Here is a 144,179-nt window from a genome sequence, read left to right on the forward strand (position 1 = left end):
GAATTGACAGTGCACGGTATGCCTAAATCTAGAATGAAAGCGCGTAAACTTTTGGAGCTCTTGAGGAACTCCACCTACGATCGACCAAGATTGGAGGCGGGTACAATTGATAATATAGTTAGTGATGTAGTGTTGCAAATGGATGGCCAGGATTGTGCTGATAAAGCTAGGAGGATGGTTGCAGAGATGGTTAGGGTTAGCATGGAGCGAAGCTTGAGGCACTTGAAGCAAAGGGCCTTTTATGTATAATGAAAAGGCTATGAACAAAGATTTGATGTACAGATTTTTTTTTCCTTTACTTTTCCACATGTAATTTTTGTATTTTGGATTCTCTTATCTTTTAAGGGTAAGTTGCATTTAGCACCCTCTCTTTCTTTTTTCTTTTTAGATATTTTCATAGAGTATCTTCACTTGGTTGGTTGTACATGTAACATTGAAAGTGTGGCATTTCATACTAAATGAAGAAGAGGGATTGAAGTTTGGTACGGTTGAAGGATGATATACCGGTCCAGGCCACAATGGTACCAGGTGATCTGTAAATTTTTTAATTTGTTACGAATTCTCTTTCTAATACTTTATTGTTGACTCTATTTTATTGGAAAAGCATGTGATGGTTTGGTTGCATCTGTTTTATCGACCAAGTTGTCAAATGAAATGAATGAAATCCAGTATGATCGTATGATAATTGAAGCGGGCTGGGCTATCCAGCCCGGGATGACAACAAATCTACACAGACAGACAAAATCCAATTAGCTCCTTTAATATTTCGTAATTGTTGGGATTGTTTCCTTGTACTATTCATTACGAGCTGTGATTCTTGTCGGTTCCTTCCTTTTTTTTTTCGGCACTTTTTTTTATCTTCATATAATTTGCTGAAAGCTGAATTATATTTAATATAAAAGAATTCATTAATTTTGTGTAACTAAAATTACTAGATTGTATATAAAATATTTCTATCTGCGCAAGGCAGGGCGAGGATCAGTACGTACAACCTGCAGACCTAATAAATCTTTAAATTCTCGTCTTGTCTCGTCTACTTGTATTTTTACGTACGTACGAAATAAGTTTCTTTGCGCGCGGTAGGCTTAATTAATTGGATCGGCTTTCTTGCCATGAATTTATTTGTAATTAATTGTACGCGGGCACCAAAAACATAATAGCTAAGTACTAACAATGATTCATTCAATTTTTCTAACACCCTAGAATGGATAGCATCATCCTCTCTTAATCCGCCTAACTGTATACAGGCTTCATGAGCCAGTTGTGCTTCTCTTTGTCACCAATTTGTCCCTCTGTTGTGACACAATCAAGATTTCACCCTCCATCCACCACTCCTCGGACACAGACTACCACCCCGAAGAGTTTTGCTCCGCACATCCCTAGATTCCTGTCTTATTGCTTCAATATCATTAAGCAGTTTCTGCCTTATAGCTTCCACATCACAACCCACTTTCTTTTATGTACTAGCTGAACCTTCCTAGGACTGAAAGATACCCCCCTCTTTTTATTTTCAATTTCATTCGCGAGAGTTTCTTTCATAAAATCTTTCTGCCTTGCGGCTTCAATCCCCTTTTTTTTTGGTTGCATATCCACCAGTTGCACCTTTACTAGTTCAACCCCTTCGACCCCCTCTTCATCTTCTACTTCAATATCTGAACCAGTCTTAAGACTCAGTTGACACCTTTTTAATTGCAGTTTTATGTTGAAGAGTTTCCTTTGTAAACTCATTCTGTCGTGTAGCTTCTAGCACCTCCTTTATATTCCCATCATCATTCTGTAGTGCATTTCTCTGTTGTGTTGTTTAAGAAACCTCCATCTCATCCATTTTGGACTTATTGAATTTCAGCATTGATACCTGCCATGATCATCTCCATTTCAAATCGTTTCTTTTCCATCAACTCCATTTCGTGTTTGAATTATGTTAACTCCATCTCCATCCTCTTGATTGAAACCATAGTCGATACCTTATCCTCAATGGGTAGTGACTGTTGGCCTGACTCGGAACCAGCATTAGGGGGCGTGAGTTATGAATGATGAAGTGCTCTGGCAAAGTATCAGTAGGAATTCTAAGAGTAGTGGATCAGATTTGGAGAGCTTGAAAGAGGTGTTTGTACAACACTGAGAGGATAGGTGGCCATGGTAATTGCAAATAAAGCACAGCATCGCGTTGCAAGTTGCAACACTGCACCGAAAAGTGTCCCTAGTCACCGCACTTGAAACACAGAGGTTCAGATAGAGATGACGCTCTTTTGAGTTCTGCAAGCTTTGTCTGAACAATCTACGCATGACTAAGCCGTCCCATGGTGGCGTTTGGTTTGCACCAATAAGGTTTTGTGGCATGCTAAAAGATCTGAGCCGTGGGCCTATGGGGCCTTGCCATTGCTGACGACAAAGCTCAATATAAGGCTTTGATAGATTCCTCCACAACAATTCCCTTGTGTACCTTATGCAACTCATGGATTGACGCCATTATTGTCGAGATTGATTCAAATATTGTCCATAAAGATAATTCGAGATCAATGATCAAGTTGAATCTAGGAGCCACCATCGTCCTCCTCACACCCTCTTTCCTTCTTCAATTCGATTCTCTGAGCTGCACGAGGAAATCGATGGTGGAGAGGAGGGTTGAGATCGAAATCGAGAGAGAGGAATGGATCATCTTATGTATTTCTTCTCGATCTACAAGAGAGATTTGGATTGTTATCGATTTTTTGAGATTTTTTGTGGTTTTTAGATTTGCCAAAATCGCCTCCCCAATCCCCTAGGAACGCGAGGCTCCTATCCCCCACAAAATCCTTGTTTGATTGCCATGGCTCCTATCCCCCACAAAATCCTTGTAGTATTCATTTGTAAAATTATTATCGTTCGTTTCAATTGAAAGCTGATTTTGATTATTATTATAATTATAAAATGTTTAAATATGTATATTGACTAGCTTCATTTACCTTATAAAATTAATTGCTCTTTGTCTATTATAATATGTAATACTATGAAGTATAAACTATTAAATAATGTTACTTTTTAGATTTTTTTTCATTCTTATTTGCGTAAATGATAAAAAGTATAGACTTAGATTAGTTATCATTTAGTTGTTACATCAATTCTCTAATATTGATTATGTTGATAATTAGTAGAAATATAGAATATAAAGTTTAAAAAGGAAAAATCGCTATGTGTGATAGCTTCCGCTATAGCTACGCTATTCGCAATAGCTTTTTTTTTTAGTCTCTCCGCTGTGCCGCTATAATCGCTATTTAGAAAGATTATTTCAAGAAAGATTATTTTATTTTATTATATTGATAGCATAGTATCGATCATTTAACTATTTTATATTTTGAAACTTATTCCAATTATGTGATTCTAATTAGATTGTAAAAAAAAAACATGCAATACTGTACAATTTGACTTTTGTTTCCAGAATTAAAAAAAAAATGTTACATGTAGTTTAATATCAAATGTTCAATAAGAAATAGGTATATTTATAACGATTTTTGTTTGGCGATTCTATACCAGAAAAAAAAATACAGCTTATGTTGTTCATAAGCTATTTGGACCGATTTTTTTATTTATATCCAAAAAAAAAAATTGAATTTTAAAAACTAACTGAACCGGTTGTGAAATTTTAAATCTACCCAAACCGGTTCACGGTTAACCGGACCAAATTTCCGGTTAACGGTTAACCGGACCCTTTGAAATAGTCCGGTTAAACGTTAACCGGAAATTTGGTTTGGGTCCGGTTAACGGTTAACCGGATTTGTGCATTTTCCTTTTTTTTTTTGATTGAAAACAGAAAAAAAAATTTGTTTTTATTTTTTGTATTAAAATATTAGAAATGTTGAATATATTTCTTTGAAAATAGATGAAATACAATATAATTTGTTTTATTAGAAAGACTGCAACAAATAACCCGGATCAATAATTTTTAGATCGGATTTTTCGCGGCTGTAAGAAAAATTAATATATTTCTTTATGTGTTATTGGAAAAAAATAAAAATGCTTAGATTCCGAGTTATTGATCCCGGTTCAAAAGTCACTTCTAGGTAATCTAGAAAATATTATGATCTTTCTAGTACATTTAATTTATTAAAAGTTGTATCTATTTTGAGAATTATTTTTGAATAACAATCATTAAATAAATTAAAGTTTTTTTTTTTTTAATACAACTTTTAATAAATTAAATCTATTAGAAAGATCATAATATTTTCTAGATTACTTAGAAGTGACTTTTGAACCGGGATCAATAACTCGGAATCTAAGCATTTTTATTTTTTTCCAATAATACATAAAGAAATATATTAATTTTTCTTACAGCCGCGAAAAATCCGATCTGAAAAATATTAATCCGGGTTATTTGTTGCAGTCTTTCTAATAAAACAAATTATATTGTATTCCATCTATTTTCAAAGAAATATATTCAACATTTCTAATATTTTAATACAAAAAATAAAAACAAAAAAAAAATTTATGTTTTCAAAAAATAAAAACAAAAAAAAACGAAAAGGAAAATGCACAAATCCGGTTAACCGTTAACCGGACCCAAACCAAATTTCCGGTTAACGGTTAACCGGACTATTTCAAAGGGTCCGGTTAACCATTAACCGGAAATTTGGTCCGGTTAACCGTGAACCGGTTTGGATAGATTTAAAATTTCACAACCGGTTCAGTTAGTTTTTAAAATTCAATTTTTTTTTTGGATATAAATAAAAAAAATCGGTATTTGGACTATTTAATTTTTGTTCGGTATCCAGTCTCCATTTTTCTGTGAAAAAAAAGTTGTTTCACCTAATTTTGTTGTGAGAAAATTTAACTTCTTTCTTATTAGTTAGTTTTGCTTATTTATGATTAATTTCAATAAGTCATGCTATGACAATAGAATCTACCATGTAAAGAGCACCATTCAAATAATGCAAATATATATTATAGATAATTAAAATCATAGTATTGATTGAGTATATTCAACCCAATTGAAACCAAAACCTTTTTTTTTAGGTACAGAAAGGTAGAAGGGAGGTAGGTGTAAGGAAAAGAAAGAAGAAGTGTACATGTTTCTAGCAATATATCAACCTTCAAAAACTCCAGTAAATGAATTCTGTGTCATGGTAAAAAAAAACCTAAAATTAAAATATAAGTTAAACACCAGAACTAGTATTATACCCCAATCATATAAAAAAAGAAATCAAAGATATCCATTCCATAATAATTCCAAATCAAAGAATTCTGTGTGCTTAACTAGTTTCGTATATTAACACCGAGTTAACTCTATTGAACAGTACTTAGTCGGTCGTAAATTACAGAAAAAATAACTGTTATTTGGAGACTAATTCCTAATTCTTAAAAAAAATATCAATAAATTATGAGGAGGAATTAAGTTACAATAATTTTTGAGTTACAACAAGTTACAACAATCATTTTTTACATTTTTAAAGTCCAAATCATCGATCCAAACCGTTAGATGCGATCTCTACAATAAAATGTGCTTGGAGACCAAATTTTACATTTTTTGAAATTTTTTTACTATTTATTAAGGTGGGTACAAAAACTAGTCAAATTTAGACCATTGAATTTTATACCCATCTTAATAAATAGTAAAACAATTTCAAAAAATGTAAAAATTTGGTATGGAAGCACATTTTATTGTGGAAATCACATCTAACGGTTTGAATCGACGATTTGGACTTTGAAAATGTAAAAAATAGTTGTTGTAACTTGTTGTAACTCAAAAATTGTTGTAACTTGATCCCTCATCATAAATTATATTTGGAAAATTTAACTGAGGGGAAAAATTGTCTCTCTAGTTTTAAATTAGGGATGGCGTGGTGTGGCGGGAATAAGAAATTGCGTTGGGTTTATATCACGGAGTAGAGAGAATTAAAACCACATGTCCCATGTGATGTGCCTCAGTATATGAGGAATATAAAGTCAAAACCGTTGAGACCTAATTTTGCTTCTATCTAAAGGTACATTAATCATGCATCCATGTTTGCTTCCAATCTCTTCATGTGGGAGAGATCCAATGCACATTAATTAAAATATTCAAAACCTAGCTAATCCCCAAATGATAGAATTTTCCAAAGAATTTTCTACATATCTAGCCTTTTTTTTTATATATAATTGTAATCCCAAAAGGATCAAGAACAAATTCTTCCATAAAAAAAATAATTTGCTTTGGAGGTGATAGTTTTAGTTTTGTTTATTGTCGAATTAATATTTGTGTGCATAATTGATTAATTTCTTGCATAACCCAATAAATGGTAAGAGTAATTAATTATGCATGGAAGGTTAATAGAATTTAGTCGTTTCTGTATAATTAATAATTCAAGAGGAGTTTCTTTCGTAATCAATGCAAGTTAATTAGCAACGGTCACATCTTAATTACAAATGAACAACGCATTACGCAATACGCATGCAACGCTGGGCCCTTGCCAACGAATTGAAATTAATTAATATAATTTTGTCAACAAAATTCCCACGTGGCGTTCCAGTTTTACCCACTTTTAAATGTATCTATATATGCATCGGTGCATTTTTATGAAAAAAAAGAAGAAGAAGATATACATACATCTTTCAATTGATATATGAAATCAAACTTACAAACAACATTTCTGTAATTGACAACAACATAAGCTATTTATTCTTTCTCCTTCTTGTTTCCCTTTTGGGCTTTAGCAAAACTAAGAATCCTAAAACATGACCAATTCACCTAATAGTCCAAACAAAGCTAAACCAATTACCAGTGAAATTGAAATTAAGCTAGAAGCACTAGAAGTTGGACCATGATAATACCACGGGAAGTACGGCATGATCGGATCAGGCGGTGGCGGTGTGCGATAGATGTTACCACCGGTTGGCGGTTGGTTGAACGGGACAACACCCGGCATGTATGGCGGTGGAGGATAATTCCAATAAGTCGGTGTGTATGGCGGGGGTGGCGAGTTGAACACAGGAGATGGTGGTGGTGGAGAGTTGGTCAAGGGCGGCGGAGGCGGCGGGAGACACGGGAATGGGCAATCGTCGGAGAAGGATAGGGAAGGTAGAGAAATGAGGGTTAAGAGAAAGAGGAGGAGGATGGAAATTGAGATCATGGTTGCTTAATTAAGAAAAGTTTGAGTATGGTGTTATAGTTGGCACCTGAGAGGTGAAAAGAGCAAGGTAAAGAGAGAGAAAGAGAGAGCGGTACTACTATTTCAGAAAAATAAAAAATTAAAGAGAGAGAAAGAGGGGGTGGAGTTGAGGTGAAGGGAAGGTGCGCCAGGCAATAATGAATGCACAGTTGCACACCGGAAAGTTTTGTATTTTTTCTGATACAAACGACACAAAAGATAAACACTTCTTCAAATGAACTTAAATAATGCATTATATTTATAACATTTTTGTCTTGTAGAGGTGCATAGCAATGTATGGGTTTTGATTAGCATCATAAAATTTTGGAAGTATATCTTTTTTATATTCTCAAATTAAGATCTAGCTCCAATTTCTTGCTTTATTTATTTCCTTAATTATTGCCTCAAGAATCTATATTGATTTTGGGCACTTGGAGAAACTTATTCAATTGATTGTTACCGTTACATCAGATCAAAATGCTAGATTGATTATTGGGCCGAAATATTGATTTTGGGCCTAATCTCCATGCTTTGCGCAACTGTTTCATATTATCCAACTCATATGTTGATTGCGATACTAAAAATTGTGTTTTGAACTATATCGTTGAATGATCCGATACAAACAGATCAGATTTTATTTGACCGTGTTTGGATTCGAATGATACGAATATTTAAATTCTAATACAGATGAATACAGATATAAATATAAATTTAAAGAGTGAGGCTATTTTATGCATAGCGTTTAGTCGTAGTATGAATTAATATCTTTGTTTGTAATATTTAAATAGTAAATTTGAACTGTTTAATAATTTTTTTATATCAAAATATAATTGTAGATTAAACTTTTTCATTTAAAAAAAATACTGTGTTTTAGATAGGTAAAAATATTAATAATATTGAATGGTCTAGAATTTTTAGATTAAGTAATTTTCTACTCATTTAAAGAGCTTGTTAATATTTTTAAATACAAAATTTAATTTATATGTACATTTAATGTAAAAATTATGTTGAACGGATTGACTATCTGAACATTAAAAAAACGAAAATATTAATTCATAATACATATTAATCCGGCACTATGCATAATCTCATATTCTCACTCAAAATTAAATGTTATTTTAGGAAACATATCATGTGCCGTGCCAAAAAATAGTTTCAACTTTTATGTATGAATTAATTGTCCTTTGACCTTCACTATTTTACAATCGTTGTTACAAAAGATTAAGCATCGCAATCATTATTATTAAAAGCAGAACGTACAAGCCAAGAATTTCACACACTTAGATATTTCAGCCTAAATATAGTATACAATTAATACTTTACACAAAATTAGCACTTTACTAAATAAATTATAGATCCATTACAAGCTAAAAGGCTGAGGTTTCCTTGTCTGTCCATTGCATTTTGTTTTTATCTCCACCTCTTGTTGGGCAAAATATATACGCGTGTGGACCCTTTGGCAAAGGCTTATAAAAAAATATTTTATGAACGATATATTTTTGTAAATACATGGTAATATTATTAAATTAAATTCGAATTATATTGGTATTTGTTAAATCTGATTTATTTTTATAGCTGTCTCATATTTAGTACATATGTAACTTTAAATCCGTTAATATTCTATGCAGAAAATTAAAAAAAAAACAAATGTTTATATTGTTTAACTATAATCCGTTCGCACCTTCAAAAAAGTAAAATCATCATTTTTCAATGCATAAAACATTTTTCGTAATGCAATCAAGTAAAATTTTCTTCTTATAAATGTTCGACCTACTCATTTGCTTATTTTATGTAGTAGGTTGATAATTTATTTTCTTTTAACATGAAATAAGAATCGACGTTTTAAGTTATCTCTGGTGGCTTATATTAGAATGTCACATTAATTTAAAACAAAATAAATCATAAAAATTAATAATAATCAATGATAACAATTTTATTATGTTGCGTCACTTACATAAATTCGAGCGTAAAATAAAATCATAGGATAAGATGATGAATCTTGTCACCACTTTATAAAATGATAGAAATTATATTTTTATTTCTTTTAACCCATTAAGAATCATAAATTGTTATAGACATTTTATTCTCTCATGCTAAAACTTATTTAATCGTTGATAGAAAATTAACTTACTGACTAAATAGACAACATAAAAATAATGGTACAACTAACAAAGAGAATAAAAAAAGATATGACAGGAACTAATTTATGATTCCACATAATTTTGACCCATTACATATGATTGACACGGAAGAGCGCCACAAGAGATCTATTTCCTGATCTGTTTGAAAACAGAGCGAAAATTACTCTCAAAAATCCAAAATGATCAGGATTTCCCGCCGCATTGCTCGTCATGGATCACAGCTCATCATACATTGATATTTATGATAATGTTCACATTACAAATATGAAATATCTATTTTTCTAAAATGGAAAATGCCCAACAAATTTAAAAAAAAAAAAAAAATCTAGCAAGAGCAAAGGCAAATGGTAGCAATGATTCCCTAAATGAGTATCACTGTCATGAGACACCCCAACAAAACAGATATGAGAAATGGAGGCAACAGCCCGGCGGAGTCCGATGATGGTGGGTAGTACCAGGGATACCACGGCACAATGGGATTTGGTGGAGGCGGCGAAGAGTAGATGAAACCGCCGGATGGGGGTTGGTAGTTCGGAATGTAACCCGACGAGGGAGGGTAATTCCAATAGGGAGGTGTGTAAGAGTTTACCGGCGGTGGAAGGGACGGGTAATTATAAGGGGGTGAAAGGGAGGGATAATTCGGGGTTTGCGGTGGCGTTTGGCACGGAAAACCGCAATCGGCCGCAATGCCAGGAAGACTGGTGGAAATTAGGGTTAAGAAAAAGAGAAGAAGAAATATTGAAGGCATGATGGTGTGTTGTGTTTCAATTATGTGCACAGGGGAGAGGAAGGGAATAGAGGGGTTATAACAGGGGTTTATAATTTCCCTATGTGTTCTTTAATATTAATTTAATTTATTATAATATATTTTGTAAATAATTGTAGCAGAGTTGTTGAGGAATGTAGGTCTACTGGTCTAAAGATGTTATTTTTTGTCTGTTTACGAGTACATAAAAGGTAAGAAGCTTGGTATTGGTAAAAACTGCTTGATTGGTAATCGCTCCACTAGACCTAAAAAAAAAATATTAAATACAATTATTATTAATATAAAAGTAGAATAGTAGATTGTACTTTTGGGACTAATTTTTCTGTATGTTTTAATGTATCTTAGGAACTTACATTATCTTAAGCAAGCTAAACATTTGCATTTCAAATTGCTTACTGATGCTAGGTGTATTAGCTATAAATTTCTTGGCCTGACAGCTCTGGAATTGAGAATCTTTGGTAGTTATTGACAGCTCTGGAAATGAGAATCTTTTGTAGTTATTCACCTCACTCTGTTTAGTATGAAAATAACTTTTGAGATAGGAAAATATATAATTTCGTTACATTCTATAACAATATAAATTCCATTAATTGGCACCAAATAGGATCCCATGAAAAAACAATGAAATCATGTAGAAAACCGATTATCCTCGACCCCAATTATAAAATAAAAATATATACAAATATGCATGACATATATTGATATATATGTAGATAAGAATTTTATATAGTGTGAATAATAAATAAATAAATAAATAATGGATGGGATGGCGACTTGGAGGGGTAGTGTTTTGAAGCGTAACGGCTACGTCTTTTGTTAGGTGAAAGAGGAAGAATATGGACGGTGCATGCGCCAATGAAATTAATTAAACTTATTAGTTGGTAGAAGAATCATAAGCTAACCCTGTATAATTAATATGTCCTTTATATTCTCACGACTTTCCTTACATTTGACATTTATTATTTTATTTTAACTAATTTGGACCTGTAACCTAGTAAGGACAGGGTCATGACTATTTTATATTTTTTTTCCAACAACTCTCATTTGTTTCTTTTTTCTTTTTATATTGACACAACTTAATTTGTTATTCTCACAATACTATACATTTTTTTCTTCTTAATTTTTTTCCACTGTTGCACTCTCTTTCATCAATTAATACACAATATTAGTTTAATTTCCTTAAATTCCGCATTTGTTTAAGTATTTAATTAAATTATATAACTTGCAATAAACCAACAATTTTGCTAATAAAATTTTCAAGCAATTTGAGTGACATAACTAAAGGGAATAAATTAATTACATTTAAGAAAAATAAAATCTTACTTATGACTGGGGCATAATATTTCAAATTTAACTAGAGAATGTGATAAACAGAAACGCATATGACTGTTTTTTTCTTCTTTTAAACTTGTAATGAATTATTTCTTAATTTCTTCAAGAAGAAAACAACAAATTTACAAAATAATATTCGAGAATCTTGTCATTTAAAAAAGGAAACAAATTGAAGCTAGATAGAAAATTAATTGAGGGGTAAAATTGTGCATAAATAAAACATTTTAATACCCGTTTTTGTTGTGTGAATATGGGGGCACGGTAGCAGGGTCTGATTCAATTAACAGCTCTAATTGAATTAAGAAATATGCTGGCAATCAATTCTATTTAACAAATCGTGATTATATATATGAAAATGGCTACCAAAAAAAATTAAAATTATATATATGATATTAAATAACTAATGTATCAATTTTTTGGATAGTTTGATTGGGGGCGCCGACAGTTGTATCTAATATAATGCCCTGGATGAGTTATAGAATAATTTTATAAAAGAAAAAAATTATCAAATGAAGGAGTTCAACTAATACTGGGTCGAATCCATGTGGTGGGTTTTTTGAGATGGCATGTTATATTTTTGCAGCATTAAATCATGATGTACATGAATCATGATTACTTTGAAACTTGCATTTGAAAAAGATTTATAATGGGTTTGGGCTTTGGCCCATGACCCAGCTGTCACATATCCAACACCAGCACAGAAGATTGAGTTGGGTACTGAGATTTTGTATCTTCTGATGCGCTTTCTGGGTGTCCATTGGTGGGTGCATTCTTTTATTATATTTTTTGTATTAATTATTTTTTTTAGATAGACTGTAGTAATTGTTGTTTATTCATAGTGACAAACAATTAAATAGTTCGGGTTTGGTTTGGTGGAGTTAAAAATCCGTGATTTGAGTATAATTCGGGAATGATTCGGTATAATAAAGAAGCACAAAAAAAACCCAAAATAAATAAAAAAATAAAATTCTCATTTTTATCGTGAATAATTTGTGACTCGCATTTTATTCGGGAATAAAACATATTATACGTTTTTTTGCGTTTTATTCGGAGTTCAAGTCGAAAACGTCAAAAAAGAAAATAAAATGTGAATTATTCGCGTATATTGTTACTATACGTGTTTTCTTTATTTTTTATCAGAATGATTATATACAACTAATTTAAGAAGATGAATTGGACAGCTAATTTCACATGTAATTTAATTAAACACCGATTTTTAGAAAAATAAGCCGCCAGACATATAGAGCATGTAACATGCTCTAAATAGAGGTGTCACATTAGCATGTTGGGTCAATTCATAATAGTACCAAAAGCTTGTTCGGTGAGTTAGTATCTCTTTTATTAACTAATTGAAGCCAAACTTGTTGACATAATATTGTCAAGTGAACCAAAATTGTTTGGTACTTGCGATAGGTGCCAAACAGATTTTTTTTCTCACACAAACATTCAGAATTTTGTTTTCAAAACATATTCACCATTATTTGCTTTTCGCACAACAAATTATTTATTTTAATAAAAGTTGGAGGTGAATTAAGCCATCCAACTATTTATATCCACAATAAATTTCTTCATCTGAATTTCAAACTTATAATCTCTCACGCAAAAAGCATTATCTTTGCTCTCCAGATCAAATATATCAATTCTTTTTTCTACAACAAATAATTGTTTCTTATTGATTGGCATCAAGAGTTCATAAATCAATGGACGGAATTATTTACCTTTTTGTAATCTTTTGGTGTCCAATAATTGAAAGCACAAGTTCAATTAATTGTTAATTTTTGTAGGTATACTTTACGTGGATAGATATAACATATCAAGTAGTTTATCGTTGTCATGTAATGATATGATATAAATTCTCGTAGCAAACAATGTATATGGCTCCATCATGATTAAAATAATCCAAGAGATGTTTCCACATTATCAAGACATGACACGGCAATACCAATTGCATTAATTAAATGTGTTTGCAACTCTAGTGAAGCATGCAAGAGGTTTTTGATAGGAGAGACTTCTTATTGAATTAAATATTTCTAATAATTTTCTCCATAAAGATCAGAAAGTTAAGAGGAAAAAATATTATTAATTATTATTTACTACTACTGCAGTTACTATTATAATAATAATAATTATTATCATTATTAACATTAATTGTTATTACTAGTTAAGTGTCCGTGCGTTGCAACGGAAATTGAAATATTATTTTGATAATTTTCTTTAGATGTTCTTAATTTTTATTTGATTTCTTTATCATGTATTAATAAATAATAAGAGCCAACGATAACTTTAGAGCTTGATAATATATTATTTGTCTACATTATCTACATTATTAGTAAATAATTTTAGGGGAGATAATCAATTATAAATAATTAGATTCCTTCTTCCCCTTATCTTCTGAAAAATTGAACAGATTGGAAAAAAGACCCAATAGATATCAATCCCTTTGGCATAAGATCAATTTTCCTTTTAAATCAATTGTCAATCTCTAATAAAACTATCATGCATTCATCTTTTAATACAGAATTAGCATAAGATACAAAGGCTTGTATTATTTTGGCATGAGATAAAGTAGCGGCTTGTATTTTTCTGACATTGCACAAACATATTTTTTTGTAGAGAGAATGGTTGCCACGAACACCCTTTTGATGTATCATATTGCAAATAAAAGGAGACGCCTAGTGACCCTAGTCAGTGGTTTGAAAAAAAAGGAAAGGGATACGTATTTGCGCTGGGAAGAAGCGAAGACAGGTGCGTGTCCTTCTAAGTTGTCTTAAATGATACAATTTTCATGTGTCTTTTCATGTGGTGAGTACGTTTTGAACTAAATTTAGATTTCTACAGGATTGACAGCATGAAATAGATATATAAAATCAAAATTAATGGTTAATGGCTGAGATTGAACTATATTTTTGATGAGTGACTCAGATCTTTTCAATGGACGGCTCAAATCTTGTCTGAATAAATAGAGGGTTGGATCCAAAAAAATATGCATGCTATTACAGTGGGCCTGATTTTAGGAGTTGGAGTTGCGAGCGTTTGAAGTTTCAATGAAAAAGTAGCACCGAATTGCAAGAAAGAATTGTAGAATTTAAAAAAGGTATTGTCGCTACCTAGATATCAAAAAAAAAAAGAGGTTATTACATTCAAGTTTCAACTCACAAGTCACAACCACCTGATTTGGAGAGAGGAAAGTGCTTCGCTGACTCAACATTCCACAAGAGACGCAAAATTAAAACGCTTTAACTAATTTATTTTTCTTCTGAAAGCAAAGGAAAGAAAAAGATCCATGATCAGCTGGTCCATTTACATAAAAGGCTAGGAAAATTACAATTGAATTTATTTCAATTAGGGGAACAAAAAAGAAGAAGAGGAAGATAACCTCCTTTATACAAATAACATTTGGAAATATTGATCTACTGAGAGATTGAGAGATATATATATATAATTTTGTTGCATATATGTAGAAAGATAATTAAAGGAATTCCAACATTGACAACCAGCCTACATTGATTAGCCATGCATGTACAAATTGCACATGTACAAATTGTACCTTGAAATTATACTCCAACTCACCACCATAGCACCATCAGTCCACCCACCACCAAGGAAAACCACCATGCCACGTGTCCCCGTGATGCGGCACCGGGATGGTACCCCGGATCTTGTGGGTACAATACTCCAGGCGGCGTGAACCAAGAAACATAGGGAGAATAACCGCTTCCACCACCAGTTGTGCCACCGCCACAGCACACAGGTTGTACTGGTGGAGGCGGGCAGTATGGCGTAGATGGAGGCGGCGGCGAGTAGTAATAAATTGTCTCCGGCGGTGGCGGCGAATCGTATACTATTGGTGGTGGAGGCGGTGAATCATATACAATTGGTGGGGGGCTCGGGTAATCGCCGCATGGATTCAGACAAGTGGTGCATGTGCACTTCTCGTCAAGTCCCCGTCTGGCAATCGAGGCCGATGTCACCAAGGGATGCACTTCATCTGAGGCCACAATAGTCGTTGCCGCCATAGATGAGAGTACTATAAGGAATTGTAGTAGCACTGCCATCTGAGACATTGATCTAATATTTTCCATGTAAAATATGAACTCTTTAAATACTTGGTATTGTTGGTAATTGAAAAGATATATATAGTGTTTCTTCTTTCTCTTTGCTCTCTCTTCTCACTTGTTCTTTACTCTTCTTGTCTAATTATTGCTCTTTTGGAATTTGTAGGGAAGGGTTATATGATATAATTCCTGCTTTAGCTGTTGGTTCTAGGTTTAGGTATGAGAGGATGGTTTGGTGCATATATTTTGAGATGAGTGGAAAAGGTGACGTGGGTTTAACGGCTCTCGCCTATATCTTTTCTATCCTTATCTTCTCTCCATTTAACTCAAACCAAGTCATCCAAATTTCATTTATGAAAAAATATTGATTATATTCATTGCACATTTCCACGAAGGGTACAATTTTTATTATAATTTTCTTTTATAATTGACTTCTATTATATTAAAAACGTTTCTTAATTCAATAATATTTCATTAGGATATGTTGTCTAAATTATAAATATTTTTAATATAATATTTTTCTAAAATAAATTTTGTTCTATATATGGTCTACAATCAATGACGAAACTAAGATTAAAGTAAAAGGACCAAGTCACCTCTATGAATTGAAATTTTTTATTCTTATATTTTAAATATTTTTAATATTTACAAAAGTTATTTCTGTTAGCTTCCTTTATAAAATAAATTACATGACACTCATTTTAGTTCCGTTCTTATCTATAATGCTCTTCAACATCGTAAAATTTTGAGTTCTCTTTCTGATTGTAAATTAATAATGCTATTTTAATTAATAAGTACAAAAGGTACTAATTTTATTTAAAAAAAAGGTACAATCGTACTATATATATATATATATTTTTTTTTTTTTTTTTTTTAAATTATGCAAGCAAAATTTCACAAAAGCACAAAAATCTTTGCAACCCGCGACCGACAATCCTGAGGCTGCTATGAGAAATGATATCTCCAGTAAAAAAAGGAATGGAGAGGAAGTAAAATCGTTATCTGTTGTTGGTACGCCCACGAAAGCAACCCCCATGTGCAGTGAGCCAGTGAGGTTTTTATTGGATCGGGTCTCCGATATCCATCTCAAATCGGGCATGAATTTATCATTTCTCATTAATTTATTACTAACGGTATTTTATATGATTGAATTGCTTACAATTTTTTTGTGCAATTATAAATTAATAGATTGAAATATACTATTTGCAAACTTTTTACTATAAAATTATATTATAAATTTATGTTTTCAGATCTCAAATATGTTAACAATAAAAACGATGGCTTATTGTGTACAACATTGACTTCAACACGCACCTTATTTCCCTAAATTTTTGGGACCAATTTATTAAATTAGGCCTAGATAATATCAACTTTATGAGAAAGTCGTTGGTTTATAAATTTGATTTTCTAGTGTATAGTAAAGTTCGGAGAATTAATCCTATTTTATATCAATACTTGCATAATATTATTTAAATTTTCTTATAATCATGTCTAGTTTAGTGATTAAGATATTTTTCCGTAAAAAAATTACATGTTCAAAATTCATTATCTTCACTGAAAATGACATGGAGAGATTTAATTCTCATTCCATATTAAAAAGAAGTAAAATTCTTCAAAATTTATCACTTAAACTTAAAGAATATTTAATGATACAACTCTAACATATTTGTTCTAGATGATGGTCATGTTACCCTTCTATATATATTCACATAGAAGCAAAAAGGTATGGAAGTATAAATTTTCTATAAGACGCAACTTAATTAACCTAAAAATGGGACCAATGCAGAAACAAAAGCCATTTTTATCGGATAGGGATAGGGCTGCAAACAAATCGAACTTACTTCAGTTTGAGTTTAGTTTGAATAAATTTCGAAATAAGTTTGAATTGAATTAATTTCGAATCGAATTTTTTACGAATCAATTTCGAATACTTTACAAAAATTTTTACAACAAAGAAGAGTGATCATAGTCGCCGAAAGCGAGAGGTGAAAGTCGTCTAGGGTTTTAGAACTGAGAGCGAGGATTACGACTTACGAGTTATGACTTATGGCTGAACGGCCTTATGTTTTGACTTTTAAGTCATCAGCGAACATAAGTCATCAGCGGAAATCAACAGTTCACGTTACTTTGAATTTCGAACTAGAATAGTTCGTGAACCTATTTCGAACGAACCAGGTCTAGTTTGAATTTGGTTTGAATTAATTTCGAACTATTTCAAATCGAATTTTTTACGAACTTTTTCGAATCAAACTCGAATCGAATCACGAACTACGAATTTTTTGTGCAGCCCTAGATCGGGATGCAATGTAGTTAGGTATAAATTTAAATGATGATTAACTGGTTAATTTAGATTGGTTTTGGGTTCATCTTTGGATATGTGTCTTTAACCAACATGTCGGTATTCAATGTTGTTCAAAATTAATCAGAATGGCTAATCGGGTAACCAGACCCAGAACCGGATCCGATAACAAAGCAACTTGATGTGCTTGGTTGTGTGGGGCCTACAGTCAATGAGGTCAAATTCAGGAGTCTTTCGGAGCCTTGCATTATTGGATAGGCCATTAAGCCCCCCAATTGCACAATCTACACATAAACTCAAAAGAAAGAAAAAGTGTACCTTTCCGTCGCTAGATCACCATCCAACGGTACTGACGCAACCCATGATACATCATAAAGGACACATAAGTGACATTGACATGGCACCAAACGATGATGGCATTGAATTATAAATAAAATCGTATTAAATCAGTTATCTGAAACAGGCATGATGATTAATCAGAGAAGAACAAATACTGGAACCTTCTATTGTTTATCTGCCCCCCTTTTCTTTTTCACTTTTTAATTTCATGTTTGGTTGAAAATTAGGCAGAGAGCAGGAATCCCAAATTAATTAATGACATAATTTTTTGTCACCTCTGGTCCTATTATATGGTGCAATTTGTATTTTTGAATTGGCTTTAGTTCAAAAAGTGTAAAACTTTTAAAAATGTGAGATCTTCTAGGCAAATTTAAATTTTGGAGAAAGCAACACTTTTTATCTCTTTTATTTAGGAAAAAAAATTGAAAAGTAGAAAGCAACTTGACCCATCATGGGTTAGTGAACAAACAAATATTTAGATTTAGTTCAAAGAAGAGTCTCATAATCAGGATGTCACAAAAAAAAAATTGAAATTTAAAAAAGAAGAAGCATTAATTTGGTATCTTTAAACATTTCTTAGAAATATCCACTGCAAATAATATTGCAGAGGTATTGATTTTCTGTGGTGACGATTGGATACATGTAAGCCCCTTCTATCTCTTTTTCAATAATATATTTAATATATTTCTATAAATAAAATATTGTGTTAATATATGTGTGTCGACGAAGTTGTCTTTTCATGTAAACATCAATGGTTGAGGACTTGAGGTCAATACTTTTGGAAGGTTAGTATTAAAGTATTAATTGTCTCCCACCTATATTTCATAAACAAAAATATAATACAGCAAAATAGGTTGAGCTGTCAAGCCTATGACATGGAATTTGGCGATCATGACAACCTAGAGAGCAACTGTATTGGAAAATAACGCGCACACTTATATATAGTATTGTGCTTTACTTACTCTTTGTCGTAATTTTTTTGCTCGGTGACTTTATCTGTTTATCAATTGACTTTTACTTACAAGGAAAAGACAGGATTGGTACACGAATACAGTTAAATATGGTACTAATTAAACCAAGGATAAGGAATATTTCAGTGAAACTTCTTAAATTGCTTCAATGACATACGCTAAATTTATTGGTGATGTTTGATGGTAGAATAAATGATGACAAGCAGAAGCCTTTTTTTTTTTTTGAAAAAGACAAGTAAAAGCTTGTTTCATGTTTAATTTATCAAATGAGAAATAAATATGTTGAGTAAGCTAATTTATTTATTTTAGATTAATTAATTTCCTCTACACTTATTTTGCATGTAAATATTTATTGTCAAATATAATATTCATTCTCCGATTTATCTCTCCTCGTTAATTAATATTTTAAGCAATAAATTAAGCAATAAGCTCTAACCAAACAAAAATATACTAAGTTGAAGCAAGAGATTTAAATCTCTTTAATTTTAAGTAGAGAAAAAAAATAGCGAGATATTTGACACTGAAAATTCTGAGGAAATATTAAAGTTGGTTTATAGTATCAGAGAGAAGAAACAAAATAGCGAGATTTCCGGCACTGAAAATTCTAAGCATTGGCCAATGAAAGAAGAAGATATTGGAGTCAATTGACCTTGAGTTTTTTTTTTTTTTTTACAATATATATATAATTTTTTTTATATAATTTAGAGTAGAGTAAAATATTATGAATTTTTTTTAAATTCACTCTTATTCTCTGCCATAAAATTTTATATGACTAACCTCATAAATATTTGACCCCTATAATTCGAAAGTCTGACTCTGATCCTGATTTCTGAGATGAAAATTGGTTTACAGTAGCTAGCAGGTAGTATAAAACTTTTTACTTTTTCTTTCTTCGCCTAAATTTTTGTCTTTCTTTTAAATATAGAAAGGTAGAGGTCTAACACGCTAAATTTTATTAAATGTCTATAAATAATTTCTATCCGGATTTCGAATCCATAATCTCTTACATATTTTTTTGAAATATTATAATCTCTCACATAAAAAATGTTGTTCTTTGTTACTAGATCAAAGTCTAATTCTCAAATTTTCTTCTTTCTTTTAAAACGTTTCTTATCTATGCAACTTTTGAAAACTCTTTGCCTAATTTAATATAATCAGGTCTAACCTCCACATTTTTTTTTAAAAAGAAAAACATGACCATTATATGATACTAGAGAGCAATACCTTAACCGTTTGTTTTTTAAATACTAACCTTTATTACATTGTACATTAATTTAGAAATAATTATTATTGTATTATTTCTGCTTATACCACAACATAATTTGAAAAATTGAACCACGCATTTATAGATCTGCATATGCATCCACAGTATGGGTTCTTCCGCATCATATTTTAAAACAACATGTAGCATTTTAAAACAATACTAGACACAATTATTTCTAAATAAAAACAATTAATATGTTCAAATGAATGTTGAACGTTTACCAAATTACTTCAAAACCCAACATGGTTTTAACTAGAATTAACAGCAATATAATATCAGACGGTTACAAATTGACGCCAATTAACTGGAGTGCCAAAGCAAACTTGTATTTTTTTTTTCTTACTCGATCCTCACAATAAGATTACCAAAATAACCCCACAAAGCAAAACCAGAGCCCTGCTTACACCCCTTTGCCAAGCTAGTGAAGGCCTGTATAACACAAATCCACCATTCACCCCATATACCTCCCCTAGAGGTGGTGGTGGCGGGTACAAAGGATTCGGATACGGAGGCAGTGGTGTGGGCAATGGCCCGAATGGTGGCGGCAGTGAAGGCATCTCAGGTGGCGACATTTCTGCCGGCGGTGTTAATGCAGCCGGTGGTGGTGGGCTGGAATACAAACATGGGTACCCGCATAGCAGCCCGCAAACACACACCGAACTAGCGTCAATGAGATCTTTCGACACCATTGTTGCATCTGGACCGTCCGATTTGAATCCATCCACTTGACATGTTGTTGGCAAAAGTAAAATGGTGGTCAATAACAAAAATGCTGATATGGTTATGACATGGGGATGTAATTTTGCCATTGACATGTACAAAATGTCTTGCTCCTTGCGTTCAATTGTCTATTGAATTGGGAATAATTAAGTCTAGTTATAATTGTGAGTTATATATTTCCTCATTAATTTCACCCTCAGATTTTAGTTTGTGATTTTTGGCATCAAGTGTTTTGGGGCTACATTTGTTCAAAGTGACCTACAACCTAATAGTTTCAAATTTTAAATCCTTAATAACATGAACCTACCCCAAACCATTTATTCTGTTTCTCGTTTGATAGCAGTGATAAGGCATGTCGGTGGCATTGATATTACACCAAAGCTGTTGGAATTTTCCTACATGGTCAAAGTTTTGCACAGCTTCTTTGTACTTTTTTGAAGCAAATTTGGATCGTTGGATCTAAATCGGAGGGTTATTCTCGGTGGTTTCCTCAGGTTGCTAGCTGGTCAAATCTCTTATCTCATGCAACATTTCTGAGATATGAAGTCTAATAATATGCACTACTTTGGTAGAGAATTCCAAACTAACATCTCCACAGCTTAGGGTAGTTTCAGGCAAATCGCTAAGGTTGAAAAAGGTGAATTTTATACATTTTAACAACCCTTTAATAATTAATGAAATTATAATTTGTTTTCGTCTCATACGTACAGCCTACCTGTTTGGTGAATGGTGATTTTTTAATCTAATTTTTTTTTTAATTAACGGAAGAGCTTAGATCTTTTGCTTTTAATATCCAACCTTAATTAATCATCTAATCAGTTTCTAATGCGCTAATATTTAACCCTATTTGATGGAGGACAGTTTAGATTCTTCAAAATGTCATTTTCTTTTAAAAATTATATAGTAAAAGGCAAAACCCAAATAATTGAAATTTTGTTTATTTAATCTGTATCCTTTTATTTTCACGAAATTACAATTTGTTTTTCTAGGAGCACAAAGCTTTATAAAATAAATAAAAATATGTCATTATGTAGTCATTAAAAATAATAATCTCAGAGGTAAATCTTAAGAGAAACAAATTAAGGAAGGCTGCAGCATCATCAAAATTTTAGATGATGTATTATATGTTGAAAGGAGCTTTAATATACACTTATTTGTCAAATTAGTGATTGAACTTGTCAGAATACTCTACATTTGCATTCAAAGAATTGATCATATATTGAGGAAATATTTAGTAGCTTGTAGTGCATGCAGTCCCACAAAAAAATAATGATCAAGCTGAGTCATTGAAATGTATGTTTTGAATTAATAATGGGATATAAATTACATTTATGTATCTTTAAATTGCAACATTTTTAATACATTCAATGGAAATTTAAATACTATAACAAAAGAATACCATCTAATTAAAGTTCAATTCATTCTATAATTACAACCTATCCAATATATTTATAAGCCACAAAACCCTTAAACAAAAAGTATTGGTTGGATGTCATTGACTGATGAGTCAACATAAAAATTCATCTAACCAAAGTAGAAATCATAAATAAAGCCGGTGTCAAGTACTGATGGCTACTTAGGTGGATTTTGTTTTGTTGCTTTTTGTGAGATGGGAACATACAAAAAGATAACTTGGATGGAGACTTCTCACCTTACATAAGCCTTAGGTGGAATGGAATATTCTCTTTTGCATTTATATCCCTGTAACGAAATGAAATACGCATCCTCATTCCATGATTAATATATATAATCCAGTGTCTCCAATAAAATTATTTCAAGGATTTTTTTAATAGATTATTGATTATTTCTGAGAAAATAATATAATGTTAGTAGCATCGAAGCCGGATATTTTATAATGAGGTTCTATAATTGAGTATGTAAACTTGCTTTAATCAATATTTTGAACTCACAAGTTAATTGTATTAATTAGTTTTGTTTAATAATAACAACTTTTTTAATTTTTACTACTACAAAATATGTAAACGGCCAGAGATTAATAGAAAAAGAGAAAGAGAAACCGAGGAGAGAAAAATAGAGAATTAAGGCACATGCTTAATGGTGGAAAAATTTGCACTGAGTTTTGTCTAATGTGCAATGAGACATATTTTTTTAAGAAAATAAAATATATTTTTGTTCATGACTTATCACACTTGATTCGAGAAGTGGTTGAATCACGTCCCGCACAGTTAATTAAATTATATATTGTACAAGGGTTTATTAGTTCGACAGTCACTATATATATGCTGATTTAATATGATTTATGAATTTTAAACTCTCATGTCATGCTAAAAATGAAATATTTTTGAACCTTTTTTTTCAGCCCAATCTAGTTCTTGAACTATTGTATCTGGTTCAATCTAGTTCTTTTGTTTAATTTCTCTATTACTTTGCCAATGTAGCATCTAATTACAGATATTAAGGTGTGATCTCATTCTCAACCAAATTCTTATCATTCATGAGACAATTGTAGCATTTTTTTGCAATATATATATATATAGAGAGAGAGAGAGAGAGAGAGACTAATATCAAAACGTTTGCACCACGCCTCCCGTGCAACCAAGTCAGTTTCCAATTTTTAAAGTCCAAATGATCGATCCGAACCGTTAGATGTGTTCCCCATATTAAAATGTGCTTGGAAACCAAATTTTACATTTTTTGAAATTTTTTTACTATTTATTAAGCCACTTTGAAAATCGCTGATCCAACGGTAGCTTCTGATTTTACTGTTCGGTTAAGCCACCGTTGGATCAGCTATTTTCAAAGTGGCTTAATAAATAGTAAATAAATTTCAAAAAATGTAAAATTTGGTCTCCAAGCACATTTTAATACGGGGAACACATCTAACGGTTCGGATCGATCATTTGGACTTTAAAAATCGAAAACTGATTTGGTTGCACAGGAGGCGTGGTGCAAACGTTTTGATATTAGCCACACACTCTCTCTCTCTCTCTCTATATATATATATATATCATGCCTTAGCAATACATTTTATGGTTAAAATTTAAGAGTAGAACTAGGGTGTTCTTAAGTTTATAAAGTTTTTTGGTGAACTCAAGTCTAAAATCCATTAAATCGTTTTCAAATGACAAATCTGAATCGTTGAAACTCGTCTACCTTACGAGTGATGCGTCTACATATGAAAATTTTAAACATTTGAATTAATTTAGTATAAAGTCAAGTGCTCAAAATTAGAAGGTTAATAAATTAATTTTAACGCATTCATTTTTTGACCTTTTGACTCCATGCAAAATTAATTTTTGTACATGTAGACGCATCTCTCATAAATAAGGCGGGTTTCAACGATTCGAATTTGTTATTTAAAACCGATTTGACGGGTTTTAGACTTGAATTCACCAAGAAATTTGATGAATTTAAGAACACCCTAGTTCTACTGAAAATTTAAACCTGAGAGATGTAGTAACTTTCTTAATAAAAGAGTAATTTCGTCAATGTACCTCATTCGTATATGGAAGATAATTATTTACATTAAATTTATAAAACTAAGTATAAATTATGTGATACAATTTTTTCAAATAAAAGATACCCAATTCAATAAATTATTCAAAATAATTTTTGTATCTTTTAGAAGTTAACAACTATTATTCGGAATGTATGTTAAACCAAAATATCTAAACACTCATATGCTCTCTAAATTGAGTTAGGCTGGGGTGCTATGGATAGCATAGTGGCCTCTATGCTACGGCTCAATATTCGAGTTTTCAAAATCCAAACGGTCGATCCGAACCGTTCATCTTATTCTCCATATTAATATCTGCTTGGAGACCAAATTTTACATTTTTCTGAATTTTTTTACTATTTATTAAGTATTTTACAAAATTGTTGATCCAACGGTGGCTGCACAAAACAGTAAAACCGTTGGATTAGCGATTTTCAAAGTGACTTAATAAATAGTAAAAAAATTCAGAAAATTATAAAATTTGGTCTCCAAGCAGATATTAATATGGAGAATAAGATGAACGGTTCGGATCGACCGTTTGGATTTTGAAAACTCTAATATTGAGCCGTAGCATAGAAGCCACTATGCTATCCATAGCAACCCAGCCTAACTCCTCTAAATTTATCTTTATATCTGTAGCAACAACGAAAAACAAATATATATAGTACAATTCTAGGAGGTTAAAGCAAGAATCATTCATCCTTCAAGTTTGAAAGGTGCTGGTTTCAGGTAAGTAGGTAACCATTTACATAAATGCCCCTCAAATTAGTTATCAGGATTGGAGTTCACGGTAAGAGCTTGTTGGGGAGGAAAATCAAATTGATTCAAATTAAAACAGCAGCGCATCTTGGTATTTCTGAAAAACATCTCGGTATTTGCAAAATCAAATGTTTTCAAATTGATTCAAAGCAAAAGTATGATAGCTGGTATGGCCGTGATTAGCAGGAGTTAGAAGGAAAATATGTAAATAATTTCATAGCTGTTATAGTTTTCAATTAAGTTTATTTTAATTTAACTTTAGCTTTTTCAAATGTAAAATTTAACACCTCTGGTGTCCTGATTAATGAAATCTAAAGACTAGATTCTCACATTTCTTCTTCTTTAAAAAAAAGAGCAATCGGATGAACGGTGCTCTGCAAAACCGGCCCATTAATTTTATTTCAAAACCAATGTTGATTTCAGCTTCTTGATTTCAAAATTAATTTTATTTTATGCACCTTCACCTTCACATTGATATGTTATTGCTTACAATAGTCGGATATGTGGTGCTCTGAATAACCGGCTATTTATATCACTCTAATTCACTAAAAAATGTCTCGCACCGCACCATTGGTGCGGTGTGACTTTTGATTGGCTTTCGTTGGAGTTAAATGTGCTACACTTGTGGCTGGGTCAGAAAACTCTTCTACCGTACGATTAATGCGGTGAGAAATACCATTATCATCTCCCACTATCATTAATATGATTGAAATGCTTTTAAAAAAATAAAAAAAAACTAACATCCGTTGTTTTTTCGTTTGAATCAATTTAGTTTTTATTTCTAAATAAAAAAAAATTGTTGGGAAAAAAAAATAAAGTAATCAATATTTTTATTTTCAAAATTCAAAAAGTTAATCTAAAGCTTTCAACATGCAAGATCTCCAAATTAATATATATTTAGAGATCTAAATTTATATTTTTTTGAATGTTTACAAATTTTTTAGAATTTTTGAAAATCTCTGTTTAAAATAAATACTATTTTGTTTACTATTTAAATAATAATTTTCAAAAATTCAAAAAAAATAATAAAAGTTTTTCAGAAAATAAAAAATTTGATCTCCAGACATATTAAAGAGTTCAATGCGTTACAAATTACCACAATTGTTTATGGTTTTAAGGTAACATAATCCAACTATTACAAATTATATTACAAATATTGATTGAAAACATAAAGAAAATCAGACTGACAGGAATTCTCCTGATGACACGTGTATAAAGATAAATTGGTAAAGGACAGCGTTTTTTCAGACTTGAAGAACACCCGAAATTTTTTTTCATACCATAATACTAAAAAAGAAAATTAAAACACCCTCATTTGAGAGAATTCAACGAATACCCAGTCTATACAGACAATCTGCGGACTTATTAATGAGAACTGCACAGGCAGTCCGGGGCTTCACACTGGAATCCGCAGATTCAATTTGCAGCTTCAGTTTTACCCCTTTTTTTTTACTTGAAAATTGTGTCGAAAATCAAATTAATTCAATTTATTAACTAACAAGCAAAAAACTTTGATTTCAGATATTTGCTCCTTTTAGAATAGGGTTTGGTTTCTTCTATGAAAATTAATTCAAAGATCTAGCTAGCTAGGTTCTCGTAAGTCGTAACTGGAAGCTGAATTTTTTAATGTATTATTCCTCTGCAATCCTTTAACGTTTAAACTCATATGGATTTTTTATTTAGTCCTAAAGCTAGCCTTGCTTTTAGTAATAATAAAAATTGTACCAAATTTTACTAATAAAAATTCTAGAGGGTCAGTTAAACCTTGGCAAGGAAGGTAGTTAGAGAACTCACGTTATTTAATGCATCTCTCTCAGTAACTTTTAGATACATCAGAGAACACAAATGTCAAGAAAAAAGTGAAATTTTTTAAAAGTTGGGATCACACATTTAATATGCGGACTTCAGTTTAGAGCCGCAAATTAGCTGTACGGATTATGTTTATTGAGGCTGTTGGATCAGTCTGAATAGTAATGAAATTTTTCAGAATCTGGAGTGTTTTGATTTTTTTTTTTTTTTTTAATATGGTATTTAAAAGAATTTCGGGAAGAACACTGTAGCTGGAACTGTTTTTTTTTTTCTTTTATGTGTTTTTCTACTGCTATAATTGCTATTTGGCCGAGAACAAGGTGACACCTCAACCTCCTTTATTAGACACTATATAATAATAGTAAACCGAATTCAACCAAAAGACTATTGTTTCCATTGTAATAGTTTAGAAATATTAAATGTATCCCTTAATTTCTCATTTCATAAATAATCTCTAATTATTTTTGTATATTTTGTAAATTTTTTTGAATAAATAAGTGTGTATTTATATTCAAGAATAGTCAAGTGTGCAGTAAACAATAGTTAAGCATGCATTTTTTAATTTCTGAAAATTGCGTCTGAATGGTCAAGACAGCTGTGAAATGTATTTTTGACTTGAGACAAGTGTCCATCGACACAATAGAAACATGTGGTTAACACAATATGTTTTGAGTAGAACTAGGGTGTTCTTAAGCTCACCAAAGTGTTTGGTGAGCTTAACTCCAAAATTCATTAAATCGGTTTCAAATGACGAATCTGAACTGTTAGAACCCACCTATCTTACGTGTGATGCGTCTACATGTGAAATTTTTAAATATTCGAATTAGTTTAGTATAAAGTCAATCGGTCAAAATTAGAAAGTTAATAAATTAATTTTAATGCATTCATTTTTTGAACGTTTTTTGACCGCTTGACTTTATACTAAATTAATTCGAATGTTTTAAATTTTCACATGTAGACTCATCACTTGTAAGGTAGGCGGGTTTCAATGGTTCGAATTCGTCATTTGAAACCGATTTGATGGGTTTAGAGTTAAGCTCACCAAATACTTTGATGAGCTTAAGAACACCCTAGTTCGACTCATATGTTTTATTTCAAGATGTATGAAAAGGTGGTTATCAGGTTTGAATAAGTTAGGGGATAGATTGAAAAAAAATTAATCAACTCAATTGAATCAAGTAAAATGATTCAGAAATTGATATAAACTGTTTTGTGAGTGAGTCTATGGTACTATGCATATTACGATTTATTACTGTGCTACGACTCTATATTCGAGTTTTCAAATCTTAACGGTTGATCCGAACTGTTCATCTTGTTCTCCATATTAATATGTGTTTGGAGACCAAATTTTACATTTTTGAAAAAAATTTTTACTATTTTTTTAGATTTATTGAAAATCACTGTTTTTGGATGGTCCAGAATTTTCAGATCAAGTGATTTTCTAAATATCTAAAAAAATAGTAAAAAGTTTTCAAAAATGTAAAATTTGGTCTCCAAACACATATTAATATGGAGAACAAGATGAACGGTTCGGATCAACTGTTAGGATTTAAAAACTCAAATATAGAGCCGTACCACGGTAACAACCCGTGATATGCATAGTACCATAGACTCACTCTTTATTTTATTATACAAGCCCTTTATCAGACACAAAACTACAAGAAACTTTGTTTAGAAGGTGTTTTCACAAAAGATGGGATAAGAAGATTCCCCAAAATGCATTGGATTCATTGGGGAATGGTGACTGAGAAAGGCAACCGAGTGAATAGAAACCTCTCCTAGCACATCATCTTTTGCTCTAGCTACCATTCTTATCTTGTACAATTTAATATCTATACTTTGTATGTATTTGTGTATATCAAATTATATTATAATAAATAATTGTCTTTCTAAAAGTTTAGTAAGAAAATATGCGAACCATCAAATATCAAATACCCCAACAAAATGGGGTTCTTTTGGAATGTCTAATTGTAGTTTTGTGTATTATTTTTTGGGCTTTTAAGCAAGCCGTGTTACGATGTTGAATTTGACAAACTTAAATTCTGGGCCTTTGGAAATTGAGAATCCTAGATCCTTATACTGGAGTATCCTCATGTTATTTGATGTTGGTTGAATACACTCAATTTAATCAGATTCATGAAAATGTTAGAAAAAGGAATATTGGGCCCAAAAACTACAAATTTGTTTTGTTGTGTTATTCAAAAAGGAACCTACCAATCAGTTGAATTCACATCCTCTCCGATACTTGAAAAGGGAATCTTTTATAATTACTGGATCTGCACCGTTCTTTTTAACTTGGCTATCTCAAAGTCCAAAAATACTGCCCCCTATGGTGGAACCGAATCTCCTGCCCTCCGGGGTGCAGAAAATTCCTGCCCCCAGAGTCACTGCGGGGTGGGATCAGTTACTGTTAAAGGGTTTAATTACTGTTACTGTTTTTAAATTTGGGCCCACCCGCAGTGACTCTGGGGCAGGAATTTCCTGCCTCCAGGGGGGCAGACGATTCGGTTCACCCTATGATGACCCGAATTCCAAACCAGTTGAGATTTAATCTCAAACTGTAAAGTGAGGATGATCCTCTGCAATACCTGAGAGGATACGGATTCCAATCAATTTCGCGTCTCCTAACTTGTATCTCACTCTAATAAGATATATAGCACAGTTGACTAGAGTAAAATATTTCAAAACTTTAATTGGTTATCAAAAAATCGATAATTTGAACTTCTCTCACAACTTTACAGTTTTTGTCAAGTCTTCACAAAAGAAGAAAAAGGAAAACAACCACTCCCATAAATTAGAGCACACGTGATACGTTTTCATTGTGTCAATGTACAAATGTCTATAATGTCGATGGGCGTGCGCACACACATATAAGTTCAGACACAAATATTAATAACTGTGACACGATTTTGATCAAGTCAATATATATTTTGAGAGTTGCCAACAACTGTTTTAATTTTATAGACTCTTTTTCAAACCCATTAATTGGATAATTAGACTACTCAATGCACACTTGAGTATTACACGTATACACATTTGACTGTTAAGCCACTACAAACTTACTTGCTCGAATATTTTTTAAAATTAACTAAAAATAATCAGAAGTCGTTTAAGAAAGAAGAAATTGAAATCTACATATAATAATTAAAAACTCCGAGGAGGAATGGACCTCTCGTCCTGTCCTATATTTGGCATGATCTATACATAATAAGTACATCTTAAACTGAGTCAAGTCAAATGAGGAGGTGGCAATGAAATGAATATGGGCCTCTTAAACTGGGTACATACGAGACATCCAGTTGTATATTTAGTTCATATCATCTGCCATGCATATATATCTAATTAAGAAAGTTGAAGGCCCAAATTTTCAGTTTAGTTAATATAAAACAAAGTTGCAGGCAGATGGATCGTTTACATAATCTAAAGCTTCTCCGTTTATTTTTAAAATAAACATATGTTCCATTTCTTGTGCATCCTGTGGGGCATATGATCCTACTGATAGAAAAATCACAACTAACATATTTTCTTTTTAAGCCACCGAAAATCATAGGTAAAACTTCACTGGACAGACCCATTAATTACACACACTGGACGCTGAGGTGGATTTATTTCGTCAGTTGGATTCCGGCTGGTAGGCCCAACAATGCAAATTCTGTACCGGGCCGGGCTAGCGGCACAAGCACTTCCGATCTTCAGTCGACAGGGCTTTGTAACTGTTTTTTTTTTTTAATATTATTTATATTAAAGGGCCCGTACGTACATCCAAGCATATTTCAGTGTTTACAGTATATGAAATGCATTCTAAGTTCCGAGTGCCACCACTCACCAGTAAACTTTTCACAATCAATATATTTTGTGAAGTATTAATATTTTCATATAGTTCATTATTCCATACTAAAATTTGTACTTGAGATGGATATTCAATTACTGACCAAGAGAATCGAAGAAAAATGCTCAATTTGCAGGTAAGACAAATGGTTCTACTTTGTTTTTTACTTTTCTTTCTTTTCAGCTTTTCTGTGTGAGTTCGTATCCGATCTGAGATGCCTCATATTTGGCGTAACCGACGTGTGCGGTGCCTATTGAATTCGTATCCCCTGCATAAACTCACCATCACCATTCACCATGCATTAATACATTCGGAGTGCCGTTGGATTGAAATCCGCACTAATATTAAAGGGCCCCTGCATCAGGCGGGGGCTAGATTGACTTTGATCGTGATCAGACGACGGACATATATTAAACTCAAAAGATTCTCTTTTGAGTTAATGCAGATGATATGCATTCGGTGCCTATTCGGAGATAGCGCTGAGGGCCAGTATTATTTGATCTTTGGGATTCACGCAGAACGTATTTAAATGGTTGAGATATATTCCAAAAAGTCACATAAAATATGAGATATCTCAGTGGATGTAAATTCATGGTGTATCGTCTCCAAAAATATATGGGATTGTGAAACTTTTGATAAAAGGAATTTCTCTGATTTTATTGATATTATATTCTTAAATTACAAGGTACAAAGCTAAGCTACTTATACACATTTAGGCAATTAGCCGTTGGAACAAATAAAGAAACAAGAATCAGAATTTAATAGGGACAGATTATACAGCTGGTATTATTTACTGTAGACAGCTGGTCTTGTTAAAGAAGAGAAGCAAATATCGCCAGAGGAGGTGAGTGCATATCTGGATATAATCCCTTGATCCAATAATTAATATGAGAATCTCCAAGATGTATATACTAATTATTTTCAACACTCCCTCTCAAGTTGGGATCGTATAGGTCTATAGAACCCAACTTGTGTAAAATAGTTTGAAAACTCGATGTATCTAACGCCTTTGTGAAAATATCTGCTAATTGATTTTTAGAGCTAATGTAAGGCGTTTCAATCTCCTTTGATTGCACCTTTTCTCGAATGAAATGGCAATCAACTTCGATGTGCTTCGTTCGTTCATGAAACACCGGATTGGATGCAATGTGTCTAGCCGAGTTGTTATCACAATGCATCTTCATAGGTTGATCATTTTTAACTCCCATATCGTATAGCAATTGTTTTAGCCAAACTAGCTCGCTTGCGGTTGCTGCCATTGCTCGATATTCTGCTTCGGCACTCGACCTTGCCACCACACTTTGTTTCTTGCTTTTCCATGTTGTAAGGTTGCCTCCAACAAATGTATAATAGCCGGTGGTTGATCGTCGATCGTAACTTCCTGCCCAATCCGCATCAGAGAAACCTACAATGGTCAAATCATTATTTTTCTTAAACCAAATACCTCGACCGGGTGAACCCTTAAGATATCTAAGTATCCTTTCAACAACATCCATATGACTTGTGCGAGGAGCATGCATGAATTGACTTACTGCACTAACCGCGAAAGCAATGTCGGGTCTAGTGACAGTTAGATAAATTAATTTACCTACAAGTCTTTGGAATTAACCAATATTCTTTAAGGGTTCACCATCCTCGAGATTTATTTTTTTGTTAATTTCCATTGGAGTGTTGAATGGTTTAACACCTAATTTACCTGTTTCTTTTAATAAGTCTAATGTATATTTTCTTTGTGAAATGAACAAACCTTTATTTGAATAAGCTAATTCAATTCCTAAAAAATATCTAAGTTGACCTAGGTCTTTAATTTCAAATTTAGTTTTCAAGTGATGTTTAATTAGTTCAATATCATTTTTATTATTTCCAGTAACAATTAAATCATCTACATATACTAAAACAATTGTAGTTGAGTTTTTGTTTATTTTAATGAACATGGATGAATCGGCAGAGCTTTTGGTAAAACCGAATTCTAAAAGAGCATAGCTAAGCTTGGCATACCATGCACGTGGTGATTGTTTGAGACCATATATAGACTTATGTAATTTGCATACCAAATGTTTGTCATTTTCTATGTGGCCCGGTGGTAGGTCCATATATACTTCCTCATCTAATGTTCCTTGCAAAAAAACATTCTTAACATCCATTTGGTATAATTGCCAACCTTGATTTACTGCAACTGAGAGCAATACTCTTACCGTACTCATTTTTGCAACAGGTGCAAATGTTTCTTTATAGTCTATGCCATATGTTTGTGTAAACCCTTTTGCTACTAACCTAGCTTTATACCTTTCAATTGAGCCATCACTATTATATTTTACTTTATAAACCCATTTGCATCCTACAGATTTTTTATCTTGAGGCAATGTAACAATGGTCCAAGTTTTATTTTTTTCAAGGGCATGCAATTCCTCTTCCATTGCCTTTCTCCATAATGGGTTTTCATTTGCTTCTTGATATGTAGTGGGCTCATATTGATTTGATACAGAGCTTAAGTAAGCACAAAAATTGTGTGAAATATTTTCATATGACATATAATCTTGAATTGGATATGTAGTTGTATGGTATGTTACAAAGTCATTTAGCCTTTGAGGGGGTCTAGTGGAACGAACTGACCTTCGTAGCGTGTTTGAATTTGTAGTGTCACCTTGAGCTTGTGAGTTGTTACCTTGATCTTCATTTTCTTCAAGTTGAATTTCTTCGGTACCTATCTCATGATTTATACCTTGCTCAAAAATAGTTAGTTGTGGTCTAGGTTGTTCAAAATGATTTAAATCCTTCCTTTGATCAATTTCTTCTTGTTGAAAAAATGGTTCAAATTCAAAAAATGAAACATCACTTGATATGTGCAATTTTTTATTGATGGGATCATAACATTTATATCCTTTTTTTTCTGAGGAGTATCCTAAAAATATACACTTTGAAGCATGCTTGTCCAATTTATCTCTATGCTTATTTTGAATGTGTACAAAGCAAGTGTATCCAAATATACGCAAATGATCTAGTTTTATGAATTTATTATTCAAAGTTTCTAAAGGTGATTTATCTTTTAAAATAGTGCTTGGTGTTCTATTAATTAAATATGTCGCTGTAAGAACGGCATCGGACCAAAAGATTTTTGGAACATTATTTTGAAATAGTAATGATCTAGTTACCTCAAGCAAATGTCTATTTTTTCTTTCTGCAACTCCATTTTATTGTGGAGTTCCAACACATGTTTTTTGATGCACAATGCCAAGATTTTTTGTAAAATTTGAAAATTCCTTGTTTACATATTCCGTTCCATTATCGGTACGTAATATTTTAATGCAAGTATTATATTGGTTTGATATCAAATTTACAAATTCTTTAAAAGTAGAAAATACTTCTGATTTTGCTTTTAGTAAATAAATCCAAGTAGTGCGAGAAAAATCATCAATAAATGTAATAAAATATTTAAAATCATTATAGGAATCAATTGGAGCTGGACCCCAAACATCTGAATGCACAAGTTCAAATGATATATTTGTTTTATTTTGAGAAAGTGGAAAAGATGATCTTGTTTGCATGTTTTGCAAAGCGACAAACATCACAACAAGCATTATTTAAATTTGGTAGCACAAAAAGTTTTTCTAATACTTTATCAGAAGGATGACCTATTCTATAATGCCATAGTTTATCTTTGCTAGAACAAGAATTTGCAATATGAGAATAATTAAATGAATCTAAAATATATAGTCCATCTTGTAATGTTCCCTCACCAATCGTCATCCCTGTAACTATATCCTGAAATATTACATTGTTGGGTGAGAAAATTAAATTACAATTTAATTCTTTTGTGATCTTGCCCACAGATAATAAATTTGAAGTCAAAGATGGTATGTACATAATGTTTGAAACTGTTTTTATGAAAAAATTGGTTTGTCCTAGACCATCTATTGGGACCTTAGTGCCATTTGCCACTGTTACAAATGATTTGTCATCATTATTTTTTGTAAAATTTTGTAACAATGCTAAATTTCCAGTCATGTGATCTGTGGCACCGGAGTCGATTAACCAATAATTTTTATGCATGGCAGATAATGCCACAGAGTCTTTGGAAAAATTGGCAGAAAGGTTTAATGCAGGTTTTGCTGTTGTTTTTCTATTAACTAAAAACTTCAGGGGCTTACCTGCAAAATTACCTTCTCTAGGAGGTGCTTGACTGTCCTCTTGCGATTCAGGAAGGGTTTTCTTCAGCGTCTGACCAAGTTGAGTACACATCACCTGACTGAGTTGGCCATTTTGTCCGAGTTTTTCAATTAAGTCGGACAAAACAGATGCCACCACCTCTCCATTCGTGGAGGTTTCTGCCAGGTTTGATCTCGCGCCCCCACTCGGATCGCCTCCATTCCAGTTCGCTCGATCGCCTCCAGTCCACTTCTTTTCCTTGTTCGGCCGGAGATGCGGGTACAAAAACCAGCAACCAGCACGCTCGTGACCATTTCTGTTGCAATGGTCACACTTCAAATTGCACTTTGAACTTCCTTTGCCTCTTCCCCTACCGTTGTCACCTCTTGTGGTGTAGTGACTTCCACCATTTATTGTGGTTAGAGCACTTCTCTCGGGTTCACTTTCAATTTGATTGCTCCCTTGATTCATGAGTTTCCTGCGACTTTCTTCTCTCTGTACAAGGCTGATAGCACTAGCAAAAGAAGGTAATTCGGGAGAGAGGAGAATTTGGCTTCTTACATGCTCAAAAGAGGAATCAAGAGATGATAAGAACAAATAAACATTTTCTTGATCTGCTCTTTTCTGTAATTCACCCAAATCAATTGTTGGGGGCTGGTAAATGGCAAGTTCTTCTAATTTTGATTTCAAAGATCCAACATGTTCGGTAGTTGATTGATTTGTTTTTTTCTTTATTTGAAGTAAATCTTGTTTCAATTGGAAGATATGAGCATAATTATTCTGTTGGCCGTACATTTGTTTGATTCCTTCCCACATATCTTTTGAGGTATTAAATGAAAGAATAAACAAATTTGATATGCTTGGTTCCATTGAATTCAATAACCAAGTCATAATCAGATTGTCAATTGAGCGCCATTCTTCCAATTTATTTTCACTATTTGGATCATTGCTATCAGATTTAGGAAGAGAAACTTTACCATTTATCCAGCCAATTAACCTTTTTCCGTGAAGCGCCATTGTCACTGAACGCGACCAAGTTAGATAGTTATCGCCATTGAGCAGCACGGTGGAGAGGCGCAACGATGAATCAACATTTGAGTGTTTGTAGTTGTTTGTATTTTCAGAAGGTGCAACTGTCTTCTCAGGTGCGTTCGCCATCAATGAATTAGATTGTATGTGAAAGTCAGACTCAATTGGTCTGTTATATTTTCTGCTCTGATACCATGAAACTTTTGATAAAAGGAATTTCTCTGATTTTATTGATATTATATTCTTAAATTACAAGGTACAAAGCTAAGCTACTTATACACATTTAGGCAATTAGCCGTTGGAACAAATAAAGAAACAAGAATCAGAATTTAATAGGGACAGATTATACAGCTGGTATTATTTACTGTAGACAGCTGGTCTTGTTAAAGAAGAGAAGCAAATATCGCCAGAGGAGGTGAGTGCATATCTGGATATAATCCCTTGATCCAATAATTAATATGAGAATCTCCAAGATGTATATACTAATTATTTTCAACAGATTGGTTTCAAATAACGAGTTCAAATTATTGAAACCAATCTACGTACTTCACGAGTGATGTATGTACATGCAAAATTTTAAAATTTTTGTATTTATTTAGTACAAAGTTAAGCTGCCAATAAAATGATGAAAAATGAATATATAAAATAACTTACAAAAAAAATCATTTTTTTTTTACTGAATGACTTAATTTGTAGTAAATGAATTCAAAATTTCTAAAATTTTGTCTGAATACGTCGTTTGAAGTCAATCCAATAGATTTTTGAAGTTGTGCTCGCCAAACTCTCTTAGTGAGCACAAAACACGCTAACTATATATATATATATATAATCATTTACTTCATCCAGCAACGTAGCCCAACTCTCTCTCTATATATATATATGAAATGAGCGTAAAAGCCAGGTCATCATCTCATTAGTTTTAAGGTTACTGGGGCTGTGAGTTAACAACTTTACTAGATCACAAAAACAAAAGAACAAAAAGGGATTTTATTCAATAAAAAAAAACTCACAAAAAAAATAAGTGCTAAATTCTTAAAACCTTATAATTCAGTACATGCATGATGCATCTTATATATATATGAGTTCCATTCCTTTGCTCATATATACAATTATATATGCTCCCAGATTGGAAATGCATGCAACATACTCTACCAGTTCATGATAGACAGAGTCTCACACAAATGCAAAAAACTAACATGCAACATGAATATAGATATATTATGCTCTGATGAACACAAATCACATGCATGCACCTACATAAATAATTAAGCTCAAGTTGAAAATAGCAACACATTCATCACCATGGAATATGGATCAATGTCGGCGCCGGTTGGGTTCTTTGTGGGAATTGAAGTAGGCTGCTGCCACCGGCATGCCGAGGTCATTCTGATCCGCAAAATTGCGTGTGTTGAATTCAGCCCGGGTCTCACGTGTCTTCGCCGGAAGCTCAATTGACGCGGTCGAGAGTCGTGATTTCTGCTGGAATAGAACCAGAGTGTACCTGTGTATGCCTAGAGGTGGCTTTGGTCCCACATATGAAATCACCTCATCTCCTGAAATTTAATATCTTATATAAGATATTAAGACGCCAAAAATTGATAGATAACAAAGACTAGCTAGCTCATTATTATTTCAATAAAAAATAAAGACTGGTTATTTAATGGATCCTCATCCATTTGATATCGGGCATGATGATATATTTAATGTTTAATCTAAATTAAATTAAATTTAAAAGATTATTAAGAGTGTTAAAGTATATGCATGCTTGTCCATGCATCCCCACCAAAATAAATAAATTCATCATGATAATAATTAATAAGTTCTTTCAGTGACAAAGTAGAAATATATTAGTAGTTGATCATTGTCTATACTATATTGAAACTTAACTTTTAAGGATTATTAAAATTGCTAATAAATTTATCATGTAATTAAATACTAAATATTAAATTCTTTTAGTGACAAAACAGAAATTTATTAATTTCTACTATAAAAAGAAGACGGTAACAAAGCAGGAGAACTGACAAACTGGTGGTGGATGTCTAAATGGAGAACACGACACGTGTCCAATCTACTGTAAACATGCATGCAAAAGACACTCGTATAAGTCACAGCCAGTCGCCATTTTTTGTCGCTACTTCTCTGCTAGATACAAATTACATGATATGTATAATGACGAGTATTGTTTTCATTGCACAAGTGCAAATATTTTTCACTATATATAGTATATATGTCGCTAAAATGTATTATCATTTTTTTTTATTATGCTCATGGTAGATAGTTCTATATTCACTTTTTTTCTGAACATGAAATGCAGCGCTTCTATGTATGTATATATACATGTACACGCTTACACATCTTAGAAAGAAATTTAATTAATAATTAAACAAAGGAAATTGAAAGCTCGATCCTAATTAATTGTTGTAGCTATATATGCTTACTTTTGTTTCTTCATGAATTATTTATATGACTTCAGTAGAGAGATAATTGGAGTTGAGCTAATTAATTACCTTGAATTGGACTTGTACCTCCTGGTATATTAATTACTAGCCTGTTAAATTAAACAAGTCAAAAAGGTGAATCACAGTTACAATTAATCGCATCCAAAAATAAATATAAAGAGAAATTTTTTTTTTTTTTTTTTACTAAAGATTAGCAGTCAAACTATTTAACTATTTAAAATCTGAATTTCGAACATACGACTTTGTCACATAGAGGGCCGGATAATGCCTTTGTCACTAAAAGGAAGACTAGTTTTAAGAAATTAAGAAGAGAGAGAGAGAGAGAATTGTTGAGGCAGAAAAGGTTTATGTGTGTACCAGTGAAGGCATTCCCTCATTGATGGCTCACTGGGGCTAGGTGCATCAGGATCAGTCATAACCTGTGCATTTTCACACACTCAACAAAATTAAGTCAAATTTTAAAAATATATAACACGGAAAAAGATTTACAAACCTCCGAAGGTAAAGATATGATTGAATTCATGTAGATATAGTAAAAATTTAAGAAAGACATGCATTGACCTCGCTAATTATTGGCTTATATATATATATTAGGTTTATAACCAGGCAAAACAAAATCTTGGTTAGATTAAGAATATCTCTGTCTTTAAAATATTGTAATGAAAGATATCTTTAAAATATTGTGGAATTAATAACACAATTAAATATACACTGGCACACACACACACACACACACACAAATATATATAAAGTATAAACTCAAAATGGTTGGATCAGTTCAAATAAATTCTCACATACGTGCATGATATTGCATGCTGAAATCTCATGCAAGCAAAAAAAAGCAGGCTCAACAGGTTTTGAAAGACGAGAGTTATTGAGTGAAAATATACTAAACCTTCTCAAAGGAGAGAAAAATTGTTATAATAAATATATAAATTAATTAATTAGTATATTTACACTCATATTTAATTGGCAATTGTGATCGCCCACAAACAGTTACCAAAATAAATGTAAAAACTATATATAAATATAATTAATTTTTCTAATTTGGATATTTTGTGTGTCAAATTCAGTGTAAATAAGAAATTGAATTAATTGAGCAGCTAATTTTCAAATAGTTCGATGAATGATAACCAATCAATTTTTTAACTTAAAGCAAATTTGTTATACAATTCATCTAAATTAAGATGAAAGATATCTCTTATTTTATTTTGTGACGGTTATTGTAATTATTATATAAGTTTTTAGTTACATTACAGAAAAATAACAAATTATGAGCCCAATTGTATAGTAAGTAGTGCATATATACATATATATATATATATAGAAATATTTATTGAGTCAATTTCATGCATGCACGCGTACCAGTGTGAAGAGGTGGCAAGGACGGCCTCCGATTTTGACGAATGGTGGATCGGCGGCAAGAGACGGCTTGATATCGCACCCGTTGTTGACATGCTTGGTACCAAAATTCACGTCCATCATTGTTGTCGGTACGAACAGATCCACCACCTCCCCTATTACGCCCCCAACCACTAAAGGATCCACATTGCTACCCATGTATTTTTATTTAAGAGAGAGAGAGAGGGGGGGAGAGGGGGAGAGCGGAGAGGGGAGAGAGAGTGTGCACAAGTATACTGAGATAGTTGTCTATCGAAAATGAGATTGGGACAAGGGAGGTGTAGTTGGCTATATATACCAAAAGGAGACACGTGCAGGGTTGTGACAAAAAAAATCTTGAGAGCGATAGATGTAGAGTTTTTATTGTATCCTCTAAGGCAGAGAATACCATTTGTGTAAATATGTATGATAATGATTTTTAACGTGAGGAGGATCAAGTTACAACAATTTTTGAATTACAATAAATTATAACAATTATTTTTTATATTTTCAAATTTTAAATTGTCAATTCAAACTATTAGATGTGATATCTATAATAAAATGTGCTTGGAGATCAAATTTTATATTTTTAAATTTTTTTTAACTATTTATTAAGATGAGTACAAAAATTAGTTAAATTCAGACTATTAAATTTTGTAACCATCTTAATAACCATCTTAATAAATAGTAAAAAAAATTTAAAAAATATAAAATAATATCCGATCCGTTTGCCATCTCTCATGTCGGCTAGCTGTTATAGTGGTATCATCGGTTCACAAGATATCTTTTCTTGCGACACGTGGAACTTGGACAATGTGACGGATAGCTTCAGACACACTGGGGTGTAATTTCATGCAGAATATATTATTAAACAAAAGAAAAGAGGATGTTATGGAGAAAAATGATAAAATAATAATTAATAAAACCTCCACGGCTAGGATAATTTTTTTTATTGTTTATTTACCCTTACAATTGTGTTAATTACAGGATAATAATTATTGTGTGTTATTGAGAACCGTGCATGAATGCATGCATCCGTTGTACAATTGTGTTATCTGATCCGTGCCCATCACATAAAAAATGTGCACATTGCTTTAATATTCGTGATGATCTAGCGTGCATAAATTCTAAAACAATTCCAATTCGCACGTATCGCATTATGATCTGTGCACGTCGCTTCAATATGTGTGTGTATTGACATCAAGATTCGTGTTGATCTTGTGTGCACAGATCTAAAAGCAGTTTGGATGATAGAGAAACCGTTTAGATTCAAATATGAGTCTGATGGACTTTATATGCTTTTAATAAAGGATCAAATAGATATTTTATAAATTTAGAATGAGTTTTAATATAAAAGACAATAAAATGAATAAATTTGTGAGTTTTTGAAGTTTAGAAGAGAAATACGTAATTTCAAATTACTTTAGAACAGAAAATATGTAATTTTAAAGTGTTTGAGGGATATACGTGAAATTCCCCTCCCAAAAAAAATTCCATTTTTGACAAACTTGACATTAATCTCTATCTTTTTAAATATTTTCCCAATAAATATGAATATTTGCGTTATATTTATGCATTTCAGCTGTAAATATTTTGGATGTTTCTCTTAAAAAAATATGATAAACTCACACATTTAGACAACTGATTCCTCCATACTTGTCCAGCTAATACGTTTATATAAGAACTTCACAATCAAGTTCTTATCAGTCAAATATCTCATTTTCAAAGTTCAAACTGTTCAACATGATATCCATATTATTGTGTGTTTGGAGATCAAATTTTAATTTTTTTTAGAATATATTTACTATTTTTTAGATAGATAAAAAAATATATTTTTTATGGTTCAAAATCTTTTGAATCAATCAATTTTTCTACTCACCTAAAAAATAGTATAAAAACTACAAAAAAAAAACATAAAATTTGATACACATTTAAATATATTTTAATATAAAGAACATGTTGAACGATTTAATTAATTATTCAAAACTTTGAAATTTGATATTAACTTACAAGAACTTGATAGTGAAGTTCTTATATAAACATTTAGTCAGACTCAACTAGCTAGTGCTGTTTGCTACTCATCACTCTCACTATAAACACAAAAACCTCAGAAATAGAATCAGAATGAGAGAGAGGCTGCTAATACAGACATAGTGTTGGGATGGAGCAATATTATAGAGTCGAAGAGAACTTAGTGATGAAGCAAACATGAAACGACAGAGGAAATACAAAAAAAAAAAAAAAAAAAAAAAAAAAAATGAAAGGTAAAATTTACCTTTTCTTTTAGATGCACAGTCACAGACCATTTTTGCATCTCTACCTTGGCTTTATTATAGACGCTAACTTCTTCATTAAGTAAATGCAGGAGGATTCTCCAAACTAGGGGTGTCAATATGGCTACGAAACGTGTAGAATAAAAGTATTTTTATAATCATATTTTAATGATTTTATTCATATCTTACTTTTGTCCACTGAAAACTGACCGTACTTTACTGTATTTTTATTCGTTAAAATTAGGTAGCAAAAAGTACGTAGTTAGGTGGATTATAAATAATATTAATATAATAATTAGTTTTATTTTATTTTACAGATAAAATATCAAAACTAATTCATTTCACATATATATATATACAATAGTATTACTAATAAGAAAATAGAAAAAAACAAATATACAATCAATTTAAACTAAATTATCTTTTTATAAAGCAAGAGAATTCAAAAATACATATTTTTCAGAAAAAATTCAATTATTTAACTAAATAACAAAGCATGCAAATAAAAATAATATGTTAATATTTTTCTTATAACAAAAAACATATACTGAATAACAAAAGTATATCTAATTGTTGCTCCTATATTATCATATGAAATATCACGCAAATAAATTTTATCCTATAATTTTATTTATATAATTAGAGTAGTGGATATGAAATAGTATTATTTACTCGTACCCTTACTCGTTTAACTAACAAAAAATATCCGTATCCGTATCTGTATCCACAATTATCTGTATTCATTTAATCCGAATTCAGATAATCTTCAAATATAGAGTGAATTATCTGTATCCGTTTACACCCCTACCACAACCGATAAATTAACAAACATATAATCTTATTCATACATGGCGCGGGTTGGGTAAACGGTTAAAAACTTAAAATGGTATCATTGACACCCCTGCTCCAAACGCCTTAGAGCATCTACATCCCTGAAACTATTAGTGTTTCTAATATGACGTGGCAGTTTCTAATTCAGTTTCAGGAATGTGGGAGAGTTTCTTATTTAGAAACTATCCAGGAAAGTTTCTTATGAAGAAACTATCCAGGAAAGTTTCTTATGAAGAAACTATCCAGGAAAGTTTCTTATGAAGAAACTGTTTATAAACTCTATGTTGGTCAAATGATTTGCTCAAATTGTTTCTCCTTTTTAATTTGTTGCTAACGTGGCTTAATAGAAACTCTAAAATGAGTTTCAGGAATGTGAGAGTTAAAAACTTTACAGATCATAATTTGTAAAAAGTAGTTAATAGTTATTTAAAAATTCTCTTGAGTTTTAGGAATGTAGATGCTCTTACATTACTCAATTGTCACCGTTCTTTCCATTTCGTTCATCCTATCAACTCTCCATTATCCTTGCTGGGCTCAAACTGGCCTTTCTGGATTTACTATCTAACACACAGCCCGTCAAATAATGACCCAACATGAAGTAAGAAAATTATTGTGCTAAACCTATATTATTAGCAGCACGTACTCAGCAATTCGGTGAAGAATAGTAAAAATTATTTTAAATTTCGCTGGAGGTCACTAAACTTTGTTATTTGTCACGAATTGATCACTCAAGTTTGATTTGTCTCTTTTAAGTCACTAAACTTTGTTATTTGTTCCAATCAAGCCCTTCTATAATTTTTCATCCAAAAATTTAACAGAATATTCCTATTCCGTCCAAAAAATTAACGGAATATACTCATTCCCCCCAAAATATTAACGGAATTAGCATATTCCATCCAAAATACTAACGGAATTAGCATATTCCGTTAAAATTTTGGATGGAAAAAATAGAGGGACTTGATTGGGACAAATAACAAAGTTGAGTGACTCAAAAGGGACAAATCAAATTTGAGTGACCAATTCGTGACAAATAACAAAGTTTAGTGACCTACAGCGAAATTTACCCAATATAAGTTAAGCAGGAAAGAAAATGAATTGGGATCGATGGGAAAAAAAATAATTAATTGGTCTCTAACAAGGATAACCAAACTTGCTCACATAGAATAGGCAATAGTTCAAAATACATGGACAACAATTTTTTTTTCAAAAAATCCAGAAGACAAATACCTAATTAAGAGACTATTTGAATCCGCCCATGATTATTAGATTGTAATAAACATAATTTTAGACGTACACTTAAATTCAAGGACTATATTTTCTTCTGTTAAGCATGGGCAAGAGCTGAGGCTTGTCTCTGTCTAGATGGTATTTAAGTTACATTAATTACATGGTATTGTCAGGGGCGGACGCAGGATTTTTGTCAGGGTGGGGCAATAATCAGATGCAAATAGCTTATCGGGTTCAAACCCAATAGCTTATCGGGTACAATTCAACATAACAAAAAAAAACCAATCAATATAATAAAAATCCTAAATTACTTGAAAAAAATAAAAAATTCAACATTTATAAGGAATTTGAAATCAACATTTTGGTTCAACTTGGCAGCCTCTGCCTTTGAATTCAAAAAAAAAAAAAAAAAAAAAAAAACATTTTGGTTCAACTAATTTTCGCTATTTGGGATTAGTGCCTATTTGGGCTCTGCTAATTTGTTTCGCTCAGAATTTATATGGGTCTCGTTCCGTCTATTAGACTTCCAGAATGGACTACAGGGGGGCAAATTGAATTCCAGGGAGGGGCAGAGGTCCGAAAAGTAGATTTTTAGCACTATTTTTGAAAATCCAGCAGGGGGCAGCTGACCCCCCTGTGCTACAGTGGATCCGCCCCTGGGTATTGTGCTCGTTTTCACCACTCAACCGTTGGGCGCTCCCAAATCTCAAGGAGATAGGCAACGATGTTACAAGATCTGTCAGCACGCTGAACAAATTCGTCGATGAAAATGAAGATTGCCAATTAAAAGCTTTAGAAAGTTTTGTACAACATTATTCCATGTTGTTCGACATTAATTCAAGTAGTACCGACGCGACGATACTGTGGCTTGTTATTAATCTGTGATTGTTCATTAATGGACGAGTCTAGATTCTCTGAGGTTATGCACCTTTTAAGTTTCAATTTGGACCGTCTGATCAAAATTTAGACCAATCTGGCCCAAGTTTGTAATGCACAAGGCCCTTTAAGATTTGTGTTTGTATATAACGAACGGACCGTATTCAAACTCAAAAATTGCGGTATCTTAGGTGATACGAGTTCTTAATAGATGGGAACATACCTTAGTTAAAAGAAAGGTTACCATGAAAATGTGAAGAAAGGAGTTTGAAAATCTTTAAGAGAACCGGTCCCCAAGTGCTTCTAAACTGCTCCCTCCATTAAAATGCAAAGCTCAAACTATGAAACCATTGATTGGACATCTCCATTTCTGTCTAGACTGGAGACACTTATTTCTATGATGATTCTACCAGAGAATAACAGCAATTGGTTTCTCATTCTGTTTTACATTTTTCTGTTTTCTATTACAGCTAATATAGCTTTGTCTTTTAGCATAGAATGAGATAAGGATTGATCATTGATGTAATACGTGAGCTTATATAAACCTGTAACCTTTTGTTATTTATGCCTCTTATCTCATCATATATTTTCATCAGGCTTGATTTAGCAGAATGTTAGAAATAGTAGGTCATGTTTGGCAGGCTATATTAAGGAGGAAGAATTAGTATTTTAGTATAGGGCATTTTAGAATATGTCATTTATAGTATCTCTTTTTAGAGATTTATGTTGTTATAAATTATGTCATTTGTACTCTATATAAGAATGAAATTCAAGAAATACAATTAAACTTCCTCGTAATATTGTTTATCTTATTTCTTACCTCTCATTCGTCGAAACCCTAACACCTTTCTTCTCAAATTAATACAGAAACAACATTTCAAATACATTCTTCTCTAAAATCTCAATTAATAGCTTTATACAAACCCATAAAAAAGCCCAACGCCCAAGCCCAAGACTGAGAAGTCCCTCTCACTTAAACAGAAATTTACAGAACATAATTCAGAACTTAGTAAATTCTTTTCTTTAATAATCTTTTTCTTATGAACCCAATGCTTTTACATGTTTAATTTGTGAAAAGGGACTAGATGTCTTCTTTCCTTTGAGGATTTTATTTTTCTTATGATTAGAAGACTTAGGAAGAGCTTTAAAATCAATAATAATTACAAATTTAAAATGATCAGTGGCAATTAATGCACAGAGTTATTAAACTTACTATTTAATTGATTAATTACACACCAGTTGAGCTAGCTTCCAAAACTTACTATTCTTATTATTGCATCATGTGACAAGCTTAGTTAGTATATTCTTTTATGATTCCAATGCGCATTAACTCCTCGATTAAAAATTTAGAAAAAAAAAATGGTACTGGAGTGCCCTCCCACTAATCTGGCAACAACTTTGGCCATGTGCACTAACATATTTACACACACAAAATTAACTTCTATTTTTGTAATTAAAGATTTATAATATCTATTTCTTGGAATTTTATTTTTACTCTTTTGTTACATCTTCATGACACGAGCAATTGTTGAAGAAAAGAATTTGTCTTTTAAATTCACTACAAAATCCCATTGATTCTCCTACTACAAACCTTCAAATTTTAAAAAATATTGGCTTTTCTGCCATTTGATTTGCTTAGGAATATATATTCACTTCAAAATTTATTTCCTGTCCATTAATTCATTTTGAATATAAATTGTTACTGTTTTAAATATATATATATAACGAGTTCTTTTTGCTACCTTCTGACTCTATATATAATTAACCTGCTCTAACAGAGAAATAAATTTCCGAAATGGTTAATTAAATTAAAAAGACTGATCAATTGTGTCATAATCTCGATCGAGTATATGAAAAAAATCATGGTTTTTGAAGTTTGACATTGAAGGGTAATTAGTTAACTAACCCAATAATTTGTCTAATTAATGATGCATTATGGTCGTGAGAATTACTTTCTCATGGAGGTCATTTGTTCAGATGGCGGGAGATATATGTCATATATATTTGTTTATAAGAAAAAAAAATTGATGAGGAGTAAATATAATTTTGTAGCCAATAAATGATCTTTTTTTTAATTAGTTATAAATCAGTAATTAAGTTCATCGCTTAGCATGAAATTACACACTTATATTAACTAATTAATCTATTGCTCTAAAAACTTAAATTGTATCTATATATGTTGTACGTACGCTTAGTTAAACGATTTAATTACTTGATAAGAATATATATATTTGCAGAAGGGAAGCAGCTAACAGTCCCCCAACTCCAGTCCTCCAAAAATCTCCGGAGATTTTCAACTAATTCTGTAAACATCAATACTAAATCCTGTAAACATCAATACTAAATCCTGTAAACTAATTCAACAAATCATGTAAACATAAAAACGCGTGAAAGTTGTTAAAAACGCGTGACAGCTGTTGAAAACGCGTGACAGCTGTTGGGGACCACCTTCTGTGAACATACACATAATATCCTGTAAACATACACATATTATCCTGTAAACATACACATGTTATCCTATAAACATACACATATAATTCTGTAAACATTACCTTTTATTTCTGTGAACATACACATAATATCATGTAAACATACACATATTATCCTGTAAACATACACATATCATCCTATAAACATACACATATAATTTTGTAAACATACATAGTGTACTTGAAATTATAGCAGTTGAAATTATGGCAGTTGTGGCAGTTAAAAATGCGTCAGAACTAAGCTAAAAAATGAAGGCTTTTATACACGGGGATTTTTGGGGTACTGTAGCCCGGGGGACATTAATTAATTTTTACAAACGAAATAAAGGATTTATTAATTAAATACACCTGAGTATTAATTAAATGTTAATTAACAAACGCCTCCTCTCCCACTAACAAACCTCAAATTAAGAGAAAAAATGTCACTTGATACCTCACATGCATGGCTTTGAATGCCAGATGGATTTTGAAGTGTGTTTTAAACCATATCACCATACACAAGTGGTCAAGTAAGATCTCTATATGATTTAAGAAAACTAAAACAAATTTAATTGACACCAATTTATAATATTATAAGTTTTAGTGCCCTTCCTTGCTATTTCTATCTAACCTAGCCAACATATATATAAGGATAGGTGCCACATATTTCATGCACTGAGAGCTATACAAAACATTTCATCACATTTCTTCACTCTTAGCTTACCATGGAACTTGCAAACAAAAGAACCCAAAATAAAGAAACACATTCCAGTCCCTTCTATTCCGAAAAAGTACACGAAGAGGATCCATTGTACCGATCTATTAGTTCACCTCTTGATCTGTTCAGTTTTAAAGACATGCACCCGCCTTCATTTCTAGACGAGGAAGAAGAAAGCGGCTCTAATAACTCTCTTCGTGCATACTACAGCGGGTTTGCACCGTCGACACAATACGACTCGAGCAATTCATCTTACAGTATTTTTGTTTCAGGTGCAAATAACGGTTCTGTGATTCAAGAGGCAAACTCTTGGATGGGGTCTAAGAATAGTGTATTGGATAATTGGGCTTATTCAAGCTCTTCGGTACTTAGTTTTGACAGAGATGAAGAATGTGCGAATTGGCCCGGGGCTGTTGATCAAAACGTAACAATGAACGCAAATTCTAGCTCGATTACGGATAGTCATGAAGGTGTTGAGAAAGAGAAAGTATCACAAAAACGAGCAAACATGGTACTCATCTTGAATCTTGATACCTTTTTCTCTTCATTATTGTCACTTCATATTATATTGGATCAATAAAGCAGACTGTTAGTACTATTCCCCCAAAAAGGTTCCAAGATAATTCATCAAGAATTTCTCAAATTGAATTGTTCATAACTTTACATGCCGTTTAAATATACAGATTTATTGTTTCCTCTGTGCTACATAATTAATTTACTAATTTCCTAGCCATTTTGATTAGCACATGCATGCAATGTGATCAAACCAAAGTTGGGTATTCATAGTCACAAGTTAGAACTAACAATACCAAAAGATTGTAAATAATGTTCAATATATAAGCACATAATTAATTCATGCGTAATTTCCTTTATGTTATAAGGGTGGTGAGGCTCAAGCTTCCAAGAAACAATGTGTTGCAAATAAGAAGGCAAAGGCTAAACCTACATGTACAACATCCAAAGATCCTCAGGGTGTCGCTGCTAAGGTTTGTTCTAGCAATTTAGTCATAAATCTATCACAAATAAGCAAATATTTTTTCATCCCAATATTTAAATATTTTGTTTTGAAACTCATGTATTTCAATATATAATCTCTCAAGGAATAAAAAAAAATGACACCATAGATTGTTTAAGATTAAAAATTTCAAGTATGAGCAGACACTATATTAAGCAGTGTTTCTAGTGTTTCCTAGATATGAACTTAATTAATATGAAAAAAAATGAAGAATTCATTGATTTTTTATAGGTAAGGAGGGAGCGCATTAGTGAAAGGCTAAAAGTTCTTCAAGAACTTGTACCAAATGGCACAAAGGTACATCTTCCTACTGGTACAATTTACTCAAATAAGTACCTTTTTGAAGATGATATAATTTTCCTTTTGAAATGATTTATTTGGAGACACTAATTGTTGCTTTCCTATATTTTTAATTGAGTTACCATCTTTATGTGAATTGATGTAGGTTGATATGGTCACTATGTTGGAAAAAGCCATTAGTTATGTGAAGTTTCTACAGTTGCAAGTAAAGGTAATAAATTTAAAATAAAATCATGATATTTTCTACACTAGTTAATTTGTCTTAGAATTTGGTCCTGGCCTGGTAACATATATATCCAATTATATCTTAATATTTTGGTGTCCAAGAAATTTGTAAATTTGGTATTAAATAAATTCACCATTACACTGGCAAATTGATGGATGATCTTCGCTTGAATAATTCAAATCCGAGAAGAATTTTGTGCTTTAATGTTGTGTGCCCATTTGGTTTTTATCGGTTGTAAATATATTTAGTCTCAAATTATTTTTTTTACAATTTAAATGATCATATACATATTGTACTATATATATGTAGGTATTGGCAGCCGATGAATTTTGGCCTACACAAGGTGGAAAAGCACCAAATTTGTCTCAAGTTAAAGGGGCTATCGACGCAATTTTATCGTCCCAGAGAAATAATAGCTCCAATGATAACTAACCACCAATTAATCCAACGATACATGCAACGCCAAATTTTAAACAGATAAATAAATAAGATCACAAATTTTTTTTTTAAAAATAAGTAAATTAGCAAGAGCTTAGTGAGAAATTTTCTGTTGTTTTGCTTCTTTTTGTAGGTTGATTATAGCTAGAGAGAAAAAAAAATAGAGAAATTTTTTGTTAATTTTTTTTTTTTTTTGCATTTGATTCATATCATTTAGCTTCCATTTCCTTTTGTATCAGATACGATTATTTGATTAATTTTGTTAGTTGAGATTCAGTAAGTTTATTTGATAATTTGTCGTGTAAATATGATCTGTTATATTATTTTCTGAACAAAAAGGCCAGATGTGAAATATAATAAGCTTTACATCACTTTCCCAATCGTAAAAACCTGAGCTCAATATAATTGCAAACCGCTAGAAATATACAACAGAGTATTTATAGTTCTATGCAGATGAGAAGATTTTAAACTTTGCCTAATTTTTCAAAAGGCAAGTACAGCCTCCGCAATTGAAAGAACAAAAAAAAAAAAATCAATTTGAGGATGGACATAAACATGCAAGGAATCTTTTCTAGTGTCATAAAATGCATGTAGATAAGAATGATTTGATTTTCTTTTTATGAAATTAAATTTTGTTTTAAGATATGACATATATATATATATATAGTTTTTTTTTTTTTGGAAAGCCTTGGCAGTGTCTGCCAATGGTATTTAATGACATATGTAGTTTATAATTATTTCAAGACAAACATATTTTTTGACAATTATTTTGTTACTACAAGTATAATGTTGCAAGTATATTATTTAAAGTATTTTAGATCAGAGGAAGACAAATGCCCTGTCCTGCTTCCACCTAGCTCCGCCCTTGAATTAATATAAACCAAATTCCAATTCCAGTGTGCTTGTGATCTTTATCAGAGATTTATAAACATGTAAAAAAGTGGACAAATTGACTATCACTGATTTTTACAAAATATATGTGTGTGTGTGTAAAAAAGTGCACAAAGAAAAAAATATACTTTTTGTTATCTTTGACCAAAGACTTATTTTCTGTATTCAACAAAAGATACATGTACTTTGACCAGCAAATATTATTCCAAAGAAAACACTAATAAGTAATAATGACGAAGGTTCTATATATCTCTTATACTACAAAAGACTGGCATTTTTCGCGACAGAGTACCGTTATAAATGTGTTTTTTCTATTTGCGACAGTACTTTTTGTGACGGAGTACCGTCATAAATACGTTTTTTCTCTCGCAAAAAGTGACTACTTTTTTGTATATATATGTGCATGATAATCTAATCTTAAGGTATGAATGATTATGTATGAGAAATATGCATATAGAAACATATAAAATATGTAATTTATAAAACATATATATGACCAATTGTTTCTTAATACAGTCAATTAATTGCATCACCGACCCTTTACTGTTTATTACTGCTACAAAATACTATACTAGGAACTTAAAAAATAAATTGCACTACTAGGCACTTTGCATGGCCAACCAAAGAGAAAGCATATCCATGCAACAAAGAGTAAATGCCATAAGACAAAACAATAAATGTGAACACAAGATTTAATGCAATCCATTATTTTTTTTCCTTTTAAATGCGCGCGCGGAAGTCGGTCTATGTCATTTAAAGTTTGTAATTTATAAAGCAATAACCAGAACTCAATTAATTATTTTCATGATCTATCTCCATTGTTAATATATGAAAACACAATAAATCAACAATTTTTCTTTTGCCGTTTGATCCTTTGAAAATCCAAACCCTAAAGATTATTGCTTGTCACATATTGAATAAAGAAAACAAATATATATGTTTCAACTATTTACTATTACGTATTATCACTATTTATGTCATGTTTTACGCATAATATAAATAAAAAGATACTTTGATCTACATGTTAAATTTACAAGATTCAAAGATTGTCAGACCTTTTATTAGTATATTACTTATCGATCAGCTCAATAGCATGTCTAATAATCTTGGCATTTTGTACATTGTAGAAAATATTCCTGTACTTTTATACTAGTAGAGACCATTGTTGTACTTGTTACACCATTATTCAATGTTGTTGTTATAATTTTCGGTGACATGAGAATTGAACAAAATATTCCCGTGCATGTGGGTATAAGTTGATCAAGAATATTAAATATTGCAAGGTTTTAATTATATTGTATGAATTTGTTAGTCCTACCTATTTTTTGACCCCATAAAATAAACTCATATCAATTGCTCAATTATTCTTGCAAAGCGAAGATCCATGCATGATATGGGTGGCAACGAGTTGGCTTATCACGAGCTGAGTTGGTTCAACTCCTAATCGACTTGTTATAGTTATCGAATGAGCCAAGTGAATTGAGATTAAGAACTCAAATTAGAATCTTAGCTTATGATTATCATGAGCCAACTCAGAGCTTGACCGAACTGACTTATTAGCTCGTTGGACTTTATTGAACCACTATCATACAAATAAAAAATAATAATAATAAACCCCATCATACAAAGCATAGTTTGCATCATATATTCATTTTCATAGCTTGAGCAGTACTCTTATTAATTCAAGTGCAATTAACTAAACAAATCAATTACCATAGCTTGAGCAGTACTCTTAAAAAAACTTATCAGCTTTTATTAAATATGAAGGAATGATATGCTTCATAATTATTGGATATTAGGGTGCTGCATTCGTAGTTCTTGAATTAAAAAATAAGATATAAATAAAATTAAGAGAGAAGAATAAGAAAAAAAAAGTACTGAAAAGTAAAAATAGATTTCAGTGGATTAATCGAGGAGTGAGCAATTAACACAGTGCATCTAGCAAATTTGTTTAAACAAGGAGGTCTAGAGAGAGAGAGAGATTTGGACTAGCAGTTCCATGTCCCAGTTACAATATTTGCATGCAGCTGTAAGTCGTTTGACAGCAATTATAATATTTGCAGCCTAGTCGTGCGGAGCTCTACTTCCCTCGTCGCCGCATTTTTTTTATTTAACATTGGTTCTCTCCTCTGACCCCTTAACATTATCAACTAAAATATAATTAAACCTGTCAAGAATATTTATTAGGACATTCGTGCATGGATGCATGCACGTGAGTTTCAATTTTTTTATTTTTAGAAATATAAAAATTAAATTACTGAAAAACAGACGAATTACTTTTTCTTTCTATCTCATGGAAAGGACTTGATTATTATTCGGTATCTTTGGAGTATTTATAGGGACCATATATATCAATTGTTCAGCTCCTATGATTTCTATAAATTGTTTTAATTTAGATCACAAAATTAATTTAGTCTCTATAAATGCTGTCAAAATTTACCTAAGTTTGCACAATTTAAAGGGACCGGACCAATAGTTCAGTCCCTTTGAGCAAAGGCTAAAATGACCGAACCAATGATCGATGCAGTTCCTTTAATTTTTCAAACTTAGTTATTAGTGTGCAAATTGTGAAAATCAAAGAGATTCAACCAATAATTTGGTTACCTTTAGCCACTACCCAAAGGGACCGAACTTGGTCACGTTGTATGAAAAAGAAAAAGAAAGATAATCCATCCTTTTTCCAATAATTTTATTTTAATATTTCTAAAAAAAAAAAAATGCGTGAGGTCGGTCTCGCTCATTTTCGGATTTCTCTGTGGCACATGCCATGTTTAATAGATCATTGGCCACGTTTGGTGTTCTCTGTTTGAGAAATTTTACAAGAAAGTTGCATTAATTTACGGCAGTAGGGCTGCAAACAAATCAAACCGAATCGAACTTATTCCAGTTTGAGTTTGATTTGAATTAATTTTGAATCGATTTTTTTACAAACTTAATTTCGAGTCTTTTACAAACTTTTTTACGACAAGGAAGAATGATCGTAGTCGCCGAAAGCGAGAAGTGAAAGTCATCTAGAGTTTTAGAACTGAGAGCGATGATTACGACTTACGAATTATGACTTATCAGCGAAAATGAACGGTTCACGTTACTTTGAGATTCAAACTAGATTAGTTTACGAACCTATTTCGAACAAACCAGATCTAGTTTGAATTTGATTTGAATTAATTTTGAATATTTCAAATCAAACTTTTTATGAATTTTTTCGAATCAAACTCGAATCGAATCACAAACTACTAATTTTTTTTGCAGCCCTATACGGCAGGATACACAAACTACTAATCTTTTTGAGAATTGTTTGCAATAATAAGTGGGTATGACTAAGACTATCCACATAGAATTCTGGTCTTTATTATTTTTTTTATGTGAAATTAATTTCTGTATGGCACAAAGAAAGATGCTAACCTTTCCTCTCTCTCATACGGCATTTGGTTTTAGAAATGCATTTGAGTTGATATATATATATATGCTCATTTAATTTACACATCTATGTTAAAAATTCCCCATATCCATGTAATATTAATAAAAATGAATCAATTTACACATCTAACACCAAACTAATAGCATAATTTACACATCTAACACCAAACTAATAGCATAATTTACACAAACAACCACAGATAGAATCACAAGCCCTACAACTAAGAATTTGTATCCTCTTGAGTTAACTCAAATTTTGAGTTTAAATCTGGACCGTCTGATTTAAATCTGTACGAATATTAAATGATTCCATGCATTACAGGTGTGGATCGGAATGGACCGAATTCTTATCGGACGGTCCCGAGCTAAACTCAAACGGTGAGGATGCCGACTCTACAACTAAAACCTAACCTCTTTTCCCCACACCAGTCTCGACCAAGCTGTCAAAGTCAATCTCAGTGGGCCCGAGCCGAAACTTGTACCCGCTTTGTATCCACGAACTGACACAAAGGACTGGCCGCACATTCACAAAGGGCAAGCAATACCTTCTCTTATGCAAATCCTCACCTCTACTAGTAAACAACTCATCAGGCTCGACCGAGGTGCCTTGCACTGCGAGCAAGTCACGGGCCATGATGGATAGCCGTGGGAAGCGGGCTGAGTTAGCTCTCCACCAATCAAGAGCATCAGTTGTCATTGCAGCAGGAGGTTCGGTCAGATATTGCGACAGTTCATCTTTTGTAAGGCTTATGTTGGATCGGCGCCTTTTCCTAGCTATCTCCTCTGAAAATAGTAAGTGTCATATAGAGGTGGGTTACGAACTTACGATGCTCTTGGAAATAAAGAGATTGTTTTACTTTCTGTCCATATATTCATTTTCAAAGTTTAAATAGTTGATCCGAACCGTTCAACATGATCTCCATATTTATGATGCTTCGAAACCAAATTTTACATTTTTTGGAAAAAAAAGTTTTAGAATTTTTTAAAATCAGTGTTTTCAGAAAATTGTGGACCATAGAAAAACAGTGATTTTAAAAAGTTCTAAAAAATAGTAAAAAAATTTCAAAAAATTGTGATTATAAGATACCAAGTGCTACATTATTATTTTATCATTTGGACAGCATATGTTGATTGTCACTGTTTGCTTTTTTATTATTTTTACTTTATATTATAGTTTGCTCTTTTCATTGCACAGCATATGTTGATTATCTCATCCAAAAATGGCAAAACTACAATTTTCACAGGGAAAGCAATGTCAGACTATACACTACTTTCAGATTCTTTTTATGGTATAAACATATTTAAGATTTAATTGTAGGTAATAATCAGGGACCGGGATAATTGACAGATTCTAGACTTCTAGTACTGGGCGACACCACCAGAACCGGTAAAACCTCTGCTCGATTTTTTTTTGTAAAAAATGTTACAAAAAAATAACTATAACTGGTACAATGTACTTTTAGGCCTTCACCTAACATTGACATTTTGTACTGGTAAAAATAAGCATATCCACTAATTTTTTACTGACAAAAGGAGAAATATTGAACTCACCAGCAAAAGAAACTGCATCAGTATTCTCAATACTACTTGAAAAACCTGACTCATGGGCCCCACCAAATCCGTTAGAAGTAATCACCATGAAATGGTTATTATTCTTGGAATATTCCCTCAGAAAAAATCCTCTGGCCTCCTCCAAATTCTTATCTGAATTTAACGCATCTGGTACGAGCTCTCTTTTTATCCTCGGATCTAGAATGGCACACATAAATGTAAACCCGTTATACACCTGACCCGTAAAACTGCGGGCCCGATTGTACATGTCATCAGCTAGGGTCTTGAGCCAGTCCTGACAGGAATCATCCCGGCAAGAAGTGATCAAATCGGCTATGTGGTCTATGAAAAAGAGCACAAGGCCGACTGTTCGTATTTTAGTTGTACATAAATTGGTGGTCGTTTTGTAAAATTGATCGAGAAATTGATGTAAAATGTTAATTGCTGAATATTCAGAGGGCGGAAGTGTTAAACTGCACCCTCCTCCGATGGTTTCTTCGTGCTTCTTCATTGTATTGTCCACTGCATTTGGAGCCTAAGGAATTAAATTAAAAAAAATACAAAAAGAGAGAAAAGAGAGTAAGAGATTTACTATTAAAATTTAAACCCTATCTTACACTCCCAAAAATTTAAAGGGGAAACATTCATACTTCCATTATTTTATTGGTAAACATATATAAATTATAATTAGCTTCTTTAAGAGGTTTATGAAACTCATCAGCCTTATAAATACTAAATATCTTTTCACTTAAATTATTTATTTAAAAATCTCTTGCTTCAAAAAGTTCAGCATTGTAGCTTAGTGTAAAGCATATAGATGCAAATTCACAACACTTCTTGAACCATAGTAAAAATATTGATGATATCATGCAAATGCAAATAAAAAATAATTATAGGCAAACAAAACAAAATCCATTTACCTTATGCACCAAGTCGAGCATTGTAAAATCTCCATTCCAGCTGGCTGAAGTATCAATAGGAAATTTCAAAGGGCCTTCTTGATAAAGTGCCACCATTTGTTTGAAATCCTCCAAAGCATCACAATTTGAATTCACCTCGATCATAAACTCACGGATTTTCGACAAAATTGGTTTCAGATTCACTAATCCACCCTCTAAAATCATTTTCAGAGCATGGGCCCCGCATGGTATATAGAAAAAAGGTCTTTTTTGTGAATCCATCTGTTCCATCAGCAGCTGACAAGCATGGCCCGCCTGTTGACTGTTATTAGTCGTGCATGAAACAATCCTCATGTCAAGATCAAATGACGAAATTACCCTTGTAAGGGCATATAAAATCTCGGGGCCGCTACATGGGTATGCTATATGGCATATATTGAGTAGCACTTTGTGCATGTGCCACATGTCGTCGATCCAATGGCCTGTCACTGACATGTACAGTATCTCTTCGCAAGAGGTCCAAAAATCAAGTGTTAGACAAATCTTTGATGAGACATTTTGCAATGATGCCCTTACATCTTCTTGCATGGATTGAAAAACTTGTAATGAGACAGCTTCAGCTTGTTCTCTTGGCCAGATCTTGGCCCTTGGATCGAGAAATTTGTATAAACTAATAAAGGATTCGTCTTCTAGTGTGGAGAACGGCAGAGAGGCATTGATTAGAAATTTGAGAAGGAACCAATTTATGAGGTCACGATCGATTTGCGGTTTAGCCTGAATTGAGGACAGAGATTTAGAGGTAGAATCATTGGCAATGGTTGTATGTGGGCCCACTTCTGCAGTATCTCTTATCTGATCATAGCCAGGGTGGCGATTATTCAAGTGCCTCCCAAGATTTCCTTGAATTCAAATATCAAAGAAAGATAAAATTGTAAATAATTCATATGGATAGTTTAATAATCTTAACAAGTTCCGATTTACCATTGTAAAACTGGCAAGTAGTTAGTACTTGGTATAGCATTATACATATCCTAATCTCATGTCACATTGCAATTATATATATTGTGTTACATGCAATGTATATAGAGATATCACATATCTTATCCAAATTAGTATAATATTTTAATAGCATTGGGTACACAACCTTATACATAATCCTTCCAATTTACTTGAATAAATGTTCGAACTCAACCTCACTATTTTTACTACTAAGATGTGGAATAAATGGTCAATTTTACATTACTAAAAGAAATTAGGGGAAAACAGTTTATATCACAATCACACTGTCTCGTTTGCAACTTTTCGCCAACACATGTGAAGTATTTCTCAGTAACCATGAATTCGATGTTTTCTAAAGAAGCACATGAAATGATGCTTTCTTAAATTTAATATACCTGTTGCAGTTGCAATAGAGTAACTCTGTTTGCAGAATTTGCACCTTCGAGTCTTTCCATCTGAAGCAGTTTCGAAATATTTGAGATAGAGCGATGTCATTGCCTTTTTCTTCTTGACGGGTTGACCCGCTATGCTATTACTGTTTGCTTTATCTGAAGATGTTCCTATGCCAGTATTTACACATGGTTCTATTGCACCGGATACCAGTGTCATGTCCATCAAACTTCGCGTCTCCATTTCTATTAACAAAATTAACTATTTCTTAAATTTATCAGGAGCATCAACCATCTTTAATTTTTATTAGTATGTACTGGCATGATGCACCATAAAAAGCTTTTTACTAATACATATCAGCATGTAACACTAAATGAGTAAACGGTATCAGAGTATGTTTTTCTGTATCGGTGCTCCTCTGTGAAGATATTATATAACAGTGACACAATAAATGAATAATTTATTAATAGAGAGTTGAGTTAAGGTACTGGAATGGAAAATCTTGTTTGCAGGGACCATTATGCAAACAAGAAAATTTCAGAGGGGTGAGCTGCTAAGAAATATTCTACTTTATTTACCTCAGGTGGGGCTCAAATCTCCGGCGCAGTAGAGGCGCGGCGGCGCAATGGAGCAGTGGCGCCGAGGTAAATCGTAACTGATGGGGAAAAAAAATGAACTCGAGCCAGATCGGCTCAGCTCGGCGCGATCTGAAGCCTGATCGACCAAAGAAAAGAAAAGCCGGCGCCAACGCGAGAGAAAAAGAGAGCGCGATCGGCGCGATCTGAAGCCTGATCGACCTAAGAAAAGAAAAGCCGGCGCCAACGCGAGAGAAAAAGAGAGCGCGATGGGAGAGACTTACAAAAGCTCAGGCGGCTCACCTCTCACTCTCAGCTATACTCTGTATTAACGAACCGTTTTAGTTTAAATCTGATCCGTTTACATATAAGCACGAATCTTATATGGGTCCCGTGCATTACAGGCGTGGACCGGATTGGCACAGATTATGATCGGACGGTTACAAATAAACTAAAACGGTGCGCTAATGTAGAGGATGCGAATTCGCTCGAGCTGTGGCTTTTAATGAGTTTCGGTGATTGAATGGATCGGGTGTATGTAGACCATGAAGATTTAGTAGGGTAAGTTGTCGTGGCGTAGAAAGATCTGGATCAGAAGGGTTGAGATATCATTACAGACGGCTCATCTGGCGGAGTTCGTGTCCGGTGCCTATTCGGGGGTGATGTAGGGGGTCAGTATTATGTACGCTTTGAGATTCGTGCAGAGCGTATTTAAACGCTTGAGATTTTCCATAAAGTCACGCAAAGTTTGAGATATCTCAGAGGATACGAATTCTCATCTGGCGGGACTTGTGATACAATATTTGTATATAGTTTTCTTCTTCTCTCTGTGTAATGAATAAAATAATCACAAGCTTTCTACCTGCTATATAGATTTTTGTAGAGAAGAATGACCAAAAATCACACAATTCTTGTCTACTACAATCTAGGTTTCGTCTGAACGGCTTGGCTCGCACCTCCGGATGAATACTTTCTACGATCTTTTACAAATTATGACGTGTAAGCACTTGATTGGATCATCTAATACCTACCGTTTAATTGCATGGTGAATTCCTACTTCTAACTAATGTATTACAACATAATACTAGGACATTATATAAAATCAAGATACATTAAATTGAAGGGATAATATTAACATAAAATGTCCCTTTCATGCAAGTCTACTCCAAATAAAGCGACCAACACACGCAAACATACAAGACACAAGAAAAATAAAATAGTGGCAAAAGGTTAAAATAAAAGCAGTGGAGAGAATTGGAACTAAAGTATCTATCTATCTTTCAGTAAATCAAATTTTGATGTTTTCTTCCATGAACAAAACTGATAAGTTAGAACAAGCACCTCACTTTGTCATTTACAACCTTATTACAATAAAATGTATCTCCTTCTCTTGTGAACCTCTTTATTTCGCTTTTTCGATTTTCCGCATATCGCACCGAGTGGTATAGTGAATATTGGAAATGGAATTTTGGTTTCTGGTGCACTGTAGAAAACATATGAAAACTTCTTAACAAATTAAAAAAAAAAAAACATAGTAATAATAAGAAGATTAAAATGAAACTATCTTTCCTATATTAATTTGTAAAAAAAAAAAAATAGTAATAACAACTTTGTACTTTCTAGTAAACTTTTTGATAAATTTGATGTGCTAAAAAGGATAAACTATAAAACTAACTAACCGTATTTGTATGGTTTCGACTTGCGATAGCTCGAGATTTAGAAGGGGAACATCTTGAACTGCCGGATGCTGTTTTACAGCAAGTATTCGACATCTCAGATTTCTTCTATTCATATATGGATTCGTCACCCTGAAATATTTTTGAAAATACAGAAAAAAATCCAGAAAGAAGAAAATCACCGATCAGTCTGTATAAAATTGTAAAGCGAGGTTTACTGGTACCACTGGTACATGTCAAAAAAGTATGTGTGCCATACCAACCAGTACCAGATATTCTTCGATCTCTAGTATAAAATACAGAAATCACCAAGACAGTCTGTATAAATTGAAAAGCAAGGTTACTGGTACATGATAAAAAAAACATACGCACACCATACCAACCGGTACCAGATATTCTTCAATTAAAATCTCTAGTATAAAATATAGAAATCACCAACACAGTCTGTATAAAATTGAAAAGCAAGGTTTATTGGTACCACTGGTACGTGACAAAAAAGCATGTGTGTAACATACCAACGGGTACCAGATATTCATTGTTCAACTAAAATCTTTAGCTAGGCAATTAATGTACCTATAAAGAAAACTGGCATCATGAAGCCCCAGAACAAGAGTTGTAGCTCCAATTTTGTTGACAGTTGAAATTACAGAATCGCCCTGCTCACCTTCTGTGACTACGATCTCCACCTTAGCCTACATCAAACACCATAAAATAATTAACTAATCAATAGAATTGATTGGTTTTTAAGTGTTATTGTTTATAGAGGTGTTCAAACGGTCTGGTTCGGTTAAAACCGAATTAAAATGGTCAAACCAAAATTTTATTCAATTTCTAAAAAATCTAACCGAACCAACCCAATAAAATTTGTCAACTAAATAACAAAAGACAAATTAAATTCAAAAATTAATAAGTATCAAAATTATATGAGTCGAACTGCAATAAGAGAGATTAAACTGCATCAAATACAAAAACCGAAGTAATTCAAGTAAAAATCAAGTAAATTTCAGTTTTTTATTTATCCAGAATGAAAGAGATTAAACAGAACCAAATATAAATTATTGATTACCTCAGCAATTCCATTGCAGAGGTCTTTGAAAGAGAGTGCCAATTGAAAAGCTTTGAGTCTCAGATTCCTTCTCTTATTCCTGGAGCGCACAAAGGGGTATATACAGAGCAAAGTTATACTGTCTTCGCAGCGTATGTAGTTTTGTACAGCCCACTGGAGAGCTGCCTTTGATGCCTCCGCCTCCTCTACCACCACCACCACTCTTTGACTTTCCATTGCTTATTTGTTTTGCTTTCTTCTTTCTCACCTCTCCCAATACAAATACAAATGCAAATGAAAAGAGAAGGGTTTGAGGGTTTGTGTCTCTCTCCCGCTCTTTCAAACTTGTCGTCTTTTCATTGACTTGGTATAGTTATTTGTTATACTCTGTGCTCTTTTTGTTTTGTTCATTCTTTTGATTTAAATATGAAAAAAAAAAAAAATGGATCTTCATGTCGTTATCCTTGCACCCCGCTTAACGCCACCTAAATTTGTCACGTAATGAAGCATAATATATCACTGCATCTGTTTGAAATTAACAGAAGAATACTCTCCTCAAAAAAAAAAAAAAAAATCTGAAGAATACTGCACTTCAGACAAGTATGACCGTTGATAATTTTTACAGAGTTAAACTTAAAAGTGTCTCTATTTTTTTTTTTTGCCACCGCTTTACTTTTATTTTTTAAATATTAGTAATTTAAAATTTGAAATTCAAATATTAAAATAATAAAATAAAACTATTAGATTTAATCTATATGACTATATCATTTTACTATGTACATATAAAATGTCACTGCATTTTCAGGGGCGGACCCATAGTAGACCGAGGGGCAGCCGCCCCCTCCTAAATTTCGAGTTTTAGTGGTGATTTATCAGTACTGATCGACTTTGCTCCCCACTGAAAATTTTTTGCCCCCTCTGGAGGTTTGATTTGTAATTCGGGTTAAATTTAGTGTTAAAATTAAAATAAATTTTTTGAATTATGATTGATAATTAGAATTATAAGTTAAAGCATCATAAATTATAAGTCAGGGCATTGGAAAATTAAGTCAAAGCATTGTTTTTTTTATCGAGTATCCAATTAGTTAATGGGTTTAAATCCGATAAGCTATTTAAACCTGATTCAATATTTTTTTGCCCCCCTCCCCCACCCCTCCCGATGAAAATCCTGGGTCCGCTCCTGCGTATTTCAACTTTGTATTGATCAGTATCATGAGCTTATAAAAATACATTGATATCAATAAATTATGAACGTTGATTTTTTAATTTATTGATTCCTCAAAAAACAATATTGAAAAGTGATAATTTGTATATATATACATAGAGAAAATAATATAGAGCACTTTTAACATTTTTATTTTGTTATGTAAGTTAAAAAAAAATATATTACTGGAAAATTTAAAAATAGAGGTATAATGGAGATACAAAAAATAAACGCATTGAAGCTCTCCTCATTTTTATAATAATTATCTGGTTACCTCACAGTTAAATAGAAAGTCATCATGATAATAGTTAACTATAAAGAGTGCAATTTTTTTTTTTTTTTTGAGACCTGATAGCACCTATTAAGAGTACAATTGTTAGCTGAATGATATACCAGTTAGTAAATGTTATGGTTTTTTGTACTGTAATTTTTTTTTATTAGATGATTTAAGTATTGTAAGACATTTTAATCCATCAAATAAAAGTACTTTAAGATAGAATAAAAAGAAGTAAAATTAAACCACCTCTTGCTGAGAGAGTACCGTACCAGATTTTTTAATTTTAACATAATTATTCTGAAATTTTATGAATTTCTAATCTGATATGGCGGTTAATATCCCAATTTCAGAGATGTATCTACCTCGGCTTTTGGTTCTTTCCTACTGTTGTAATTTAGAATTTTAGACTAGGTTGAACCGACCAGCGAGATTTTATACACGAAAGCTTATGAAAATAATCTAGACAAAATCACACAACAAAATTATAAATTTGTTGTTAGGTTAGTGATAAGATTTGCTGGAGTGTAAATTGGGGCTCCATATAAATTGGTGCCTCCAAAAAAATAAAAGATTGGATTTGAAATAAGAGGACCCTGAAATTCCTTTGAATCGCAGCAGATTTATTTCCAGCAAAGCAGTAATAGATTGGTATGAAGTTCAAATAAAGAAATACTGTTTATGATAAAGAGAGAACTGTTACGTAATTGTGCTTTACTATTTTCTTTTTGGCAAGTAAAATTGATTACTTAGAGGTACTTTTATCATTGAAAAATACATATTGCTCCCTAAGCTTAAGTAGTGAATTACAGAGAAAAATCTTTTAATTGAAGGAAATTTGCATTGATAATTGGAAAGGTACAAGTGGATTAGGTAGGTGCGCACGTAATTTCAATGATCTCATTACCTCATTGACGCTAAATGAATATTCAATTTATGCCTTTAATACCTCTTAATACCAGACAATTAACTTAACATAATTTTGTTTTTCATGTTCCCTAAATCGTTTTTCTTTCAACATCGAGACTAGAGAGATATGTTTTAATTGGTGTTGGGTCCATTTTTTTTTTCTCCAACTGTTTTTTTTTATATTTAGCGTGAGCCTAATTAATTAATAGTACCAATTACCTAATTAATTAATACTACCAATTACCTATATTTAGCGTGAGCCTAATTAATTAATTGAAGGCATAATTGCTATTTTCTCCCTCAACTTCTGAAATTTTTCTATTTCGTTCTTCATTACTTTTCTTTTATCTTTTTTTTTTTGTGATGACATCCTTCCTTCCCCCACTTGGGTAGCTTACAGAACATATTATGTAACTTTGATTCTTCTTATACCTAATGTATATAAAAAAATTCTTCCTTGCTCTATCCTAGGGAGAAATTGATGTTTTTTTTTTAAGTAAAGATAAGGGTTAAACCTTATCTTTTCATTGGTAAAATATAAAAAGGTTACGAGCAAATAAGTAAATCAAATAACAAAACAGCGCATCAACAATTGGGAGGGGAAACTTTTAATATAAGTGACATTCAATTTTATCAATCCTCTAATTACCTATTCTATTGTGGATTAATAATGCATATATGTTAATGTTATCGTATATGGTTCGAAATTACTCCACCTTATCGGAGACGGACCTATGTCAAAGAAATGAAGGTCAACTGACCACCATTTTTTTTTTTTAAAAATGTATTTACCTATAATTTTTAATATAATTTAGAGTAAAATGTCATAATATTGTAAAATTGACTCTCATTTTCTATAAAAAAAAAATTATATGATTGACTCTCATTATGTACTTGACCCCCATAGTTTGGAAGTTTGACTCCGCCCCTGCACCTTATAATTTTCGATTTCATAAAATTTTTGCTGGGAGATACAAATTTACAAGAATTCAATGATATTTTCGAACTACACTAGATGTGAGTACAGTAGTGAAACAGTTGAAAGAGGCATGCACCATTTCAGCAATAATAAGTACTCTAATTTTGCCGATTTTTTTTATTTATATTCAAAAAATAAATAAAATTTAAAAAATAACCAAATCGGTGGTGTATTTCGAATACTACCCAAACCGGAAATATTTTTTTCCGATTTTAGCACCAATTATCGGAAAAAAAAATTCTGGAAATTCATGCCTAAAACCGGAAAAAAAAAATCCGGTATCCAATTCCGGAAAAAAAATTTCCGGTTTTTAGTCCCAAAACCAGAAATGGGATTTCCCCTTTTTTATTTTTTAAAAAAACCCATTTACATATATACATCTACATATATATACACATGTAGAGAATGGCTAAGCTCAAATCGTTTGTTCCTGGGCTCAGGAACAAACGATTGGGTTCTCCAATTTCCGAAGTTCAAACGGCCGATCCAAACCGTTAGATGTTTAATCTATATTAAAATGTGCTTGGAGACAAAATTTCATATTTTTTGGAATTTTTTTACTATTTATTAAGAGGGTTTGAAAGTTGCTGTTTTTATTAAAATTCTGCACCATAAAAAAACAGCGACTTTCAAACCCTCTTAATAAATAGTAAAAAAATTCCAAAAAAATATAAAATTTTGTCTCCAAGCACATTTTAATATAGATTAAACATCTAACTGTTTGGATCGGCCGTTTGAACTTTGGAAATTGGAGAACCCAATCGTTTGTTCCTGAGCCCAGGAACAAACGATTTGAGCTTAGCCACTCTCTACACATGTATTATATTATATATACATGATGAGGGATCCACTTACAACAACTTGAAAGTTACAACATCTTACAACATCGTTTTTTTTCATTGTCAAAGTCCAAATCGTCGATCCAAACCGTTAGATATTCAATCTATATTAAAACGTGGTTGCAGACCAAATTTTACATTTTTTGGAATTTTTTTGCTATTTATTAAGATGGGTACAAAATCGCTGTATTTATTAAAATTCTGCACCATTAAAAAACAGCGATTTTGTACCCATCTTAATAAATAGAAAAAAAATTCCAAAAAATGTAAAATTTGGTCTGCAACCATGTTTTAATATAGATTGAATATCTAACGGTTTGGATCGACGATTTGGACTTTGAAAATAAAAAAAAACGATGTTGTAAGATGTTGTAACTTTCAAGTTGTTGTAAGTGGATCCCTCCTCTATATACATATACATATATTATATTATGAGTTAGGCTGGGGTGATATGGATAGCATAGTGGCATCTATGCTACGGCTCAATATTCGAGTTTTCAAAATCCAAACGGTCGATCCGAACCGTTCATCTTATTCTCCATATTAATATCTGCTTGGAGACCAAATTTTACATTTTTATGAATTTTTTTACTATTTATTAAGTATTTTACAAAATTGTTGATCCAACGGTGGCTGCACAAAACAGTAAAACCGTTGGATTAGCGATTTTCAAAGTGGCTTAATAAATAGTAAAAAAATTCATAAAATTATAAAATTTGGTCTCCAAGCAGATATTAATATGGAGAATAAGATGAACGGTTCGGATCGACCGTTTGGATTTTGAAAACTCGAATATTGAGCCGTAGCACGGGAGGCCACTATGCTATCCATAGCACCCCAGCCTAACTCTTATATTATATATACATATACATATATTATAAAAAAATGAGTTTATAAAAAAAACCAAATAATGTTTATAAACAAAATACTGATCGTTGTATACCTATCGGAAACTTAAACTGAATTTTCGAGGCACTAAACGATATTTTTTTAAAATTTTGATGCTTAAAATGCCCAGGGATTTTCCCCCGAGCGATATTCGGATCCGTCTCGTCCCCCCCCCCCCCCCTTTCCGAAAAGTGGTCATATGCCCAAATCCGACTTTCCTAGCCAAAGTTATGGCTGTTTAAAGTTTTTTCGAAAACTGAACTTTGAAAATTCATAACTAACCGTAGAAAAAAAAAATTGAAATTTGTATCAATTTTGTGTATTTTTTTTGAATGCTTTACATGCTGGTGTAATCACTTTTACAGTTTGATCCCTATATCAGTCAAGACTTGCTGATTTACCAGCAGAGGTCAAATTTGATATACATATATTATACATATAAATTTTTTATTTATATCCAAAGAATTTTTTTTTTAAATAATCAAACATGGGCTGGAATTTCAAAAGTTCCCAAACCGGCAAAAAAATTTCCTATCTTAACACCAATTACCGGAAAAATTTAGTGCCTCAAAAATTCAGTTTAAATTTTCGTTCAACAGTAGGCATACAATGATCAGTATTTTGTTTATAAACGTCATTTGGATTTTTTTTTTATAATATATGTATATATAATATAATATGTATATGTATATATAATATAATACATGTGTATATATATATATATATATATATATAGAGTGACTAATGTGCATTCGAATGTATATGGTTTGAAATACACACGGTCCAAATTTGACTTTTCAAAATCCAAACGGTCGATCCGAACCATTCATCTTATTCTCCATATTAATATGTTCTTGGAGACCAAATTTTATATTTTTCTGAATTTTTTTACTATTTATTAAGTATTTTACAAAATTGTTGATCCAACGGTGGCTGCATAAAACAGTAAAATCATCAGCCACCGTTGGATCAACAATTTTGTAAAATACTTAATAAATAGTAAAAAAATTCAGAAAAATGTAAAATTTGGTCTCCAAGCACATATTAATATGGAGAACAAGATGAACGGTTCGGATCGACCGTTTGAATTTTGAAAAGTCAAATTTAGACCGTATGTATTTTGAGCCATATACATTCGAATGCACATTAGTCACACACACACACTCTCTCTCTCTCTCTCTCTCTCTCTCTCTATATATATATATATATATATGTAGGGTCTGTCTAAATTGCTGCTGGCAGCATTTCAGCAGAGGTGCTGCCGGGACTATATTTAGCCGTGTGATGTCCAAACAACAAATCCAAACCGTTAGATGTTTAATCTATATTATAATCTACTTGGAGACCAAATTCCAAAAAATGTAAAATTTGGTCTCCAAGTAGATTATAATATAGATTAAACATCTAACAGTTTGGATTTGTTGTTTGGACATCACAAAACAGAAAAATGGGCGGCAGCACCGCCGGCAGCAAATTAGTCACAGCCTATGTATGTATATATGTAAATGATTTTTTTTTTTTTAAAAATGGGAAATCCCATTTTCAGAAAAAAAAAAAAAAAAAAAGTCCGGTAATTGATGCTAAAATCGGAAAAAAAATTCCAATTTGGGTATTATTCGAAATACACCACCTGTTTGGTTATTTTTAAAATTTTATTTATTTTTTGAATATAAAAAAAAAATCGGCTAATTTTGTGCTGTAAGAATTCATTCATTTTTTTTGAAAGGGGAGGTAGCACAATTGGCTAAGAAAAAATTCTAGAGTTGTTGTGTTCAAAGATCGAGAGTTCAATCTGCAAAGGTTTTCAAAAAGAATTCATTCCTTTTTTTAAAACTTTGGAAAAGAAAAAACAACTGAAGAAGTGTGTGCAAGAGCACCGACCCATAGCTCACGGGATGATGCAAATATGCACTTTGTTGTAAAATATGAAATATATAACACATTAAGACATTTGCATATGCCATGATTAAGGACAGAAGAAGAGACGCAGAAACAAAAACTTTGACGTGGCATTATTTGTGTCTCTACTTTCTAGACCTAGGCCACAACATACTAATACTTTATATTAATATATTACCGCCTTGATTCAAATTAATTTCCAGGTTTAACCTCGTGAAGTTTTGACTCAGTAAATTTGTAAATATATTCGTTTTATAAAATATATTATTTAAATTTACAATATTACGAACCCAGTAAATTTATAGAAATTTAGAATACACTTAAATTAAGCACATAATTAAAATTCTCAATATTAAAAACGTCAATAACTTGGAAGTCCAGTGAATTAACAATAAAAAAATCAAAACTTAACTAATAAATCTACGAGCAAGCGTTAGAATTAGTTGAATATCGCATAATTAGGCAACTCCTTGAATTTAGACAGGGGCTTCAAGCAACCAAAGCTGAGAATCTGCACACAGAGCCCACCCAGTAAAATAAAATTCAGTAAGCCCATTTTGGAGTTAGCCCAAAGGATCCATTAAGGCAACAACCAAATAACCCAAATTCCCATTAAGGCAACAATTTGAGATGAAATTTGAAGAAGAAATATTTCAATAATTGATTATACTTTTTAGGAAAGAATAAACATAAATAAAAAGTAAAGTGTAAAAGGAAATATAATTATTGAAAAATATCCATAAATCATAAATGATAAATTTCGGAAAAAAAAAAGGGGGGGAAAAAGAAAATATAAGAGGGCAATTTTGTAAAATTTCACTTTTGAGTTTTGCTTGATGGATCGAACATAGCATCTTCAATTTGTGTGTTTGTTAATCTTCAACAATATCTTTTTCTTTGCATAAATTGTATTATTTCTTTTTCACTTTTTGTTATTGTTTTTTAATTCGACAAAATAACAGCTAGGCAAGATCAGATTGTAGTACTGTGTTACAGAAGATCCAGAAGGGAAAAAAAAATACTGGTAAAATCCAGTTTACAAGTACTGGAGAGGATACAATATTAAACTAACAAAATGGATTGGATTTGGCGCGCCTGGTTCACTTATCCACATCACCCGCTTCTTCTAGCAAAGCCACAAACCAAAGATAAAAAGAAAAAATGCAACCAAAATTTCAAAACAAATAGAAATCTCAATTTTAAATTCAAACCATGAATCAACTAATACAGACGCTAAGCAACCTTAATTTGAACTCTAGTAAACCTGTTACATCGGGAAGGCTTTCTCGCCGGGCACTGACACTTGTGGGTCCCACACTCCCGCTTCTCCTCGGTCCATTCTCACCATTTCCATCATTGGCGCAATCCAATGGAGATGATCCGATCAATGGCTCTCCACAAACAAATCAGGTGATCACCGACTTTTGTAAAGATCCACCGATTAATCCCAAAAAGGCATTCTTAGAAGTATCAATAGACGGTGAACCCGCTGGTCGAATTGTTATCGGGCTTTATGGTGACACTGCACCACTTGGCTCTTCTAGATTTGCAGGGCTGGTATCGGGTGCAGCCGGCATCTCGTACCGGAGGAAGGAATTCGTTAAAATCATGCCTAATTACGTGCAGCATGCAGGTAATTGCACTGACATGTGATTAATCAGATGGTTTAATTGATCAAAGTTACCAGATATGCAATCATGAATTCTAAAATATTACATGATTATTGCATAAATAATTTTACAAGAGGATCCAAGAGGTCAAAAGAGATGGTTTTTCACTGTTTTGGAGACAGGATTAAGCCATAATTAATGGTTTTTCACTGTTTTGCAATTTTGTAAAATTTTGTAAATTCTCCCCATCCAAATGGCAAACAACTTAAATAGCTTAAAGCCATTATATTTGTAAATATTGAAATGCAAATGCCCCTTCCATTTTGCTCATTTAATTATGCGTAATTATTTATATAAACTAATTCAATGCTACACATATAAACAACAGTATTGGAAGCCACTATATAAACATTGACAAATTCAAATTTAATCACATCAATACATTACATGGTGCTATTGTGTGCCCTGGCCGGGCCCGCAGGAGTTCGATCTTACGGAGTTGATGTGGAGTTGGCCCAGAGGACGGGAAGCGACCTATCGCCGAGCAACAGCCTAATGGGAGAGTTGGATGAAACAGGCGAGAGGTGTCCTGGCACGAAGAACGTGTCAGGTTCGGTTGGGATAGTGATCAGAGACCCAAACAAACCGCCACCGAAGCCAAAGCTTGTAGCCCGGCAAGGGAGGCTTGTGATCGACCAGGAGGAAGTCGGGTTGGACCCGAACGGCACCGAGTTTGTCATTTCTTTGAAGGATGCACCAGAGCTGGATGCATCGACACTTGTTATCGGGAAGGTGATTGAAGGAATGGATGTGGTGCAAAAGATTGCGCTTGTCAAGACCGTCAAAGAAAACTCAGCTTCGCCTTACTTTAGGTACGCATGTGTTTGATTCTCACTAGCTTTTTTTAGGAAATGGAGGTGTTTGATGGGCATTGGACTAAAATTGTTTCGATACCCGGTCAGATCCGTTTAAACGCGTTAATATTTGTGTGAAATTAATCTGCACAAATCTTGAAGCGGAGAATCGGACTACTCTAATCGGGCATCAGACCGATTTTGATCCAATAACCATGTCTTTTTTTTGTATACTATGTGAAACCTTTCCAAATTCCAGGGGTCCATCATCCATGTGAAACCTTTCGATTTGGAATATTAATTCCTTCAAATAAAGCCAATATATGATATATATTGGAAATGTTAAAAAAAACATCAAAATGTTGCAATTATCAGGAGAAAAAAATAGGGTTGAGTATTTTGAATTTGGTATTTTGTGGAAACCATCTTAATTAACAATTGGTGCTCTCCTTGTATAAAAATTAATTGGTTTGTAAATGTCCTATATATATGTTGTATAGAACTTTATCCTAATTAAAGCTACCTTGTTAAAATTGCGCAGTAACTTTTTTATTCTTAAACATTATCTCAAATTGATGTTGGGTTTATTTTATGATTTAATAGGGTGGCAAAGTTGATAGGTGACAAGAGAGCAGTGGTTGCTGAAAGAGGTTTTAATAGACCTTATTCCAAGGTCATGGTAACCAATTGCGGTTTAATAGATTAGCATAAATTAATAACTTAAGTTTGTCATCATTAATTCTTTTTTCCCCTGCCATTTTTTTTTTATGATTTTTGCACATTCCTTATGTTGTTTTGTTACTACTGTTTTACGTTTTGGTATAAATAAATCAAGGCTAATATGTGCTTGCTATTCTTTTGCATACCTGTTGTAAGAAAGTGGATCTTTAATATAATCCCATGTTTATAATATAGTGGAGATCTTTTTTTGGTAATATTTCTATCATTTTATCCAAGTTCTTATTACATATAATTGAAGCATGCACAACATTTCACCTCTCAAGGACTGAAATGATAAAACAAAGATAATCAAGGTCTACAACTCTAAAACTTGGGATCCTTCAGGACTGGAAGAGTTGACTGATTGTGTGGTGTTGACTGGTATTATTTTCTGAAGATTCGTGCCTGATTGTGTCCCAACAGGCAACAGCTGAAATGAAACAAACAAAAGAAATATTTCGACGCCGTCAATTGTTAAGATGAAATTTAAAGACTCTCATTGGTTGAAAAATGTGATGCAGTTTTATATACTTCTTATTATGCCGCAGAAGATCCTAAAACCCGGCAGGTGCTCGGACATGGAGATAAAATAAATTTTAACTTATGACAACAAATTAGTATTGTTCGTGATCACCTTTTTGTGTTTGAGATAAAATGAACAACGATTAATTTCATAATCCGGAATTTATTAGTAGGTTAAATACTGATTTCTCTAGAACAAGTCACTAGAAACACAAAAGGTGTCAATCAAAGTAAAGGGATAAGATTAACAGTTCATTACTTAATTGTCTCCAGTATTAATAATAATAATAATACGAAAATATATTAAAGGAATTATTAGAAGAATTTTTAAGATGAATACATGATTATCTAGCACATAACTTTATTAAACGTATCAATTTCTTCTTTATTACAAAATAAGAATATTAACCAGTGACAATTTTATTTTAAAAATAAAAAAATATAAATATTAAGATGGAGATAACAAATAAAAATCTAACTTGTGTTAATGATATATGGATGAAATTGATAGAAAAATATTTTCTTATTCTTTGAGTAATTAAGATCTATTTAAATAGATACTTAAATAATCTTATAAAGTTGTACTTCAATATGCTTATAAATATGGATGAAATTGATAGAAAAAATATTTTCAGAAAAAAAATATATATAATTTGAAGAACAAGTTGATGTCTTGTTAGAACTTGGAAGATCAATGAGAACACAAAACAATTAAATGTTTTTAACAAAATTAAAAGTTCCTTTGAATAGATGTGTTGTACATGTCCTTTTTTTTAAGAACCGGAATAAATTAGCAAAAAATAAAAGTTAGCTCTTCTGTGTAGGGAGGGTAAAATTGTGTATTTCTTTCCACATCTGCACAATCACTAAAAAAGTAGGTTTTACACTTTTAGTGTAATAGCAAATTCAGCAACCCTTTAATTAAGAAATATACAGATTTTATTCTCCTTGATTAGCCAGAAATATTAGTGTTTCCAAAAATAATTCAAATAATGGGTATCAAGCTATCAAGAATTCATGGTAAGACATCTTATACCTTTCAAATGGGTGAATCGGGTCTAAACCGTTCGATCGATGTCAAAATATACAGACAGTTTAAATTTATTAAATTTTAAATTATTTAATTTTCATTGCAAATTGAACGATTTGTACTGACTTCGGGTAAAATTTGTCATGCAAGTCGGTACCTTTTCTCTCCCTTAGATGTCGGATTTTAATTGCAAAACAGATCCTTTTATTTTTGTAAATATTTAGTCTGCCAAATATACCTATTTATTGCAGCTACATAATAGAAATAGAAAATTATGATATCGTCATTATTGACATTCATTCGAATACAACAGTTCACGGCCTATATATAGAGAACTTAAGAGCGCTTTTGAGAGAAAAAAATATATATATACATAAAATGAAAATGGCAAAGTTGATTCTGAATTCATTTTTGCTTGCTTCAATCTACTTTCTTCAATCTCTTGTACTCACTTTAGCTGACAAACAGTTCGTGATCAAAACATGCAACGACATGGATGACATTGATTTTTGCTCGAAAATACTTTTGTCTGATCGCCGCAGCCTGAATGCAACCAGTGTAGCTGATTTGGCTGGCATAGCGCTAGACATAGCGATTAAAAGCGCAGATTTTGCCTTCTCTCACGCATCGGATTTGTCAGACAAGTACTCGGGTCAACCCGAAGAGGAACCACTGAACATGTGCAAGGAGTTGTGGTCGGAAGCGGTCGACGATTTGAGAGATGCGCAAACGGAGGCTGCGAATCAAAATTACAAGGATGCAGCAGAGCTAGCAAATGATGCACAAGATGATGCTGATTCGTGCGAGACCGCCTTCACAGAAAGAGGATTTAAGTCGCTTATGTCGGATGTCAACGAGCCGTTCCACGATCGATCCGGCCTTGCTTCTGACATCATTGATATGTTAGATGTGTCTTGATTCGTATTTCTCTTTTTTTGAGGGGGTTTTAGTCTCTCGATTAGATAGTTTGAGGCTGTCCTTGGATATGTAATTGTTGGAAGAGGCTATGTTAGCTAGATAATTAGTAATTTTGGTTAGAGAAGTTAGTACTGAAATCATGTTTTAACGATGTTTGCTGCTTATTATAAAGATAATAATAATTAAAAAAAAAACATTTTGCAGCTATACAAGAAATGTAATTACAGTACTGATAAAGAAAATATGAAAGAAATCTAATTCCATTTCATTTTTTCCATTAAATAAATCTCCATCTCGGCCCATTATTCTTTCCATTTTCCGGCCCCTGAATTCCCAAGGAAAGTGTATAGATCAAAGAATCCTTCCTTGAACTATTAATTATTCAAATGAATGTTAGACGTGTCTTGATTCATAATTCTTTCCTTCTTCTTTTGGATTTTAATTTCTTAATCAGATAGTTGGAGGCAGTCATTGGACATGTAAGAGGCTAAATTAACTAGATAATTAGTAATTTCAGTTAGAGGAATTAATACTGAAAGCATGTTTTAACGCTGTATGCTGCTTATTTTATACAAATAAATAAATAAATCATTCTATAGCTATACAAGAACTGTAATTCCATGAGACTGATTAAGAAAAAATGAAAGAAATGAAATTCTATTTTGTACATTAAATAAATAAATTCATTTTATTGTTTTCATAAAATGAATCTCCATCTCTGTCAAGAACCGCGGATTAATTTGATGTAGTGGCACGAGCTCCAGAATAAAATGTCGATCTCCGCCTCAGTTATAATCAATTAATCATACACTTTCTTTTTATATTTCCTCTCTCTCTAGTAGCATTTGATATTTTTTTCCATTTTTCGGCCCATTATTTCCATTTTTAGGACCCATGAATTTCTTAAATTACTCGCATCTTGAAATAAGGAAATTATATAGAAAGATCAAAACATCCTTCCTTGGCTATTAATTATTCAAATATGTTAATGAATACTTTCCATCTAAATTACATCTATTATGGTACTGTATCTCCTCTATATAAAACATGCCATAAATATGAGACCGAATCCTCTGCTCCCCTGGGGGGCAGTAGAGTCACTGTTAGTGGACTCCCAGTTCAAAAATTAACAGTGACCGGCCCCATCCGGCAGTAACTGAGGGGGTAGAATTTTCCTGCACCCGGGAGACAGATGATCTCCTTCCCATAAATATGACTATTTCGTTTATATTTCAAGTTAATCAATTGCCTCATCTGTGCATTTCAAAAACCTTTATATACTATACCAACTTGTAATTAAATACAATAAGCCATGATTAACAACAAGTCATTTGTGCTCATCTCAATCCTTCTCCTCCAATCCCTCTGTATTGCTTCAGTCTATGAAACAACCTTCATCGATAACATTTGCAACATGACGCCACTTCCCTAGAATTGCACATCACTGCTCATGTCGGACCCACGCGGCCCCCAAGCCCCCACACTAAAAGACCTCAAAATAATCGCACTCGACATGACAATAAACAGCGCAATAGCAGTGAACAGAAAAGCAGCTGATCTAGCGAGACAATACAGAGGCGTACCTGAGCAAGAACCTGTCTCAGTGTGCACAAATTTACGCAGATTTATAACAGGTCTTGAGGAGGTGGTCGATAATGTGCGGTCATCATCTTTTAAAAATGTGTATGAATCAGTTAATGTCGCTGCGCATCAACCGGCCAATTGTGAAAATGAGTTCGCTTCTCGGGGCTTAAACTCTCTGCTGATTCAGGATGATGTAGATTTGGCGCAGAAGGTGATGCTTTCTGCGAATTTAGCTTGTCTCATCAAGAATTTTTTAGGGGATTGAGGTTAATCAGATAAATTTGTTTAGAATTGAGTATTTGCTTAAACAGGGATACTAATGTATGAATAGGTTACGTTTCATGGATTTTATTAAGAATTAAAAGGTTACTGTGTAATTTGTGCTGTGCGCCGAGAAATTCCTATATCAAATTTGTGGTTTTACAAGATGCAATTAAAAATATCCAGTTAATTAAAATTAAATAAGAAAATGCCAATTCTTACCAAGAAAACTTGATTTTCCTTTGTGGTGCAATCAGTATCCGAAAGAAAAGAAACCCGAACGATACGATGCGTGAACCCAATGCAATTACGAAATGCCAGAATAAAAAATTAGAAATTATTCACTATCCATTCCTAGCACTTGTCAAATTAAAGCCAAAATAGTCCCCTTTACATTACTCCTATGATCTAATTTAATATTCCAACCATAATTTTCATATCCTTTCCCCTTACAAAAAATCTACAAATAACACAAAAACGGTGATAAATAGCATCCCACAAATCAGTTCCCTATGCACCTTTTAAGCTGTACTTGTTTCAAATCTTTTCATCTACAAAACCATAACCAATAAAAAGGTCAACCACCAAAACCCACTAAACCGATAACCCGGTAACCCGAATGAAACCAAAAGGCTGGAATTCATTTCTGGGCCTGGTCTATCCACCTTGTCTCCCAGCCCAAAACTCGCCTCTTTATCTCCTGTGCACTTTTGCACCCCAAATGGACCCTTATGCCCTTCCCTAATCTCCCTAGCATTGTAACACAAACTAGGGTTATTCCATGAAGCAAACCTCCTTCCCAACCTTTTATAGAAATCGTGAGAAAACCCTAATTCTCCTGTGAAGTTGTTCCCATTAATGTAAAGTGCACTCAAATTTGGCATATTTGCAAGGTTTTGTGGCACATTTCCTGATAAATGATTATTATCAAGTGCCAAACATCTCATGCTCTTTAGACCCAACAAGGAATTCGGTATGGATCCGGTTATACCCGTATTTGACAAGTCCAGTGTGGTTAGATTAACCATGTTGGACCACCCAATTGACATGAGGGTCCCACCCAGTAACGGGTTATTGGACATAAGCAAATCTTGTAACGAAACCATGTTTTGGAATGATGGCACCAAACCGCCCGTAAAGGTATTATTTCTTAGATCCATTAGGTTTAGGTCTTTTAGGTTGCCAATCTCAGTTGGAAGGTTTCCTTGTAAGAGGTTATGACTCATATCCAATTTCAGTAGTGAAGTGAGACCCCCTGTGAAAAAAAAACAGATACCAAAATTTAAAATCAGTTAAATTTGAGTTTGAAATACAAAATATATGTCAATTAGAACATTATATCTCAAATATGCTTTTACCAAACCTAACCAACACCAGCACATTTGTAAATTTTCAAAATAGAAGCACAACCTAAACTTGTTGTTAAAGAAAATGAACATAAAAGTTTGGTCACAATTTGCATAAAAGTTTGGTCACAAGTTTGGTCACAATTTGCATATTATTCTGTTAAGAAGTCTGACAGTACCAAATAAACGGAAAGAAACAAAACAAAAAAAAGAGTGTCACCTATAGAGGTTGGAATAGAACCCGTCAACCTGTTTCCGGAGATAACAAGACGTCTTAGATTCACCAAGTGACCGATTTCAAAAGGTACTTCACCCAATAACCCATTTCCAACAATAACCAATGACTTGAGGTTCTTGACCATACCCAGACTGGTCGGTATGGGCCCGGTCAGGCCCGGGTTTGACCGAAACTCAAGGGTTTCTAAGGTTGTTGCAAACTTGTCCCAACCGGTGGAAGGGATGCTAATCGCCGGTTGTTGGTTGAGAGAGAAACAATTGAAGAAAGAGAGGCTCTTGAGGTGTGTCAGCTCAAAGAGCATAGGTGTAAAATTGGCACCGGGTGCACATTGCAAGGAGTTGTCAAGTACCGGCCCGATGCTAAGGGATGTTATGTACCATAATCCCTTGAAAAGGTCACATGATACACCCTAACAAAATTTAAAAAAGGATGCAAGTTGGTTAGTTAAACTATACTGAATTTGAAATTTGAAGAATAAAATTTATTCTTAGCACTATATTCATTTAGGGTGATGTGCAACACCTCTTGTTTTAGCAACAGTACTCAAATTAAGTTAAAGAGTGCAGGGATAAGTTATTACTATTCAACAAAAGTTTACCTATTAAGAAAATAGTTTTTTTTTTTATAACCAAAATTGGAAATTTTAGTATGAATTTCTGTCCCATAAGCAGAGTAAAGACTTTATTTCAGGATATCATAATAAATAAACAGAAGAAAGTAAAGGGGACGAATCAACATTGGAACAATTAATATATAAATTAAAATACAAGCAGGTACTTAAATGAAAATCAACATAATTACTATTTCAATGTGTTCAAATTATCCTCGGAACTATCTTCTTTAATGCACTTTAAAGAACATTTTAAATTAATAATTGGTTCTTATGAGGATTATTAATTATACCATGTGTTGTTAGGTAAACCTTGTGTGAAAGTAACTAGTAAATATTTGTTTTAAATTAACTCAAAGGAATCTACCTAATTGAAATGAAAAGATACATAAATAGCATGAGGACCACAATACAGCTAACCAAAAAAGATAAAGCCACAGAGGAAAAGTCAAAGCAAAAATCACAGACACAGATTTCACCTCTTTACCTTCTCCATTTACTTCTTTCAAAAAATAATTCAAAATTCGTATATCAAAATTCTTCAAGACTTGTAGCGACTTCACTTTTTCAAAATTATTCATACCTTCTACTTGAGTATATAGCACCAAACAAAACTGAAAATACTATGCAAAAACTAAAATTTCAAAACTTGTATATCAAAATCTTAAAAATTTGTAACAACTTTACTTTTTCAAAAATTATTCATACCTTGTACTTGATATTTAGCATCAAACAAAACCAGATTGGATGGATACCTGAATTGGTGACCAACCACATGGATCCGGGTACAGACCCGACCCGTTCCAAGATCCACCAACAAAGCTCTGTATGACAGAGTACAGTGCTTCTTTCTCTTTATTCTCCATTGGTGCCCCTTCCTCTGTTTTAACCAACATTGCGCCATTGTTAAACCATATGAGAAGTAACAGTAGACCTTGTACGATGCACCTTCTCTCCATTAAAATGTCAGAAAGAGAGAGAGAGAGAAATGAAGAGATACTATAACTGTTTGTAAAGGAGTAAAGAGACCAACATTCTCATAGGAAAAGAGATTTTTTTAGTGTGTTTGTTTATAAGAAGAGAGACAAAAGAGAGAGAGAGAGAGACAGAGGAGAGAGAATAGTTTTGTTTAGTTTATTGGAAAGAAACACAAGGTGTGTTCTTTTCTAAGCTTCACTGCTCAAGTGCTCAGTTACTCGGAACTCGGAAGAGAAATTTGATTATTTGTTTTTTCTATAAGGAGTTGAGGTGATGGGTGGGGGTAAAAGAGGTGACGAGAGATGAGATGAAATGGATTGCAGAGAAACGGGAAGAAAGAGGATTAGAGGAAGAGAGAGAGAGATGAGCGTCTGTGCTCTAGCGGCAATTTATTGGATTTGGGTGTTCAAATTCTCTGAAATTATCAATTGGAACACGCTGCAATTTAAGTTTGTTTTTTTTATTTTGGTATAATAAATCTACTCAAAAGATTTTTTATTCTGGTATAGTAATTTTTTTTTGTTTTTTATTGTAATATGCATATTATATAGTAGTCTGAAATATAGATTTATATCGCAATTTTTAAAATTTTAAATAATAATCTGAATTGTTTACAATTCTTATATTAAAAATATATTTGCAAACCAAATTTTATATTTTTAAAAAACATCACTACTGTTTTAGATAAGTAAAACATCAGTTAATTTGAAAACTCTGAATAGTCCGGGTTGATTTTCTACCTATTTAAAAGAATAGTGAAATCTTTAAAAAGTATGAAATTTACTCTTTAAATACATTTTCATATGAATATTATGTTAAAATTTTTAATCTACTGTTTGAACTTTGAAAAATAAGATATTAATCCATCTCAAGTCAATTATGACATGCTTATTACCATAGCCTCATTTTTTTTTTTTAGATTTGTAACCTCTTTTCAAATTATGATTGCAGAATCTTCTTCGGTAGCCATTTTTTGTCATATTTTTGTTTAAGAAATTATTTCTATAAAAAAAACAATTTTTCACATGCATTATTGTGTTAGTATTTTGTTTGGTAATGAATTCTAATGTGCAGTGTACCTTGCTTTTCTAAAAATACAAAAAAAAAAAAACATAACAGAAAGAATTATCTTTCATATTCTATTTGGAGGATTTTCTTTTCATAGCATGTTGACAAATATTTTCATTAATTTCTATAAAAATCATTACTTCCATCGAAAAAATAATTGGATTTAACAAAAAAAAAATTCCTTAAATTTTAAAATTTCATATCTATGAGGATAATCAAGAGTGTTAAATAGGCCATGCTAATTGTAAGATACAAAGAAACTACCACGCTAGAAAAATATATATATATATATATTGCTTGTTAATTAATGAAAATATCCCTTTGCATAATTGAGTTGGAAAAGCAAAAATGATGGAGGTTGATTTAATAATTGTTGAGGATTAGATGGTAGATAATAGAGAAAGAGAGAGAGATATATAGAGAGAGCATTGGGTTGAGGAAACACAGTGACCAAGAAAGGGTTATAATGGCAATGACTACAAATGTGATGTGAGAAGTGAGGTGAAACCGTGAACAGGAATTGACTTGTTTGTGTCAATTTCTAGAGATTAGAGATGCACATAGATGCATCATGGCATCATGCAAATTTCAATTTAGATTTTTACTGAGAGAGTGAGCTGTCTTTTTGTACATTGTATTTTTGGTGGCTCTTTTTTTTTCACTTATAAATCACCCATCAAATCTAAGGTCTTATACTGTATATTTGACATAGATATTGTCATGTTGATGATGTATATACTATATATAGATTTGAAAATACTTACTATTAGATATTTTATATCATTTTTCTTACACGGATTCATTGATTATATATTATCTAATAATCTTGAAGTATGTTTCTCAAATTAAAGTAAACCAATATTAAAACTCCAAATAAATATTAGATGCAGTATTCCGGGTGTACATAAGTTGGTCAAGGTTCGACTTTAATTTTTTACTTGATTTTTTTTTTCTGATTGGTGAATTCAGATCCCCTAAAATAATTTAATTTTTAAGTTTTGAATTCAATCCATTGAGTTATAAATTAACATGAATCTTAAAGCAGCTCTAAGAATTTTTAAATTGATTCAAATTGGCTCAAATTCTGATCGGAAAATTCAAATTTACCTCAAAATTTATGAAGATAATACGAACTCCAAATTAGTTGGGTCAGACAAATAGATAGATTAAATTTGATGGACATTAATTGTATACTCTCATAAAATATTCTCCCTCCTGAAAAAAAATTATTCTATCAAATATGCTAGTGGAGTTCATAACTTTCTAGATCCGTTTCTAACTTTCTTTCTTTTTTTAAAAACTTTTGCAGAGGCTGTAAAGTCGTAAGGGAGAATTAAATTCTTGACTTTTAGATAACCGTCTTAGAACTTCATTCCTAACTGTGCTTCTTCTCCTTTCTCCCACTCTTTCCTTTTTAATCTACAACTTCTCGAATTTCATTATTTGAAATAATTTTAAATTGTCAATTATCTTTTAATTTTTTCCCTAAATAGTTAAAATTAAAAATTTATCAAAATATCCTTTACCATCAAATTGCAGACAATTAGTGTGACATATTTTCAATTTCTGAAATCAAGAATTCCGTGTTTCATTTTCATATGTATTTCAATAACATTAACGTTACAGTTTCACATTTATATTGAAACTAAAAAGTAAAATAATATCTCATGATATTTCTAATAACAAAAAAGCTTCAATAGGAAAGTATAATGATTAATATTTCTAGTTCTCAATAATGCTAACTGAGCATAACCGTCAGAAGTTGAAACTTCGGAGGAAAATTAACTTATTTTAAATTCAAAAGTTGTTCGAAGGGCCGCTTAATAAAAAGTATTTTCCGTGGATGTTTTTGATAAAATAAATCAGTTCGTAACTTTTTTTTTTAAGATAAAGAATGAAATAGGTTCTTTAACTAAAGGAAAAAAAAAATATGTAGGTTATTAAATTTGTAGGAAAAAAAATCAAACTGACCCCTAACTGCAGGATGGAAAAATACTAGAGTCATGAATCATGTCACGTTCGTGTTCAACATATACCATGATGTATCAATACGATTAAGGGTGGATCTAAGGCTTAGCTAAAGGTATGTAGCTAAGTCATCTTAAAATTTCAAAATTTTAATTATACGTATAAAAATTTAATTTTTTTTATTTTTTTTATATAGTCTAGCCACCCTAAATAAATGACAAATGTTTGGTTGTAGTCTAGTATTTAAAGTCATATTTTGTGGTTGAGAGGTATTGGTTCAAATTTCACTCATTATAATTGTGAATTTTAATTTTCAGCCACCCTATCAAAATTTTCTAGTTCTGCCCCTGAATACAACAGTATTATTTAGATCAGTTGACACACTATTTTTCTGCTCATATATTTCAATAAAATTAAAAACCAAAAAATGTGTATCGACATGAGTAGAACTAGGGTGTTCTTAATTAAGGTCACCAAAGTGTTTGGTGAGCTAAACTCCAAAACTCATCAAATCGGTTTCAAACGACGAATCCGAACCGTTGAAATCCACTTACCTTATGAGTGATGCGTCTACATGTGAAAATTTTAAACATTTGAATTAATTCAGTATAAAGTCAAGCTATCAAAAAATGTTCAAAAAATGAATGAACTAAAATTAATTTATTAAGCTTCTAATTTTGACCAATTGACTTTATACTAAATTAATTCAAATGTTTAAAATTTTCACATGTAGACGCATCACTCGTAAGGTAGGCGGGTTCTAACAGTTCGGATTCATCATTTGAAACTAATTTGATGAATTTTAGAGTTAAGCTCACCAAACACTTTGGTGAGCTTAAGAACACCCTAGTTCTACTCGTATCGACATTTATAAAAATGTTTAGTGGCATTTAATGACAATGTGTCATTTAAAGAAGTTGTACGTATGCATAAGAATTTGAAAATGTAAGATGTAGAACACATATAAACTCTAAAATTATTAAAGTACTCTTTTTGGACTGTGTAATATTTTGAAAATTTGAATTTGTAACTAATTATTATTTGAAAATTAGTAAATATTTTTTTATCAAATCAAACAGTCTGATTAATTTGACAAAAAAAACAGAAACAACATATTTGTAAGAAACTGAAGGACCAAAATCTAAAATTTTACTTGCTGAAACTCCTAAACATTTAATTTTGAAAATAATATATCAATCAAACAATTTTATCAATTTCATACAAAACACAAAAAAAAAATGAATAAAACTAAAATATAAAATTTGCTCACTCATTTTCTTCTTCTTTTTGAAATACGAAAACTAGGATGCATGTTTTGTAGCACCATAACACCTAACTGTAACGTTTCCGTTTGCGTTTGGATTTAGTTAAGGTGAGATTTAGAGAGAGAAATTGGTAGGCACTAAAATTTGGGGACCATGCACGATGCATGTGAGTGCACCCAGATGCATATGCATATGCATATATGGCAGAGAGGAGATGAGATGAGAATGACATGGTACAATATCTTGTTGGCCATCATTTTCTATGTATCATTTTTCACCCCATTTTTCCAATTTAGAATCTTCCATATAATTATGAATCTCTCTCCTTCATTGTTTTTGCCACTTTATCACCTCTCCTTCCATCTTAGATTCTTGCATCATACACCCATCCTCTACATTGTTTCTGAATATAAGGCACTTTGTTTGGAACGAATTAGCTATTTTTCATTTTATTTAACATTATTGTCAGCTGGTGGTACTTTATTTTTTGCTTGTCAGCTAATTTTTTTTTTTAACAACTAACTAGTATAGATCAGGTGTGCATAATTTATGAATGTTTATATATAAGAAATAGGTTAAAACTGAATCAAACCTAAAGAGCATGGTAGGAATTATTGATTATATTTATGGATTAGATGGAAGGTGTATGTATGTATTGATACTTGGTAGGAGGAATTAAATGAGAGAGAGGTGTTGTTGGTATCACACTATATCACTATCAGGAATTGTGTACCTTTTATATAAGCCAACTGCTGAGACAGCCAGACACACCATGTTTATCCAACCCCGTTCGGATCTCAATTTCGAAATGGGCCTTAGGCTCAACTCCAATTCAATTTGAATCTTCACCATTTCTCACAAACTGGAGAAATCTTGTTCACACAGATATATACATAGGTCTGAAATAGAGGATGTCTCCATTGGAAGTAAGAAAAAAGAGAGGAAGGATGTGGTCCTAATAATGATAGCGAGTATACGATGAAAAAGAGCGCAAAAAAGAAAAATTATTCATAAATCATAAATTTGTAATCAATCAAGAGACTGACGGTGACTTAGCACTTCGGAGTTCGGACTTTAAAGGACAGAATGATGAGTGCTGTGGTAATTAACTGTCATGTCAGAGTCATCACACACAAAGTACCGCCGCAACGAATCCATAAATGAGAATCTGGCTTTTTGTGTCGCTTTGTTCGATTCAATACACATAACACACCATAACACACCATAACACACTGCTCACTTTTAAAGTCGCTCTTTTTTGCTACTATATACATCGAGATGGTCGGATTTTTTTGTTCTTTCTCTCCTTCTCTGGTTCCGTATCTTTGCTCTTTTCTGGATCTTCTGTGACGGCTGCATTTAAGTAAATTTTAAGCATTTTTGAAAGGATGCGATGTACACCATATAACAAGATTTTCTAATAATTTGCGAAATGTTCGTATTAAAAAAACGAATTAAAAATATTTCTGAATTTTTTTTCTCATAATGCTATGAATTATGAATTATTTACGGAATTTTTTTCATAAAATACTTAAACTCCTTTCCCAATTAAACCCATATCATTTCCTAATCACACATTTCATACATCGTTGAAGTATTCCTTAATCACAAATTTATCACTGTAACTTATTATTTAGCGATTATAAATGATCTCGCTGTAGGAGATCAGGTGTTATCAATTGTCATTGATTTTAAAGTAAATTAATTGCACAGCTTGATTTTTGTTGTGCAATATAACAAAAATCTAGGAAGGACAGGTGTCTAGTACAAACTACAACCAATTAGTTATCAGTGAAACAGCATTTGATCTGAGCAGAATCATGCAAAAGTACAAGAGGTGTTGGAAAATTTAAATTTTTGCATAACGGAAGTAAAATAATGCCTTACATTTTAAAAAATATGACAAAATCCAACAAGTATTTTTTTGTTAGAACTAATTAGTTATTATTTAGCGATAAATTGACATTAAGGTGATTTGAATTTTAAAAATGTACATTATACCCACATGCAAAATCGATATTAACTTAAAACTGGAATAAAAAGAATCAGTTGTTGAAAATTGAACTTTATCTTAATGAAACTCATTTGCAATAAATTTTGATTTTCTACTGATCAAATTCTGAAAATCAGACAAAAAGTCCTTATACCAACCATTTATAGCTCAAGAGGTGCAAAAACAATTTTCAAAGATAATTAAGTCTGTAAATATCAACTCTATAAAAGCAAATTAGTAGATGGTCATTAAAAGACAGTAGAATTCAAATATATTCTTCCGACTGAAAAGTAATAAAATTTGCGGATTTATTTTCTTTATTAATTTGTTGATTTGAAGATTTTGAGAATATTTAGGTACTATTTTTAGTGTTAAAGGTAGAATAATAACTTGGAACTTGCCTTTTCTCCTTTTTGTTGCTCAGTTAGCTTGAAACATTAAAGAGGAAATTGAATGTAAAATAGGGGATCTACAAAGCTCCTCCTGCGACCTAAGCCTAGAAACTTTGCTCCAACAAAATACAAGAACATGCAATGTAAAAAATTAATAAATAAACAAACAAAAAGCACCAAATTTAACTCATATTTCATCTGGAGACTTTCCAATGTGTAGAAACAGGATCTCTTGCGGCAGATGACCTACGTCAGTACGTGTAGTGGGTCACTGCGATTGAAACAAGAGACACTCTCATGTCTCAAGTCTCAAGTCTTTGATATATGGGTTAGATTGACTTTTGGATATGGCGATTTGAAAATTCTCGGAAATAATGTTGCACCTTTTTTTTTTGCATGTTTGAATTTTCAATGATAGCAATAAAAAAATATTAACTATATTAATGTATATCGAATAAGAGGCCAGATTTAAGTTATGTAACTTGATAATTTGGATAATATTTACAAATAAACTTTAAGAAATAAATATACATCATATATGATAAATCTGTAATACACTTATAGACAATATTATATTTTATATGAGTTCGTTGTGCATTATGCATTTATTTATGGAGTTTATTAATTTCATATGATCATTAAGTTCAATTATTGTCAAGCCATCAAGTGGTACCACCTCATCATGAGAATACTCAACTTTATTGAGATGTGATTAGTATCAAATATTAATCTCCAATAGAGTTATAGGCAATATATATAATGCATGCAGTTTATTCTATAATGTTAGGTTTCAAATTAATTAAAATTTTCATATAATCATTGTCTAGTTTTTGAAGTCATCAAATGATACTATTTCATTAAAGAATACAAAACTTTTTTTAGATTTGATTAGTATCCATATATATATCAAACAACACATTCAATAGGATTAAAAGTTGTTTACCTAACTGTTAAAAAAAATGTTAATATTAAGCTGGTAAAAATTTTCAATTATGTATTTTGAAACTCTAGCTATTTATAATTTATGTCGTTTGTATGGTACAAAGGTAAATTAGGGAGGTACATTAGCACAAATGGATCGGATGACAACAGCGGATCCACAATTGCACTGCCATTCCCTGTAGCCTGTAGCTGTAGCTGTAGCCTTCTTTCTCAGAATTCAGAAAACATAATAATAAGAAAAGAAAAAAAAAAAAAAGGCAACTTCATCCAAAGATGGTGTTCAGAGAAAGACAAATCTAATTTGGCACTTCTTTGCAATTATGAGGTAGTTGCCACACATTGCCACCTATCCATTTAGCAAAGATGACAGTTGACAGATCTAATATAATAGAATCAAATCGTTTTAATGAGCATCTGGAATTCAGAATGCCATTTTTTATGAGTTGTTGATCGTTTTTTTTTTAGTTTTGAGAACATCTAAAATTTGGCACAAATGTTGTAAGTTTTTAATTTCTTTAATGAATGAAACATAAATATTACACATAAGATCAGTAAAAATTTGTTGTGTGAAAATTAGGGAAAAAAAATAGAACCTAACTTATCCAATTTAGTATTAAAATTTTGAGATTAAATCCGTCATCTTATTATAATATCTTGGAGTACAACATACATATTTGAAGAATAACTGCATTTCAATATATATAAAATAAGGTTCTAAATAGCATTTATAGCGACATAGCAGGGAGACCAAAAAAAAAAGCTTTAACGAATAGCGCAGCTATAGCGAAAGCTATCATAAATAGCGATTGTTTTATTTCAAAAATTATATTTTATATTTCTAACATGTCTCATCAAGAAGAAAAAAACATCAAATCGATTAAGAAATTATAATATTCATATTGAACCAATATAAAGTTCAAATTGTCATTCAAAATATCCCTAATTCAAAAACTATCGATATATTTTATATTGAAAATATACCACTACCATGTATTAATGCCTGATACAAAATTTAATTGATATAACAATATAACCCGCACATGTTCCATTGTATTGATATAGCTTGATAAAGTAAAAAAAAAAGGCCCATCTGGACATATAAGGCCTATTAAAATTGTAAAATCATAAGCCCATGTAGCATAGCGGACCGCTATTTCCGCTACGCGCTACACGCTATAGCGGCTGTAGCTCGATTAGCGCAGTTTTATCCGGTAGCTTAGCTTTCTAGGTCCAAAACCGCTATAGCTATTTAGAACATTGATATAAAATAAAGAGAAAAATGTTTAATACGCATTTATTTGTATAATAGAGAGAGGAGAGGACCACTAGGATAGTAGGATGCCCTTTTGAGTGTTTTAACAGAAGCAATAGAGAATGTTTAATAGCCCATAGGATTTAAAACCCATTCTTTTGGGACCATCCTTTTTGTAACACGGATAGCTATAGTTCCTACTACTAGGTTTAAGATAAAAGATAAAACCTAATCCTGATCGAAAGATATAATTGAGTCATGAATTCTCCATTTTTAATTCTCTGATAATTAATGGAGGTGTCCCTCTACAAACCACACAAATTATTTTACAATTGAGCGTAGGACGCAACGGCTTTGAAAATTCGTAATAAATGTTTTTTATGCTGTTCATTTTTGTGAAGAACTCTATGTAATGTAAAGTCAATTAGTTACCGGTGATAGCTACTTAAAGTATCAACTATTTTATATAATCTATAAAATATGATTAATTTGTATACAAAATTTCCAATCTTTATATTATGGGTTAAATATATTGCATATTTCTTGACGTGTTGCAAGAAAGAAAAAAAAACGAAATAAATATATTAACAATCATAGTTATTTGAAATGATATTTCATTAGTTTACATATGTTGCATATTAAATTCGGTACAATTTAAAAATCACCTGGTCACCAACTAAGTACTAGTAAAACAATTAAATTATCAAATCGTTCAATATAACAAGTTTTCAAATTCATCAAATTAATGTAAAGAACATATTGATTATTCGACAACTATTTTATCCGTAAATGTGTCCTGTGAGTAAAAATAAATAAAAAATTGGAAAGTGTACATGAGGCTTTTTATCTAAGTGTGATTTAATGGACAAGTCCATTTCTAGAACAACAAAAGAGAGCAATATATATAGCCTCATTATTCTCCATCTAGATCTGAAGTTATGTAAGTTGGGAACCCATAATATGTTGGTCCGAGGAGTCTCTATCCATCCAGGCTTTAATCTTTGTTGATAACAAAACTTTATATTCGTTTGGACTTTGGAGCTGCAATGTTGCATTATGCCATTATGCAATTATGCAATTATGCATGGCATGGCATGGCATGGCATGGACACCTAATTAAGCTACTGCTACTAGGCTGCTCATCTACTGATGTACGTACATTTGGATTTGTGGGGAAGGGAGGGAGGCTCAGGCTGTGTTTGTGTTTTGTAGTATCTACTTGTAGGCTGTAGCTGCCTTTGCATTAAATTATCTTGCATTACATTCATTTTGGATGGCGAGAGGTGAGGCGCGGACTTAAATTCCTTCCTATTAACTATTGATTAAATAAAGAGGTAGGTTACCTTACTTTAATTTATGTAGGTTTTAAATAGCGATTATCGCATCATAGCGGCTAAAAAAAAACTACTACGAATAGCGTAGCTCATACATAGTGTTTTTTATTTAAAAAAATATATTTTATATTTCTACTAATTAATTATCAACATATTCTAAAGTCTCATAGAGCACTAAATAACACATAATTAATTAAGAAATTATAATATTCATATTCAACCAGTACAAAATCCAAATTGCTATTCAAAATATATCTAATAATATCATAAACTATCTATCTTTTTCCATTCAAAATAATCTAAACATCATGGCATAAACTATCTATTTTTTTCTATTAAAAAAACATAGGCATTATGGAATAAACTATATATTTTTTTTCTATTTAAAAGAAAAATAAATCTGGACCTTGAAAAAATTGATCTTTAAAATTAATTTTTAGTTTGAGACTTTATATAAAAGTCTATGTAGTATAGCGCGCGGTATAACGCATAGCGTGTAACGCAAATAGTGGACCACTATAGCGGCCATAGCTGAAATAGCGCACTTTTATCCCATACCGTAGCGTTCAATGTCCGAAAACGCTATAGCGCACTGTTATTGTGCCGCTATAGCGCGCTATTTAGAACACCGATCCATACTATAGATTAATATTTATTTTTAAAGTTTAAATAATTGACTGAACAGTAAAACGTTGTCTTTATATAAAAATGTACTTATATATTAAAATTTTACATTTTTATGATTTTTTACTATTTTTTATAGGTAGAAAATCATTTGATCTAATCATATATTCTAGACTATTTTTAATAGTTATTTTCTATCTAAAGAGTTAGGAATCCATATATATACATCCTCCCCAGTACCGGATTGATTATAATAAGTATTGGCAAACTTTTTGTCGAGCAATTGAAATTCGGTATATATTTACTATTTAGGTATAAGAAGTCCGTTTTGAGATTTGTAACATATTAAAATTAACGACTCAGATCTCATTCTACTAAGTCGTGTAGCTATGTCTTATGCACAACACATGCATATTGGTTCATACTTTTAATCAATATATTAATTTACAAAATTTAAATAAGAGATCTGAACTGTTCTTAATCATTATATAAAAATGTAATTGTATATTAAATTTTACATTTAAAAAAAATACTACTTTTTTTAGATAAGTAGAAAATCACTTGATTTAAAGATTTTAGATCATTTAAAAGTACTTATTTTCTATCTATCTCTAAAAAATAGTAAAATAATTTATAAAAAAAATAATAAAATTTAGTCTTAAAGTGCATTTTGGTATAGAAATTATGGACCAATCCAAACTATGCGGCCATTTTTATTAATAACCCAAAAAAAAGTTTTTTTTAAAAAATAACCCCAAAATATGAGTTTTTTCAAATATGACCAAACCGCCAGGGTTGCTGGCGGTCTACTTCTATAGCGGACCGCCAGGGACACGGGCGGTCCACTAGGGACCCGACCACTAGAGTTATGAGCGGTCCGCTATTTTTTTATTTTTAAATTATAAATTTTTTTTTTTTTAGAGATCTGATTTTTTTCTTAATATTTTCATTTGTGAAGTTTTAGTTTTTTTGTTTAGGGTATTTGCCAAAAAATAAAACATCTGATATATTTATAAGTGATGTCGTAACTCTTTATAACTTTGATTTGATTTGTCAGTTGGATATCACAAGTCTAAAGATAACACTAATTAAGGACTTGGCCTTGATTCAAAAAATTTCAAGCTCTGACAGCTTGTTGATCTTCTTCTCTATTTGTGGTACTAAAACAGTAGTTTAGAGCTACTAAAATATGTTCAAACCTCAAATTAGATCTCTGTCCATGCACAAAGTATCATAGACTGACCTCTAGTATGGTATCAAGTCCAAACTCAGCAGTCAAGCACTAGGCAAAGGCCACCGGTATAGTGCAATGCACTAAAAACATCAAATTTGACATTTGCTAGTAAATCAGCAAGTATGGATTGATACAGGGACTAAACTGCAAAAGTGATTACACCAACATGTAGATCATTCAAAAATATATAGAATTGATATAAATTTCAACTTATTTGGATTTTTCTACAGTTAGTTATGAATTTCCAAAGTTTAATTTTCGAAAACTTTAAACAGCCAAAACTTTGGCTAGGAAAGTCGGATTTACGCATATGAGCACTTTTCGGAAAGGGGAAGACGAGACGGATCTAATTTTGCCTAGGTGGCACACCGGGCATTGTCGCATCGGAAGCATCAGAATTTCAAAAAAATATCGTTTAGTGCCTCAAAAATCCAGTTTAAGTTTTCGTTCGACGGTAGGCATTAAAAAACAACGATTTTCAAACCATCTTAATAAATAGTAAATTTTTTTTTTTAAAAATGTAAAATTTGGTCTCCAAGCACATTTTAATATAGATTAAACATCTAACAGTTTGGATCGACTATTTAGACTTCGAAACTAGAAATATGAGCGCGAATTAAAATGCCCCGTTTAATTCAGGAAGTAGCGTAGCCTTACTTTACATGTATATATATGTATATTATATATATAATATATAATATATGTATATATTACATATATATTTATAATATATACATATATACAGGGTTTGTCTAAATTGCTGCTGGCAGCAGTTCTGCCCAGGTGCTGCCAGGGCTATTTTTAGCCGTGTGATATCCAAAAAAAAAATCTAAACCGTTAGATGTTTAATCTATATTATAATCTACTTGGAGACCAAATTTTATATTTTTTGAAATTTTTTTACTATTTATTAAGCTGGTTTGAAAACCGCTGATTTCAGTAATTTTCTGCAGCATTGAAATCAGCAGTTTTCAAACCAGCTTAATAAATAGTAAAAAAATTCCAAAAAATGTAAAATTTGGTCTCCAAGTAGATTATAATATAGATTAAACATCTAACGGTTTGGATTTATTGTTTGGACATCACACGGCTAAAAATAGCCCCGGCAACACCTGAGCAGAACTGCTGCCAGCAGCAATTTAGCCATAGCCCAAATATACATATATACATATACACATATATTATAAAAAATGAGTTTATAAAAAAAATTATATATATGTATATGTATATATATGTATATGTGTATATGTGAATGTGTATATGTGTATATGTATATGTGTATATGTGTATGTGTATATGTGTATGTGTATGTGTGTATGTGTATCTGTGTATATGTGTATATGTGTATATGTATATGTTTATATGTATGTATGTATATATGTATATATTATACATATATTATAAAAACCAAAAAAAGAGAAGAAGATCAACAAGCTGTCAGAACTTGAAATTTTTTGAATAAATGCCAAGTCCTTAATTTTTTGACAAATACCCTAAAAAAAAAAAAAAAAAACTAAAACTTCACAAATGAAAATATTAAGAAAAAATCAGATCTCTAAAAAAAAAAAAAAATAGCGGACCGCCCGTGTCTTTGGCGGTCCGCTATAGAAGTGGACCGCCAGCAACCCTGGCGGTTTGGTCATATTTGAAAAAACTTAGATTTTGAAGTTATTTTTGTAAAAAACTTTTTTTTTGGGTTATTAATAAAAATGGCCGCAAACTATGTATTGATACGTATTATATATAACCTCACTCTTAATTAAATATATAAATAAATGCCCCCTTTTCTGCTGGGGAGCAGAAAAACATTCAGTATTTTTTACTGTCAATTAAATATACTTTTTTATATGTGTAACTGTTATAGTGTGTATAACACTGTTTGATGCTAATGAAAGAGGGAACTAATAGTGCATGGGTACTGAGTAGTTGTACCAAGCACATGTAGCTTCTTTTGATCTGACATCTTTATAATTAGCTTTTATTCTTTTTTCTCTCTGTTTTTTTTTTTACCTTGTTCTTTTCTTATATTTATAGCATGTACAGTTTATTCAAATTTTGTGAGTGTTAGAGAAAAATTGTAATTTTTGAATAATTTGTTGAGAGTTCTAAATAGCGAGTTATAGCTACACAATAACTGTATTATAGCTTTTTTTTATCTTAAAAGCTATACCGTTGTACGTCAACCGATTTTTTTTTTAGCAGAGTTCTAAATAACTAATTATAATTACACAATAGTTAGTTATAGTTCATTTGTAACCTTTCCTAAATAACACAAAAATCACTATTTAAAACTTTGAATTTTTCACATGACAAACATGACATATTAGATAATGGATGTATTAATTGTCACCTCCTAAATTTAATCAGCCCTATAAAATAAGCGCACATGTTAACATGATAAAAACTAATCAAATATGCATTGTAAATTTGTAATTAGTTCGGTAATGCTCAATTAGAAAAAAAGAAGAAGCATAACATATATATATATATATATATACACACACACACACACGATAGAGTTGTAAAGGTAATTTAATGTTCGAACAAAACATATATACATATAATGGTTATTTTAGTTTACAACTTTTGACTCGCTTTACAGTTTGCTAGGCTACAACAGGTTGGTATAATTACATTTTGAACGGGTTAAATTAATTATAGCATCTTCATTTCAACAATTAAAATAATTTTTTACATAACAATCAACCACTGTTTAGAAATTAAAGCTTGTAAAATTTCTAAATCTTTACATCTTTGAAATTAATTTTAGAGCTTCTAAATAAACCATATGGCGATTAGAAATAATTTTAGCAAATCGTTTAACCAGCATGGTTATTAGAAACAGTTTCTTAATAATAGATTTTACCGAATAGTTGAAACTGAAATAGAAATCGCCACGTTATATTAGAAATCTACAAAGTTTCTGAGATAGAGATGATTGTCTGACAACTGTGACAGTTATTTACAAGAATCGTCACTGATAATATTTTCTTAGTCGTACTAATTCAATAGTTCTATTAAAATTGTAAATTTTTTTATTTTTTTTATTTAGATTATGTATTTTCTTAATATTCATTGACAACCCATCAAAATATCAAGCAATTCAAAAAACTATTTTTATTGGTACTTGATCATGTAGTACAAGATCCACCTAAATGTTTTAAACCAAGTTTACAAATTTAATTTATGAGAGTGCAAATGTTTTTATTTTTTATTAATTATCTTTATCGAGTCTCCAACTGACACCACCTAATTTTCTATTAACAAATTTTTTAACATTTATATGTTAAAATAAATCGTTAAATGTGATCTATAATATTTTTTCTTTATGCTTATATAAAATTATTATTTTTGGATTTTGACTTTATATTAATTAATAAGTTATCAAATTAACGTCCATAATTTTTCGACATTAGTACCCTTTCACAAGTTCTTGATACTAATTAAAAATATCAAAATATCATGATATTTTATGTGTGCATATAAAAAAACATATAGATCATATCTAATCGTATTATTTTAATATTTCAATTTAAATTTGAAGTCATTGTAATCATTGCAATTCTAAAAATAGAAACGTAACGAAGGATTTTGAAACCTCATCTTTATTATCTACATTTTATATTAGAGGGGGTGGGGTGTTCATGAAATGAAATCAATATAGGAGTTAGCGGGTAGGAGGGAGCAGTCTGAGGCCGAGGCTGAGTTTTATGTCAGACAGGTGCAAATTAAAGCAGCGGCTGCAACTTGAGCAGCAGCACCTCATACATATAATATATTATATTATTATATTATAAATTTGTAATGTTGTATGCTATGCTGCATTGAGATTTGAGACTTTGAGAGGCCTGAGGCCCTCTCTTTTAGAACCCGTATCCTCTCAGGTATTGCACAATTATTGCAGAGGATCACTTACTTTACGGTTTGAGATTAAATCTCAACCGGCTTGGGATTCGGGTCACTGGAGGGGGCCCCATTTTTGGGCTTTGAGATTCGTGCCAAGTTAAAAAGTACGGTTCAGATCTAGTAATTGTAAAAGATTCCCTTATCAGGTATTGGAGAGGATGTGAATTCTCTCTTTTAGGGGGCTCTCTTGTTCCTATTCAACGTCTCTCCCAAAGTTTATAAATAGTCTAAACTACACATATTTCATTGGAACTGTTCTGGTTTCAGTTTTTTGGAACTGACACAGTAAGATAATATGATTTTTAATGAAATCAGTGAAAAAAACTTACTTTAAAAAAATATATATATTTTATTGGTTTATATCTTTATGTGAGAATAATTTGTTCTAATAAGATAAGTAAATTTGATTCTCTATTCTTATTATTCTAACACAATCAAATACCGAATAACTTATTCTTAAGAATGATTTATTCTCAATTCAAATTTATCACAAATTATGAACACGACTTAAAAAAAATCAGCTGATTCTAAGTTAACTCAGCCAAACTAGACATATGCCATTGGTTTATATCTTTAATGTTTACATGAAATCTATCTATTTATTTATCACAAGTTATGAACATGTCTTGAAAAATCAGCTGATTCTAAGTTATGAACAAGTCGGAGCAAAATCAATCGGAGACGAATTGATTTTTTTTAAGATGACTCGGCTAGACGAATTATGTATAAAAACTGATTAAATTGGGGCTGAATCAGAACAATCGACCGAACTTCCTCCTCTTGCCTATAAAGCAAAATTATACTGTTTTTATAATTCAATCAAACCAATTTTTAATTTTTGCGTGGCCAGTCGAAGGAATTTGGAGGGCGGAAAATAGACGCGGCTCAAAAAGGAGAAGCCTAGAGCATCTACATCTATGAAACTATTAGAGTTTCTAATCTGACGTGGTAGTTTTTAATTCAGTTTTAGGGATGTGGGAGAGTTTCTTATTTAGAAACTATGCAGGAAAATTTCTTATTAAGAAACTGTTTATAAACTCTATGTTGGTCAAATGATTGGCTCAAATTGTTTTTTCATTTTAATTTATTGCTGACGTGGCTTAATAGAAATTCTAAAATGAGTTTCAGAGATGTGAGAGTTAGAAACTTTAGAGACCATAATTTCTAAAAAGTAGTTAATAGTTATTTAGAAATCATGTTGAGTTTTAGTGATGTAGATGCTCTAAAGCAGTAGATAATATTTTTTTTTTGATACATGGTGTACATGCGGTATACTGTTTTGTTTGAGAATATAACGTGATTCTTAGCGGAGGCCTATCAATTATTAAAAAGATAAAGAAACAGTATTTTTTTTTTGTAATGTTTAACTTAGTTTCTATACTATGAACAAACTATATGCACACGATATTCTGATTCTAACGTTGAGAGCCGTGATTATGAGATTCGTATGTATAGAAATGAGTGGGTCCCTGTTGATTGTCAGTTTAGACTGGGTCTAGAGAAAAACTACAACTGTGGAGCAGGAAAGGCGGTTAAATGCTATGTGGTTTTTGCTATCACGGAAGCAGGCAACAATTCAGTGTGTTTTGCCCATAAATTATAAAATTGGAGAGAGATGTCTGTTAAATGAGAAAAAATAATAATTAGAGTTGTGCAAATGTGAATATCATAAGGGACGTGATATGAGTACCTGCACTCTCATCCCTCCATTATCCTCCTAATTTTATTTGTTCAATCTCATCCACATTTCTCATGATCTATAAGGAATTTTGCGAATCTAAAACCACAAACGTCTTCTACGCAATTTTATCTTTCAAATGAGATCCATGATGACATACTTTTGAGCTCGTCATTACACAAGTATTTATACCTCGTCATTTAAGTATTTATATCTAGTATTTTTCACATATGACACTGCTGACATTTAACAGTATTAATATCAAGTATTACAAGTATTTATACCTATACACGGAAGTATTTATACCTGTGTGGTCAACTATTAGGGAAATGTGATGCGGAGATGCGGGGTTCACGATTAGGGATAAAATACTTACAAGTATAGATAAAAATACTTGCACGATGAGGTATAAATACTTGCACAATGAGGTATAAATACTTGTGTGACGATGAATCCGAAAGTACGTCATTATGGATCTCATTTGAAAGATAAAATTGCGTAGAATACGTTCATGGTTTTAGATTCGCAAAATTCCTCATAGAACGTGAGAAATGTGGAAGATATTAAAAAAAAAAAACCCACATCTAAAAACGTGTATGATTCTTCTCCCATGTAGTTTGAGTAGTCCCTCTATATAGTTATATCAAGTTAGACATGCAAGTATTAATATCTTAATTTATTATCTTTCAAGTATTTATATCCATGAAGTTAATTAAACTTGAAAGATCACAGTGTTGTGAATAAATTTAATTAAACTAGTTAGTTAAGTTAGTTTATGGGAAGTTAAAATATGTTTAAGAGATGGGGGTACAATGCGGGTACTGGAGTGTGGGGATTGAAATAATTATTCATATCATAATATGTAATGCAAACATAAAGGGAAAAATTGAAGAAGGTATGTAAAAGGGTTGTTTCGACAGTTATCAGAACAGAATGATATGCGTCAAGATTCACGCTTCTGTTTAGATTCATGAAAAAGATTTTAAAATAAATCGTTCTGTACAAGTTTTATAGCAGATCAAAACAGTTTGATCAAGCATCGAATTGAATTTGGTCCAATGCTTATCGGACACTTGTTTCCGGACAAAATGCTATTTTGAAGAAAAAAATGTACTTGATCAAAGCTAAAGTATATAAAGTTAAAAATGTATTTCACATAAAGCAAGACATACAAGAAAATTTTATGAAAAAACCAAATAAAGAAAAAAAATAAAAAAAGCAAGATTTTTCCCCATTTGCTATTTCTTTTCCTCCATTCTTTCTTATCTGCGCTTGAGAAATGACAAATTTGAATGTTTTTTGCAACCCAAAGAAGGAAAATGATTTGGGCTCAGAATGAACCCCAAATTATCTACAAGGACACTACAATAGAATATGGTCTTTCTCTTACATGGCCCAAAATTAAAAGATCAGCCTGTTTTTTTTTTTTTTTCAATTCTAGAACAGATTCACTTGGCATTGCAAAACTAATCATCTCACTTCACTTGATGAAAACCAAAGTAATCAGTAACAAATTAAGTTGTACATTCAACAATCTGATTATGAAAAAAAGAAAAGAAAAACAGCCAACCAGGAACGAAAACTGTTCTTTAATTAGGCAGAAGCGATTTTGCTTTTCTTAGTATTTTTTTTTTCATTTTTCCATAATGCTTTATTTTTGTGGCCTTTGTTTCATTAACTTATTTTAGGTCGCCACGATTTATTCTTTTGTAGTATCATTCTCTCTTTAATTTCTCTTCTCTTCTCCAGGTTCTCCTCTCTCTGTCTTTGTAATAAATAACACAAACAACTCCAAAGAGAATTAAAAAAAGAAGAACGATATAGCCAAGAAAATGTTGGATATAACGGACGATATAGCGGAGGAGATATCTTTTCAGTCATTTGAGGATGATTGTCGCTTGCTGGGTAGCCTCTTGAATGACATCTTGCACCATGAGGTGGGTCCCGATTTCATCCAAACACTCGACCGCAAGCGCATCCTTGCTCAGGTAATATGAAAAGATGAACAAAAAATTTGTATTGATTTGTATGCAAATATGTGTGTGTGCATGATCACTTGATATGTATGTTCAGAGTGCAATGAACATGAGAGCAGCCGGAATGGAGGATGTGGCGGAGCAACTAGAAAAACAGTTGACGAGTGAATTCTCCAAAATGACCCTCGACGAGGCTTTCACTCTTGCTCGTGCCTTCAGCCATTACCTCAATCTCATGGGCATTGCCGAGACCCATCATAGGTGACCTTTTTTTTTCTTCTAAATTTCTTTTGCCTTTTATTTTGGTAATTTATGTTTTAGTTGATTCTAGTTGAGATTCTAATCATGTTACATAGTAGATAACGGGCTGATACATCTTTTATAATTCAGGGTTTCTCAGGCACGATTTGTAGAAAGGTTATCAAAATCATGCGACGACACTTTTGATAAGCTAGTACAGGGTGGGATCCCACCAGACCAGCTCTACGAAACTGTTTGCAAACAGGTATGCTTGTAAAATTTTTTTTTTTTTTTAAAATATCCTTCAAACTTGCAACCAAGGATATTGATTGGTTTGTGCTTGACTGTGTGTGTAAATTATAATGACAGGTAGTGGAAATAGTTCTCACGGCACATCCTACTCAGATTAATAGACGTTCCCTTCAATACAAGCACATCAGACTTGCGGTAGATAAAAAGAATATAGATTTTACATTTCTTTTTCTGATTTTGTAGTTTACAACATGGCCAAACCATTTTTTTTTACTAAGATATGGTTATCATTTGATTTTGTTGAGTAGCACCTTTTGGAATTCAACGAGCGTAAAGATCTCACCGGAGAGGATAAGGATATGCTAATTGACGATATGGTAAATAAATCTTTATCTTCTTTCTATATCTTTCTCAGATGTATGGTGAAATTAATACTTGAATTATATTCTTTATGCATAGGTGAGAGAGATAGCTGCATTATGGGAAACCGACGAGTTAAGGCGCCACAAACCAACTCCCGTTGATGAAGCTAGAGCTGGTCATTATTTCTTACATTTTTTTCCCCCTAAATTGAAGTTACTTATCAATTTATCTTGATTAATTTTGTTGATTGTATAGGACTCCATATAGTGGAGCAATCTCTTTGGAGAGCTGTGCCACACTACTTGCGCCGCGTCAGCAGTGCTCTAAAGAAGGTTTCTTCTGTGTACTGTGACTGTCTAATGTTTTCAAAGACATTTTCATAAATATATGACATGGATTGTCATATTATCTTGGTTTTTTGTAATTGTCAGCACACAGGGAAGCCACTGCCACTGAAATGTACACCTATCAAATTTGGTTCATGGATGGGAGGAGATCGCGATGGAAACCCTTATGTCACAGCAAAAGTTAGTTCAAGCACTTCAATTTTACAAGCTCAATTACAAGAGTGAGGCTATGATACTATGCATAGCACAGATTGACCTTACTTCAGATCAATAATTTTGTTTTCAAAGTTCAAATTGTCAATCTGAACAGTTCAACATGATTAACACACAAAATATACTTGCAGACTAAATTTTACATTTTTTAGAATTTTTTAACTATTTTTTTAGATAGGTAGAAAATCACTACTTTTAAATGGTCTAAAATCTTTAGATAAAGTGATTTTCTACCATCTAAAAATAGTAGAAGGTTCTAAAAAATGTAAAATTTAGTCTACAAGTATAATTTCATATGGATATCCTCTTGAACAATTCAGATTGATTTATTGAAATTAAAAATGAAGATATTAATTCATAGTATGACCAATATGCGCTATGCATGTACAGTACCATAGTCTCACTCTAATTACTAACTTTTTTCGATCAGAATATATCAAAATCTTCAAAAATTTGGCATTCTTTGTTGACCGTGTATAACAGGTTACAAAAGATGTATCTCTGCTTTCTCAATGGATGGCAGTTGATATGTACGTAAGAGAAATAGACAACCTCAGTTTTGAACTTTCCATGAACCGATGCAACGATGAGTTGGCAACCCTAGCTAACGAAATTTTAACCAAAGGTGTGATTTTTTTTCTCTTTACTCTTTTACTTTTAGTTCGGTAGTCAACCTCTCAACTGTAATTTTTCTTATATACATTTTTGTCCATCAAACTTTGCTTTTAATATAATATGTATTAATTATATTGTGTAGAGGCTCAATCGAACGAGAATGATGAGAAACAGGATGAAAGCACAGATAAACTCCACCGCAAGCATCAAAGCAACAAGGCGTTGCCCATACGGCTCCCAGCGGATGCTGATCTGCCTTCTTGTACTGGTACATTTCCTGGTTTTATATTATCTTTCCATTCTATGACAAGGAGATCATGCTTTTCTTTTCAGGTTTATTAAATCTATTGTGATTTGGATACAGAGTGCAATGAGGGGCAGTATAGAGTAAGGAAAGCTCCGCCTCGCCTCGATCGCTTGGTATGAGAAAAAGGATAATTAAATTGTTTGAAACTTTTTCTTTTTGTTTATTCCTTTCCTAAAGATAAAATCAAACTAATCCAGTAATGTGTTTTTGCCAAACATTAAATTATGGATGTTATTTGATCATGATCAAGTATACTCTCTGTATTATTTCAGGATTCACAAAAGAATCAACAAGTAATTGTCAACAATTTTGAAGAAAACGGGTCAGGTACTCTGCTAGCAAGTCCGAGACTTGCCCGATCCGGCTCAAATCTTTTGTTGGCTGGGATGCCAGGTCAGCAAGGTAAGATGCTTGCTGAACTTAATGCACCCAAGTCAAGCTTCCGGAAGCTTCTAGAACCCAGCCGCCTCCGGCCCGGCACTGCACCGTATAGAGTTGTTCTAGGCCATATCAAGGAGAAGGTACCATTATAGTTTTCATAATTTATTTTGATGTATAATATTTGGATATTTTCTCATTTTTGTTATATTTTGGGCAAATAAATATATAATAGCTGGTGAAGACTCGTAGAAGACTGGAATTGCTTCTTGAAGGCTTGTCAGCAAAGTTTGACCAGCCTGACGAGATTTATGAAAATGCTGATCAACTACTCCAGCCATTACTCTTATGCCATGAATCTTTGGTGAGCTTTTCTTTTTAACATTTTTTTCAATGAGATTTTATGAAAATTCTGATGGACAGTTGTAAATTTTTGGATGAAGGAATCAAGTGGTTCGGTGGCACTAGCTGATGGCCGTCTGGCAGATTTAATTCGGAGGGTTTCGACATTTGGTATGGTTTTGATGAAGCTTGATATTCGTCAAGAAGCGAGTAGACACACAGAAGCAATGGATGAAATAACAAAGGCAATCGAGGCAGGGTCATATGCCGAGTGGGACGAACCAAAACGCCTCGATTTTTTGGTCAAGGAACTCGAGAACAAACGACCCATCGTCCCCTATAAATTTGAAGTTTGCTATTTTCCTTCTTTTTATTATAATCGATTGATTACTGTTGAGAATATATAATATTTTTGTAAAATAACCGTCAGCTATATTAGCAAGATTAATAATCGGGTCTCTTTAATTAGCCGTTAGTTATTCGTATCTTTGTAATTTAGGCAACACAATAACGGTAACAAGGAGTAGTAGTCTATAAATAAAGAAGAATTGAGACCGTAAGAATATAACAAAAACAATGAAGCATTTTTCTTATTTTCTTGAAATTCAATAATTACCTTGATTGATTATGTTTCTCTTTTATCCTGACATTATATTTGATTGTATTTTGCCTGATACTAGGAGGCGAGTGCGGAAGCAAGAGAAGTTCTCGACACATTTCGGGTAGCAGCTGAGCTAGGGAGTGACAAGCTTGGATCCTACATTATTTCTATGGCCTCTAATGTATTTTATCATAATCGAAAATTTCTTCACCTTTTACTTGATATAATAATTTTTTTCATATTGTTATTAATATATAATTGGTTTTATATATGCTGGTACATGTAAGGCGAGTCATGTGCTACTGGTAGAACTTCTACAGAAAGACACTAGACTTGCCGTATCCGAAGAGCTTGGAAAGCCTTGCCCCGGTGGACCGTAAGACTAATAAATTAAATTCCTTTTCTTTTCTTTTTGAAGGTCAGGTGGCAAGTTGCCATCTGGCATTGTATAAGATATAAAAAAGTTTTTACAATCTAGTCCCTGGGCATTAGATTAATTCCTATTATTTATCTACTGGTACACATACCAGTAAATTCCTTTTATTTTATTTTACTTTATTTCCCAAAACAGCCTTTAGAGATTGGTTCAGTACATCATATGTTGTTCAGACTGGTACATTGGTTATTTATACTACTAAAATTATCCTATGATTACACTGCAACCAGCATTTAGTAAATTTCTGTTGTTTTAGATTTATAATTTATAATATTTTCTTTCATTTTAAATTTTTAAACAGGTTGAGAGTTGTTCCTTTGTTTGAAACTGTGAAAGATTTGAAAGATGCTGGTTCAGTGATAAGACAACTGTTATCCATTGACTGGTACAGAGATCATATAATAAAAAACCATAACGGTACTCAAGAGGTAAAGTACAAATTCTCTCTTACTAATTTCCCTTTCGCATTTAAATATGAAAATCATATATGCTATACTATTGTTCAAGACCTCTCCCTCTTCTATTTTTGAAACCTTGACAGTGGCTGTCAAATATAATTTTCATTTAATAAACATAAAATTGCATCCAGAATATCATTCATGCACATAAAAATACATCGTCATCTAAAAACACAACATTAACGTCTAAACATCAATGTCTAACAACACCTCTCTCTTTCTAGGTGATGGTAGGATATTCCGATTCAGGCAAGGATGCCGGTCGATTTACTGCAGCATGGGAACTATACAAGGCACAAGAGGAGATTGTTGCTGTATGTAAGGAATTTGGTATAAAACTAACTCTTTTCCATGGTCGCGGAGGCAGCATTGGTCGTGGAGGCGGGCCCACCCATCTCGCCATTCAGTCCCAGCCTCCCGGCTCCGTTATGGTGCGTTTACACATCATGTTCCTGTTATGTTCACTTTAATTATGGACTAACACTAGGAATGAGGCTATGATACTATGCATAGTGCAGATTGGTCCGTACTATGGGCCATTGTGTGCTATGCATAGCACCATAGCCTCACTCCTTATATTAGTACGTACTAATATTAGTATTATGGACTGTTTAATTATGTAACGATTTGAAATTGAAGGGTACACTGAGGTCGACTGAGCAGGGAGAGATGGTGCAGGCCAAATTTGGGCTTCCTCAGATGGCCGTTAGACAGCTTGAGATTTACACCACAGCCGTCCTTCTCGCAACCTTGCGGCCCCCACTGCCCCCTCGAGACAAAAGGTGGCGTGATGTTATGGATGAGATATCAACTGCCAGCTGTACGCATTACCGTGAGACAGTGTACCAAGACCCTGATTTCATCTCGTACTTTCAAGAAGCAACTCCCCAATCAGAGCTGCCCTTTCTAAACATCGGAAGCCGCCCTGCGAAGCGCAAACAGACACCTGGCATCGGAAATTTACGCGCCATCCCGTGGGTCTTTGCATGGACCCAGACCCGGTTCGTACTTCCAGCTTGGCTGGGTGTTGGTACCGGCCTGAGGCACGCGTGCGAGCAAGGGTACAAGGATGACCTCTGCACCATGTACCAGGAGTGGCCGTTCTTCCAATCGACAATGGATTTGATTGAGATGGTTCTGGCCAAGGCGGACGTGCAGATAGCAAAGCACTACGACGAGGTGCTGGTGCCAAGCGAAAGGCGAAAGGTGGGGGTGGCATTGAGGGATGAGTTGGTGCGTACCGGGAACTACGTGCTGGTTGTGAGCGGGCACGAGAAGCTGTCGGCGAACAACAGGAGTCTTAGGAGATTGATTGAGAGTCGGTTGCCGTATCTGAACCCGATGAACATGCTTCAGGTTGAGATTTTGAAGCGGTTGCGGCAGGATCAGGAGAACACCAAGCTCAGGGATGCGTTGCTTGTTACCATTAATGGCATCGCGGCCGGTATGAGAAATACCGGCTGAGTTTCCATTTATGTTTTTTGTTTTTTTATTTAAGGGTCCCGGTACATTCCAATTCCAATATATTTTAGAAGCCTTTTGCGACAATTGAACTGTCTCTGAGAGATGGGGCTTGCGCCGGTACGCTAAGCCCGTAGTTCTATTATGTTAAGACATGATAATATATTCATGGTTTAGAAACTCTTTGAGAAATTTGTTTCTTAATGTAAACCGTAATGTAACACAATTTTTGTTGTACGTGTTATATTCTGTAATGTTAAGATATGATCATAATTGATGGTAAATTTGATAACAGTCGTCGCCAAATGTTATCAAAATGAAATGTTTATTAATTGTAACTGCAATTGATCAATTTGGACCTAAATATAATTTTACTTCGCCAGCCATAAATACCCATTAATACTACAAAATTCAAGTTCTAAATCGTTTTATAATTATCATAACATATTGTTTATCAGAGTCAAGTTTAATGCACAAGACCGTCTGAAGAATGGAGAAATAAATGTGCATTCTTAACTTTTATGAACTTCAGTGGATGTGAGATCCGAAATTTTTATTAATAGGAAAAATATTAATTAAATATCGAGATTGAACAAAGCTTTTGAATTTTTTTCAGAAATAGGGAAAACGGGATGGCGCATCACGGGCATAGTTAGTGCCTAATTAACCTCCCCTAAACTCAATAACTGATATAACTGATGAACCGGGAAAAAACCAAAAAAAAAACCAGTCCGTTATGGCTTAAAACGGACATTGTCCGTGATGGGGCAATACGGCCATGGGATAAATCAGCGAAAAAATAAAAAACAAAACCTGTGTACGTGATGCGCAGTAACGGGCGGAGAAAAAAAAAAAAGAAGAAGCCCGTGATGGGCCATTACGGACAAGGAAAAAAAAAGTTCATTTTCAAAGAGCCATTTTGGAATATGTTGCCCTGCCAAATTTAAGAGCCCGTGTTACTAAAATGAGTTCAATATTGATCTCCTTGTGATATAGGAAAATAAATGTTATGTTACACTTAAGCACTAATTTGTTATTATTGTCAAGTATTGCACTAGGTAGAATAATTTGCAAAGAACAAAGCACAACCAAAAAAAATATATATGAAGGTCAATGATGATGATGAAAATAAGTAATTGTGACGCACACGGCTCATCATATGATCATTATTTATAATGGCAAAGATAAAAAAAAACAAAGCACTAATTTTTTCCTTGTCCGTAATGGCCCATCACGGGCTTTTTTTTTTTTTTTTTCTCCGCTCGTTACTGCGCATCACGTACACAGGTTTTGTTTTTTTATTTTTTCGCTGATTTATCCCATGGTCGTATTGCCCCATCACGGACAATGTCCGTTTTAAGCCATAACGGACTGGTTTTTTTTTTGGTTTTTTCCCGGTTCATCAGTTATATCAGTTATTGAGTTTAGGGGAGGTTAATTAGGCACTAACTATGCCCGTGATGCCCCAGAACGGCCAATGTCCGTGATGCGCCATCCCGTTTTTCTTATTTCTGAAAAAAATTCAAAAGCTTTGTTCAATCTCGATATTTAATTATTATTTTTCCTATTAATAAAAATTTCGGGATGTGAGATAGATTAATGGAGAGAGAGAGAGAGAGAGAGAGAAATAATTATCAACTCATATTAATCGGCTTCAGTTAGCTTTCCTTAAACTTTTATTCATAGCCAAAAATAAAAACAAAACCCATCAATTTCATACTATTTCGTTTTATATCACAACTGCTCAATTATTCAGTTTCGATCGCGGAATAATTGAACGGTTGAAATCTATGTTATGACTTGTGAGACAACTGGCTTTTCAGACGATAATAACGCAGATTTGATGAAATTTTGATATTCAGCAGTTGTTCAACGACACATGAACTCTGCGTGATGCATGATCGACCCAAAACAGGGGAAGTTACTAAGTTAGAGAATTATTATGAGAGAACCATCTAATGAGAAATAAGCACGATAAGATAAGAACTATTCAATTTCTGATTGATATTTTCTTTGGTTGCAGCATCAATACAAGAGATGCAGAGCATACAGAAGCAATGTCTAATTAAGCACTTAACACATGATTCTGTTGGCAATCCTGATCTGCTCTTAAAAATAAACAAAAGAGATTATTGAGCACCCTTCCAAAGAAGCAATAATAAATTTACCTATAAATTATGCTTTACTTTGTTGACATCTGCAGCAAGTTTATAGTTAGCATGTCAACTCACTACAGATAAGACTAAATGAATCGATTCTACACAAGTTAAGAAAAAAAAAAAAAAAAAAAGACACAAAACTTCGGTTATGGATTAACTTAAGACATCTCATTTTCAGAATGGCGCCATCTTTTACATTTTCGGTACATGAAATCCTCTGTGTGTAGCACATACACAGCCTAGAAAAAAGCAAAAAAAAAAGAAAAGAAAAGAAACAAAAACAAGGATATTGTCAACTTATTTTACAGTTTTTCTTAATTTACCGGGCAAAGGTTGTTTTTTTTTTTTGGGTGACATAGCAGGCAAAATGCCTACTAAAATTTCATTAAAAAAAAGAAAAAAAAATATGTTCAAGGATTTACCTTGGATGTTGTACCTGAAACTTTGCACTCTAGCCCATTATGTACTCTAATTCCATCCAAGGCTGTGTCATTAAGAGAATTTCGTTTCCGCTTGCACCTGAAAACAAATTAAGTCAATAAATTAATAATAAATGTGTATAAATATACAAATAAAGATCCATACATTAAATTGAAGAAAGTTACCTCTTAAGATAAACACCTCCTATTTCTGTTGCTTCTTCAATCATTAAATTGTCCTCCGATTGATCCCCACCAAATTTAGGGTTTTTTGAAGTGGCCGGTTTAGAATTTGCGGGCACCACATCCATCAATCGGATTGTTAGTCTGGTCGGATTTGAACCCTACGAAAAGAAATCAAATTTAAAAACAGTAACACAATAGATATGCTTATATATCATCCAAATGTGTGTGTGTGTGTGTGTATATACTTATTTTTTTGAAAGAACAGTGCATATGAACTTACACTTTCTAGTCGGTATAATGCACCATCATGTGCAATTACATGGGCATTTTCGTAATAAACATGGTCAACAATTCGACCATGCGTACGAGACTTTTCATAATAGTACAGTTGAAGCAACTTCTTAGACATCTCATCTGATGTTATTACTTGAAGCTGGAAAAAAAAAAAAAACATAAGTTCATATAATCTAATAAATTATATACAAAGAGTACAAGAAAGCCTCCTTTCATTTTTACTTTTTTGGGTCTAGAAAACACAAACCTGCTTAACAATTTTAAAAATTAATTTATCCAAGGTGAAAAGCACATATGAGTGGGTCCCACTTAAAGCCAGGCACTCATCTTCAAACTTGGCACTATCAATGGACCCATCCAGTAGATTGTACAATGCCCTCTTAAATCTGCATTTTTATTATTGATTACCAAAGCACACATTAGAACAAAAAAAAAAAAACAATTTGCATGGAACTTCCACATTTCCAAACAAACCCATACTAAGCTTGTTTGCGTGAAAATAATGGTCATTGACATGCTTGCATGAAAATAAATATGAACACAAACAACAACAATTACAAGGATATAAATTAAATATCATTGAAATGAAGGAATCACTTGACAACCATTTATTTTGACAATCTTCAAAAGTTCAATTTAAATTTGAAATCCAACATTCTAATCATGATCTACACGATGAACACATCACGCCTATAAACAATTGACTTGAATTTTCAACGGTTCGAATTTAATGGTTCTTGACAAATCATCAAAAGATACTCAATTGCATAAAATTTGACCATTAGACTACCTATGTGACCAGTAATAAACCTATAAATTTACTTATTTATTCCAACCTTATTTGAATTATTTCTATCAAGAATTACCTTGAGTAAAGGTCAGGAGAGTTAGAAACCCCCTTCGAAGCGATCCATCTCTTTTCTTCATCGATAGAATAATTCTTTGCTGAAAGCATTCTCTCATAGAATATCTGCAATTCAAATATCAGTTTAATATATATATATACACAACCTTAGATTTATTAGTCAAAGGAGAAAAACGGTAACATGAAAAGTCACCCATACCTGGTGAAGTCTGAAGAGAACATAGAAGTGTGCATCCCCATAAAAGACTCGGTTTTCTTTTGCCACAAATGGACCAGTCCAGTGCTTAGCGAGTGGCCCCGCCGTAGTAGTGAAGCCACGAGAAGAAGGTGAATTGGTGATATCTGACGTATCGGCCTCTCCTTCACTCTCCATCCTCTCTTGGTGATCTAACTCTCCCTCTTTCTCAGAGCTTCCAGAAGTTTCCTCTCCTCTCTCAACCCCAATTCTAGCGCCTGAAGAGAGAGAATTCTCTTCGTCAGAGTCCCCTGGTTCAGGCAAAATTTCTCCCTCTTCTCTCTCTTCTTCTCTCTCTACCTTGGGTGAGCTGCTCCGACAAGGTCTCTTCATGCCATCCTGTCGCAAAATTGTTTAAATAAATAACTCATAAATATATCTTTTATATGTAAAAAAAAAAAAAAAAATGCATTGCTGAGTGCATGTGTGCGCTCTTACTTGGGAAGGAGCTGAAGTTAGATGCCGGGCAACAGCCTCCACTGTAGCACCACTTTTACAGAGGGGTCCACCATTGACACCTGCTACTGAGGAAAATGCACACCAGTAAACAAATAATAAAAAAAACTGTATAGAGATAAATGCACAACCACATACAATCGCAATATAGTCTGGTCATTACCTTTTCTTTGTGCACTAGATGCAGGGCCTGCTGCATCTGTGGCACCTGGGGAAGCAGTTTTGGAGGACTCGTCAGCGACAGCTCCACTTCCTGCAATTTCACCTACACGCACAATGCATGCCTTCCCACTTCGGTTTTTACTCGTAACCTCTGACTCGTGCTCATGATTCGCAACACCCAAAAAATGCTCAAGAAAAAACGCCCACAGGTGCAAGACCTGGCACGATTGGTCAACGGAGAACACCTCATTGCAAGAGTATTTGATCACTTGGTACAGATCTTCATGCAAATCAGAATCCGAGAAGTCAAATTGCATGTCAGGAGTCCCTGACATGCTGACCTTGGCACCAATTTCGAGGAGATTTGCATCCTCCCCTATGTTCTTTACATGCTGCTCATTTATCTCTACTTGTAGAGCTGTAGCAACAGAAAAAATAAAAATAAATAGAGGGAAAAGTCTTGACTTAATTGCTCTTGTTGTCTGTATCAGCTGGTACCAATTTGATTCACTTTATTTTGTTTAGATCCCCCTTTTTTTAGAGGGAATTTCATGTATACCCCTCAAAAATCTAAAAATGATATATTTCCACCTCTAAAATTCATATCTCATATGAGTCTGGTTAAAATGCCTCATTGTTTTTGTTCCCCAATCAAATATGCTTCCAATCCTTATTTCTGTTTTCAAAGTAAACAGTCAATCTGATCTCCTCAACATGATCTTCATATAAAAATGTGCTTGGAGATCAAATTTTATATTTACTGGACATTTTTTTACTATCTTTTTAGATAGGTACAAAATCTCTGTTTTTGGATGGTCTATCTTCTGAAAAACAGTGATTACACCTATCTAAAAAAAATAGTAAAAAATAAAAAAATTCCCTTTTTATAAAATTTAGAAGAATAAATATGACATTATGAATTTCAGGGGGGGATATGTAATTTAGAAGTTTTTAAAGGGTATACATGAAATTCTCCCCCCTCCTTTTTTTGAAGGTTGAATTCCCCCTTCTTTTTATTAAGTTGTAAAAGGTCCACAGTGCTTATTTTTTTTCACTTCATTATTTTTGCAAATTTAGTATAGTCCAGTATAACATATTAACATACCTTTGGAGCTGAGGTTCTTCATGTCTTGTTGCTTGAAATAGAAACTTCTGTGGTCCAGCGACTTGTGATAATTCTTGGCGTACACATCACACCATACTTTATTGAAGTCGATACGGCACTGGTCCCACTCCTCCAATTTCTGTTTCAGACGACTTAGTAGCACTGGCAATGCTGCTTCAGGTTTTCGTCGGAGCACGTCCATTGTGTCTAATCCATGATCTCCATACAGTTTCTCTATGCATCTCACATTCATTGCTGTTTCAGAAGCAAAGAAAACAAAATTAAACGCCAAATTAAGGTAATCAATGACAACAATATAGTATGTGGTCATCTTACGAGTCAAATAATCATCAATTTCAATTGGTTCGTCAAGATCGATAGATCCTTCATTTATCTTTTTCATCAACTTCTCAACCCGTTTTGTGGAAGACTTTGCGGCCTCAACCAACATATCTAACTCAAATCTGTTGAGAAAGAGAAAACCAACAATCATATAAATGGATGAATAAACAAATTTATAAACAAACGAGCTTCTCAAAATGGATGTGATATAGCACAAAAATTGGAGTTAAAATGCCAATAATTTGCACAGTTCATGGCAAATTATGCGACTCCTAGGATTGGGTTTTGACTAAATGGAAGTAAGAGTATTGAAAACAAAAAAGCAAAGGCATGAATAATAAGAGTATTGAAAAAAAAAAAAAAGTAAAGGCAAGAATAAATGGCGAAGCCAGTTCAGGCCAGTATAAATATAGAACAAAGTTCATGCCAGTACAAACAAATGTTGGACCCACCTGTCATCCTCACAGCGAAATAGGCTCTCCTCATACTGGTTCTTGCGCATGTGCTTGAATGAATAATCTTCGCTTCCAGAAGTTACCGACACCCATGTGTCGTTCAGCACCGACTTCCCCAGCTCAGTTCGGTGAGTTGACGGAGGTACTGGGTACTGTACACAAACAATTAATATATTCTTTTTCACCAACTATAAAATTTGGCTATAATAAATAACTTAAAAGATTCTACACTCACATGTTTCGGCAGGAGGCGGTAACTTGGGGTACACCGCTTACAGTCAGATAGGTCGAGCTCAGACACAGGTTTGCAGAGATTGAATTTCTCTCTTGCTAAGAGTGGTGGAGTTCTGGTTCTTCTCTCCGATCTCTCCCTCTCTTTCTCTCTCTTCTGCTCTTCTCTCACCTCCTCATCCTCACCCTTCAACAACCCAGCACCTGCCCATTTTCATAAACGGTTAATTTCAGCACATCAGAATATTAAACGAAAATTGCAATCTCAGTATCATATCAGATGAAATTTTCCATACCATCTTTGCCACCATGAGCTAAAATGATTTCTTTAAATCCATCTAAGAGATCTGGATAATCCTCAAAAAGGCCACGTGCCTAAAACAGAAATTCAATAAAGTACAAAAAGGTCAAGAAATCATCATTGATCAGCACAAGTCAGGAATGTTATGAGTATAAAAAAGAAAAAAATAGGGCACTGATAAAAGGTGAACTGACCAGCATCTCTAATGACTCCTTCGTTAATGCACCCACACGCCGCAAATCAACACACTTAAGAAAGTCCTTGTAAGCATCTGGTTCCACCCTTTCCCGTACCCGCTTAAAAAATTCAAATATTGTTTCATCTGCACTTGCTACAATGTGTTAGTCTGCTTTTAAGTTTGAGTATTGCAAAATACAGTCTAAATAAGAGTTTTGGGCTCACCATTTAGGGCCTCTTTGTCTTCGTCAGACAACGTACGATGAGGGTTGCTTTGAGATCCATTCTCCCACATTTTTTTGTTGGTATCAGCATCCGATTCTCGCTCTTCACACTCACTATGGTCACTTCCCTTGCTCTCCTTACTTGCCTTCTCATTCTGTAATTAAAAAAAAAAAAAAAAAAAAAACACAAATCAAAAGGAGAATATGTCCATACAGATGAGCGTATCGGCAAAAAAATCATTCTGAAGTTTGAATTATCCACCGTTACTTAGAGGGTTTCGTACCTTGACAGGTCGAGAGGTCTTTAAAGAAGTCATAGTAGAGCACCAGTCTTCCTGTCTAACAGATTCGGGTCCAGGTTGCCAACGGGGTACATTGTTGTTTTCAGGGAGGAATCTCTTAAACCCGCTAAGTAAATCTGGATGGTCTTTGAAGAGGGGTAGGACCTATGCACAAAATACGTGCAAAATCAGAAAAAGGAAATTAACAAGAAGAATTAATTAGACAAAATGATAGGGGTGTTAGCAAAAAAGCAACCTCGCGGTAGATCTCTTGGCAGGTCCTGTGATTAGTCTTATACAAGTTCAGAATTTTCAAGAAGGAGCTATATACACTTGGCTCATCAACAAACCGAGTCTAGTATAAAAAAAAAATTAATAAAATAATATCAGTTTCACTTGTTGAACCGCTTCTTTTAAGGAAGATACAAAATTGTTAAACCCTGTTTCATGACTATAAAATAACAACCAATAAGTACTTGTAAATTTTCAAAGACTACCTATCATATAAAAATTGTAAACACTTTGCCTAGAGTTTTTACTTGGGCTGTATTTTTGTTGGAACCAAAGAACTATACTACAAGTAAATAATATACTACTTTTTTTTTAAGGTCAGAACCAGCTGACATTTCTATTAAGGTTTTTAAAATAAAAACTGTACAGGAGTTTTTATTACAACACACCCCTCAAACTCTTCACAAATAATGTACTACTTACTGATCCAAATTAAATCAAGTATTAATTTATCAGTTTCACTTGTTGAACCGTTTCTTTTAAGGAAGATCCGAAATTGTTAAACCCAGTTTCATGACTATAAAGATAATAACCAATAAGCACTTGTAAATTTTCAAAGACTAAAGCTCATATAAAAATTGTAAACACTAAAAAAAGGAACCGTTTTGCCTACAGTTTTTCCTTGGGCTGCATTTTTGTTGGAACCAAAGAATTATACTACAAGTATTGCACCAAGTCCAGGGCTTAAACATGCAGTTACCTTAATACGGTTCACAAACTCCATGGCGTCGTCAATTTGAACTGGTTGTTGTCCCGGTGGTGGTACTGGATTTTGTACCGGAATTGTGATAGCGTGTTCCTCAGGCAAGAACATATTAAAACCTAGCAATAAATCATCATGCCCATAAAATAGATTCGCCACTTTGTCCTTCACCTCATGCACACGGATTCTTTAAAAAAAAAATTACATTAAAACAATGAAAATACCACAATCATTGAGTGACAGCACCTTCAAAAAGTAGTAAATTTATAAAAATGTAAAGCGAGAAATTAAGGAACAAAAACCTACTTAGAGCTCTTGAAATCCTTCATGATCTCAAGGAATTTTCCATATAATTCCGGTGTCCGATCGAATGCCTTTTTAACCTTTCCCAGGTACTCCAGTGCATCTTCCGTAGTGGTATTTTTCTTGGTTTCGCCCCTGCATTTTTCACTAATGAATTAAAATATATAAAGCACAAGTATTTTGGTGCATCTTCTCTAATAATCTATAGAAAATTCTTTGGTTTTATTTTCCTCTTCCCTTTTTTTTAGAGTAATAATGTCCTCGACATATACTCCAATTAACTCGACAAGAATTAATCTTAGTCCCCAATTAATCATCTGCTAAATTGAAAAGTCATATCTACACAAGTAACTCGTAAAAAAAAATAGACATGGATCAACTTGCATATATATGATATCAGGATGGTTGGTTAATTTTTGGACATCAAATTTACAATTTTATACCTATAATGATAAACTCACAACTAAAAGTAGCCTTAATCCCATCTCACAGGTAAAATCCATATAAAAAATAAACAATTTTGCTTTATCAATCTATAAACTAAATTATATAAACTATGATGTGCACAAACGTATTCCCAACAAATGCAGTAGAATTACAGCTGAACCTCTTATTAGTAAAATTATACGTTCGAAATTAAATAGCCAGTAGAATACCTCTCGATCAATGTGGTAAATTAAAAAAAATAACCCCGTAAAAGAAAATATACCATGTCAATTAACAGAAGTTTAATCTGTCCCTAATACCCTAAATCATATAAATTCAAAAAGGGAGAGATTCAAATTTTACAAACAAAAGTTACCTACTTAGCCTATACTAGTTAAATTTGGCAAACGCTAAATATTTATTTTCCGAGGGTAATCGAAATTCCGAAAATGATACTTTGAAAACATCAATAACCTCGCATATCTATCAGAAATTATAACCTTCTTAACCGATTTCTCATCTGTGGTTATGTAATTATTTCTATACACAATCTAAAACCAGATTCAACAAAAGAACGTGAGATAATTGAACTCCAAAAGGCCCAACAAGAAAACGAAACTACAAAAACATGGAAATTTAAAACCAAGTACGAAATTTACACCAAATAAATAGGACTCTAAAAACCCCAAGAAAAACTAGTACAAGCGGAAATTAATTGATGGAAAGAAGAAATTACCGATCATGCTGATTGGGGTCAAGAGGCGTACGCTTGAACTCGGGACCCATGGCGAGTCCGCCCGAATCTCAAAGCAAACGCCAAGGAAAGGTTGAATGCGGCGAGATTGATTGAGAGTAAGAAAGAAAGAAAGAGGAGAGAATAACTTTAAATTCAAATTTCACCGTTCAAGCGAGAACGAGAGAAAAGAGGAGAGAAAGAAACAGCGGAGGAAATTGTATTTTTGTTTTAGGAACAACAAATAAGAAAGAAAGAAAGAGGGGAGATGAAGAGAGAGGAGCCGAGGGGAGGTGAGAGGTAGCTTAATATAACCGCGCCCGTTGTAATTACCAAATTTGAGTCGCGGAATTTGGAACCCGCACCAATAACCGACCTCACATGTCAGTGGGTGATCAGGAACCTGAGGCCTGAGGACTGAGGTGAGGGAATTCGCATACCCTAAAGTAACCTAAATTTTGCATTTGAATCTGGACCGTCTGATCTACTCTTACACGCATATTAAAGGTGACCGTACATTATAAATCGGAACCGATGAGTCCAGATTCTGATCGAACGGTCAGTATCTGAACTCAAATTGAGTTACTTTAGGGATCCGAACCGGGCTAAGCAAGGGTTTTCTTTTTTGCAATACAAACGGATGTAGCGGTAATCTTGATGCGTGTTTTACTTGCCTTTTTTAATTGCAACATTCATCCTCTATTATTAGGGATTTTTTTTTTTAATATGGAGTTGAAAAAAAATCCAAACTTATTTTTAGGGTTTTTTTAATTTTGTAAAGCTAGTAAATAGCAATAAAATTTTGAACTAGACTTGGCCTTTAATTTGGATTTATTTATCCTAGAAATGAAAAGGTTAATTCTGTACCTGATCCTGATGGCGTGTATCAACAGTTGATGGAGTTGGTGAGTGATGCTTATCTAATTCTAAACCCGACCCAATAAAAGGACTTATTGGGCAACGAACCTGTTTCGGTTAATTAGGTCCGATGGAAACTGAAATTTTGTCTTTTTTTTGTTTGGACTTCAGTTTGGGTCCGATGGCAATTGGATCCAAAGTGATTTTAATGGGTTCGCTAATTATTTGATCTGTTTTAGTATTCGTGCGCATGAATTTTAAAGCATACGCAAAAGTATGGACGCGAATCCTAAAGCAGATCCGATGGTGAGCGAACCCATTGGAACCACTTTGGGTCCAATAGCCATCGGACCTAAACTGTTCTCTTTTGTTTGATTTTAAAACATAGTTTTTATCTTACGAGGCGAAATCAGACTTTCAAATGTAAAAATTAAAAGTTAATTATATTAAATTTTCATATTATATACGAAGTCAATATTACGGTACCTATAATATTTCACTTAAAATTTTATAGATAATCATATTTAATTACAAAATTTTTAAAAATAAATGAAATCAATTAGCTGCATTTATTTAATTTGAATCCTACTTGTTTTTATCACCGAAGTAATTTATATAGAGAGAAGTTGGCTAATATCAAAATGTTTGTTTCTAAGCTGTAAACCAAATGCTTTAGTTTTTACATTTTTAAAGTTTAAAGAGTCGATTCAAACTGTTCAATATTCAATTGATATTAAAATGTACTTGTAGGCCAACTTTTCTATTTTTTTTGAATTTCTTTACAATTTATTAAGTCAGTTTAAAATTGTTTTTTTTAATGATTCAGAAATTTTTCACTATTTATTAAAATCAATGATTTTAAAACTGAATTAATAAACATTAAAAAAATTTCAAAAAATATAAAATTTGATCTTCAAGCGCATTTTCATATAGAGATCACATCTAACGATTTGAATCAACCGCTTGAACTTTAAAAATTGAAAAACTAATTTGTTGCACCACAGTTTCAGAACAAACGTTTTAATATTAATTAACCTCTACATATACAAACCACATTATAATGGAGCCGCCTCCAGCAGAAACGAAAAAATTTCTTACTGTCGTAAACAAAAAATTCAGAGCATAAATGCATAATGCCAACTTGTATTTTGTATGAGAAAATTCTTCACACTATTTTATGAGTAAATATTAAAAGTTAAATCATTTAATTATTTAATATTAAAAAAAATCTTCTATTGAAATTTTAAATTATGACTGTTTATACCGAATAAAACTAAAAGTTAATTCTTAATTCTTCACATTTTTCAAATAATATCATATAACAAAATGTATCAAATGAAAGAAAACATGACTAACATGTTTTAACCCGTGATTTTTATTAATATCAAGTGTTTTAAAATGCAGTTTTGTTCATGCTGCATATGCGAATTTGTATGCATAAGTATATATGCGGTTTTACTATGCTTTGTTAAAGAAATATAGATAAAATAAACTAATTTATATCTAAAGACTTGTCTAGTCTAGTAGTTTGTGCTCTTTACCATATTATAAAGGTTATGGATTCTAATTTCCTCGAGGGCAAAATATTTTTTTAGGCTTTTTCAAGTCCGTATGGACTACATATGTGTCTGTATATTCAAAACCGCATGAATTTGACTGCATGAGATTCTGTATGCGGAAGACCACTGCATAAGCACATACGGTCGATGCGGCCACATTTTAAAACGCTGTTAATACCCTAAAAAAATAATTAATAAATCTGTCCTTGCTTTGAAATTAATTTTAAAAATGCCCTGATCGCCCAACATTGGGGCGATCAACTTTTTGTACCAAACTGCCCAGTATTTTTTTAATTACCAAATCACCTAGCGTTTGAGCAGTCAGCTACAATAATATTTTTTTTTTTAGAGATCTTAATATTTTCATCTAAAAATGGAAAATGAAAATGTTCAATTTTACAACAAACATTCATTTTGATATTTTTCTTAATATTCAATTCAATGCTAAAAATGAGAAATGTCAAGGCAATACACCACACCGCGAAACCTTTGGGAAATAAATCTAACTTGAAAGATATTAAAAAAAAAAATCAAAATTAGCAATTTTTTTTTGTTCTCGAGGAAATTAGAATCCATAACCTTTATAATGGGGAGGTTTGCTATAATTTTTTTTTTTTGTGATGTATGTTTAACTGTTTATAGAATGAATGTTTGATATAAAACTTGGTATTTTACATGTTCGAAAAATAAAAATGAAAAACTTAATCGGAAAATTCAACTCAAGTTTGAAGACTATTTCCTTTGTTTTTTGGCAACTTTTGATATGCATTTGTCAATTTTATGTCTCCAATGGGTGCCTGGTGACTGTTCAAGTATTTGCAATCTAATCTGACAAATTAGAATGCCTCTTCAAAGTAATCTAATTTGATTGATACAATTATGATTACAATCTACTCATCTAGGATAGGTGTCATATAATATACATTTTAGATGAAAATATTAAAATCTCTCTAAAAAAAATTTACTGCTTGGCAAACATATGTAAAAAAAAAAACCACAATCATTTTAAAACTAGTATAGATTTGCTATTTGCTAGTACAAACTAGTTTGTCCCTTGGGCGGTTTGGTAAAAAAAAAAAGTTGACCGTCCAAACGCTGGGCGGTTTGGTAAAAAAAACTGACTGCCCAAATGTTGGACGGTCAAGGCATTTTTAAAATTAATTCAAATTAATTATGAAAAAGCACATAAAAAACAGGTTGAGAGTTGGTCCTTTTAGTGCTCTTTTTTTTAGAGTATTAATAAAAATCACGGTGTTTTAACTCAGCCATCGATGTCGAATTTCAGTTCCCTGTTTTTTATGTGATTTTTTCATAATATTCGAATATTCTTTAATGATTAGGAATTTACCATAATGTATAATAGAAGTGAAATGTTTATATTACGTGATTTTTTTTTCATGTGACGTAATATGACTAAAATTATAGAGAAGTGAATGATCAAGTTTAATTTTTTTTTTGAATTTTAAGTTAATACAATAACAAAAATCTCGAGAAAAATATGAAGAAATTTCAAAAATAATTAAATAAAGGAAATAATATTAGAAATCTAATTTCGCGAAGTGACGTGACAAGATCAATTTGTATAACATGTAAAATTGTGTCATTTTTTTTTATCAAAAAGAGACATGCAAGATGAGACACAAACCACGTCAAAAAGCAACATGCCTGGCCGTGTTATAACAAGACCAATAGCAGCGTGATTAATTTGCTCCACCAAGTGAATCAACTTGTCTACGGGCTTTTCCTCAAAAAAAAAAAAAAAAGTGAATCAACTTCCAATACAATTATTATTTACACAATTTAGTTGACTTGATTATTAGTATATCTGAATTTTCAAAGTTAACTTTTTAATTTATGTTTGATGAATAATATATCATAAAATAAATGAAATTAGTTCTTGTAAAAATTAATTCATGTACATTTATTTGATAATTTATTTTCCTCGTCTCTCGAAAGACAAGAGGCAAAAAGGAAAAAGGAAAGAAAGTGGAACAGGAATGAGTTGATGCGCGTCGCTTGGCGCGTAAGAAAAACTCTAAAAACAACAAAAAAGCGATTGGTGAGAGGTATCTTATTATTACCGGCTATACTAAAAAAGTATCCTAATAAACAACTATAGTAAGGATTGAGCAAAATGGATAATTAGTTTTCAAACAAATGGAAGGCCCATTGGGCCGACTTGTACATCTTAACTTCGCAAAGCAATCATAACACAAAGTTAGATGACAATGGCTGGTGCCATTTTAAGCGCAAAAAATTAAGATTTTGAGCTCTGAAAATCTTTTTAATTCTATATATGTCTAAAATCATTAATACCTGCAATTAAATAAGTAAAGCTAGGTAGCGTGTTTCAAAATATATGCGAATTGTCGCTGAAATTAGACAGAAAGGGAAAACAATCAAATAGCACCTCCATTATTTCTCAAGAGCTGCTATCTATTTTTTATTTTCTCCTGTGATTATGTAGTTGATTAATAGTATTAGAAAACATTTTGATTTTTGAGTTGGCTCTTGTGTAGTACCCAGATGCTATTATGTCACGTAATAATTTAGTTATATCAAATCCCCAGATCCTTATTATAATTCTGAATATCTTGAATATTATTTCGTTATATGTCCAAGTGCTGAAAATAAATGATATATTGGTACTTACAATCTAAATTTTGGCATCAAATGAGATTGATCTGCATAATTATTAAAGCAAATTCAATGGACTCGATACAGTGTAAAGATGTGTCATATTAAAACGGTGTAAGTGGACATCCATTTCTTCACTTCACTTCAATTTTTACATTAAATGATTAAATTTACTTAGTTTAATTATGTAGTACAAGTTTAGTTCGCAATAGATGATTAATGGTTATACCCTAACAATTGAGCTGTTAAAGTATGAGGTCGTTTAAATTTAAAATTTATAACGGAAAATTTTACAAAATGATTTACTTTGAAAAAAAGTCTGTCAAAATACTCTCTCTTCGAATTCTTTGTCAGAATAACCCTGTGGGACCCACTAAAATAAACATTTCCCTTCCCTTAGTTTTACACTCATTCTTTTTATGTCTCTTTGCTTCCCTCAAAAAATAGTCCAAAATAAAATATACGATTGTGTACGAGTCCCTTTTTCATCTGCACTTCTAAAACCTGTGATGATAAATCATTTACATCACTAGATAAGATTAAGGATAGTTGAAAGAAAGTACATCTCCTCTGGTTTTACACCAGAAAGAAACAACAGTTATTTTGTTGAACACAAACTTTATAGAGTGAGTCTATGGTACTATGCATATCACGGGTTGTTACCGTGTTACGGCTCTATATTTGAGTTTTCAATTTCTAACGGTCGATCCGAACCGTTCATCTTGTTCTCCATATTAATATGTGTTTGGAGACCAAATTTTACATTTTTTGAAATTTGTTTACTATTTTTTTAGATATTTAGAAAATCACTTGATCTGAAAATTCTGGACCATCCAAAAACAATGATTTTCAATAAATCTAAAAAAATAGTAAAAAAATTTCAAAAAATGTAAAATTTGGTCTCCAAATACATATTAATATGGAGAACAAGATGAGCGGTTTGGATCGACCGTTAGGATTTGAAAACTCGAATATAGAGCCATAACACGGTAACAACCCGTGATATGCATAGTACCATAGACTCACTCAACTTTATATCTTTCTAGCCAAATACACCTACATGACTGATCCTCTAATTAATTCAGGCAGTAAACTATTCTTTAATGAAATCTGAACATCTAGCAACCATAAATCTTGTATTGAAGAACAATTAAAACTATATCCATTATTATTTGCATTCCAACTCCACAAATTGGAAGCTACAGAACCCCCAGTGTCTCTCTTTACTTTAATATAAAATGGAAGAATTTTCAATAGATCTAATTTTATATTTTGTTTAATCTCTATATCCTTTACCAATATATATATAGTTGAGTAGAACTAGGCTGTTCTTAAGCTCACCAAAGTGTTTGGTGAGCTTAACTCTAAAACCCATCAAATCGGTTTCAAATGACGAATCCGAACTGTTGGAACCCGCTTACCTTACGAGTGATTCGTCTACATGTGAAAATTTTAAACATTCGAATTAATTTAGTATAAAGTCAATCCGTCAAAATTAGAAGGTTAATAAATTAATTTTAGTGCATTCATTTTTTGAATGTTTTTTGACCGCTTGACTTTATACTAAATTAATTCGAATGTTTAAAATTTTCACATGTAGACGCATCACTCGTAAGGTAGGCGGATTTCAACAGTTCGGATTCATCATTTGAAACCGATTTAATAGGTATTGGAGTTAAGCTCACCAAACACTTTGGTGAGCTTAAGAACACCCTAGTTCTACTCTATATATATATATATATATATATATATATATATATATATATATATATATATATAGAGAGAGAGAGAGAGAGAGAGAGAGAGAGAGAGAGATGGGCTATGGTGCATTGCAATGCATGGAGGGGTTTGTGCATTGGACCATAAATCTAAAATTCAAAATCCAAATGACCGATCCAAACCGTTCATCTTGTTCTCCATATTAATATGTGCTTGGAGACCAAATTTTACATTTTTCTGAATTTTTTTACTATTTATTAAGTATTTTACAAAATTGCTGATCCAACGATGACTTAACAAAACAGTAAAATCAGCAGCCACGTTGGATCAACAATTTTGTAAAATACTTAATAAATAGTAAAACATTTTAGAAAAATGTAAAATTTGCTCTCCAAGCACATATTAATATGGAGAACAAGATGAACGGTTTGGATTGGTCATTTAGATTTTGAATTTTAAATTTATGATCCAATACACAAACCCCTCCATACATTGCAATGCACCATAGCCCATCTCTCTCCTATATATATATATATGCGCACGCATCAGATTTGAAGAAATAACTATGTTCGATTTTTATTCATCATTTGAATTGCAGGTTTTAAAATCTTGATACTAAAAATATTCATAACAACTATATATATGTGTACATCAGAATTATTACGGCATCTTGGAGTCCCTTAAAACAATACTTAATTAATATCGAAAGTATAAACAAAATTGACTAAATAATCTGATCAACCAATTATAAATCAAATCAAGTGAACATTAATCCCGTTAAACCATATTAATATAAAAATATTTAATTTATAACCAATTATCCAAATGATATTTTCGGTCATTTAAATCGGTAAGTTTATTTCGTCACAAGTTGTCAAAACCGAACTTAATATCGAAAATCAAACTATCATATATAATATTAACCGACGTACACTAATTAATCCACATCTATTAAAACTAATAAAATCATGCATGCCACATGGCTTAGATTATTTTTTGAGGAAAGCAAAGAGACATAAAAATAATGGATGTAAAATTAAGGGAAGGGAAATGTTTACTTTAGTGGGTCCCACAGGATTATTTTGATAAATAATTTGAAGAGAGAGTATTTTGATAGGCTTTTTTTTTCAAAATAGGTTATTTTGTAAAATTTCTCAATTTATAACACTACATATTACAAGTAGTTATTTGGGATGCTTTTAGTGGAATATATAGCAAATATTCAGATTTGTTTAGAGTTTTTGCAGCCATGCATGACATATATTGATGTTCTCGATCATTTAATTTGACAATGTTGAATATTGTACCATGCATGATAACATTTCACGCCTCAGTCTGTGTGACTGTGTCCGATTTTTTACATATTTATGAATTAATGATGCAAATTAATTCTATAATTAACCTCTCTAAAAAGAACAATATTATAACAATATAGATCTTGGTAAACTAGGGAAGCAAAAATAGGCAATTGAGAATCTCACCGTTAACATATATATATATTCCCTATTTAATAAATAACAATGAATTCTTTTAACTAAATAACTAACTAAATTAAACCACCCTTCATTTTAACGTCACATAAACCTACTTAAATCTATGTATCTACAGACCTTCATAATATCCCAAATTCTTCCAGTTAATACAAAATACTCTACTCTTGCTCTCTCACCAAGAAATAACCAACAAGAAGCAAGAACCCACAAGAGACATGGAGCTCCACAGCTTCATTCTGTTACTCGCCTTAGTTACCTCCACATCAACAGCATCTGCAATCACCACAATTGATGATACCCTCGGTTGCCTCGTGCGGGACCAGCTTATGTGACAACAGCACAAACAATGCCACCCGTTCGTATGATTAGTTGAGCAAATTTTAGATATAGTTTTATTGATTATCCACTAATATATTATAATATATTATAGCCAAGTAAACTTAGTAGTAAATATTGTTCACAATTCGTGTTTTTCTTTGCTAAATTTTTTTTTTTTTTGCCCCAATAGATTATACTAGCCATCACACACATATATATGGTTTTAATATTCTGTATATGGACTTAAAAAAATTAACTCATAACTTATGCATGAATTCTTCATACAAAACGCTCTATATGTGTGTCATGCATGTCTATTCAAACAAAGAAATTAAGTTATCTATTAGAATGCTTCATATATATATTTTTAAATTAATCATCTTTCTAATTTTAAGAAACAGATGATAAAGACATGCGTTTGAAATGAGCAAAAAAAATTATTAGTAGGAAACTAAAAATAATAATAAAAAATAAACTGATCAGAAAGAAAAAATTTCAAAGAATAAGAGAGCGAGGGACGTCAAATATAGGTTACGGGTCCAAACAAAAAAAAAAAAATGGAACGTTTTTTTTTATATCGGAAGTAATGCATTGTTGGATTTTGATTTCAAATTCTACCTGAAATATCCCCTTTAATATCAAGTACATCACTTATTATATCATTCTGATTATATATATATAGAAATTAATACGCACTATACAGAGCACGATGGAAAGTGCATTAAGCTTCAAAGAGTGATACCTTATTCTTCAGTTCATAGATACTTAAAAATGTTTTTATGGTTAGCTAAAGTCTATTAATACCCTTGTTCTCTTGAGAAAATCTTTGTACCCCGTTCATACCGCGTCATTGACTGTGCAAAGTGCAGTATAAAAAATAGTATGTTGCGAAAATATATATGTCTTTGATCTCATGATAAAAGATAATGTTTTCGTCGGGTAAATCGCAAGTTTAAAATCTGATCGGTGATCAGAGACTTGTGAGAGACTTGTGGATATGATCAGTACGTAGTTGTGCGATTTGACCCTCATTTTTTTACTATAAAATTATATGAAAAAGATTTAGTTTTTTATTTTGTTTTTATAAAGGATTAATGAAGATTTTAGTTTTTTATTTTGTTTTTTTTATAATCAAGTTGGCCCACAAATTTTTTCTATTATTTTAGTCATTGAACTATACAAATTTGTTTTCCAAATATTGGACATGGGGGTAGCATCAAGGGGGCAGACAACTCTTGGAAGACATTATATTTTTTTTAAGTGATACCTTCTTATCCAAAATTGAACAAAACTTATAAATATCAAGATAACTATTAATTTAATATTAATATTAAGGATAATGAATTTAGAGGTGGGTTCAAATGCTTTATGTCTTTTATGTTTTATTATGCCCCACATTTTATACTTTCCGTATTCAAAGTCTAAAGAGTCGATCTGAATCACTCAACATGATATTCATATTAAAAAAATACATTGAGAGAACAAATTTATGTTTTTCTGTAAATTATTTACTATTTTTCTAGATAAGTACGAAATCACTGTTTTTGGATTGTCTATAAAAAACAATTTTGTACATATTAAAAAAAAAGTAAAGAATGCAAAAAAATATAAATTTTTGTCTTCAAGTATATTTTAATACGGATGTCATGTTAAGCAGTTCGAATGAACTCTTTAATTAAACTTTGAAAATAGAGATATAAGATATGAAATATGATAGGACATGAAATACATGAGGCATTGAACCCTCACATGAATTTTCTTTTAATAAATTATGAGTTATTAGCTTCGAGCTTTCTTAATTTCAATACTTTTTATTCAAATGTTGTTTTGTGTTTTTTTTTATATATAGAAAACTATAATAGAACACATCATAATTTATATTAATTTTACAGTTCATATAAAACATATATATTATATATACTATAAATAAAGCACAATATAAATATAATATAAAAAAATGACTATGATTAGACTGAAAAAAAAAATAGATATAAACACATTTAGGCATATATATTTCATTGGAAAGAATTAAATTGACTAAAATTAGATTGGTAAACATCGCTATAAAATCACATTTGAAAAACTTGAATCAAATTATATAAATCACGTCTTCTAGCTTCTCATCTCCCAGATCAAGGATCATTTTGGTTGTTGAATTTTCTTTTCAACATATATAGGTACGTAGCAATTCTGTTACAACTCCATATATATATGCATGTTCTACTCTTTCCGTTAGCAAAAGAAAATAAATTAATTAAATTAACCAGTGTAATACACACACACACACACACAACCATCCGACCTGATTTAATGCACAATTATTACTTTCAAGCGTGCAACTAATTAATTATAAATCGATAATATATTTTTCAATTAATCTTATATGTGATAATAAGGAAATTTAAAATTTGCAGGTTTATATATATGGATCTCGAAGCTAACATCAAGCCAACTAATGAAATTCAGAGAGATCCAGTGGAATTGTCGAGACAACCAAATAAAGGTACATGCACTTGAACTTCAACCAGTTGAAGGGATGATATATTTTAAATAATTGCTAGCTAGCTACAATGTATTTTTAGCTAGATAGATGTGTGTGTGCGCATTCTTTAATTATATATATTTTTTTTTTCTATTTTGAATTAGGGCCACCATCACAACAATAAAATGTTGATGAAGCTGATAAAAATAGTTACAGTACTCATGAAGTTCAAGCAGCTTATTTAATATCACTTGTCACTTTCTTCTGCTTCATTTTTTATCCGGTGATGATATATAAGGAATATCACATGAATCAGGTTTCATATATAAGTTGGATATGTGAAGCTTTGGCATTGTTATCCCTTTGCTTTTTGTGGCGAGCTCGAGTGTCTCATAAACAAAAAGATTCCAATCCCAAGCAAGAATTTTTTCATGTATATGGATTCTCCATTACATTCGTAGTGATGCTCACCATTTGCTTTTTCTATTTATTGAACAAAAAGATCCCTTTATCCTACAACATAATTCCCGCTATTCCTATTCCTGTATGGTGTTGTCTTATTCCCCTTGTATTTTTAATGTTCGTAATGACGTGCCATACACTGTTGGTAATTTATTATGACGGACATAATCTTTATAAGGTGATGCGTGAAGTGGTGGAAAATGAATGGCCACTTGGTAACAAAATTTATGGTTACCACGCTGATGACAGACGTTCTATCATTGTTTTTGTTTTTATTTTTATTTTTATTTTTATTTTTATTTTTATTTAAAAATAATAATGCTATGTACTAGTAAATTATTAATTTCAATATCCAGAGATGCATGCTTGCTTTCCTTGCGTCTTTCATGTCTTATTATGTCTCAGATAGATCTTATATTTTGAGTCAATCCTACTCGCTCAACATGATATTCATATTAAAAAGTACATGAAGACCATAATTTTATTTTTTTTGGAAAATTTTTACTATTTTTCTATATATGGAATGGAACCTTTGTGGAAACATAAAAATTGAGAAACTGTAACAATCTTATATTGTCTTATAACGAAAATTTTGTGAAGGTTGGGAGGTAGATACAAATTAAGGTGATTAATTAATTATGTATAGGAGGCTCAATCTTTTTTTTTGGTTAAACAAAATTGGAGGTCGTTACTTATATATTATTTAGATATTTATGCATTGTCATCTAATTAATTTTTAAAATAAAGATGAAAAGTAAACTTCTCACATTTAGATATCTATAAATGACTTTTTTTTTTGGGATTTCTAATATGTAATTAAACTCTCATACATTGAGTGTTGTCTTTAATTAGTCACTAGATCAAAAGCAGATTATTATGAGTCTCAGTTTTACTAACCCTTTTATTATTAATAACGAGGTTAATTAGAGTAGTTATGTTGGTGAGAAGTTAGATAATTATTTATATTTTAAGTTAGCCGGATCAAACCATAAAAGTATAAATTATGAAATATAATATGATAATAATAATTTTAATGCCGAAATAACAAATATGATAAATATGGTCATGTCTTTCAAATTTTAAAATCCATAAAAAACGCCTGAGTTTTTCGAACCCGCGACTTTTACATGTACATAAGACGTCATTTTTATTGCATTAGACAAAATTGAGGTTGGTTCCTGAAAGAATGAATGATAATATAATAAAGGACAGAAAGTTGGTGCTCATTTAGGCTAGAAATTACTTTAGAATCATTTCTAACTAATTCAATTATTCAGACATGATTAAGAAAATATTCTCACGACAAAAAGTAATATATTCCATGTGACGTTTTTTTTTTTCTGTTACGGCACAATTGTTATGAAGTCTCTCTATTTTTTTTTTGTTTTTTTTAATAGATAGATGTAGGTTTTCTAACTTTTATTTAATATTCACAAAGAAGTTTATTTGAGTTTTGATCTTACAATCATCAATATAAAAAGTGTTACTCTTTGTTACTAAATAAAATATTGATTCTTAAATCTAATGAATTTTTAATTCACATCATTTTTCAGTTATATCAGTGTCATAGATATGTTCAATATATATACATCGCCAATTAGCTCTACGAGTCATGATGAAATGGTACATGAGTCGTAAAGATAATTATACTCTTAATAAATAAATAAATATATCAAAAGCTTGTCATAAATGTAAAATTATTATAACAATGAATATTTTTTGAAAGATATATAGTGATAGTACAACCGATTTCATTACAAAACCAAAAAGAATACTTGCGAAGGTGTCCAAAATAGAGACCTAATACAAGCACAAGTAATACATATGTTCAGAAATTAACATATGACAAAATATTAAACAAAAACAAACATAAAAAAACCAGCCAGTATATCAACCAACATAACAAAAGTTTTCTAATTCCAAACTACTCCAAGTCACTCTAGATAATGGAGTCTTCATTTTCTTCAGGAACTTGGTTGTTTTCAGACGTTCCATATGCCCTTCAACAGGTGCTATGGTGGCAACAACATCTCCCGGCAGGTCCTCCTCCATAGTGGACATGACAAGGAGTAGATCCACTGCCTTCTTCTTTGTGGTCAACTGATCTGAAAAATCCTTAACATTATAGGGCATTATCAGAGAGAGTTTTTTAAGAAAATTATTATTTTTAAATTTGCATCAAAAAGATAATAATGCAATAACGTTGATACCCAATAATTTAGCTGACTATGAATATTAAAATTTGAAAGATGAAACCTCCATTTTTTATTTAAAATTTTTAAAGATTAAACTTCGGTTTTTACTCGTAACCTCTGACTCGTGCTGCTGATTCGCAACACCCAAAAATGCTCAGGAAAAAACGCCCACTGGTGCAAGACCTGGCAAGATTGGTCAACGGAGAACACCTCGTTGCAAGTTGCAAGAGTATTTGATCACTTGGTACAGATCTTCATGCAAGTCAGAATCCGGGAAGTCAAATTGCATGTCCAGAGTCCCTGACATGCTGACCTTGGCACCAATTGCGAGGAGATTTGAATCCTCCCCCGTGTTCTTTACATGCCGCTCGTTTATATCTACTTGTAGAGCTGAAGCAACCAAAAAATAAAAATAAATAGAGGGAAAAGTGTCGAGTTAATTCTGTATCAGCTGGTACCAATTTGATTCACTTTATTTTGCTCTTGTTCTGTATCAGCTGGTACTGTAATAGGGAATCTTTTAAAATTATTGGATATGGACGGTTCTTTTTAACTTGGCACGATTCTCAAAGCCCAATAATACTGCATTTTGCGCTAGCTTGAATTCCAAAGCGGCTGGAAGTTAATCTCAAACCATAAAGTGAAGGAAATGTTTACAGTATTGAAGAGGATACTTGTCCGGTGAGAGAGAGTTTAATATAGAGAAAATTTACAAAATGACCTACCTTTTAAAATAGTTGGACCAAATACTCTCTTTAATTTTTTTGATAAAATAACCATGTGGACCCCATAATTATTAAGTATAATCATTTTCTTTTTTTATTACTTTGATGTTATTATTTACTGTAATTGTTGTAATTTTTTTTTTTTACGGTATATTTCTTTTCGATTTGTTGGCACGCTATTTGATAAATGAAAATACACTTCAAAGCCTTATATTTCAAGTTGCAATTTACAGCATATAAACAATATTAGAGGATTCCCTCCAATTTTCTCAAGAATTCTAGTGTAATAAAAACAATATTAAATGATCCTGATGAATAAATCACGCTATTTGTCATTTCCATCAGTTAGGTACTCAAGCACTTGAAAGCATTTCATTTTTATCCAAAAGCATTATCAATTATCATCATATATAAAAAAATGGTATGTTTGACATGCAAAATATTTCACCATGTCACAAGAGTTATACAAAAATGCTTGGAACAGAGAACCCAGCAAATTGGACATCTTTGATCTAAATTAAAGGTACAGGGTGATTTTACAATTTACTCTGGCGATGGTATAGGTGGAGATACTAATTGCTATAAACCAATTTTAGGAAGCCTCTAGGGATTTGGATGAATTCTTTCTAATTATCTCAATACATATTTATGGTACTCATTGTTGGCTTTTGGGAGCCCTTGATTTATTTGTTTGACTAGATTTGTAAAACATACATAAATTGCATTTAACAGTTTCCTTGAGTTGAGATGTGTGCAGGTTCATAAGATTTAGAAATGTAGCAAGACTATTGAGGCTATTTCTCTTATCCTTGAGATAACTGATTGCATCGCTGCTCAAATGATGGCCAAGACTTCATAATCAACATCTACTCTTCATAAGCTTTCCGAAAAGTGGTCATATGCCGAAATCGGACACTCGAGCACCAAGATATACCTGTTTGAAGAGTGCTGAAGTTCAAGAACAGTTGCTGACCGTTATAACGGTCCAGGGACCGTTATAACATAATAAATACTGACCACACCTCATTAAATCAAATCACGAGGTCCACACTTGAAAATAAGTCAGAGGGTTACCATTGTGGAAACCGTTGCAACGGTCATGGACCGTTACCGATTTGTCAACCTGTGCACCTTTGTATTTTGGCCACCGTTTGGTCATACGAACTTCGTTTTGAGTGATTTGAGTGAATCAAAGCTTGAAATTCTCAGGAGACCGAGATCTACAACATCTATGTATTAACGTTGTTCAAAATATGAATAGATGGATCGCTATAAGCCTTGGAAGACGGACATCAGATTTGGAAACAAGAATAAACCTAGATTTGCTTCTCTCCCTTTATATAAAAGCCAAAGCTAGGTTTCTTAGGTGTGCTCCAGCCGTCAAACATTTTCTTCTCAACTCAATTAGAGAGCTACCTTGGTTGCTTGATCTTGGAACTTCAATATTCATTCAACAACCGAAAATCTTCTCCATACTCAATCTATTGTAAGAACTCGAGTGATTTGTGAGAGATCTTTTATTCATACAAACCCTAGAGCCTTGAGTGCTCGTTTCTCTTGTATTAGAGCCTTTAGTGCTCTTGAGCCAATTCCGTGCTCGGGCCGTGTGACTTTCCAAGCTTTGTAAGGGCTCACCAGTTTCACCTTGTATTCCTTTCTCATTGGATAAAGAAAGACGCACCATCAAGAAGGTCGCGAAGCCCCGGAGACATAGGCGTTAGTGCCGAACTCCGTAAACATCTCTCGTGTCAAGTGTCTCTAAACTCTACTCTTTACTTTATTTATTTTATACATTTAGTTTAGAACAAAATTATTCTAAGTTTCCGCCAAGAATAACCTTACGACACACTCGAACTTTATAACTTAGATTAAAATTTTAAAAGGACCTATTCACCCCCCCCCCCCTCTAGGTGCCTTTGGGACCAACAAGTGGTATCAGAGCAGAAAATACAAATTAAGGCACACTTAATTTGAAAAAAAATATTTGGATTTATAAATGGCACCAATGGTACCAAGTTATTATAGGGAACCTCCAATGTTAACCCCTTCTACCAAAAACTTTAGCTATTGGAAAAAGATAATGAAAAGCTTTCTAAACCTAATTGGTGTATGGGAAACCGTTGAAAATGGATTCACCCTCGAGTATGACAAAACCACCAACATAATTACTACCAAGTCTAAACTTGCCAAAAAAGGTAAATGATACGGCAATGAATGTTATTATGGGTTTGGTACATGAATCAATAGCCATAGTATTTTGTAATGCCACAAATGCTAAAGAAATGTAGAATGCCCTTGTTAACAAATATGAGAGTATTGATCAAATTAAACGAACCAAACTCACTGGGCTTGAAACTAGATTTGAAACTTTTAATATAGGAGATGATGAATCAATTGATGACATGTACAATAGGATGTTACAAATTCAAAATGAATTTATAGAATTAGGAGAACATATTTCTAACAATAAAGTTGTAGGAAAGATTTTGCTTGTGATGCTTAGGAAACCAAGATGGGAGTCAATGATAAGTGCTCTTGAAGTACTCTCGGGAGTCCAAACCTTCACCCCGGACGAACTAATTGCTCATCTTCTAAGTTGTGAAGAGAAACTTCGACAAATTGAAAAACATGAACCCAAATATAATTTCCCTAAAAATTTAGCTCTTCATGCAAACTACAAAAAATTCTACAAATATAAATCCTACAATCACTTCATAAACAAATTCAACCAAGAACTCTCCAAAGATCCTCTCCTCCTATCCAAAACACTTCAAGGCATATTGGACTTTGAACAACAACACAACAAGACGCCTCGAAAGGGCAATAATAAGATGATGTGTATAATTTGTCATAAGGAAGGACACTCCATGCAAACATGCTACAAGATCTTTCCTAGACACAAAGATGAAGAAGAAAGGTTGAGGAAGAAACCCCACGAGAGGAGCCCTCTTTGGAGTGATGATGAGTCCGATCCGGAGACAGATGATGCTCATGTACTGAACCTAGCCTTGATGGCTAACCATGATGAAGCCTCCGATGTCAACAAGAAAGAGACCATTTCCAATCACAACATCACCAACAAATTTGCTATTGGAAATCATAAAAAGGTGGCTAAGTCGAACAACAAAAAGGAGAACTCAAGTACGTAGCACATCTTCTCGCACCTCAAATAAGGTACATTTAAATTTTGATGTAGATGGGTATGAATCAGAATGTGAATCAACTAGTAATTCATTTGAAACCAATGAAACTCAACCTAATTTGTCCAATAATCATACATTCACAAATAAGCCAAACATTTCATTTAGAAAGAGTCAAATAGCAATAATGAAACTAGGTTGAGAGAGCTTCTCCATGAATCGGGTATGTATTTACTTAAGAGAGAATGTATTATACAAGAATTGAGGTCTAAGATTCTAGAGCTTGAAACAAAAACAAAAGAGGTTGAGTCACATACATGTAAATCACATTTAGTTGAATTAGAGTCCATTAGACATAAGGCAAACGACCTATTAGATGAAAATAGAAATTTAAAGGCAACAATTATTACAAATAAAATGTTAGAAGATAAAGTTAAGAATTATGAACATAAAACTAGAGAATTGCAAAAGTCGGATAGTGAAAATAGTTGCTAATTACATCTAGGTGAGATAGAATTATTAAAAGTGAAAATACAAAATTTAAAAACGGAAAATTTGGCCTTAAAATCTCTTAAAAATGTCATTAGTCTAGATCTTGATAGAATTGATAGAATGGTTAAAAATCGTCATTATCCTAATAACAAGTTGGGTGTCTGATACAAAAGGGAACAATCATTTTTGGAATCAAATAAATCCTCAAAGTCTAGATCAAAAGAGAAACACACAAAGAATTCAAATAATAGTAATAAAAGATCACATAACTATGCAATTAGATATAGATACAATAACAAAAATTATAAGGATAATAGGATATCCAACAATTCACAAGCATCAAACAAAAAATATTCTAAAGAATCAAATCAATGGTCTCATGATTTAAAAGATAAAAATATCTCGCAAAATAGAGTTCAAACTAATGATTCAACTAGAAATATTTTCCGACATCATAATGTATTTAAATCTCATCAAAATAAAAATGTTTCACCTAAAATAGTAAATCGGAGTCATAATGAACCTTGGAAACAAACTCAAGAGTTAAAATATAACTTTCAAAATCACTTCAAGTAAGGTCCAACAATAAACATACCACACCCCTCAATATCTCGAAAACCAACTCTAACCTTTTGTAATTATTGTTGTAAGATTGGACATGTTTCATTGGAGTGTAGGTTTAGGAATAGAAACAACACGTCGAATATTATTTGGGTTCCTAAATCTAAGCTAGAGTAAAGCACTAGATAGTATCTCCCCAAATTATTAAGGGAGAGATAAGATAAGGATATATATATTAGTTATTATCAATTATGTTCTTAAAACTATTATATATCCTTGTATGTGAGTTTGATCGTTTCTTTAAATAATAATCTTAGTTTAAAATTAGGCATACTTTAATTTCAAGACTAATAAATTATATCTCGAATTGCAACATTTACTCAAAGGGAGAATAAAATAAACTCATTTTTAAAATTTTATAGAATAAAATTAACAAGATTCCAAAATTAAATTGATTGAACATAATTTCTAAATTTATCTAAGAATTTAGGTATTGACAAAATTTAGAAATGACAATAGTAATTGTTAAACTTATTTTAGAAACACCATTATGGAGACATAAAGACAAATTTTTTTATGGTAATATTAATTGTAAAATCTATTTTACATGACTAAATTGCCATACCAAAAGATATGACATTAGTGTCAATAATCAATTGCTTTGTTTGATAAATATACATATTTGAGATATTATGCCAAATTGCAATATCAAATTTCATGAGAATCTTGATCAAATTATTATCTTTATTTCAATTTTTTTATAATCTTAACACTTCGCCTATGTTAGAGGCAAAATTATTTGACCATTCCTACAATACAATATATCCTATGTGAAGAACATTAAAAATATGATGAAATTAAATAATATAACTTCAACATTTTAGCTTATTTTAGAGGCACAACCTATTGATCATTTATTCGATTTCAAAATTATATCGATTAGAAGAATCACCTAAATGATCAATTTATATATTCTTAAATTTCAATATTCATTAAAATCAATGCTATAATTTCAATATTTTACCTAGAGTAAGAGGCTAATACACTTGATCAATATTTTAACCTCAATATTCTCTTACTTTAAAAGAATTAAATGATCAAGTCACGCTTAGCTTAACTCCAACAATTTTATGACTAAAAAGAGTCAAAGTTACATATGTTGCACTACATAAATTTCAAAAATCAAACTTAGTGTAAATTTACATGCTTTAATTTTAATATTTTATTGATATTTTTATTTATAGGCCTTAATTTACAATTTTATCAAATTAAGGGGGAGTGCATGAATTGAGAAGGAGCCCTCCCTTCGTTTTGAGCATAACTATGTTTTTATTTCTAACACTTTTGACCATTTCCAACAAGGGGGAGAGATATTACAAGTTAATGCAATATTGGTATTCCATGACATACTACACACAAATACAAGAACAAGGGAAAAACAAAACAAAAAATTCAAAAATTTCAAATTTTTCCGAACTTCGTGGGAATAACCAATTTATGCACTTACTTGATATGTATGTTTTGCAAATCGTCAAAATGGGGAGATTGTTGGCTTTTGGGAGCCCTCGACTTATCTGTTTGACTAGATTTGCAAAACATACATAAATTGCATTTAACAGTTTCCTTGAGTTAAGATGTGTGCAGGTTCATAAGATTTAGAAATGCAACAAGACTGTTGAGGTTATTTCTCTTATCCTTGAGATAACTGACTGCATTATTGCTCAAATGATGGCCGAGACTTTATAATCAACATCTACTATTCACAAGCTTTCTGAAAAGTGGTCATATGCCAAAATCGGACACTCGAGCACCAAGATACGCCTGTTTGAAGAGTGCTGAAGTTCCAGAACAGTTGTTGACCGTTATAACGGTCTAGAGACCGTTATAATGGAATAAATACTGACCACACCTCGTTAAATCAAATCATGAGGTCCACACTTGAAAATAAGTCAGAGGGTTACCGTTGTGGGAACCGTTGCAACGGTCATGGACCGTTACCGATTTATCAGCCTGCGTACCTTTTGTATTTTGGCCACCGTTTGGTCATACGAAATCCGTTTTGAGTGAATAAAATTGTAAAATTCTTAGGAGACCGAGATCTACAACTTCTATGTATTAACTTTGTTCAAAATATGAACGGATGGATCGCTATAAGCGTTGGAAGACAGACGTCAGATTTGAAAACAAGAAGAAACCTAGATTTGCTTCTTTCCCTTTATATAGAAGCCAAAGCTAGGTTTCTTGGGTGTGCTCCAGCCGTCAAACATATTCTTCTCAACTCAATTAGAGAGCTACCTTGGTTGCTTGATCTTAGAACTTCAATATTTATTCAACAACTGAAAATCTTCTCCATACTCAATCTATTGTAAGAACTCAAGTGATTTGTGAGAGATTTTTTATACATACAAACCCTAGAGCCTTGAGTGCTAATTTCTCTTGTATTAGAGCCTTTAGTGCTCTTGAGCCGATTCCGTGCTCGGGCCGTGTGACTTCCCAAGCTTTGTTGGTTGCTTGATCTTAGAACTTCAATATTTATTCAACAACTGAAAATCTTCTCCATACTCAATCTATTGTAAGAACTCAAGTGATTTGTGAGAGATCTTTTATTCATACAAACCCTAGAGCCTTGAGTGCTAATTTCTCTTGTATTAGAGCCTTTAGTGCTCTTGAGCCGATTCCGTGCTCAGGCCGTGTGACTTCCCAAGCTTTGTAAGGGCTCACCGGTTCCACATTGTATTCCTTTCTTGTTGGGTAAAGAAAGGCGCGCCATCAAGAAGGTAGCGAAGCCCAGGAGACGTAGGCATTAGTGCCGAACTCCGTAGACATCTCTCGTGTCAAGTGTCTTTAAACTCTACTATTTACTTTATTTATTTTATACATTTAGTTTAGAACAAAGTTATTCTAAGTTTCCGCCAAGAATAACCTTAGGACACACTCGAACGTTATAACTTAGATTAAAATTTTAAAATGATCTATTCACCCCCCCCCCCCTCTAGGTGCCTTTGGGACCAACACTCATGTCTACCCGTATATGGCCTTCTGTCACTACCGCATACGGCCTCGCATATGGCCTTTTGTCACTGCCGCATGCGATATAGACCACCCCGCAGAGCAGAGCCGCATACCAGTACTATTATTCCCTACGGATGCTTGGGTTTGGTTCTATGCGTATTTGAAAGGTTCTCCGACTCTGAGGTCGGCTTGTGGGGGACAATTCAGATTATCATAGGATATAATGTAATTAAATCACTCACACCAATCTAATCAATTATATTCCCCTATTACTCGCTCAAAGCCATGATGAAATAAAAAAAGAAATAAAAGAAAGACAACCTAGAACCTAGAACACCTCTTCCTTGGATGACTCCTTCCGCATTGGATTTCGAGCACCTCTTCTTCTCCCGACTCCAGAAATTACACGCAATATTATGCTCTAAACTATGAATTTGCACAACTAAAACATACACACTAATTCCTATTACAAGAGAGGTTTATATAGTCTATCCTAAGGATGTAGAGTCATGGAGATCGTGGGAAAACATGGGTGCCAAATATAGTGCTAAAAATAGACTTCAAAGCAAGGCAAGGCCTGCCACATCTGGAGATTCGTCCTTCTAGAAGGTTGATGTCCAACGGCTCAGATTTCATTCAAACTAGACAGTCCACGGATTCAATCCGTGTGCCCTTACGGCATAAGCATTTATACCGCATGCAGCATACCCAATCTGGAGCAGAAATAGTCAATTGAGAATCTCACCGTTAACATGTATATTTAATAAAGATAAAATTTTCCAGTGTACCATACAAACTTTTAAAATAGTAAATTTCTCCATAAAAACATTATTAATATTCAATATCTCCATCAAAATTTAACATTCTTTATTTTATCCCCTTCTTTTTATTTAGTTATTTTAAAAATAAAATTGACAACTATATCCTTCTCTTTCATCTCTCTCCTTTCTCCTCCATTGTTTAAAAAATAAAGATACAAGTACGTGGATATTGTTGAAAAGATATAAGTGCCTTAATTTATGGCTTCATTTGTTTTTGACTTAATTTCAATTTTAAATATTATGCACTTCCTTTTTTAAGCTTTTTTTTTTCTCATTCAGGGCTACTTTAAAGTTAGGTGTAAATTTTCTAATTTGTCCTTAATTAAATTTGAACTTTCGGTGAAGGTTCTAACAGCTTAGCGATATATGATTTGTGAATTGCATTATTTGGAGGAGCTTGCAGAATTGTGCAGGCATTTGGCTAATTTCTCAGCATCTTTTTTCACCGATGAACATATGAAATAGTAAGTGTTGAAAAAAATAATTGCTCTTCGACACCGTCTGTAGAAGCAAAATCCAATCGCGACCCAACCTGACCACCATTTTTAACCAGAGAAAAAAAATAATATTTAAATCTTGGTGCGGAATAACATCACCACATTTCTTGTAGATGCATCTTATATTCTTATGACAGTATGATCTACAACAAAATTTCTTTGTAGGTGCAGGAGGAGCAGTTAAATTAGTGAAGGGGAAGGAGAGAGAAGAGATGATGGTATATTTGTCAATTTTATATTTAAAATAATTAAATAAAATGTTAAATAAATAAAAGGAAATAAAGGAAAGAATGTTAATTTTTAATTAGGATATTGAATATTATGATATTTTTATGGGAAAATAGGCTATTTTGAAAGTTTATATATATGGGTACACAAGAAATTTTCTCTTTAATAAATAACAACAAATCAAAATGATATGACAAAATGGGAATCACAATTCACATATTAAAACATTATATTTTTTAAATGAGCAACCAAATCAGATATTGAAACCTAGCTAGCTATTAATTGAAGTGATGGCTATACCGGTGGTAGAGCTTGATAGTTCAATGTTCCTCAGGAAGGAACTTATAAAAAGATTCTCCACTTTGTACTTTATCTCATGTCCAGTGATTCTGCAAATTAAAAAAAAAAAAACATTAACTGCATTAGAGGCTTCTTTGAACAAAATAGTATTTAAATCTATAAAAAAATAAAAAGCGAGAAATTAAGGAAAAATAAGAAATACTACATGATTTCAAGGAATTTTCCATATAAATCCGGTGTTTGGCCGTAAAATGGCTTTTTATATTTCGGTGGGAAATGATATTAACTAGTCAGATTTTGTATCCAGAACTTTAGAAAATAGATAAACAATAGATGTTTCACTGATTTATTGTTTCAACAGAGAAAATATAGAAATTCTGACAATTCGTTCAAGCACATAGAAGGGAAATATAAATTTATTTGATTAAATATACAAATTCTTTTCTATTACATGATTTAATTTGATTAAATATATAAATTTATCTTATTTCTTTTTATGTATGAAGTGGTTCTTTATTATTTTTTTTTTCCTGCTATCCTCTATTCTTTATCTTTCATAGGTATTGAGAAGTGAATTTTCGTTTATTTGTTTTATTAATTCTGAAAGGAAAGGTCAATAGACAGAGGACATAATCAATTAATTAATTAAAAAAAATTACTAACAGAACCTGCATTTTAACCATAACATAAACTCCCACTTAATCTATTTATCTACCAGTTTTGTAAGAAAGGCCTTAACGGCCCTTTAATCATTAACGGCGGCCAAACTGTTACAAATATACTTAAGGGTTGACTGTTTGCGGATTTTTCCAATTAATCGGCCGTTTTACCGTTTAATCGTCTGTTTATTTCTGTTTATTCCAATTTATTTTAGTAAAAAAAAAATTATGTGATAGTGTGTAATAATAAGTTTTATAAATCATGTATTGCAGTTTTGTTTGTGCTTGAACATACATTCAATATTTTTTATATATGTTTTTTCTTCTTACTTACTTTAAAATTAATAATTCTTCTTCTATTTATTTATCATATATTTTTCTTACTAATTACTAATGTAATTTTTTCAATTAGTATGACATATTCATTTATGAAACTAAGTTTAGTAATTTTATGTTGGAATGTTTCATTTCTTTCACATAATATGTTATTAGTATTTGAAAAAAAAAACAACTCTTGAATTTATTTTTTCATTAAATAAATGTGTTACTGACACACGTAAAGTGCTTATGCGTTAAGAAAAAAATAAGTGTAGTGTCATGTGATAATAATGAAATTAAGTTAAATTAAATTTATTTGATAAGTTTAATGAGTTAAATAAATTATGATATATATACATAAATTTAATAAAAACGTTAAATTGTCCGCGTAATTCTGATTAATCGGCTGTATACTGATTAATCGCTTGGCGGTACCCTGTCCATTCGATGACCACATACCATTATTTACAACACTGATATCTACAAACCCTCACTTAATCTACTAACCAAACCACACTTCCTGTTAAATACACACTCTCTCTCTCTCTCTCTAATGAAGAAAGCACAAGAACCAAGAAACACCAAAATTGACATGGACCTCCCCTTCTTGATCATCCTCCTTGCCTTACTCACCACCTCCACATCAGCAGCTACTCGCCTTACGCACACAGATTGTCTTACGTTGGCAAATTTTTCTTCTTGCGTGGTCAACAAATCGAAAAATGATCCCCGTTGGTCGTATGATACATGCGAAGTTAAATAAAATATATTTAGGATTTAAAATTTTTCACCTTTTAATCATATTAAAAATTAGAGAAATTTGGATATATACCCATCTCAACTTCTTTAATTAGATATTTACCCATCCAAAATTGAAAATTAGATATTTGCCCATCTAAACATAACATATTTATTAATATACCCATTTTCAATTTTTCTCACTAAAAAATATTAATTAATATTAATTAAATATATCAATGGCAGTACTACCCTTATCAACCCTTTCCTAAAACCTTCCCCGTGCAGCAAATTTTTCTTCTTCCTCAATCCTGCCATTTCTCTCCAAGAACTCCCCCTGCCCGCCCTCCCTCTCCCCCAGCCCATCCTTCATCTCCTCTCACCCTCGCTTCCTCTCTTCTCGCCTTCCTTCTCCCTCCGCCAACCCTTACTCTCTTCTTCCTTTCACAAAATCTTTTTATAATGGAGGAAGATTTAAATAATATTGATCCATTTTCTTCAATGATTATAACTTTTAATAATAATTCTAAGACTAATCGGGATGACAATGTTTTGAGCAACAAATACTTAACGGCCCGTAAGAAGATGAAATCGGTGAGCAACAAAGACTTAATTGCTCCAATGCCAAGTAAAAATAGGATATAACCAAATTTTCATGATACATAATTAATTGTATATTCATTTTAAACACAAGTATGATTTTGTAATTTTTTTTTTTAGAAAATCATGACAAAGGAAGCATATTTAGGCAAGCCCACGTGTTGAACTGGTATCATGATAAACTGTTTTCTGTATATTAGAATGATATATGTAAACTCAGTTGATTATATATCCCTCCTATACTATATAATTGTTATAATACAAGTAGTTAATTTTTCTCTTTGTCATCTATGTTGTTGTGAGCTTTTTAAGACATGTAGCTAAATCAAAGCTCAACTTACTTTGTAATCTCCCATCAGAAGCATATCTACTGTATATTAGTACTGGTATTTTCAATTTTCAATTTACTTTTGTAGGTTTGTGCATTTTGGACCCAATTTCATTTTTTTTTATTCCTCTAATCTCTTTATAAGATTTAACAAATTACATAATTTCTACTATTCTTTTCTTGGTATTCGTTTTTTCTTGATATACTAGAGTCAATGGAGGAGGGAAGATGGGGAGAAGAAGGGCGGGCTGGGGAAGAGGGAGGGCGGGAGGAGAGGAAGGGTGGGATGGGGAGTGAAAAAAATATCATTTCTATAGGAAGAGCGGGATTGACCAAGAAGAAAGATGAAAGATCAAGGTTTTAGGAACTAACTGTGAAGGTGAAGGGTAGTATTGTCATATTAATATTAATTAATATTTTTTAGTGAGAAAAATTGAAAATGGGTATATTAATAAATAGGTTATGTTTAGATGGGTAAATATCTAATTTTCAATTTTGAATGGGTAAATATCTAATTAACGAAGTTGTGATGGGTATATATCCAAATTTCTCTAAAAATTAAGTCTGATAGTACACTAACACCAAAAGTATACTAATTACGAGTCTACAGATAATATAATATTTTTATGACAGATGCATGTAGCTCTGATAGCGGTCGTCCATCTTTTATTTTATTACAACACAAGTTTGATTATAAATTTTATCAAATATTTTTTGGTTTGCTCCAACATCATATAATAGGAAATTGGCAACAATTTCTTATTTTTTTAATGATATGGTATAAAATTAACTTCAGCACTGATATTTATGTTTTCTATTTCGAGAAAAAAATTGTAATTATAAATATGAAGTTTGGGCCGAAACACGTGTTAGGGCTTAATTGGACTTTAAATATGAAGTTTGGGCCGGAACAATATCTCCATAGGCCTATATCTGATTTGAACTTTTCTTCAATCATTGGAAAAACCATTTTAGTATATATATGAAAATTTACTCGTACTGCCATAAATTGGTTGTGAGTGTGGAACGTGTGATTCTAAAGGCGTAAAAAATGTGACATGTAAAAATAGTGTGAAATATTTTCAGGTTCAAACTCTACGTACATCTCCTATAAGTTAATAATTTATAATTACAAAAAAAAATTCTGGAAATAGGAAACATAAATATCAGCAAACCATAATTAGATAATTTTGTCCCATATTATTAAAAAAAAATGTTGCCAATTTTCTATTATATGATGTTGGAGCAAACTAAAAAATATTTGATAAAATTTATAATCGAATTTGTGTCGTAATAAAGTACAAGGTGGACTCTATCAAAGCTATATTTATCTGACGTGTTCTATCTGATGCCTGACTCTACTGCGAGTTCGGACATGTATGGGTACATACGTATATACCCCTCTCTCTCTCTCTCTAACCAAATTAACAATTTTGTTTTCAAATTGATCATGTTTGTCTGATTTTTGTCATTGGAGAGTCTGTCAGTGCTCTAATTGTCTACCACTATGGTGATAGTACCTCCTATATCGTGCAGATCATTAGTCAGACCGCAAAGTTATTATCAGCTTTCATTGTAATTGCATTCTGCTATGCAACTCAAGATGGGACCATATATCCAAAGAGATCAAGATGGCATGGTTCAACGCAATATACACATCATTTACCATATTTGATGTTTCATACCATGCACATGGTTAGTTTTTAGTTTCTCACAATCATTGTGTAAAAGTGTATAAATATTCTAATTGCAGGTGTTAATGGTAGTGACTCTCGGTACGTTCTCCGATTAGCGTATGCAATTTTGTTAATAATAAGCTTACTCTTAAATTTCTTAAAATAAAAATTTACCCGTACTGTCATAAATTGATTGTGTGTGTGGAACGTGTGATTCTAAAGGCGTAGAAAATGTGATATGTAAAAATAGAGTGAAACATTTTCAGGTTCAAACTCTACATACATCTCTGTTGAACCATAAAAAAATGAGATTTAGAAATAAATAAAAATGCTAAAAAATAGAAGAAATGGAGGTACGAAATGGAGAGAATTGAACAAACCCATCACAAAATCAAGAAAAAGAAAATGATGATGCTCACGGTTTGAGAAATAAAAAAATATATATATTAATAGGCTTGAATTAGATGACAATTCGTACCAAGCAAATTAATAGCCCAATTAGAATTAAAAGAGAAATGGGGTTCGGTTGTCACACGGTTTAATTAAAAGAAAACAAAATGGGCTTGATTGTTTCATGGGCCGAATTGGATTGAATTCCAAAGCTTCGGCAGCATGGTGCAGCCATGTCTCTCATTAAAATTGACAAGTGGGGCTTAGCCTAATCAAACAAAAGTGAAGAATGGAAAGATGCTCCCAGCGAAGACCTCTTCTTGGTCCATCAAAAGCCTTCAATTGATTTAAATATGGTTTACCAAATGCTGAGTCTATATGATCTAAAAGCATCTCCTCTCCAACGGTTCAGGAATGGAAACAAACAAAATGAAGAACAGCTGGCGCCTGGCTTCTACGCCTTTGTCTCCCCGCTGCTCCTTCTTGTGCTTCAAACTCAACCATCTGATCAAGTAAAGAATGGACGATCCTGATGCAGCCAGCTCATTAATCTGAACCCTACTGCTAAACCCTAATACCTCTACACCTATGCCTATATATACCCCGCTGAGAAGAAGAATAAAAGGGGACAGCCGAATAGCCTAT

At 32.2% G+C, this 144,179-nt stretch overlaps 9 protein-coding genes across 21 annotated transcripts in view; 4 read left to right on the forward strand and 5 right to left on the reverse strand.

Annotated features, from left to right (window-relative positions):
• The window catches only part of LOC144568484 (U-box domain-containing protein 45-like), a 1,817-nt gene extending 1,336 nt beyond the window's left edge, over positions 1 to 481 (forward strand). Inside the window, exon 2 of the mRNA XM_078318847.1 lies at positions 1 to 481. This exon is cut by the window's left edge and continues 556 nt beyond it. Coding sequence (XP_078174973.1) covers positions 1 to 249 — 249 coding nt within the window. The 3' untranslated portion in view covers positions 250 to 481.
• A 36,546-nt stretch (positions 482 to 37,027) lies between these two features.
• Positions 37,028 to 40,074, reverse strand: LOC144568549 (protein MOTHER of FT and TFL1 homolog 1-like). Its single transcript, XM_078318913.1, has 4 exons — positions 39,841 to 40,074; positions 38,833 to 38,894; positions 38,524 to 38,564; positions 37,028 to 37,569 (listed from the first exon to the last, which is right to left on the reverse strand). Exons 1-4 carry the CDS (start codon positions 40,033 to 40,035, stop codon positions 37,331 to 37,333), a joined length of 537 nt encoding a protein of 178 aa, XP_078175039.1. The 5' UTR covers positions 40,036 to 40,074; the 3' UTR covers positions 37,028 to 37,330.
• A 14,506-nt stretch (positions 40,075 to 54,580) lies between these two features.
• Positions 54,581 to 59,157, reverse strand: LOC144568349 (BED zinc finger and hAT dimerization domain-containing protein). Of its 5 annotated transcripts, XR_013515644.1 has the most exons (6): positions 58,953 to 59,155; positions 58,380 to 58,619; positions 57,007 to 57,884; positions 56,087 to 56,621; positions 54,724 to 55,318; positions 54,581 to 54,693 (listed from the first exon to the last, which is right to left on the reverse strand). XR_013515644.1 is itself a non-coding variant. In XM_078318662.1 (5 exons), the coding sequence occupies exons 2-5, from the start codon at positions 58,615 to 58,617 to the stop codon at positions 54,942 to 54,944; spliced, it is 2,019 nt and encodes a 672-aa protein (XP_078174788.1). In that variant the 5' UTR covers positions 58,618 to 58,619; positions 58,953 to 59,157; the 3' UTR covers positions 54,611 to 54,941. The 5 variants fall into 5 exon arrangements, 4 of the variants coding, with proteins under 4 accessions (XP_078174788.1, XP_078174786.1, XP_078174787.1 ...); XM_078318662.1 differs by having other exon boundaries at positions 54,611 to 55,318; positions 57,016 to 57,884; positions 58,953 to 59,157; XM_078318660.1 differs by having other exon boundaries at positions 54,611 to 55,318.
• A 1,009-nt stretch (positions 59,158 to 60,166) lies between these two features.
• On the reverse strand, positions 60,167 to 62,040 carry LOC144568304 (Adenine nucleotide alpha hydrolases-like superfamily protein). The gene is made up of 4 exons (XM_078318604.1): positions 61,692 to 62,040; positions 61,199 to 61,317; positions 60,629 to 60,757; positions 60,167 to 60,432 (listed from the first exon to the last, which is right to left on the reverse strand). The coding sequence occupies exons 1-4, from the start codon at positions 61,905 to 61,907 to the stop codon at positions 60,315 to 60,317; spliced, it is 582 nt and encodes a 193-aa protein (XP_078174730.1). The 5' UTR covers positions 61,908 to 62,040; the 3' UTR covers positions 60,167 to 60,314.
• Positions 62,041 to 69,766: 7,726 nt separating this feature from the next.
• LOC144568777 (Cyclophilin-like peptidyl-prolyl cis-trans isomerase family protein) lies at positions 69,767 to 72,061 on the forward strand. Its single transcript, XM_078319163.1, has 3 exons — positions 69,767 to 70,295; positions 70,754 to 71,144; positions 71,730 to 72,061. The coding sequence occupies exons 1-3, from the start codon at positions 69,875 to 69,877 to the stop codon at positions 71,830 to 71,832; spliced, it is 915 nt and encodes a 304-aa protein (XP_078175289.1). The 5' UTR covers positions 69,767 to 69,874; the 3' UTR covers positions 71,833 to 72,061.
• Positions 72,062 to 73,782: 1,721 nt separating this feature from the next.
• LOC144568091 (uncharacterized) lies at positions 73,783 to 74,393 on the forward strand. The gene has a single exon (XM_078318319.1). It carries the CDS (start codon positions 73,783 to 73,785, stop codon positions 74,314 to 74,316), a length of 534 nt encoding a protein of 177 aa, XP_078174445.1. The 3' UTR covers positions 74,317 to 74,393.
• A 2,096-nt stretch (positions 74,394 to 76,489) lies between these two features.
• LOC144568719 (uncharacterized) lies at positions 76,490 to 79,693 on the reverse strand. Its single transcript, XM_078319089.1, has 3 exons — positions 79,111 to 79,693; positions 77,728 to 78,154; positions 76,490 to 77,416 (listed from the first exon to the last, which is right to left on the reverse strand). Exons 1-3 carry the CDS (start codon positions 79,312 to 79,314, stop codon positions 76,713 to 76,715), a joined length of 1,335 nt encoding a protein of 444 aa, XP_078175215.1. The 5' UTR covers positions 79,315 to 79,693; the 3' UTR covers positions 76,490 to 76,712.
• Positions 79,694 to 98,718: 19,025 nt separating this feature from the next.
• On the forward strand, positions 98,719 to 105,029 carry PPC4 (phosphoenolpyruvate carboxylase 4). Its single transcript, XM_078319172.1, has 19 exons — positions 98,719 to 98,977; positions 99,063 to 99,226; positions 99,356 to 99,470; positions 99,575 to 99,652; positions 99,766 to 99,834; positions 99,917 to 99,995; positions 100,076 to 100,152; positions 100,252 to 100,347; positions 100,864 to 101,005; positions 101,138 to 101,263; positions 101,360 to 101,415; positions 101,575 to 101,823; positions 101,916 to 102,044; positions 102,124 to 102,372; positions 102,703 to 102,804; positions 102,911 to 102,999; positions 103,361 to 103,487; positions 103,742 to 103,948; positions 104,157 to 105,029. Exons 1-19 carry the CDS (start codon positions 98,822 to 98,824, stop codon positions 104,979 to 104,981), a joined length of 3,135 nt encoding a protein of 1,044 aa, XP_078175298.1. The 5' UTR covers positions 98,719 to 98,821; the 3' UTR covers positions 104,982 to 105,029.
• Positions 105,030 to 107,127: 2,098 nt separating this feature from the next.
• LOC144568188 (paired amphipathic helix protein Sin3-like 3) lies at positions 107,128 to 115,607 on the reverse strand. Of its 9 annotated transcripts, none has more exons than XM_078318453.1 (21): positions 115,330 to 115,607; positions 114,171 to 114,302; positions 113,862 to 114,051; positions 113,127 to 113,225; positions 112,874 to 113,035; positions 112,591 to 112,744; positions 112,383 to 112,510; positions 112,184 to 112,262; positions 111,892 to 112,091; positions 111,654 to 111,808; positions 111,196 to 111,323; positions 110,860 to 111,114; positions 109,756 to 110,172; positions 109,575 to 109,657; positions 109,101 to 109,475; positions 108,903 to 109,006; positions 108,284 to 108,422; positions 108,023 to 108,175; positions 107,743 to 107,900; positions 107,560 to 107,656; positions 107,128 to 107,376 (listed from the first exon to the last, which is right to left on the reverse strand). In XM_078318453.1, the coding sequence occupies exons 1-21, from the start codon at positions 115,377 to 115,379 to the stop codon at positions 107,296 to 107,298; spliced, it is 3,339 nt and encodes a 1,112-aa protein (XP_078174579.1). In that variant the 5' UTR covers positions 115,380 to 115,607; the 3' UTR covers positions 107,128 to 107,295. The 9 variants fall into 9 exon arrangements, with proteins under 9 accessions (XP_078174579.1, XP_078174581.1, XP_078174578.1 ...); XM_078318455.1 differs by having other exon boundaries at positions 107,574 to 107,656; positions 109,575 to 109,660; XM_078318452.1 differs by having other exon boundaries at positions 109,575 to 109,660.
• Between the last annotated feature and the right edge of the window lie 28,572 nt (positions 115,608 to 144,179).

Source organism: Carex rostrata, chromosome 17, assembly GCF_964058835.1.
Source record: "Carex rostrata chromosome 17, lpCarRost1.2, whole genome shotgun sequence".
Taxonomy (NCBI): domain Eukaryota; kingdom Viridiplantae; phylum Streptophyta; class Magnoliopsida; order Poales; family Cyperaceae; genus Carex; species Carex rostrata.

Excerpts from the sequence above, each read along its gene's own strand:
- LOC144568349 (XM_078318660.1), bottom strand. The coding sequence starts at position 58,617 with ATGGAGACGCGAAGTTTGATGGACATGACACTGGTATCCGGTGCAATA. Across the intron at positions 56,622-57,006 it reads TGCTCGACTTGGTGCATAAG|GCTCCAAATGCAGTGGACAA; the intron begins GTAAATGGATTT and ends TTAATTCCTTAG. Across the intron at positions 55,319-56,086 it reads TGATGCAGTTTCTTTTGCTG|AGGAGATAGCTAGGAAAAGG; the intron begins GTGAGTTCAATA and ends TACTATTTTCAG.
- LOC144568304 (XM_078318604.1), bottom strand. The coding sequence starts at position 61,907 with ATGGAAAGTCAAAGAGTGGTGGTGGTGGTAGAGGAGGCGGAGGCATCA. Across the intron at positions 61,318-61,691 it reads TCTGCAATGGAATTGCTGAG|GCTAAGGTGGAGATCGTAGT; the intron begins GTAATCAATAAT and ends TGTTTGATGTAG. Across the intron at positions 60,758-61,198 it reads GATGCCAGTTTTCTTTATAG|GGTGACGAATCCATATATGA; the intron begins GTACATTAATTG and ends AAAATATTTCAG.
- LOC144568777 (XM_078319163.1), top strand. The coding sequence starts at position 69,875 with ATGAATCAACTAATACAGACGCTAAGCAACCTTAATTTGAACTCTAGT. Across the intron at positions 70,296-70,753 it reads TAATTACGTGCAGCATGCAG|GAGTTCGATCTTACGGAGTT; the intron begins GTAATTGCACTG and ends CCGGGCCCGCAG. Across the intron at positions 71,145-71,729 it reads TCAGCTTCGCCTTACTTTAG|GGTGGCAAAGTTGATAGGTG; the intron begins GTACGCATGTGT and ends ATGATTTAATAG.
- LOC144568719 (XM_078319089.1), bottom strand. The coding sequence starts at position 79,314 with ATGGAGAGAAGGTGCATCGTACAAGGTCTACTGTTACTTCTCATATGG. Across the intron at positions 78,155-79,110 it reads GTGGTTGGTCACCAATTCAG|GGTGTATCATGTGACCTTTT; the intron begins GTATCCATCCAA and ends AAATTTTGTTAG. Across the intron at positions 77,417-77,727 it reads TTCTATTCCAACCTCTATAG|GGGGTCTCACTTCACTACTG; the intron begins GTGACACTCTTT and ends TTTTTTTCACAG.
- LOC144568188 (XM_078318449.1), bottom strand. The coding sequence starts at position 115,379 with ATGGGTCCCGAGTTCAAGCGTACGCCTCTTGACCCCAATCAGCATGAT. Across the intron at positions 112,520-112,590 it reads AGACAAAGAGGCCCTAAATG|CAAGTGCAGATGAAACAATA; the intron begins GTGAGCCCAAAA and ends AACACATTGTAG. Across the intron at positions 110,173-110,859 it reads GAAGAACCTCAGCTCCAAAG|CTCTACAAGTAGAGATAAAT; the intron begins GTATGTTAATAT and ends CTGTTGCTACAG.
- LOC144568091 (XM_078318319.1), top strand. The coding sequence starts at position 73,783 with ATGGCAAAGTTGATTCTGAATTCATTTTTGCTTGCTTCAATCTACTTT.
- LOC144568549 (XM_078318913.1), bottom strand. The coding sequence starts at position 40,035 with ATGGGTAGCAATGTGGATCCTTTAGTGGTTGGGGGCGTAATAGGGGAG. Across the intron at positions 38,895-39,840 it reads CTTGCCACCTCTTCACACTG|GTTATGACTGATCCTGATGC; the intron begins GTACGCGTGCAT and ends GAAAATGCACAG. Across the intron at positions 38,565-38,832 it reads ATGAGGGAATGCCTTCACTG|GCTAGTAATTAATATACCAG; the intron begins GTACACACATAA and ends TTAATTTAACAG.
- PPC4 (XM_078319172.1), top strand. The coding sequence starts at position 98,822 with ATGTTGGATATAACGGACGATATAGCGGAGGAGATATCTTTTCAGTCA. Across the intron at positions 99,653-99,765 it reads ACAAGCACATCAGACTTGCG|CACCTTTTGGAATTCAACGA; the intron begins GTAGATAAAAAG and ends TTTGTTGAGTAG. Across the intron at positions 102,045-102,123 it reads TCTTATGCCATGAATCTTTG|GAATCAAGTGGTTCGGTGGC; the intron begins GTGAGCTTTTCT and ends TTTTGGATGAAG.